Raw genomic sequence first — 143,899 nt, 5'->3', positions numbered from 1 at the left:
ACTTTGGGGTTGTCGGGGTGAGGCCATGGGGAGAATGTGCAAACTCCACACGGACAGTGACCCGGGGCCGGGATCGAATCCAGGTCCTCGGCTCCATGAGGCAGCAGTGCTAACCACTGTGCCACCATGCCGCCCCAGGCTTTGCAAGTTAAATGTTTTGCGTTTTAAGGAGCTTCTCAATCAGCTGGTTGTTGGTACACTGGATTTGGCAAAAAGAAAATTTGTTTTGCAACTCCAATAATGTGTACCGAAACAAAGAAACATTTGCTACCTGCCAGACACCAATGCAGTTCTCACCATCTGTGTAGTTCAGAACTGTGCCATCAGCCTCTCCACAAAAGCTTATAATCCTTTCATTAAACGGTATTTTCAGAGTGATTATGAAAATACATATCTGAGCAAAAGGCCTCTAAATATAATTGTATTTGTTCCTTCCACAGATAAAAATGGATACATCTTTGGACTAAGTAGTCTAGGGCGCAATACTAATCTCGAATTCTTCTGTTTTGTACCGTCCTATTGCTAATCAAGTGTCGTGTTTCACTTCAAAATACTTAGCAGTCACACATAATTTATCATATGGTGAATGCATGCGGAATTACATCACCATGGAAACTGAGTGAAAAACATTCATATACTTGCCATTGCGAATGTTGCACCTAATTTCTTTATGCTTTGCTTAAGACTATGAAGGAATTCATGCCACGAAGCTGGAATTCTTTGGCTTTCCATAATAAAATGGAACACTATTGCCAGAGTTACGAAGGTAATGGTCACCAATAATGAGGTCCAAGTAAAGAGCTGGCCACGTAAATTATAGTAGAAACTTATTGCCTGGAATAGTAAAAATTCGATAAAACCGTAACCCTCAAAAGGAAATTGGATAAATATTTGAACAAGAGAAAATTGCACGGGTGTAGGGAAAAAGCAGGGGATTGGGACTAGCTCTTTGACAGCGACAGTGCAGTTGTGTGTGATGGGCTGAATGGCCCGGCTGTACTGTACTCTCAGATTCTATGAAGTGACACTTTGTAATATTATTGCACAACCACTTTGCTATTCCATTAATGTAGTGACTAGGAACCCTCCTTAGCCCAGGAATGCTGAGACTAACTCTCTCCCTCTGTTGAAATCTCTATCTGGATCTCTCTGGCTCACCTACACAAACGAACAATCAGAGGGACACAACGTCAATTTATTGTTGTCAAGGATTTGTGTGAGAATCGTCCTAATCGATGCACAGAGGCCTTGCACACTGACTCAATTATTGTCAGTACAAATCATTGTTTTTGACTAATCTGCAATATGAATGCAACATAAACGAAAAATGGTGATAGTATATCAGGTTATATAATGGCAACTGAATAAATAGTTCACCTGCCAAATAAAACATTATGATGAAAATAATTTTAAACACAAGACCGCATGAACCATATACTAAAGCTCATTGTTCAGCTGTTTCTGGCGGTAATTATGTCTCCAGAAACTTTCTATTTTTAGAATAAAAGATTCCCACAGTTTTGTTTTACTGCATTGCCTTCAGTTGTTCTTGCTTAAAGGTATATCTGTGTTAGTCCAACCACTTCAGTGCGATTAATTTTTTTCTCTGTATGTCAACATTTCAGCTATACTTGTAGATCACTCATGTGGCACTGTCTACAGAAAATCAGGTCAAACGCAGCGTCCCTCAGAGTTGATCAGTGATGTTGCAGGTATAGGTATGGGAATCTGCTGTTTCCCGAGCTGAAGAAGCCCCATCCGGTGGCAGATGTGAACAGCTGCTTTCACGACCATGTGACAGGGAGCTTTATCATGGGAAAATCCAATCGAGGTGTCTGGAGGCATGGCAGAATAGTGATGCCTTGAGAAGAAGTAAATGATATACATAGCAAACGTAACACATTTATAGAGTGTGACTATGTATAGGAGGCATTTGAAAAACGTGATTCTCGATTCCTCGAAGGAAATTCTGCGTATCATCGATCAGGGGGGAATCGCTTGTGTGCACATCAGAAAAAGTGGTAAATTGCAGCATCTTCAAATGGTGATTTCTCCATATCCATGGCAAGAAATCCAACTGAAGTAATGAGAGGGGTTAATAAGAACTCGTACTCCTTTCCAGCTTAGTTGGCTCTGCTACAAATGAAGCTAAGGTACAAAGATTAAATATCATCTTTTTGTGCTGCAAACTTCAATTGTTCCACAGTTATTTGAACTGAAGACACCTTGGTGCAATGTCCAATCAAGAAATCGTTAAGTTTGCCTCCTTTTGACAAATGGAACAGAATGAAAGCCTTTATTCATGTCATGTGGCTTGGTGTCAAACCAATGCCTGTGTGAAATGCCTTAGGCACATATGAATACAAGTTGTTTTATTGCAATAGAATCATGGAATGATACAGTACAGAAGCAGGCCATTCATTTCATCATGCCTGTGCTGGCATTTTGAAAGAGCTATCCAGTTAATCCCACTCCTTTGCTCTTTCCCCATAAACCTACGAATGCTTCACCTTCAAGTATTAATCTAATTTCCTTTTGAACGTATTTGTTGAATCTGCTTCCAACACCCTTCCAGGCAGTGCTTTCCAGCTGCTAACAACCCCTTCATCTCATCTCATTTCTTCTGCTAATTACCTTGAAGCTATAATCATCTGGTTCCCCATCGCTCTGTCAATTTCTCCTTAGTTACTCGATAAAAACCCTCCATGATTTTGAATGCCTCAAAACATCTGGTGGTGGCCATGGTGTGTGGTCGCACATAGGGCAGCTCCTGCTCGAAGGCATGGAAAAGAGCTCTTTTTACCTGAAAACGGGTGTAACGTCGATGGAAAGGTGCAGCTGAAGATTGGAGGAGACGTTCCCTCCCGGGTGAGGCATGGCTGCTTGTTACCAAACCCGGCAAAAGAAGGTGAAAGACCTGGCCAAGGAGTTGGAAGGTATATGTGCGCAGTAGTCATTGGAAAGATGGTGGAGGGGGAAGGGCCAGCACAAGTTGGAAAGCCCCAAGTGGAACAGTTGATGGCTTTCATCAGGGAAAAGTTCCATCAACAAAGGAACGAGACGCAGAAGCACAGATCGAGAGCCATCGAAGGGACTATGGCACCCCTGAAGGGCTCGATAGAAAGGGTCGAATTGTGTTTGGAGGCACAGGGGTGGCAGATCCGAGAGATGGAGAGGGTGATGGCAGACCACAGCAATCGGGTGGTGGCATTGGAGTTGGAGGTGGGGCTCTTTGGAGACCTTTGCAAGACACTGAGAGCAAAGATGGAAGAGCAAGAAAACAGGTCGGAAAGGCAGAACCTGCACATCACTGGCCTGCCTGAAGTGCCACGAGTTACTGTGATGTTCTCTGTTGTGTCGATCAGGATGTTTTCAGAACGTATACCTTATCCATTCTTTATTGACCCATATTTTCCAATTGATACATTATCTTGGATTATTAGCCAAAATTGGTTCCAATAATTACAGTGAGGCTATTAGTGCTCACCATTGTTATAGCTTATCCTGTAGTTTATATTGCTTCTCCTTATATTTTTCCACCAAAGTGAATCACTTCAATCTTCTCTCCGATCAATGCAACTAAACCCCACCCCTCCATAACATCCCTGGTAAAACTCCTCTGCATCTTCTCTTCCTGCTTTTGTAGTCACTGCCTCTATTTAAGAAGTCAAGATCCCATTTGCTTCACCAACCACTCTCTGGATATTCCTGACCCCTTCTGAAATCAATGCACATGCATTGGGCAGCACGGTAGCATTGTGGATAGCACAATCGCTTCACAGCTCCAGGGTCCCAGGTTCGATTCCGGCTTGGGTCACTGTCTGTGCAGAGTCTGCACATCCTCCCCGTGTGTGCGTGGCTTTCCTCCGGGTGCTCCGGTTTCCTCCCACAGTCCAAAGATGTGCAGGTTAGGTGGATTGGCCATGATAAATTGCCCTTAGTGTCCAAAATTCTGCAATAGGGGTGGAGGTGTTAACCTTGGGTAGGGTGCTCTTTCCAAGAGCTGGTGCAGACTCGATGGGCTGAATGGCCTCCTTCTGCATTGTAAATTCTATGATCTATGAACCCCAGGTTCCTCTGATCTTGCACATTCTTTAGAATTCTGCCACTAAGTCCGTATTGCCTATTCCTTCCACAAAGTACATCAGCTCACACTTCTGCAGATGTCAAAAGATGTTAGTGATGACAGGAAGTCTCTGCTCTGTGGGTAGCTGTCAATCAGCAAGGTGAATGGTGAGCATGGATCCTTTGTCACTGACCACAACACTGGGCCTGTTTATCTCCAGTAGATACCCCTCGACTGACTATGTATAACCTTAAAGAGAATACCATCAAATGTCAAAATCTGAATTGATATTCTAGTTTTGTTGATAATTAATCCCCTTTTGGGCCGGGATAGTTCAGTTGATGGGCAATGTAATGACTTTAAGGGAAACTTTAATCTTCACATAGACTGGATCAATCAACGGCAAGGGTTGTCTCGAAGCTGAGTTTGTAGAATGTTTCCATGACAGTTCCCTGCAGCAATACATTGTGGAATCAACTACGGATAAAGTTATTTTATGTCTAGTACTGTGTAATGAGGAAGGGTTAATTAGTAACCCCATAGTAAAAGATCTGTTGGGAACAAGTGATCACGACACAGTTGAATTCCAAGTTAAGATTGAAAGAGGTATACTCCAGTCACAAACCAGAATCGTGAGCTTAAACAAAGCCAATTACATAGGCATGAGGGGAGAACTGGCTAAGATTGACTGGGTAAATCAACTAAAAGGTATGGTTGTATGTAAACAGTGGGAATCATTTAAAGAAAAACATTCAAAATAGTCAACACAAATACATTCCATTGAAAAACAAAAACATTGTAAGAATGATCCATCGGCACCTTATACAGTAAGTTAAGGATTGTCTTGGATCGCTGGTCTGCACAGGTGCAGGGGCAATTGATTGCCACCCATAAGGCTCTCCATTCCCCATGGCCAGGGAGTGCCTTTCATTAACCGTAAGGGGTTCCACTCCCTGAATGTGCAACTGGTCTGCAATCACACCAGGCGCATATTGCAGGTGTGTGCCCATTTCCCGGGAGCTTCCATGACAGCTTTATCCTTGGCCAGTCCCAGATCTTGGATCTTTTCGAGGGACATCCAAAGCTACATGGATGGCTCCCCGGAGTAAGGATTACTCCCTCAGGGGATGGCTGATGATGCCAGTGCAGAGGCCACAGACTCCTGTGGAGACCTGCTACAGCGAGGCACACACTGCTACCTACACAGTGATCGAGCATCTACATCCTCAGGATGCATTTTCACTGCCTGGAGAGATCTGGTGGAGCCCTGTAGTATAGCCCCCTGACGGTCTCCCACATTGTGGTGGTGTGCTGTACCCTCCATAACGTGCTCTGTAACGAGGTGAGGAACTTTCTCAGGAGGATCTAGATGAACGTGAGTTCTCCTTGAATGAGGACATGGAGGAGGGTGCCAAAGAGGACCCTCCAGAGGAAGTGGAGGAAGGTGGACATGCAGGTTATAGTGTTCACATGGGCAGGAGGGCTAGAGGTGCCCTCATCGCATACATCTCCTGGAGGAGCAGAATTAGGGAGGAAACTTGGGTGCTCCTTCAGAACATGGCCACTCCAATGCAGCCAGGGAGAACTATGAGGAATTACAATTCAGGGAGTTTGTGATGGGGTATCCTGGAATGCTAGCTGCCCAGTCAATGCAGCAGGGCGATGATGACTTGCAGCAAGGAAAGGGCTGTGATGCTCCTCAGAGATACTGTAAATATCTGACTCCTGTCTAGCTGCTGGCAGCTCACAGACCCCCTGTGCGTTTGGTTATTTCAGAGCAATGATGTACAGAGTACACATCTCTCCTGAAGCTGTCCCGCGTGGGTTCGGTCACAGGATTCTCTGTATCATTACTGAGTCCTTACAGTGTGAGGGATCATCCCATAGAGTGGATGGAGGCAGCGCTGCAAGGCCGAATGCATCCCTAACACTAGATGTGCCGATGCAGTCACCAATCAGTGAAGATTGGGCAGCCTAAATGTGGTTAACATAGGTGGTTTTTAATACAGCAATAGACAAACATCAGCACCCAACATATCTAAGTGCCAAATATCATCCATGTCCACAATGCACAACTATAATTTCTTAACCTTCCTAACCCTCCAGCTACGTCTATCTGTCTCCCGAGGATCCACATCTGAGGTTGAGGCGGCCTGTTGTCTGCCACGCCCTGCTGCCTGATTTGCCCTTGGCGGGAGCCCTCTGAAGGGTTGCAGGTGGCACCGGTGTTGTGATGCCACCCTGTTCTGCCTGCTGTGATGGAGGCTAGGCCAGCGTTTTTAGCCCATCTCTAATTTCCCTCGGGAATGTGGCAGTGAGTTGCCTTCTTGAGCCGCTGAAGTCCTTGTGGTGTAGGTAAACCCACGGTGCTGTTAGGGAGGGAGTTCTAGGATTTTGACCCAGTGATAGTGAAGGATCAGCGATATATTTCCAAGTCAGGATGGCGAGTGGCTTGGAGGGCAACTTTCATGTGATGGTATTCCCAGGTATCTGCTTCTCCTATCCTTCCAGATGGTAGTGATTGTGTGTCTGGAAGGTGATGCCTAAGGAACCTTAGTGAGTTCCATCTTGAAGATGGTACACACTGCTGCCACTGTACGTCAGTGGTAGAGGGAGTGAATGTTTGTGGATAGGGTACAAATCAAGCTGGCTGCTTTGTCCTGGGTGGTGTCAAGCTTCTTGAGTTTTTTTGGAGCTGCACTCATCCAGGCAGGTGCCTTCTTTGAGCTCACCGAAATAAAAGTTGTATTCACAACCACCCCAGCCCCTTAACAAGTTTCTAAAGGAGCTTAAAACACTTCCTGATGTAGGTCCCTTAATAGGTTCCCTGTTCTTTCTGCCCCAGCAGCACACTGATAATTTCAAACTGTCCCAGAGGTGTTGAATTCCAAATCCCCACTACTCTCTGCATAACTAAGTTCCTCCTCAAAAAGATAAAGGAGGCATTTGTCAGGGCTCGAAGGCTGGGAACAGACGAAGCCTGTGTGGAATATAAGGAAAGTAGGAAGGAACTTAAGCTAGGACTCAGGAGGGCTAAAAGGGGTCATTCAAAGTCATTGGCAAATAGGGTTAAGGAAAATCCCAAGGCTTTTTACACGTACATGAAAAGTAAGAGGGTAGCCAGGGAAAGGATTGACCCACTGAAGGACAGGGGAGGGAATCTATGTGTGGAGCCAGAGGAAATGGGCGAGGTACTAAATTAATACTTTGCATCAATATTCACCAAAGAGAAGGAATTGGTGGATGTTGAGTCTGGAGAAGGGTGTGTAGATAGCCTGGGTCACATTGAGATCCAAAAAGATGAGGTGTTGGGCGTCTTGAAAAATATTAAGGTAGCTAAGTCCCCCAGGGCCTGATGGGATCGACCCCAGAATACTGAAGGAGGCTAGAGAGGAAATTGCTGAGGCTTTGACAGAAATCTTTGGATCCTCACCGTCTTCAGGTGATGTCCCGGAGGACTGGAGAATAGCCAATGTTGTTCCTTTGTTTAAGAAGGGTAGCAAGGATAATTCAGGGAACTACAGGCCGGTGAGCCTTACGTCAGTGGTAGGGAAATTACTGGAGAGAATTCTTCGAGACAGGATCTAGACCCATTTGGAAGCAAATGAATGTATTAGCGAGAAACAGCACGGTTTTGTGAAGGGGAGGTCGTGTCTCACTAACTTGATAAGAGTTTTTCGAGGAGGTCACAAAGATGATTGATGCAGGTAGGGCAGTGGTCTATATGGACTTGAGTAAGGTCTTTGACAAGGTCCCTCATGGCAGACTGGTACAAAAGGTGAAGGCACACGGGATCAGGGCTGAGCTGTCAAGATGGATACAGAACTGGCTAGATCATAGAAGGCAGAGAGTAGCAATGGAAGGGTGCTTTTCTGATTGGAGGGCTGTGTACTAGTGGTGTTCAGCAGGGATCAGTGCTGGGACCTTTGCTGTTCATATTATGTATAAATGATTTGGAGGAAAATGTAACTGGTCTGATTGGTAAGTTTGCAGACGACACAAAGGTTGGTGGAATTGCGGATAGCGATGAGGACTGTCAGAGGATACAGCAGGATTTAGATCATTTGGAGACTTGGGAGGAGAGATGGCAGATGGAGTTTAATCCGGACGAATGTGAGGTAATGCATTTTGGAAGGTCTAATGCAGGTAGGGAATATACAGTGAATGGTAGAACCATCAAGATTACTGACAGTCAGAGAGATCTAGGTGTACAGGTCCACAGGCCACTGAAAGGGGAAACACAGGTGGAGAAGATAGTCAAGAAGGCATACAGCATGCTTGCCTTTATTGGCCGGGGCATTGAGTATAAAAATTGGCAAGTCATGTTGCAGCTGTATTGAACCTTAGTTAGGCCACATGTGGAGTATAATGTTCAATTCTGGTCGCCACACTACCAGAAGGATGTGGCTTCAGAGAGGATGCAGAAGCAATTTGCCAGGATGGTGCCTGGTATGGAGGGCATTAGCTATGAGGAGAGGTTGAATAAACTCAGTTTGGTCTCACTGGAACGACAGAGGTTGAGGGGCGACCTGGTATTGGTCTACAAAATTATGAGGGGCATAGACAGGAGTGGATAGTCAGAGGTTTTTTCCCAGGGTAGAGGGGTCAATTACTAGGAGGCATAGGTTTAAGGTGTGAGGGGAAAGGTTTAGAGGAGATGTACGAGGCATGTTTTTTACACAGAGGGTAGGAAGCAGGGACGATAGTGACGTTTAAGGGACATCTTGACAAATACATGAATAGAATGGGAATAGAGGGATACTGACCTCAGAAGTGCAGAAGATTTTAGTTTAGACGGGCAGCATGGTCGGCACAGGCTTGGAGGGCCGAAGGGCCTGTTCCTGTGCTGTACTTTTCTTTGTTCTCATGTCCCCTCTGCACCTTCTACCACTTACATATCCCCTGGTTCTAGGATTCTCTGCCAAGAGAAACAATTTTATCCTGTCCACTCTATCTCTTCCCCTCATAATTTTGTACACCTCAATCAAGTCACCCTTCATACTTCTTTGTTCCAAGGAAAATAATCCGAACCTATCCAACCTCTCCACGTAGTTACACCTTTCTAGCCTTGGCAAACCTCCTCTGCACTCTCTCCAGAGCAATTATGACCTTCCTGTAATGTGGTGACCAGAATTGCACACAATACTCCAGTTGTGGCCTCACCAGTGTTTTATACAATTCCAACATTATATCCATACTTTTATATTCTACACCTCTGTCATATGCTTTCTTTACAATCTTGTCTACTTGAACTGCTGCCTTTAGGGACCTGTGTACTTGTACCCCTCTTAGTATATTCCCATTTTTTGCGTTCTCCCTATAACTAATCTCGCTAAATGCAAGACCTCATATTACTCTGTGTTAAATTTCATCTGCTACTTTATTGCCCACGCCACTCCCACGTTCACATCCGAATCATTAATATATAACACAAACAGTAAGGGTCCCAACACCGAGTCCTGTGAAACACCACTTGAAACAACTTTCCATTTGTAAGGGCAGCCTACGACCCTTTGTTGCCTGTCACTAAGCCAACTTTTTAGCCAGTTTACCACGTTGCCCTGTATCACATGGTCTTTTCCATTTCTGACCAATCTGCCATGTGGGAACTTTTCAAACGCCTTCCTAAAATCCATGTACACAACATCCACTGCACCACCTTCATCAACCCTTCTTGTCACTTCCTCAAAGAATTCAATCAAATTTGCAAAGCAAGACCTTTCAAATATTTGCTGAGTATCCCTGACTAGCCTTTCTATGTGACAGTTAATCCTATCCCTCAGGATTTATTCTATTAATGTGCCCACCACCGACGTATAATTGTTTGGCATTTCCTTTGATCTCTCTTTAAACAATGGAACCATGTTTACATTTCTCCAGTCCTCTGGTGCCTCCCCTGTATCTAGTGAGGATTGGAAAATTTATCCTCAGAGCATCTGCTATCTCTGCCTTGACCTTCTTCAACAACCTCGGAAACAATCCAGCTGGCCCTGGCGACTTATCAACTTTCAAGGATTCCAACCCTTCGAGCACTTCTCTCGTTCTGATTATCCTATCCAATATCTCAGTGTTCCTCCTGGACCACTATGTTTGCATCATCCCCTATCTTTGTAAACATGGTGACAAAATCTTCATTTAAAACCCTTCCCACAGCATCTACATCTACACAAAAGTTTTCTTCATCTCTGATTGGTTGCACTTTTGCCTTAACTAACTGTTTACCATGAATTTATTGGGAAAGGGCAGCACGGTGGCACAGTGGGTTAGCCCTGCTGCCTCACGGCGCCGAGGTCCCAGGATTGATCCCGGCTCTGGGTCACTGTCCATGTGGAGTTTGCACATTCTCCCCGTGTCTGCATGGGTTTCGCCCCCACAACCCAAAGATGTGCAGGGTAGGTCAATTGGCCACATTAAATTGCCCCTTAATTGGAGAAAATGAATTGGGTATTCTAAATGTATATAAAAAAAAAGAATTTATTGGGAAAACATCTTTGGGCTTTCTTTAACTTTACTTGCCAATCTTTTTTCATGCCCTCTCTTTGTTTTCCTTATTTACTTTGTTCTGCACTTCCGATACTCCTCTAGGCTATCTGCAGTGTTTAGATCTTTGTGCCTATCGTATGCTTTCTTTTTCTGTTGGATCTTCCCAGCATGGTGCCAGCATCGGATCCCACTTGCATTTGAAGATCCGGCTCAATGTCTGTATATCTTCAATTGAAATAGAGTAACTCAGGAAATTAACCTAAAATAATTAGCGATACCTCGGAATGGAGAACCTAGAGGTTTTTGATATGTAAAATGAGGTTAGCTCCTCAATCATTGGTTGTGAGTGGTCCTTCAATTGCAAATTCCGCATATACTGTAGATGATGAACTACTGAAATGTTTCATATGATCAACATATGGTCGTTATATCAACAAATAACCCTATCATTGTTTTCACAGAAAGCTTGAATTGTTATTTGCCGAAATAAACTGAAAGCCATGTTTTAAAATCTCATATATTTCTGTTCCTGGTCTTAGAATGTGGCAAGATGCAGATCCAGGTGTTCAACAAGATGTGCTTCACCAGTCACTATTGAATCTAAGCAGGGGGCGATTGTTTGAAGAAAATGTCAGAAAGGTCTCTGCGACTGGAGACACATCATCCCCACAAATGAGACTCTTTGCACTTTTTAGTCGATTGAACTGTTAATCATTTCTTCAAGTCTCCAACTGATCTTTGTTGTTTTCTTCATTTAACAGTTCAATGTTTTATGCGAGAAATGTGCTGTTTGACCATCGATCCTATACGTTAATTACTAACAAAACCACCTGTCCTGCAAACTTTCAGAAAATTGAAGTGTGACTAGATGACTAACATAGTATTATGTGCATGACTCGTTAACAAAATATTTGAATCCAGGGTTGTAATTGCCACCCAATCATATTTATTATGTTCAGAGGCGAGACATGTCAGCACTGGCAACAGCGTTGAAAAATATTCCCACAGTAAGAAAACCACCCTTAAAAGTTTTATAGCACAAATACAATGGCTGGTTTGCAATTTACAAATTGCTTCATTTTTCTGGCATCCTAACCCCCTGCTTGCCCAAGAGAAGCAGTACTATGCATTAACATGGAGTCTGATTGGATGAGGAATGATGCAGTGGAACTATTCTCTGGTAATACAAGAATACACTAATGGTTATACCAGGTGCACATTTAGGTGAACATTACAAATACATCTTTGCTTTAGAAGTGTAAATAGGAAAAGAGACAATCTAATATATGTTATTACCTTGTTCAGAAGGGACTTTATGATTTCATTTCAAATCATTGCACGAATGTGTCTCCTTTTTCGGAAATTGTACAACAGATTTACTGCAGTTTCCATTTGTGAACATAAATTATTGCTTGCTTTCGATGATAATTCAGTAAGCTGTCAGGACTTGAAAAACAATGTAGCCCCTGTGCTGATATACCAGAAATGGCCCAAAGGTGTACATAATTCTGCCATGTCATTCACCAGACTGCATTCAAAACTGCAATTTTCAAAAGCTGTTGGCATAACATAATATTGAATTCGTTAAAAAGTTGTCTCAGCCTGAAATACCCAAAACAGAATATCAGTGGAACAACATTTGCTCTAAAATGTATCAATCAAACCACATGGCGTCCATGCTATTGCCACTGCCATTTCATCCATTCAAGGAAATGACTGTTACCAGTAATTCTAGTACTTTAGTTTCTCCATACACCTCAATGTGAATCATGTTCGTAACATTTAACATACGTACTGCTAATGCCAACGGGTGTTCTACTTAAATAGTAGTCACAGTTGTCTTTAAGAAATACGTAGTAATCATGCTGTGATTTTCATTGTTAAGGGGACAATGATTTTGATCTCTATGACCTGTTCTGGGGTCTGTACCCTTGAAACATCAATGTTATCCTTTATATGACTGAAAAATCCACGTCAAACCAATTTTTGAGAGTCATTTCAACAACGTAATTTAAAAAGTACTCATTTTGCGCATTATCACCGGTTATTTTGCAAGCTTGATTACGGCCTACATACCAATTAGGCTCTAATCATTACTAGCTTCACTTCAGCAGGTAAAGACTGCTTTGTCCTTGGCTCATAATTATGAAGTTGCATTGAAACATCATTTTTCACAAACTTCTTGAAACATCAACAGAATTCCAAAGGAAGCGCTGTGCTTTTATGTGGCTGCCCCTTGAACAGAACATACTTACGGGGAAGTATCAGCATGACTCCCTAATATTAAGATTACCAGATATTTTATTATCTGATAAAAAAAAAGGTATGTATAATCCTTTCAAGTAGATCCTTTTAGCAGAAAGCATTTATCGGAAACTTTCTCATCCCATTTTCTCCCATTCTAAGCTGTCTGCAGGTGGCTCATGCCGCCTCTCTCTATGAAGCAACAAACTCCATTACACGGCTACCACCAATTCTGATGTTTGATAACCAACAGGGCAGCTGCGAGATTTAGAAAATGCCTGGGAACTTCAGTTCTTCCCTCTCCCAAATGGAACACTTCCTTTCTGCACAGTAGTGAGAATAATTCTCTCCTTCCTTCTGTGTTGTTCTCTGCTTTGCTTAACCTGGATGGCTTGGATGTGTAGTGTTGAACAAAGAACAACAAGCTTTGTCAATGAACAAAACTAATTTATTAACTCTACTAAATAAGATTTGTACGTATTCCTAAAGTATAAGGTTACTGAATTAAACTATGCTATCTCTAACTACAGAACTTTCAAATACACAACTGATGTCTCTTAACCATCTTCTACCCAGAATCCCAGAAGTCACGTGATATATATATATGATTGTTCTGTCGATCCCTCTGGTGGTAAGAAGCATTAACATTACCTTGTTAACTCTTCACATCCCAGTCAATATACATATCATGACATCCCTTTTTTTAAAGATGTTTGGAGATTGCTGCAAACATATGTACATTAAGAGCATTGTATGTTCTTTACATGTAATTGATTATTGATATTGTACAGTAGTTAACAAATTTTAAAAAACTTTTTACAGTCCACAAATTGAGTCTATAGTCTTCACTTTGGTAGTGTGACACATAACCAACAAGTCATCAGTTGAAACGATCAGGTGTTCAACAGGTTGAACCACCTTTGTTGCCTGACGTGGTCATTTTTCTGTGCTTGCATGTTGGTTTTGTGTCTCCTCTGCCCTAAAAACCGGTTTGCTTTCTGGTTTTCTTTTAGCAAGGACCAACTCTTCTAGACTGTTGGAGTGATGTTTTTCTCTTTCTAAACATGCCCTTTTCTTCCTGGAATTTGTTCCATTGTGCGATCTACACACGCATCTGTCTGTGTTGTCTCGAATGGCAGATGTTTTTCACACTGCACTGGAGTCCCTTGCTCAGTTGCCATCTGGATTGTTTTTCACACTGTATGGTTTGCCAAGTGCAACAGCAAGTCTTTTTTTAAAAAATAATTTTTATTGAGATTTTTGAAAAATGTATAACAACAGAACAATAATAATAACAATAACAATAATAAACACCCCCCGGCACCCATAACAACGCATATAACGAACCCCCCCCACCCCCCCAACCCAATAAACAACAAAATTAATTAATAAATTAAATTAACATAAACAATGTCCCCCTGAAACCCCCCCCCCCTTTTTCCCCCCTCCCCCCCGGGTTGCTGCTGCTGCTGACCTAGTTCCCTATCGTTGAGCCAGAAAGTCGAGGAAAGGCTGCCACCGCCTAAAGAACCCTTGTACCGACCCCCTCAGGGCGAATTTGACCTTCTCCAGCTTAATGAATCCCGCCATGTCATTGATCCAGGTCTCCACGCTTGGGGGTCTCGCATCTTTCCATTGCAACAAGATCCTCCGCCGGGCTACTTGGGACGCAAAGGCCAAAACACCGCCTCTTTCGCCTCCTGCACTCCCGGCTCCACCCCAACCCCAAATATCGTGAGTCCCCAGCCTGGCTTGGCAACTGCAAGTCTTAACATATTATTTCCATTGAATTGCAATGCATTGGTTAGTTGTCCTTTGGCTTCAAAGTCGTTCCTTTGTGTAAATTTTGTTGTTCTGTAGTTACATTTTGTTTTCTTTTTGGCTTATGCTTCTAGGTCACATACGCCTAGTGTTTCAATCGTATTCCCACTGTAGGCGATCAGCCATTTTTGTTGATCAAAAACTGTGGGTTGAACTCTCAGGCAGTTCAAATCGGAGAGACTGAGAAAATTGGCACTTGTTCCTGTGACAAGCTTGCATTTAATTAATGTGGCATTCAGCATTATTGGAATTGTCTATTCATCGGGATTTGGAACAATTGTACTTGAGTTTATTTTTTCAGCTTCTGAAATGTCCTGTGAACCTTTGTCTACACTTTCAATTCTATCCATATAGAATATATCTTCCCAATATAATTCATCTTCTGATGTTGAGTTTATCTTTATTTTTAGATTTGTGAAAAGTTTCTTCTTGTTTCATGCTGAAAAGTGTTTGATCGGTGCTGCAAACGATTTGTTCAGCTGTTAGTTGAAATGTAATCCTTGTTCTGTGTTGCGAGGCAAAATAGTTTAACTTGTCACACTTTAAACACATCCTTACAAAGGCTGGGCACTTTCTTTAAACGGACATGACCTCACCACATGTACGTCATCACACTTGTGACATCATGCACAAACTTGTCATGCGCACGCACAGAACGGGTCAACTTCCTGATCGCATTTTTGTCCCAAGTGAGCATCCGCAAACTGGTCTCCGTGAAGAGTGTGCTGTCGTTTCAAGCGTGCCTGCTCAAAACGGTCTTCTTCTGTAGCGCTGATTTTTTTGTAGCTCCGCTACGGCTTCAATGGCGGGAATCACATTGTGCACTTTGGCGTCACTTTCACGAGAGAATATTTTGGAGCAGCTATTTTGTTACTTTGCTCATACGGCACATTTTAATAGAATCTTCTAGTGTTGCTTTTGTTGCCGTTGCAATCATTCACGCAGCTTTTCATTTCTTTTAAGCTCCCAATGTCTATCAATTTTTTAAATTACCACTTTAAACTTATTTTTATCAACTTTATTCTCAATTTGGAATGAGTAATCCAATTCTATATCCAGCGGTCCAGCCAAATTTAGTAACAGCACAATCTTTAGCTTCTCATTGACCGCTTCGAGGTTTAAGGCTGAGAGATGCTGTTCAAATTCTTGTTTGAAAATTTTCCAGTTCACATCTACTTTCCTCGATGTCCTAGTCATAGAACATAGAATATACAGTGCAGAAGGAGGTCATTCGGCCCATCAGGTCTGCACCGACCCACTTAAGCCCTCACTTCCACCCTATCCCCGTAATCCAATAACCCCTCCTAACCTTTTTGGTCACTAAGGGCAATTTATCATGGTCAATCCACCTAACCTGCATGTCTTTGGACTGTGGGAGGAAACCGGAGCACCCAGAGGAAACCCACACAGACACGGGGAGAACGTGCAGACGCCGCACAGTGACAGGGAATCGAACCGGGGACCCTGGCGCTGTGAAGCCACAGTGCTATCCACTTGTGCTACCGTGCTGCTGTGGGGAGGTTTTAAATGTCCTGAATGACATTGGAGTCTTCAAACCCTCCATGAAGATTCGACTGGGTATTTGTTTTTTGACACTGCTGGTTGTTGCGATTGGAGTCTGGGTGAGATTTTTTTTTCTCGCAAGGTTTTTTTCTTTCTTTGAACGGAGATTTTTTCTTTCTGCCTAAACCTTACTATTCTACTTTAGGAACCATTACTGATACCATGTGTTGCTCTCTGCTTTGCTTTACTTGGATGCGTAGTGTTGAACAAAGAACAAAGCCTTGTTAACAAACAAAAGTAATTTATTAACACTACTAAATAAGACCCGTACGTATTCCTAAAGTATAAGGGGCGGGACTCTCCGACATTGCCGGTTGGAGAATCGGCAGGGGCCGGCGTGAATCCCGGCCAAAGTTACTGAATTAAACTATGCTATCTCTAACTGCAGAACTCTCACACAACTGGGACGGAATTCTCCCCTACCCGGTGGGGCGGGGGGTCCCGGCGGGATGGAGTGGCGCGAACCACCCCGGCGTCAGGCCGCCCCAAAGGTGCGGATTTCTCCGCATCTTTAGGGGCCAAGCCCTAACCTTGAGGGGCTAGGCCCCCGCCGGAGTCGATGGCACCCTGCCGGCTGGCGGGAAAGGCCTATGGCACCACACCAGTCCGCGCATGCGCTGGAGCATCAGCGGCTGCTGACGTCATCTCCGCACATGCGCAGGGGAGGGGGTCACTTCCGCGTCCGCCATCGTGAAGGCTATGGCAAACGCGGAAGGAAAAGAGTGCCCCCACGGCACAGGCCTGCCCGCCGATTGGTGGGCTCCGATCGCGGGCCAGGCCACCGTGGCAGTACCCCCCAGGGCCAGATCGCCCCGCACCCACCCCAGGACACCGCTTGCGCTGCCTGGTCCCGTCGGTAAGGTAGGTGGTTTGATTCCCGCCGGCGGGACTGGCATGACAGCAGCGGGACCTCGGCCCATCGCGGGCCGGAGAATCGCCGGGGGTGGACCGCCGACAGGCAAGGCGTGATTCCCGCCGAATCTCTGGTGCCGGAGACGGCAGGGGCGGGATTCACGTCGGCCCCCGGCGATTCTCCGACCCGGCAGGGGGGGTCGGAAAATCCCGCCCCTGATGTCTCTTATGCGTAACCATTTTTTACACAGAAGTAGCATGATATATATATGACTGTTCTATGGTTTCTCTATTGGTAAGAAGCAATATCATTAACTTGTTAACTCTTTACATCCCAGTCAATAAACATATCATGACACCTTCCACTCCCAAGTAAGGCAGCGACATATGGGATACTAATTTTAGAGTCAAGTACACTCATTCCGAAAGCTTCACAAGCTTTAGAAATTAAAGACGGGAAAGTTGGTGTGGGGAGTGAGGTGTTGCACCAGGAAGGCAAACTCCGCAACATAGGCCACAAAACGGAACAGACCGGCAGACTGTGGGCAAAGACATGATCCCAGGATGGTATGTTGCTTTCCTGGTGCAAGAGTCATGGATATCAACGAGTGGCCATAGAATATTCTGGAGGGTGAGAGTGCACAGCCAGAGGTCGTGGTCCACACTGGCCAGACATTATAGTGAGAAAAAGAGACAAGGTCCTGCAGGCTACGTTTATGAAATTAGGAAAGAGATTCATGAGCAGGACCTCAAAAGGTAGTAATCTCAGGATCATTCACAAGGCCGCATGCTAGTGAGTAAAGAAATAGGATAACGCGCCAGCTGAATGTGTGGCTGGTGGGATGGCACAGGAGGGAGGGCTCCAGATTTCTGGGGCATTGGGACTGGTCCTGGGGAAGGTGGGTTCTGTTCAAGCCAGATGGTCTACACCTCAACTGGACCAGGACAAATGTCTTTGCAGGGAGATTTGCTAGTGTTTTGGGGAGGTTTTAAATGAAATTGGCAGGGGGATGGGAACCTTAGGGCATATTTGCAATTCACAGGGGGCAGAGTAGGGAGCAAGAGACACAAAATTGGCGTGCAGCCCTGACAGAGGTAGCAAAGATTTAAAAGTGTTGAGCAGAAGAATCTGGCAGTTTTTAAAGGTTTTTTATATTTAAATGCAAGGGGTATAGAAAACAAAGCCAATGAGCTGCGAGCAGAGATCGAAACAAGGCAGCATATCATCGCTGTAATGGAAACTTGGCTTAAAGAGAGGAAAACATGGCAGCTCAAAATCCTTGGGCAGGTTAGAAAGGGAGCAAAAGTGGGGAGGCGACCATCAATTCAACCAGACACCAGTTGGAGTAAACTGTGGCTTTAATCGGCTTACAACTGAGCCTGCCTGCGACTGTGCTGAACTGGAGGCGGACTCGCAGGACCGTAGCACTTATACTTCCTGTAGGGGGCGGAACCAAGGGCGGAGCCCTGTACATGCTCCTCATCTCCCCATGTGGGCAGAGCCGCGCAACGGCTCACAGATGGAGCCCACAGGGACATAGTAATGTACAGTGTGAATTATAGTGGTTACACATTCACCAGTCACCCCCTGTTAAAAAATCAAGTCCGGCGGGGGTGACGGGTCTACAAGTTCAGCACAGTCGCAGGCAGGCTCAGTTGTAAGCCGATTAAATTGATGCGACCGTCAATTCAACAACTGGAGGCGGACTCGCAGCACTTATACTTCCTGTGGGGGCGGAGCCCTGTACATGCTCCTCATCTCCCCCTGTGGGCAGAGCCGCGTAACGGCTCACAGATGGAGCCCACAGGGACACAGTAATGTACAGTGTGAATTATAGTGGTTACACATTCACCACAAGTGGGGGTGTAGCATTATCGGTTAAAGGATCAGTTACAGTTGTGAGGAGGTATGATGATGCAAAATCAATCATCAAATGAGGCCATATGGGTCATAATTATAATAATTGCTTATTGTCACAAGTAGGCTTCAATGAAGTTAATGTTAAATTCCCATAGTCGCCACATTCCGGCACCTGTTCGGGGAGGCCGGTACGGGAATTGAACCTGCGCTGCTGGCCTTGTTCTGCATTACAAGCCAGCTGTTTAGCCCACTGTGCGATACCAGCCCCTTTGAACTCAGAAATTTAAAAAATGTCACATTACTAGGAGTGAACTATAGACTCCCAAATAGTGAGATAGAAGAGTAAATATATAGGGAAATTTAGGAGTGCAAAAATAATAGGGTGTAAATAATTGGGGACTTCAACTATCCTATATTAATTGGGATTTACCGCGTGACCTGCCGCATGTTTCGCAATAGCGGGAGACAGCCCACCATTGGTCGGCTGTTGTCACATTGAATGCACCCCTCACCATCGTGAAACCCTGGACAGGGGTGCACCGTTGGCAGGACCGGTGTGAATGGCTGGAAACTTCCAGCCCTGAGCTGCATTCGAGAGAACATTTTAGCCAGTGTGTAACAGGCTCAACGAGAGGGGGCACAATTCTAGATTTAGTCATAGGAAATTAAGCTGGGCAAGCAGGTGCAGTAGCAGTGGATGACCATTTTGGAAACAGTGACCATAATAGTTACACTACATTATCATGAAGAAGGGTAAAGATAGAACAAGAGTAAAAATTCTGAATTGGGGAAAGACAAGACAAATTTTACGAAACAGAGGGTATCTGGTGATATCAGTGACAGACTAGTCCATTCAAACGCGATGTTTTACGAGCAGTGTAGCCATGTCCCACAAAGAAACATGGTGGTACTGCCAAACCGACAGCACCCTGGTTATCTAGAAGCAGAGTAAGATAAGGCAGAGAAAGATAGTTTTTGAGAAAGATAGTCAAAAAATGTAATACTTGAGAAAGCCTAGAAGAATATGGAAAATACAAGGGTGAAGCAAAAAAGGAAATCAGGAAAGCAAAGAGGGGATTCGAAAAAATATCGCAGATAAAATCAAAGAAAACCCAACGACATTTTATCAGTAAATTAAGAGCAAGAGGATAACTAAAGAAAGGGTAAGGCCTATCAGAGATGTACAGGGCAACTTATGCGTTCATGCAGAAGATGTGAGCAGGGTTTTTAATGAGTACTTTGTCTCGGTCTTCACAAAGAAGAGGGTTGATGTAGACATTCTAGTTAATGAGTGTGAAATATTAGATACAATAAACATAATGAGAGAGGAAGTACTGGAGGGACGAACATCCTTGAAGGTGGATAAATCATCAGGGCCAGATGTACTGTATCCCAGGCTCTTAACGGAAGACAGGGAGGAAATAATGGATGTCCTGAGGATCATTTTTCAATCCTCACCCAGTTGAGGTACCAGAGGTTTGGAGGTCTGCTCAAGTTGTACCATTGTTTAAAAAGAGTGCGAGGGATAGGCCAAATAATTTAAGGTTGGCCAGTTTGACTTCAGTGATGGGCAAATAATTAGAATCAATTCTGAAAGCCAGGATACACTGAGGCTTAGAAAGGCACGGATTAATCAGGGATAGCACGGTTTTGTTAAGGGAATGTCGTGTCTTACTAACTTGAATGTTTTTTTTTGAGGAAGAAAGGATATTTGACGAAGATAGTGCAGTGGATGGGGTCCACATGGGAGTTTACTAAGGCATTTGATACGTTCCCATATGGCAGACTGGTCAGAAAAGTAAAAGCTCATGGGATACATGGGAATATGGCGAGTTGGATCCAAAATTGGCTCAATGACAGGAAATGGTCGTGGATGTTTTTGGGAATGAAAAGCAGTTTCCAGGGGCATTCAAGAGAACTCTGTGTTTGGTCGCTTGCTATCTGTGGTATACATTAATGATTTGGACTTAAATGTGGGTGGCATGATTGGGAAATTTGCAGATGACACAAGAAACGGCTGTGTCGTTGATAGTGAAGAGGATAGCTGTTGTCTCCAGAATGATACCAGGTTAAAGTCCAACATGTTTGTTTCAAACACTAGCTTTCGGAGCACTGCTCCTTCCTCAGGTGAATTATACCTCTTCATTCGCCTGAGGAAGGAGCAGTGCTCCGAAAGCTAGTGCTTGAAGCAAACATGTTGGGCTTTAACCTAGTGTTGTAAGACTTCTTACTGTGCTCACCCCAGTCCAACACCGGCATCTCCACATCATCTCGTATTTCGGAATAAGGTTTGTTCATTTGGGCTCCTATTCCTTCTCTCCCAACCACCATTGCTTTCTTCAAAGCTGAGCTATTCTGTTTGGGATGGAAGCTTTTTGAATGAAAGCCAATTCACAGCTAATGGGGCTAAAGTTAGACAAGTTTCGTGGCCCTGATGGAATGCATCCCAGGGTATTAAAAGAGATGGCGCGGTAACAGCAAATGCGTTTGTGGTAATTTACCAAAATTTGCTGTAGTGGGGAAAATGCTTGAATCTATCAAGGAAGAAATCGTGAGATATCTGGATGGAAATTGTCCCATTGGGCAGACTCAGCATGTGTTCATTAAAGGCAGGTCATATTTAACTAACTTAATGGAATTCTTTTGAGGACATTCTGAGCAAGGTGCTGTATCTGTATCCAGACTAGGGTAAGAAGTCTTACAACACCAGGTTAAAGTCCAACAGATTTGTTTCAAACATTAGCTTTCGGATGTTTCGGTTGCAAACATACCTCTTCATTCACCTGAGGAAGGAGCAGTGCTCCGAAAGTTAGTGTTTGAAACAAACCCGTTGGCCTGTATCCAGAAGGCATTCAACAAGATGCGGCACAAAGGGCTGCTGCAGAAGATAAAAGGTTCATGGCGTTACAGGTAATGTATTAGCATGGATAGAGGTTTGGTTAATTAGGATGGATAGAGGATTGGTTAATTTTCTGGTTGGCGATCAATGGCTAGTGGTGTGCCTCAGGGATCAGTGTTGAGACAATTGTTTACAATTTACATAGATAATTTGGAGTTGGGGACCAAGTGTTATGTGTTATTGTTCGCAGATGATACCAAGGTGAGTGGTAGAGCAAAGTGTGCAGGACACTGGAAGTCTGAAGAGGGCTATAAATAGTTTAATTGAGTGGGGAAGGGTCTGGCAGATGGAGTATAATGTTGGTCATCCATTTTGGTAGGAATATTAGCAAAATGGACTATTATTTAAATGGTAAAAAATGGCAGCATGTTGCTGTGCAGAGGGACCTGGGTGTCCTTGCGCATGAATCACAAAAAGCTGGTTTGCAGGTGCAGCAGGTAATTAAGGCGACAAATGGAATTGTGTCCTTCATTCCTAGAGGGATGGAGTTTAAAAACAGGGAGGTTATGTTGTAGCTGTATTGGGTGCTGGTGAGGCCACAGCAGGGGTACTGTGTATAGTTTTGGTCTCCTTACTTGAGAAAAGATGTACTGGCACTGGAGTGGGTGCAGAGGAGATTCACTAGGTTGATTCCGGAGTCGAAAGGATTGGCTTATGAGGAGAGACTGAGTACTAGGACTATACTCATTGGAATTTAGAAGAATGAGGGGGGGGGATCTTAAAGAAACATAGAAAATAATGAAGGGAAATTGTCAGCCGAGGTTACATACTCAAGTCCTGGAGTGGGGCTGTAGAGATACCTGTTGTAGGAAACACAAAAGTCCACACTGTGGAGATGGCTGCTGTGCTCTTCTAAGCTTGCGTGAGGTTGATGTAACACAGTAGAAGAAACTTTATTTATGGCCTACACTGAATGCCAAGAGTGGGAAAATATTCCATTCAATTTTGCACATCCATGAACACAAAATTAATATAAATATTATTTTTAACTATTTCAACTGTGAAAGAAAACATCTAGATGTTGAGCAATTAAGAAATTTGCAAGGCTGTCGACCAAGTTTTGTTTATCGGATATGAAATGCTTAACTGCTGCAGTTAGATTTAGGTTTACATTTAGATAAGTTGCTTTTATTATAAACATTTGCATTGTGACATCGCACACGTCCTCTTTAATTTATTATATTGGCAGTTTTGAGTACCTGTACGATATAGTCAAACACACACAAACTGTTACAAGCAGAAAGATGGCGCATTGTCAAAAATGGTATCAGGCTAACAAATTATGTTGATCTTACAAAAGATTGTGTGTTCTAATCAATCTTTATCCTGCTGAAATAGTGAATGCAGTCAACACATGGCCAGCACTGGGGGAGTTAAATAACACAAATGTGTTCTCCATACTTTGTCCACCATTCAGGCTGTAGACCATTCTAGTGCACGGTGACACTGAGTGGCTTGAACTCTTCACGGGGGGATTTGGATCAGAGTAGTTTTCCCTTTCTTCTTTCAGCTGACGACTTGGCGGTACAGAAATAGATTAAGCTCACCTCACAAAGGTAAGGGATTCCAGTTGTAAATAAAGCACTCATAAGAGTTTCAGCTTGTGGATGACAGAAGAAATTACTGTTTTCTTGCACACATTACTAAATTGCTCCACCAGAAGTTTTGCCAGAGCTTGTTAAAAGTTATTTATTGTGCGTCAAATTTTTCTTCCAATCTCCTTGACTATGTTCATATTTTAGACACTGAAGGCTAAATCACTCGCAACCGGTTAGTTAATGTAGTTATGAAAGCAGAAGGGCACCGCCATTGTTATGTTCTTGTAAAGTGCTTCCAGATGATTCCCTTGAGATTGGATTGAGTGCAAGTACAGGTCAAGTGATTCAGCACAGAACCCTACTTTCAACACATCTCAATGCCCACTTCATTTTCATACGGTGTCAAGACATCACATATAGCCCATGTTGCTTTTTGTCTCCCATCTTCTCTTAGCTTCAAATCTGGATTGAATGAAAAAAAAAGTTACATTTTTATTTCATATTTTTATGTCAGAGAGTGGTTTGCTGATTTTGGCTCACAGTGGACTAAATTAAAGAAGTAATTTTTAAAATAGGTTATTATCCACATTTCACACCGTCCACAACTGAGGCAATAATCAACCCACCCCAGGTCCCGCACTCATTTATAGAAAAATAGCAGACATGAAGGCACATGAGATTAACTGAGGATTTTTTTTTTAAAACAGAGTAGGTAGGGGCTGCAAGGTGATCAATACTGGGATTTGAAAGTTCAAGGGTTCTTGACTTTTCCAGAAGGACAGTAGGCTGGAAAAGGTGGTAGGGATTTTCTGTTAATTAAAAATAACATTGGCCATTTTCTTCCAATGGAGTGACAACTGAGTGGGATTGCCACTCCGCTCAAACTCTTCCCTTGAAATCAAGGTGACCCTATGTTTCCTGACTTTCCGACTTAGGCTGGACAAGTTCTGGGAAGCGCAGTGCATTCCCGGGGCCTAGTGTTGAAGGCTGCATAGTCAAAGGTAAGTTGGCCATGTCCATGTTTTTACGCCACTAGCTGCTGTAAACCAGGTAAATTTAAAGGTCTTTGACAAGATGAGTGTATAAGTTAAGTGGGCAGGTCAGGTCAGGCCTTGGGCAGTGTCGGTGTGGATCTGTGCAACAGTTACCCAGAAGCTACAAGTGATTTTAATTCTTGCAACTGGTTCCGGGTAACTATTTAAAAATAAATAAATTTAGAGTACCAATTCATTTTTTTTTCCAATTAAGGGGCAATTTAGCGTGGCCAATCCACCTATCCTGCACATCTTTGGGTTAGAAGATAGGAGCAGAAGGAGGCGTTTTGGCCCTTCGAGCCTGCTCCGCCATTCATCACGATCATGGCTGATCATCCAAGTAAATACCTTATAGATACATAGAAGATAGGATTGTGCGGGAGAATGTGCAAACTCCACACAGATAGTGACCCAGGGCCGGGATCGAACCTGGGACCATGGCGCTGTGAGGCAGCAGTGCTAACCATTGTGCCACAGTGCTACCCCTGTGTTCCGGGTAACTATTGATGAAACACATTCTGAGCTTGTGATTTAAATCACATTTTTGGATGGTTCCTAGTGCAGGGCAATTGCCCAAGGGATTTTGCCGTGCAAACCTTACTTGGGAACTTCGGGAGGGATATGCCACTGCACCTTTGTGGTATCCCCAGATACGATGCCCTGGAGCTCAGACGTTACGTCCCAATAGTACAATAGTGAGAGAAAATCTTAGTTCTAAAGATCAAGATGAAGCATCTGTTTGGGTAGAGATAAGAAATAGCAAAGGCAAGTTAATTGTGGGAGTGGTTTAAAGGTCTAACAATAACAACACTGTACAACAGGGTATGCAGGAAGAAATTATTGCAGGCTTCTAAGAAAGGCATTGCAATTATCATGGGTGATTTTAATCTACACATAGATTGGACGAATCAGATTGGCAAAAGTAGTTCATAGTGTTTTGGGGACACGTTGTACAGCCAGCCACAGAGCCAGCTATTCTAGATTTGGTCATGTGCAATGAGGCAGGATTAACTGAGCATATAGGATTCTCGGGGGGCTTGACAGGGTAGAGGCTGAGTGGATGTTTCCTCTTGTGGGAGAGTCTAGGACCATAGGGCATAAACAAACAGTAGGGGTCTCCCATTTAAGACAGAGATGAGGAGGAATTTATTTTCCCAGAGGGTAGTGAATTTGTAGATTTATTTACTGTAGAGGGCTGTAGAGGCTCGGTCGTTGTGTATGTTCAAGGCTGAGATAGACAGATTTTTAATCAGTAAGGGAATAAGGCAAAAAAGTGGACATGAGGATTACCCAGATCAGTTACGATCTTATGGAATGGCAGAGCACATTAGATGGGTGGAAAGGCCTACTTCTGCTCTTATGTCTTATTGTAAATAGCAAATGTAGCTCCTCTATTCACAAAAGGAAGGAGACAGAAAGCAGGAAACTACATGCCGGTTAGTTGAACATCTGTCATAGGGAAAGTTCTAGAATCCATTAAGGAGATATAGCAGGGCACTTAGAAAATCTTATTGTAATTAGGCAGAGCCAACAGGGGGAATTTTCCACGCCCCGGAGGTGTGTTTATCGGCAGCGGGATCTCCCCACTGCTGTCAATTGGCTTTATTAGAGTTCTTTGGGGTAACGTGGATAAATGGGAACAAGTACTTGGATTTCTAAAAGGCATTTGACAAGGTGCTGCATCAATGTTTAGTATGCAACATAAGAGCTCATGGTACACAGGGCGACATGTCATCATGGGCAGTGGATTGGTTGGTGTACTGGAAGCAGAGTAGGGATAAATGGGTCATTTTTTGAGTTTGTAAGCTGGAACCAGTGGAGTGCCACAAGGATGGGCCCTGGGTCCTCAACTATTTACACAAACATATGGAGGAAAGTAAATTGTGAGGAGGACATAAAGTGTTTACAAAGTGATTTAGGTAAGAGTGGAGTAAAATGCGAATCCACCTACATTAGCTGACGAATAGAAAAGCAGCATATTATTTAAATGGAGAAAGATTATAAAACTTGGAGGTGCACAGGGATCTTGGTGTCCTGGTATATGAATCACAAAAAGTTAGTATGCAGGTACAGCAAGTGATTAGAAAGACAAATGGAATGCTGTAATTTATTGCAAGAGGAATGGAATAAAAAGTAGGGACGTATTGCTACAATTTTATAGGGTGTTGGTGAAACCACATCTGGGCCGGGAAACTCCGTTGTAAGCTCACCCCAGCTATTGCTGCTAGTGAGATGGAGAACTTTGTGCTCAGCCAAATCTCCCATTCATTGCAGCCGGACCGGGAAATCCCACTGCCGTGAATGGATGGAAAACCCTGCCTCTGGAGTACTGTGTACAGTTTTGGTCTCCATAATTGAGAAAGGATACAATAGCATTAGTAGCCTTTCAGAGAAGGTTTGGTCTTATGAGAAAGGTTTGGCCCTGTATCCATTGGAGTTTAGAAGAATGAGAGGTGCTCTTAGTAAAACATATAAGATCCTGAAGGAAATTGACAGGATGAATGCTGAGAGGGTGTTTCCCCTTGTGGGAGAGACCGGAATTAGGAAACACAGTTTAAAAATAGGGACTCTGCGTCTGTGACATGTGGGACTGCGCGTCTTTAATGCCATCTTGTTGGCTGTGATGGTGTATGTGGGGAGTGCAGTGTGTATCAGAGGCTGCAGCTTGTCAGCATCCTGAGTGTCAATCGTGAAACCAGCGAATCCCGCACCATTTCTCATTGGAATCATTGTATTCCACGTGGTGCCGGTGCTAGCCCCTTAACGGTAGCGGAATCGTCCAGTTTTGCTGTTGTGAAAGTCCACGGATTCTGTGTTGGCATAAACACTTAGTCTCAGAAACGGAGAATCCCTTCGGAGGGGTTTCCCATTTAAGACGGAGAGGTTCATTGGTCTATGGAATTCTCTTCCCCAGAGAGCAGTGCAGGCTGGGTCACTAAATATTTTTAAGCTGAGTTAGATTGATTCTTCACAAACAAGGGCTGGGGAGGTAGACAGGAAAGTAGAGTTGAGGCCACAATCGGATTAGCCGTGATCTTATCAACTGGTGGAGCAGGCTCAAAAGCCAACCATTGTAATTAAAGTTGTGCACCCCAATGTATTGCACCAACACACCATCTATGTTTAATGGGTTGTGGAAGTTAAAAGTTATGAGCAGGGCAAATATTTTATCAAAATAAAAACAGAAGGTGTTGGAAAAACCCAGCAGTGTCAGGCATCTTTGGAAAGACAGTGTCAACATATCGAGTCCAAAATGGCTCTTCTTCAGAACTGAAGAGAGGTCGGAATGTGATGAGTTTAGTGCTGTTGAAAAGGGAGAAAGGTCAGGTTGAACAAAAGGGATGGTTAGGGATCGGTTAGAGGATGGGGAGATTAAATGACAAAGGTAAAGGGATGGTAACGGCAACAGTAAGGAAGCAAAGACTTGGTCCAGAGTAGGTGTTACGAGCTGAATAAAGGTCAGCTCTGTCTGAAAGTGAAACCATAATTACAAGGTATAGACTGGCACTAGGGGGAAATATACAAAATGGAGGACAGAGTTCATGTTCTGCAGTTGTTAAAACTCAATGTTAAGTCCAGAAGGTAAAGTGCGCTGTCGGAAGAAGAGATGCTGTTCCTACAGCTAGCGTTGGATTTCACTGGAATACTGCAGCAGACGGAGGACAGAAACATGAATTTGGGAACTGGTAAATTGAAATGGCAAACGGACATAAGTCAGGCTCATGTTTGCAGACTGATGCTTCACAAAGTGGTCACCCAGTCTGCATTTGGTCTCCCCAATCTAGAGGAGAACGCATTGCGAGCAGCGGATATGTAGTCTAAATTGAAAGAAGTACAAGTAAGTTGCTGCTTCAGCTGGCAGGAGTGTTTGGGGCCTTGGACAGCGAGGAGGTAAAAGGGCAGGTGTTACACCTCCTACGATTGCATAAGGAGGTGCTGTAGGAAGGGAATAAGGTGTTGGGGGTGATGGAGAGTGGACCAGGGTGTCATGGAGGATATGGTCCCTTCCGAATGCTGACAGGGGAAGACGGGGGAGTAGATGTGTTTTGTAAACCATCAGGGCCGGCTCAAGGCACCGGCAACTCGGGCAGTCGCCCGGGGCGCCATGTGCTAGGGGGCGCCAGAGACTCGGGTCCCGCGCATGCGCAGTTGGGCCGGTGCCAACCAGCGCATGCGCGGTGGCCGCCCTCCCCCGCGGTCCGCCTCCGCCCCCTCGGTCCGCCCCCCCCCCTCGGTCCCCCCCCCGCGGGTCCGCCCCCCCCGCGGGTCCCCCGCCCGCCCCGCCTCGGCCCCCCCCCCCCCCCCCCCCAAGGGCGCCGAAGTTCAGCTTGCCCGGGGCGCCAGCAACCCTAGGGCCGGCGCTGTAAACCATTCTAATCACCCAATGATTATCAGCACATTTTTCTGAAAAAGTCCTGAAGACATTGCAAATTGTGATTTCTGGTTGTTCCCACTGGGACTGGTCTAGTCGTTGATCTTTTTGCTGTGTCTGCCATTTGATTTATGATGTCAGTGCACTACTCCCATTGAATCCACACCCACCATATTCCCAGCAGCTGGGAATAAATTTGCACGTCAAATTTCAATGTTTTTTCCAAGCACCAAAGCTCTATTATTTCCTTGACTTGCTGTGTACTTCATGGAAATAATGTAAGTGGGAAGAAAATGCTTCCATTGTGAATCATGGGTCAGTCGTTTTTTAAGCAGTCACCGACAGGAAAGATTTCAGCAGGTACAGGAACTGGAAGGTGAATGATATACAGACTTAGTGGGCACAGTAAAGACCTTCAATGGTATTAATATTCTGGGATGATGCTATGCTTGTAGTAAACGGCTCATTTTGATTGGCCAATGGCGTTATATTTTGGTAATTTTTGTTTCAGTTTCACATGCAGGAAGTAGCACCAAGTTCTGAAAGGAACCATTTTGTATGCTGGCTACTTCATTTTCAACACACTCCGCTGGTGTGTGAAGAAAATGAATTCTCCCGGTGTCTCTCACCTTTAAACTGCTTCATGATGGAGCTGCTATTTCATGTTCGCTGCAGAGGTTGAGTGAAAACAAAGGGACATACTGGGAGGATCTCCAGTAGACAACTTGGTGCAAACACAAAAAATAATCTACTCAGGAACGCTGATTTCTCTCACTCTTCTGCTGCTGACAGGACGCATGGGTAATTTTCCTGCATGTTGAACTGCTAAATACCTGGCTGACAGCTAACATAGCTCATAATGTGTTAGTGAACAAATTATAATATTAGTCTCCAGGGTGTCTTCCATTTATGACAAGTTAGGTGAGAGACAAAAACCTTAAGGGGCTCTCTGCAATTTGTTAAAACAAAAGCAAGCAATAAATCTTAGTTCTTTTTAACATAACATGGAATTGCTGAAATAACCTTCATTAATTAATTTCTGAAACAAGTCGTTACATATACTGCACACTATCAGATTTGATAGTAATTCAGATTTTCCTCTTAATATAACACCTAGGCTAATAGTATTGCTGTTATTTATGTAAATATGTTTCAGCGACTTCATGCATGAACACATGTGTGGTTAAACGCAAATATCCAAATGTTGCTGGCTGAGTTGCGCTGTTCATGCAAGCTGCATCTCAATGTCAGGTTCACCACTGGAATGGACTGATCTGGTAAGTTGATCTGGCGCTGAATATTTAAACCATTTGTGCATCAGATATGTTCAAGATTCTGCTCCTTGGACTTCGGGGAGCAAAAGCAGCAGCTGAAAAGGGGGTGGGGGTGGGGGTGGGGGGGGGGGGGGGGGGGGGGGGGGGGGCGGGTGTGAACAAGCAAACCTTTTGCTGAGAATAAGGCCATCAAAGGAAAAGATGAGAATCACAGAATTGTTACTGCGCAGGCGGCCATTTGGCCCATTGTGTCTGCACTGGCTCTCCAAACACGCATCATGACTTGGTGCCATTCCCCTGCCTTTTCTATTCAAATAATCATCCAGTGCCCTCGACACTGCCCAGATTGAACCTGTCTCTGCAACACTTCCAGGCAGTGCATTCCAGATCCAAACCACTCTTCCTGTGAAAAAGTTTTGCTGTAAATCAGTGCCCTCTCATTCTCCACCCTTTCATAAAGTAGGAACAGTTTCTCCCTATCTATTCCGTCCAGCCTCATGATTTTCAACATCTCTATCAAATTTCCTCTTCGCCTTCTTTCCCCGTTCTCTCCAATTTATCCTCACAATTGAAGTTTCTTATCCCTGCAACATTTCTTGTAAACCTCTTCTGCACTCTCTTCAATGCATTCACACCCTTCCTAAAGTGTTGCGCCGAACTGTTCACATTCCAGTTGAGATCTAACTATGTCTTGTATAAATTCAGCATAATCTTGCTGTTGTACTCCATGCCCCTATTAATGAAGCCCAGAATAACAGATACTTTATTAACTGCTCTCGTGCTACTTCATCATGATGACCGAATGTCCAAAAGTGGCCTCCCATATTGAAAAACTTGAAAGCACTTAGGCAATAGGAATAGATAGGCTATTCCTCTGTTGAATAAGATGGCAAGGTTAAGGAGGCGATCGTGAATGTTGGTGGTAGAGTTTATATCACAAGAACACAAAATATTAGGAGGAGGTGGCTATTCAGCCTCTGGAGCCTGCTCCGCCATTTGATAAGATCATGGCTTATCAACTCCATTTTCTTGTCACAACCTTAACTTCCTCGTTGATCATAAAACCCAGCCTTAAATATATTCAATGACCCATCCTCCACTGCTTTCTGGGGAAGAGAATTCCATACGGCACAGTGGTTAGTACTGCTGCCTCAGAGCACCAGGGACCCAGTTCAATTCCAGCCTCGGGTCACTATCTGTGCGGAGTTTGCACTATCTCTCTGTGTCTGCGTGGGTTTCCTCTGGGTGCTCTGGTTTCTTCCAACAGTCCGAAGGTGGATTGGCCATGCTAAATTGCCCCTCAGTGTCCAAACAAGATGTATAGGTTAGGTTATTGAGGGGTTATTAGGTTAGGGCGAGGAAGTGAGGTTGGGTGGAGTACTCTTTCAGAGGGTTGGCGCAGACTCGATGGACTGATTGGCCTCCTTCTGCATTTTAGGGATTCTACGATTCTATGAAAAAGATTGTCCATCTCAGTCTTAAATGGGCGACCCCTAATTTCGTAAACTATATCCCCCCAGTTCTAGACTCCCCCCCACAAGGGGAAACATGCTCTCAGCATTCACCCTGTTAAGTCTCCTCAGGATCACATACATTTCAATAAGATCGGCCGCTGATTCTTCTAAACCCCAATGGATATAGGCCCAACCTGCTCAAACCTTTCTTTGTAAGACAACCCCTTCATCCCAGGAATCAGTCGAGCAAATCTTCTCTGAATTACTCGTAATGCAAATATATCCATAAGTAAGACGACCCAAACTGTACACAGTAGATGCCTGTAAGCTGTAGCAACACTTCCCTATTTCTAAACTCACATCCCTTGCAATAAATAACAATATTCCCATTTGCCTTCCTAATCACTTGCTGCACTTACATACTAACCTTTTGTGATTAATGTACCAGAACATCCTGATCCCTCTATAGCATAGTGTTCTGCAGTTTTACTCCATTCAAATAATATACTGCAGGTTATATTACATATGGAATATAACACTGTTTCCAGATTGAATGATGTGATCCTAAATCTTCTGAGATATATTACTCCAGGGATATACAAAGTGCGGGTTGTGACCCACGGGTGGGTGTCGGGGGGTTGGGGGGGGTGGTGGGTCACAGAGCAATCGGTCGCAGCGTTGCCTCGGTGGCCCCGATTTCTAGATAAACAAATGAAGCCGTGTGCAGTCTTCCAGCCAGGAGAAACAGCAGTGAGCAGGTCAAGCGCCCTGCATGTACACTTGACATCAAGCGCCTTCTATCAACGTGCTTTTGGCGCTCAGTCAGAGGAAACCGGCTTTCATTTTCTAGCTGTTGGTAAGCAAGAAAGTGAACTGTGGAGATGGACTGTTTTCTTAAAAGTAAGAGACGGTCAGAGACTCTAATAGGCTCATTGCCCTCTCCTCCTTTGAACTTGATTCAAGTGAGATTGTAAGGAGCAAGCAGGCTTCCCTTTCGCATAAGGTAAGCGAACATGGCGTGTGTCATGAAAGGTGGCCGGTATTGGTCCTGAAGGTCGGCCGGTATCAAAAGTGGGTTCCAGCAAAAAAGGTTTGAAAATCACTGCATTACTCCAATGTGAGTCATGTGATACAACTAGTTTCAAAGTCAAAGTAAGGTGGGACATCTCCACAGACAGGTTCTTGTGGCAAGATCCCTGTTATCAGTCACATGGTAAAACAGCATTGCAATGTCAAGTCACATCATAGATCTGAATAATGTTAGTTACTGCAGCAGGCTACTGGGTGGCAGGGTGAATCCAAACCACATTTGACCATGATTTCACCCAATGTCCACATAAGTAGTTCCAACGGGGTCTTTGAATAGTGATCAGGAACCCTGTTTGATTTCCCTCCTCTTAAGCAGAAATGTTGAGGCTGAGCGTAAAGTCCAATTGTACAACTGAGATTGGATTGACCTGGAACTGTCTTTGTCCCTATAACTCAGCTTCTCACTAGTTGTAAAGACTCAGCAGTCAGAGCCCATATCAGATTGTTACTTCTTTTTTATTCTTCCTCCTTTCTAATTCTACTTTCCTTTCCTATTATGTAGATTACCTTGTGTTGCATCTTCCCCACAGTGTCTTATTTTCTCACTTTTATTATAACCTTCTATTTTTACTAAATAGACCCAGTTTCCTGTCCCTCCACAATCCAAATTCAAGACCACGACCATTTCACCAAAATGCATCTTGTTTGGAAAATTGCTTCAAAAATCCAATATTTCAGCCAGTCCGGAAAGAGACAATTCAAGTTTTATTTGTTTCCCGCAACAGATCGGTACACCAGACTACTGACATAATCTCTGAACGACAACAGCAAATTTAATAAAGGAAAAATGCAGACAGGTGGTGTCAAAATCAGTTACTGATTTTCTAGCTGATATTTCAAACTTAAAAGTTAATTGTACAAGACACTTCATAGCTAAAACTCCTTCAAAATAAACTTTCCTTCCCCTTTATCCTACGCTTAAATGGTGATTCGGTGGCGACCAAAATGGACAGCCAATTCCAAAACCGGATCTGTCAAAGATTCTATTTCAGCAAATTCTGCAAATTTAACTAATCCTCACAGAAATATCAGGTAGATTGCCACAGAGACACACACACAGAGAGGAAAAGAAAACAAGCGTTATCAGGTCATTAACCAGTCAACAGCATGAAGCAGGATTGAGTTCACTTCTCAATAACAGATAGTCAGAATGAAGGTACTTGCAAAACGTGCCAAGCACGGCCAACTTCTGCGACCTCCTGCTCTCTCTCTCTTCCCCCCCCCTCCCCCATATCCTAAGGTGTGACATCCATTTTGTCTAATTTAAGAAAGGGGTAGCTAAACGTGAAGCCTGCTGGAAGTTAAACTTTCTCGTCAGCAGTCTGACGCCCATACAAAACATGCATTCTTTTATATGAATTAAAGTAGTAGATTTGATTTAGTGAAAGGACAGAAGCAGCTACCATTTTTTTCTAAAATAAAATCTGTCACAGCCCATTACTCCAAACCTAACCATCTGAAATTTATACTTACAACTAATCACACAAAAACCATTCTTGTTGAGTTGATTACTGTTCAAGTTCAACAGCAAGTGTTTGAAGTTAATTGGTAAAGAATAACTCACCCCCAAGCAAGTTGCTTCTTCTTCTGGGCCTGCTGAGAAGCTTCAGACTCTTCTTTGACTTTTGCAAAATCACGGCAATTGGCAGCTTTGGCAATTTTCAAACCCAGCTATTTAAAAGGCCAAACAGCATGAGAAAAGTTAGACACAAAAACAAAAGGCACACAGAAATAAAAGGGGGGAGAGGGAATACTCATTGTGATTTTCAGGCTCCCTGCCTGAAAAGTAAGGGCGGTGGCCAGGTTCTCGAGACTGGAGGGCCAATCTGCCAGTTTTGAAAGGAGCAGGAGGTTGCATTGCACGCAAGGGAGAGGGCATTGCAAGATGGAGAAGCCTTCCCTCCAATATTTTCAAGTCTAAATTTATTAAATACTGGTGCAGCCAGGTCACCCGTATTGTTGGGGGAAGGGGGGGGGGGGGGGAGTGAGGGGACTGAATCGTACCCCATTAAAAGGGCAGCATGGTAGCATTGTGGATAGCACAATCGCTTCACAGCTCCAGGGTCCCAGGTTCGATTCCCGGCTTGGGTCACTGTCTGTGCGGAGTCTGCCGTGTGTGCGTGGGTTTCCTCCGGGTGCTCCGGTTTCCTCCCACAGTCCAAAGATGTGCAGGTTAGGTGGATTGGCCATGATAAATTGCCCTTAGTGTCCAGAATTGCCCTTAGTGTTGGGTGGGGTTACTGGGTTATGGGGATAGGGTGAAGGTGTTAACCTTGGGTAGGGTGCTCTTTCCAGGAGCCGGTGCAGACTCGATGGGCTGAATGGCCTCCTTCTGCACTGTAACTTCTATGAAAAGCAAAGCAATCGGTGGCTTTTCTTTCACCCAGACAGCTCTTCAGGCCTTTCTGGAGCAATGCTCCCCTCTGGCCCTTGCTGTAAGGCCACGACCAGGCACCTAAACTGGCCCATCCCTGCAGTAACCTGGAGGGCGACTGGGAAATACCACCTCTGTGAAAAACATCAAGAGGCAAGATGGAGCAAGGGAACTGGTATGCCTAGTGAAGGCTGCAGATCCAGTCCAATAAATCCAAAAGCAAAACCAATGAAAAACATTTTTCTCCTCATTCACATCTACTCATGGTAAATCTTAAACTAATTCCAGCATCTTCACAATAATCCTTATTGAAAGACAAAAATTACAGAACATACTTCATCCAAAAGTGAAATAATTCATGCCAAAGTCCAAAATTGTACACAAAAATGCAACAGAATTACATTACAGCCAAAGGCACAGCACACCAAACTTTTCGATTGAAGGTTCTGCAATCCTTCATGCCAAGAAATATATTGCTTTTGTGGTGGCTTGAGGGAAGTGGGGATGAAGAAAACCGCAATAACTTGAAAGCTATGAATGCAATCGTGAAACAATTTCTTAAAACCACAATGCAGAACAAGATCCGTCACAGGCTCTTCATGTGAATGGCCTGAAGTCTTACATTTCAGTAGATTATGCCCCAGCCCTTGCTGATGCAGTTCTATCCCACAAATGTTTCATACTACTTACTCTTCCCGACCACAGTACAGTACCGTAAACATTTCTGCATTAATATCATTCAATTTAGCTTACATTTGCTTCCTTTCTTCTGATTTGGTGCAAGTTGCATTTCTAATGTTTTAGTTCTCGGGATGTGGGGCCTCTGGCAAGGTCTCATTTATTATGCAGATAAAGATTTATGAATTACGTTATTATCTTTAGTTGGGGTAAGGTGGTGGCGGGTGTGTCTTTTCCTTGAACCATTGGAGTCCTTGTGGTGGTGATGAAGTTCCACAATAATGCTGGATACATAGTGATGTTATTATGTTCCCTGCTGTTGATTTGTTCAACAAACCACCAGGAGCTAATTCAGTATTTTGCCTCTCCCTGCATAATGGTTCTGACTCAGGTGATTTACCTTCCAATGGCACATCTATAGGGCCATTCTTTACGTGAGATTCAACAGGCCACTTGATCGCAGAGGAGGTCACAGCTGAGACAAAGGACAAAATTTTAACACACTCAAAACTATTTGTTTGCAAGGAATTAAAATGAGGCCCAAACTGTTCACATGTGTGCGTACTTGCATTCTTCTATCTGGACTCGCTCAGGTGCAAGAACACTTGAATAGTTCCTCCATGACAGTGGTATTGAAGCTAACTGCAGTGGCCCAAACACTGCTGGTCTAAGTCACAACAAATCAGGGCTTAAACCTAGGGTTCTGCATTTTCCAAACAAGTAATTGACTAGATATCATCTTGTCTTTTGGCTAAGGGTTAAGTTCCAGCTCTTCAGATTGTGCCATCTTCCCGTATGATGCCTCCACCAAACACATCTTCCTCTCCCGAGCCTTTCAGCATTCCAAAGGGATCTCTTCCTCTGTGACACAATGGCCCACTATTCAATCACCCCCAATTCCTCCCCTTCCCACAATACCCTGCCATGCAAGCGGAGGGTTATGAACACCTCCAATTTCATCTCCTCTCTCCTTGCCAGCCAAGGCCTTAAACCTTCCCATTCCTTCTGGATGAAATAGTGATGTCTGAGTCTTTCAATTTAGTAAACAGCTTATTCACTGCTTGAATGCAGTCTCCTCTACATTGGGGAGACTAAATGCAGAATGGGTGACCACACTTCAGCAAGTGTGTCCAGTTACCTGTGATTTCAATTCAGTACCTTGTTGATCTTTCCTTAGCCTCCTCCACCGTTCCAATAAAGCTCAAGGAAAGCACCTCATCTTTCGATCATGTACTTTATAGCCTCTGAACTTGACCTTTGCCATCACTTTGTTTCCTTTATCTTGCGGGTTTTGGTTTTACTTTTGTTTGTGCTTTCAGAATTTGCATACATCATACTGCCATTCATGCCTCCTCTGGCCATATCGTTTGTTCCTTACTTGTGCTATTACCACTTTCTTTGGCCTTGCACCATCAAGTCTTTTCTCATTTAATCTCTCTTCCACTTACCACAAAGTTCCCCTATTGTTCCAATTATTTCCAATGCGCCTCCCGTACCAGCCTCCCCGGACAGGCGCCGGAATGTGACGACTAGGGGCTTTTCACAGTAACTTCATTGAAGCCTACTCGTGACAATAAGCAATTTTCATTTCATTTCATTTCCTCCCCATTCACTTGCTTAAAAACTTTTTTTTAGTTCTGAAGAGGGCATGGAATGAAATGTTAAACTATTTCTCTCTTCACAGATGCTGCCTGACCTGCAGAGGACTTCCAGCACTTTCAGGTTTTATTTTTTCGGATTGTGTACACAATTCTTCTCAATGAACAATTTACATTTATACGTTCATTCTTTTCTCTTCTAGGTCTTCTCAGGTCATGTACTGTACTCTATATCCTGGTTCTCTATTTTCATCAATAGCACTCCAGCTTGCTGCTACGTGTGTGAGATTTTCCTGGGGCAGTTCTCTGTATAATTTATTCTCCGTAGGAAAGCATCTGACATCTCTGCTTGGCATGTTATTATCTGAAAACCCAGTTATTAAGAACTAATTGCAGGCAGAAACCTGTTTACACAACTTACAATAATAACTGTGTCATGCAATTGCCACCCCCACCCAATCTCTGTAATCTGCTCCAATCTTACAACTCCCGAACTTTCCACTCATCTGATTATGACCTCTTGTGCACCCAACCTCCAGTTCTGAGAATCATAGTATGGTTATAGCACAGAACAAGGCCATTTGGCCCATCGTGTTCCATGTAGGATCTCTTGAAGAACAACTCATCTAGTCCCACTCCCCAGCCTTTTCCTTGTAGCCCTGTTAATGTTGAACTAGGATTTTTTTTTTACACATTCACAAAAGCGTCCTTGCTTGTGCACTCTATGCTTCTATTTATAAAGCCCAGGATCCCATATGCTTTGTTAACCACTTTCTCAATCTGCCCTGCCACGATCAATGATTTATGCACTTACACACCCAGGTGCCTCTATTCCTACATTTCCTGCTATGTTTGTAGTTTTAATTTTTATTCTTTATTTTACATTGCCTCTCCTCATTCTTTCTACCAAACTAAAAAATGTCACATTTCTCTGCACTAAGTTTTATCTGCCGTAGGTCTGTCCATTCCACCAAGTCTATCATCCTCACAGTTCAGAATACTTTTCAGTTTTGTGTCATCCACAAATTGTGAAACGGTGAAGTTCGGATCATTCATATTGACCAAGAAAAGCTGTGGTCCTAATATTATGGTGGAATCTTACTATATTTTTTTTAAGTGTCAGGCTCAGACTGAAAACTGGCGTGTAGCTCTCCAGCTGCACAGGTCAGTTTTCACTCCAGGTCTTGATCCTCTCTGAGAGAAAACACTGAGTGGTTGTGGTTTATGCCATCACTCTAAGGTCTGATAGAGCTGTGACTCCAGACCCACAGCAATATGGTTGACTACTAAATGTCCTCGGCAATGGCCTAGCAAGCCATGCAGTTGTATTCAACCACTATGAAAACACAAAAAAGGAATTAAACCGGACGGTGACCACCGCGCATGAACTCGGGCACCAGACACAAGAATGGCAAACCCAGCCCAGTCGACCCTGCAAAGTCCTCAAAGTCTGGGAGCTTGTGCCAAAGTTGGGAGAGCTGTCTCAGTGACTAATCAATCAACAGCCTGACATAGTCATACTTACAGAATTATACCTTACAGACAATGTCCCATACTCCAGTGTCACCATTCCTGGCTATGTCTTGACTAACCGGCAGGACAGACCCAGCTGAGGTGGCGGCACAGTGGTATAAAGTTGCCATAGTTCCAGATGACCATAGGCTACATTTCCCTTTGTGGGGGACAGCTGACTGGTGGCGATTTAACCTGAGGATCACCATATCTCAGGCGAGTTGCAAGATTGAGAAGGTAGGTCTTCATGAATAACCTCAGCCTGGAACTAAAGCTGTGCTGCTGGCCCCACTCTGTATCACAAACCGGGGACGGGATTGTCTGACTCTCCGTACCGGATTTGTGCCGGGTGCGGGGGCGGAGAATAGCCGTTCACGGCGGAAATCCGACATGACGGCGCTTTCACGATTTGACTCGGACCTGCCAGTCCAGCGCACACAGTCGACGTGGCGCCGGTCGGATGGAACAGGCCCCAGTGGGGATTCTCCGCGGTCGACCGGCCGAACTCCTGCCGTCGTGGTTTACATCTGGTTCCACCCAGCAGGAGCTCGGACACGCAGCCGCGGTGGTGGTCGTGGTGGGGGGGCATCTGACTCTGGGGGGGGGGCCTCAGCAGTGGCCAGGCCTGCGATCGGGGGCCACTGTTCGGCAGGACTTTGCGATCTGGGAGGGACCGGCCTGCCTCCATGCAGGCACGCTGTGTGGCTCCGCCATGCCGGCACCACCCGCGCCGAGGGTGGACAGCAGGGCCCTGTCAGCAACCGGAGCTGCGGGATGCATGCCATGGCTCTGCTAGCCCTCTGGAAAACGGAGAATCATCCCGGACCTTCGAGGAAAAAGTCCAGAGTGATTTTCGCCCGTTTTGCGGCGGGTGTGGGGACTTAGTCCCCAGAAGGGAGAATCCCGCCCCAAATGTCCAGCCAACTGAAATAAACCAGCCCTCAAAGGTGAGAGTTTCCCTGGGAGTCCTTAACATCGACTCTGGACCCTATGAAGACTCAGGTTAAACATGGGCAAGGAAATCACCTGCTGATTACCATGCACTGATCAGCTGATGAATCAGTACTCTTCCATGTTAAACACCACTTGGAGAAACACTGAGGGTAGCAAGGTCACAGAATATACTCTGGGTGGAGGACTTCAATGTCCATTACCATGAGTGGCTCGGCAGTACCACCACAGACCGAGCTGGCCGGGTCCCTAAGGACATAGCTGCTAGACTGGGACAGCAGCAGGTGGTGTGGGAACCACCAAGAGGGAAAAACATACTTGACCTCATCCTCACCAATCTGCCTGCTGCAGATGCATCTGTCCATGACACTATCAGTAGGAGTGAGCACCGCACCGTCCTTGTGGAGACAGTGTCCCGACTTCAGATTGAAGATGCCCTCCATCGTGTGTGGCACTACCACCGTGCTAAATGAGATAGATTTCGAACAGATCTAGCAACTCTAGACTGGGTATTCATGAGTCACTGTGGGCCATCAGCAGCAGCAGAATTATATTCAACCACATTCCGCAACCTCATGGCCTGGCATATCCCCCACTCTACCATTACCACCAAGTCAGGGGCTCAACCTTGGTTCAACGAAGAGTGCAGGACAGCATGCCAAAAGCAGCACCAGGCATACCTAAAAATTAAGTATCAACCTGGTGAAACTACGACACAGGATTACCTATATGCCAAATAGCATAAGCAGCAAGTAATAGAGCTAAGCGATTGCACCAAGGACGTATCAGATCTAAGCTCTGCAGTCCTGCCAGGACCAGCCATGAATCATGGTGGACAATTAAACAACTCACTGGAGGATAAGGCTCCGCAAATATTCCCATCCTCAATGATGGAGGAGCCTAGCACATCAGTGAAAAGATAAAATTGAAGCATTTGCAAAATTCTTCAGCCAGAAGCGCCGAGTGGATGATCCATCTCGGTCTCCTCTGGAGGTCCCCATCATCACAGATGTCAGTCTTCAACCAATACAATTCATCCCAAGTGATACCAAGAAATGTGTGAAGGCATCGGATAATGCAAAGGCTGTGGACCTTGACAAGATTCCGACAATAGTTCTGAAAGCTCGTGCTTCAGAACTTGCTGCGCCCTTGGCGAAGCTGTCCGGTGACTACAACAATGGCATCTACCTGGCAATGTAAAAATTTCCCAGCTGTGTCCTGTACACAAGAAACAGAACAAATCCAACCCAACTCGGCCAATTAGTCTACTCTCCATCATCAGCAAAGTGATGGAAAGAGCCATCAACAGTGCTATCAAGTGGAATTTACTCAGAAATAACCTGCTCCCGGATGCTCAGTTTGGATTCTGTCAGGGACACTCAGCTCCTGACCTCATTACAACCTTGGACAAAAGAGCTGAATCCAGGGTGAGGTGAGAGTGACTGCCCTTGACATCAAGGCAGCATTTGACCGAGTATGGCATCAAGAAGCCCTGGCAAAACTGGAGTCAATGGGAATCAGGTGGAAAACTCTCTTTGGTTGGAATCAGACACAGTACAAAGGAAGACGGTGGTGGTGGTTGGGCGTCAATCATTTCAGCTCTATGCCCAGCGTTGGGGGAGTTTTGGAAGGGGGTAGCAAAGACGGTGTCGAGGGTGGTGGGGTCCAGGGTCGAGCCAGGCTGGGGACTCGCAATTTTTGGGGTGGCAGTGGAGCCGGGAGTGCAGGAGGCGATAGAGGCCGGGGTCCTGGCCTTTGCGTTCCTAGTAGCCCGGTGGAGGATCTTGCTCCAATGGAAGGATGCGATGCCCCCAAGCGTGGAGGCCTGGATCTCGGATATGGCGGGGTTCATTAAATTGGAGAGGGTGAAATTTGCCCTGAGGGGATCAGTACAAGGGTTTTTCAGGCGGTGGCAGCCGTTTCTGGACTTCCTGACGGAACGGTAGGGAAATAGGCCGACAGCAGCAGCAGCCCGGGCGGAGGGAAGGATTGGGGGGAGGGAGAACTGTGCACATGGGTTGGTGGAGGGTGCTATCTCCCTCTTGTTTGTTTGTTTTTTTCTTTTTTCCTTCTTTTTCTTTCTTTGTTGTTGTTTTTTCTTTTTGTTTGAAGTTGCTATTGAAGCTGGGGGGGGGGGGGGGGGGGGGGTATTGTTCATGGGGTGTTACCGCGGTTGTATGTTAATAGAGCTAAGATGTTTATATTTTGTATTCCAGTTTGCAAAAATTTCAATAAAAATTATTTAAAAAAAAAAAAATCATTTCAGCTCTAGGACATCACTGCAGGAGTTCCTTAGGGTAGTGTCCTAGGCCCAACCATCTTCAGCTGCTTCATCAATGACCTCACTTCCATCATAAGGCCAGAAATTGGGATGTTCACAGCTGATCGCACCATTAGTGACTCCTCAGATAATGAAGCATTTTATGTTCAAACGCAGCAAGACCTGAACAATATCTGGTTTGGCTGGCAAGTGGTAAGTTATATTTGCGTCACACAAGTGCCAGGCAATGACCATTTCCTACAAGAGAGGATCTAACCATTGCTCCTTGACATTCAATGGAGTTAACATCGTTGAATCTCCCACAATCAACATCCTGGGGGTTACTATTAATCAGAAATTGAACTAATATGTGGCTACCAGAGCAGGTTAAAGGTTAGGAATCCTACGGCAAGTAACTCATCTCCTGACCACCCCCCTCCAAAATCTATTCGCCATCTACAAGGCACATGTCACTTGTCTGGATGAGTGCAACTCCAACACCACTCAAGTTTGACACCATCCAGGACAAAGCAGTCCACATTCAATCCCTCTACCACCAACGAACAGTGGCATCAATGTGCACCATCTATAAAATGCACTGCTGTAACTTGCCAAGCTTCCTTCGGCAGCACCTTCCAAATCCACGACCACTACCCTCTAGAAGGAGAAGAGTGGCATATACCTGGCAAGTTACACCCTGGAGGTTCACCTCCAAGTCACTCACTGACTTAGAAACATATCGCTGTTCCTTCACTGTCACCGAGTCAAAATCATGGAACTCCTTCCCAAGCAGCACTTTGGGTGTAAGTACACTTCAGGGACTGCTGCGATTCAAAAAGGCAGCTCACCACCAACTTCTGAAGAGCAGCTAGGGATGGGCAATAATGCTGGCCTAGCCAGCAATGCACACATCCCATAAATGACTTTTTAAAAAGTATAGTTTCCAAAATTGCAAAAACAAATACTTATGTAATTTCCATATTTTACATGAACTGGTTTAATTGGCTATATATACACTGCCGATATTCCTCACATTAATGAATACAATGCCAATGTACTGAGTTTGTATCTCGTTTAGACAATCAGCAATTCAGAATTTTTTTTCCCACTGACTGAATTTTAATACTGTGAAATTTTCAAGACATGTACAATTGTTCATACAAAGATATGCTGGATTAGTTAGCAACTGCAACTGAAGTCCGAAATTGAAAATAATGTTCTCAATCAAGCTTTAGCCTTGCTAATGGAAATGATTGCACATTATATGGAAGGGGCTGTCAATAATAAGCTATATATATATATATATATATATAATACTTTAAGCTTATCACTTGATACAAATTTCATTTTCAATAAATGTATTCATCAAATAGAAACCATAATGTTTAGAAATACGGACATGAATGGACACCATGCTCATCCATCACATACCATGTACATATGGCAATATTATCTGACTCCTTGTAATTTCAAAATACATATTTACTCATGGTAACCAAAAGTTTGTTGAAATTACCACTCATCTTAGTGCCGTCTGCAAACTTAGACACATTGCACTTGGTCCCCAACTCCAAATCATCTATGTAACTTGTGAACAATTGTGGGCCCAACACTGATCCCTGAGGGACACCACTAGCTACTGATTGCCAACCAGAGAAACACCCATTAATCCCCACTCTTTGCTTTCTATTAATTAACCAATCCTCTATCCATGCTACTAATTTACCCTTAATACCATGCATCTCTATCTTATGCAGCAACCTTTTGTGTGGCACCTTGTCAAAGGCTTTCTGGAAATCCAGATATACCACATCCATTGGCTCCCCGTTATCTACTGCACTGGTAATGTCCTCAAAAAGTTCCACTAAATTAGTTAGGCATGACGTGCCCTTTATGAACCCATGCTGCGTCTGCCCAATGGGACAATTTCTATCCAGATGCCTCGCTATTTCTTCCTTGATGATAGATTCCTGCATCTTCCCTACTACCGAAGTTAAGCTAACTGGCCTATAATTACCCGCTTTCTGCCTACCTCCTTTTTTAAATAGTGGTGTCACGTTTGCTAATTTCCAATCCGCCGGGACCACCCCAGAGTCTAGTGAATTTTGGTAAATTATCACTAGTGCATTTGCAATTTCCCTAACCATCTCTTTTAGCACTCTGGGATGCATTCCATCAGGGCCAGGAGACTTGTCTACCTTTAGCCCCATTAGCTTGCCCATCACTACCTCCTTTGTGATAACAATCATCTCAAGGTCCTCACCTGTCATTGCCTCATTTCCATCAGTCACTGGCATGTTATTTGTGTCTTCCACTGTGAAGAATGACCCAAAAAGCCTGTTCAGTTCCTCAGCCATTTCCTCATCTCCCATTATTAAATCTCCCTTCTCATCCTCTAAATATTTACCTTAGCAACTCTTTTTTTGTTTTATATATTTGTAGAAAGTTTTACTATCTGTTTTTATATTCTGAGCAAGTTTACTCTCATAATCTATCTTACTCTTCTTTATAGCTTTTTTTAGTAGCTTTCTGTTGCCCCCTAAAGATTTCGCAGTCCTCTATTCTCCCACTAATCTTTGCCACTTTGTATGCTTTTTTCTTCAATTTGTACTCTCCCTTATTTCCTCAGATATCCACGGTCGATTTTCCCTCTTTCTACTGTCCTTCCTTTTTGTTGGTATAAACCTTTGCTGAGCACCGTGAACAATTGCTTGGAAGGTTCGCCACTGTTCCTCAACTGTTTCACCATAAAGTCTTTGCTCCCAGTCTACCTTAGCTAGTTCTTCTCTCATCCCATTGTAATCCCCTTTGTTTAAGCACAAAACACTAGTGTTTGATTTTACCTTCTCACCCTCCATCGGTATTTTAAATTCCACCATATTGTGATCGCTCCTTCCGAGATGAGCCCTAACTATGAGATCATTAATCAATCCTGTCTGATTACACAGGACCAGATCTAGGACCGCTTTCACTTGTTTTGACAATGACTTAACTTATTTTGGGCTAAATCTCTCATAAATCAAGCTAAGAAATGTTTACTACAAAAGACACATTGCATGATTTTAAAGGACTAAATATTGAGATACCTGAATTTACAGAAATGGTATCTGTGTAAGGTTACACAGTTGGTTTGGACTTTTAAGTAATTTGTAATTCTGTAAATAAATACTTTAACAAACAGAAAACTATTTTATACGTATAATTCATACTTCGGAAATTGTTAGACAGTTGTAAACTTTTTCACTTACAAAGTCGACAGTATCGATTCAACATGGGGAAATGATCTCTTTCAAATATAATTAATCCCTTCATCATTAAACCCTTCCCTCACTCGAGGCACTGCAACACCATCACTGATGAGGGTATAATTATGGTATGCGCAGCATACAAAAGCATAAATGCGAATACAGAAATTCATGACGGCAATATGCAAAGGCAGAATGTGTGCAAGTAAGATGGGGACTGAATTACATCTACACACCCCAGTACAATTACTGGAGTTCTTAGTAGTTTAATCCAGAGATTCCCAAACCTTAAATGCAATCACCCAGACATTCCCCAACCCAAACAGGATAATGCAAGCAGTTGGGTAATGGACACAGTGGCCAGGAAATTCCACAGCTCTGCTCCCGCTTTGCCAATGAAATTTTAATACAAGAGCAGCGGAAACCCCATTTTCACTACACTTCCAGCATGACAACACTGAAGTGACAGGAACAGCTCCAAGGAACTTCCCAGTCACTGGGTTCTGATGAGATTATAACAGGGATGAATCAAAACAACGAATATGGCAGACCTACTGTTATTTTCTGGGTGACCAAGTTTATCTACACTAACACTAATTGTGCAAAATGATTGTTTCTTAGAAACATGGGGCATGAATCTCCAACGTTTTGGGGTGGAGAGGTGGGGGTACGGTGGGAAACACGGGGGGGGGGGAAATGGGAACTTCATCTGAAGCTTTCAAATACTAACTCACTCCTAGGATCCACTATTTCTCATGCAAATTTACATGGACAAAAACACTTCCAAGAGATGAAGTACAAACCTTTGCAAGTCTGAAGTATATCTGCGCTTTTAATGTGGACAAATGCACATTAACGGCAAATACAAAAGAAAAACAACACAGCAATAAAGAGGCATAAAAGTTGCAGTCATAATCTGTTTTTTAAAGGTTCTTTAAATTCAGAACATGAATGTATGGAATGTCAGTGAGGGAAAATTTTCATATATTACACCTGTGAACAATAAAAAGTCAAAAAGAATGCCCAGGAATAAGGGAACCACATCTCCCCTTAAAATACTAACATCACCACAGTTCAGACCCATACAGCCGCAACTCCTCATTGAGTTATTCAATGTGATACTTTTGTCTATTTTAGCAGTTGTCTCTGATAATGAGTGGCAATCGTTCTGCGTATATATAACATTTCTCAAATCAAATATATAATCAAGTAATATAATTCAAGAATTCAAATACTTCACCAAGAGACTGAGAGGGTGCCTGTTTGAGGTCCTTCAAATTATCCAGATTGGCATGTGTCTTATGCGCCTTCAAAATACTGTTACGAGAACTATCTCTTTGAAACTAGACAGATTTATGTACAAAGGCAATAGTGAATTCACCTGAGGCTGGAAACAGTGGAAGTAATAAGTAGCACAAGCTGACCTGTCAGGATATCCTTAATTGTACCACTGTAGTTACATTCAGTCTTTCAGAACACAAGACTGTGTGGCTCTGATCAAACTAATATTTAAACAAAATGACTGTTCTGTACAGTTCATGGAGATTTAAGAGATTGCAGAATTTAGATTTTTAATTCCCTTCCGATTTCACCACAAAACTAGAGCATGAGAACTCTTCAAATCTGACATTTTCCTTATGATGTGATTTAAGCTATGTTGATTTATCAGTACTCATAATATTACATCTGTTTTATATACATTGTAGAGATTTTGGTAAACAGCAAATGTTGCTGTGTAGGCTGAGCGGAGCTGATGGTCAAGGCAACATTATGTCACATCATCATGAAGATCTAAAAGCTGGCACAGCTTAGATGGGAATGGAGGGAGGGAAGGACAGAGCCTGAGCATGCAGCAAAAGAACTGAACTCCAAAGGCTTTTTATCACTGTATTTCAGGAACCAAGGGTGTAAAATGTTCTAATTTGGGTTATATTAAAAGCCATAAAAGGTCTTTCAAAAAGATTAATGGTACTTTCTTGGATTGAAGATAAGGGTTTTAGCTGGCTGGAAATACATGGCTTTTGCTGGGCCCTTGAGGCATTCATCTATACAGCCACTTGGAAGATTTGTAAAAGCGTCTGCATAACCTGCAGCTAATGAACAGTAAAGATTTTTTCTAACATTCCTCACAATTTAATATAAAATTTACTATTAAATTCATCGGAGAAAATTAATACAAAAATGTTATGGATAACTCAGGTTTTGGTGGCGTTTTTAAAACAAACATTTTTGTAGTAGAAACTCGACTGTGATTTGTGTATTAAATTATGTTATCAGTTCAGTCTGCGGCTTCCTTGATTGTCTTTACTGGAGCTCTGCATTAATGTCTATGCAAGTTACCTAGGAGACCAAACAGATCAAAGAGACAAAACTCCACTGTCTGATTAATCAGCCTACAAACGGCTTATTTTTTTTTTTTGCCTTCATGCAAGTATGAAAATTAGATTCTGGGAACCGCGCATTGTGCAGATTTGTTCATTCTTATCAGAACAAAGCATGCAGCAGCTTATTTCATGGATCACTGGCAGTCGTCAATGCAACACTGAGCAGGTGACAGCTCTTCATTTCGTAGGTTGAACAAAATTAGTGAAATTCAGTGTAAATTAGCCTTTCATCTTGTAGGTAATACGGCAGATTTTCAATTTCCAGTGTCTGCATGCTAAAAAAGTCTAAAATATTCTTTTTCCTCCCTCTGACGAACACATAGCTAGTCCCCATGTTCTCACATGTTCTTTATCTCAGCCCTTCCAAGTGAGAAAAAGCTTATTAGTTCGCTTTGAACTTCAATCGCATTTACAACAACAGTTTTATAAGCTAATTAGAAAAACAGATTAATTAATGAGTAACTAGTAATAAAATGGCAATCAGGAAGAAAGAAACAGAGGGTGCTAAGCTTCAACTACCACCAATTAATACCTAATTACAAACAAATTATATATGTATTTTGCTGTGGGCTTCAATTTACTGAAAAAATGGCTACAATTAAAAAGAGAAAACATGTTGCTTAATTAAACTGCAAAAAATCAATAGTACAAAAAAAGAGCTTTGCCTACCTCGGCGATTAGTAGAATACAATAAAACTAACTCTATCGCTTGACTTTCTTAGCCCATTAATTGAAGCTCAATATCATGCTCCAGTAATTTAAGACCAAAAACACAAGTGGTAGCATTTCTTTTGCTCAAAATGTATTCTAAAAAAAAAGATCAGTTACATTTATTCACCTGATAAATTGTGACAGCTCAATGACTTAAAGTAACTGTTCCACTGCAGAAACAGAGCACAAAATTATAACTCTAATACCTAGTGGTGACCTTCATAATCTTGGCCGGACTGGTTGAGCGTAATGCACAGCTGCTTAATCTGGGTACCAAACGCAAAATTACCACGCCCTGGGACTTTGAAGGAGCAAATGTGGTAAATGCAGAGTACCATTGCAACCTTGGTTTGTAAGAGTTTCAGTCACTTAATGACTATTATAACAAATACTTTCAATGTATTATATAATTACACCAAGAGCATCTGCTTAATGTTTGTAGTGCATTACTGCAGTGTTAACAGTTGAAATGAAATGAATGAAAATCGCTTATTGTCACGAGTAGGCTTCAAATGAAGTTACTGTGAAAAGCCCCTAGTCGCCACATTCCGGCGCCTGTTCGGGGAGGCTGTTACGGGAATCGAACCGTGCTGCTGGCCTGCTTGGTCTGCTTTCAAAGCCAGCAATTTAGCGTTGTGCTAAACAGCCCCTGCTTGCACATGCAAAAAAGCACCAAAAAAACCCACAAAATAATTAACCATCCTAACGTTCAAAAATGCAAGCTGAGCATGGTGGCACAGTGGTTAGCTCCAAGTGTGGCAATGGATTCAGTCGCCCATCAATCCTGCTGACGCACCAGCTTGTTCACACAGTGGAGAGACCGTTCCCTTGTCCTGTGTGAGTTGAAAGCTGATTGGAAAGGTTCAAGCAATGAGGTGCAGGAACAAAGGGAAAGTAATTTGGGAGACAACAAATTGAAGAGAGGAAATAAAGGTTGAAGATGGAATGGCAGTTCCTCAGGAAAAAGGGTCGACTTTTTTTATTGAGATGTAGCGAGTTGATAATGTAGGTTTGAAGGGGAGAGACAGACACACACAAGGCCGGAGCAGAGGGGATTGTTTACAATATCAGTTAGCACAGAGTCAGAAAGGCAAGTTGGGTAGGCAGCAGTTCAAGGAGGTGATCCTTATGGACAAGATGAACTTGGAAGGAGCATGAGGAGAGATAGGACTGAATCTAGATAAAAGATCTGCTTGCTGGGCAAGGGAATTGGAGAAAGTTCTGGAGGGAACTTGACTCAGTGAACAAGGGGAAGGAAATGGTGAAGACAACTGAATTTAAAATAATTTCATTTACGGGATGTGGGTATCGCTGGTAAGGCCAGCATTTATTGCCTTTCCCTAGTTGCCCTTCAGAAGGTGGTGGTGAGCCGTCATCTTGAACCGCTGGAGTCCCTCAGTTGGAGTTTCTATTCATAGCGATAGAGCAGCAACGGAGACAGAGACGTGCTGTTGCATGTGGCCAAGACCAGAACCCTGCTGAGGAGGGGCGGGAGCCTGGGTCCTTAGCTGTGCAGCGAGCAGCACCACAGAGCGAGAGCACCACAGAGCGAGCAGCACCACAGAGCGAGCAGCATTACAGAGCGAGCAGCACCACAGAGCGAGAGCACCACAGAGCGAGAGCACCACAGAGCGAGCAGCACCACAGAGCGAGCAGCATCACAGAGCGAGCAGCGTCACAGAGCAAGCAGCGTCACAGAGCGAGAGCACCACAGAGCGAGAGCACCACAGAGCGAGAGCACCACAGAGCGAGAGCACCACAGAGCGAGAGCACCACAGAGCGAGCAGCACCACAGAGAGAGCAGCACCACAGAGCGAGCGGTGTCACAGAGCGAGCAGCACCACAGAGCGAGCAGCACCACAGAGCGAGCAGCACTACAGAGCGAACAGCACCAGAGAGAGAGCAGCACCACAGAGCGAGCAGCGTCACAGAGCGAGCAGCACCAGAGAGCAGCACCACAGAGCGAGCAGCAGCACAGAGCGAGCAGCACCACAGAGCGAGCAGCAGCACAGAGCGAGCAGCACCAGAGAGAGAGCAGCACCACAGAGCGAGCAGCGTCACAGAGCGAGCAGCACCACAGAGCGAGCAGCACCACAGAGCGAGCAGCACCACAGAGCGAGCAGCATCACAGAGCGAGCAGCACCACAGAGCGAGCAGCACCACAGAGCGAGCAGCACCACAGAGCGAGCAGCACCACAGAGCGAGCAGCACCACAGAGCGAGCAGCACCACAGAGCGAGCAGCGTCACAGAGCGAGCAGCACCACAGAGCGAGCAGCGTCACAGAGCGAGCAGCGGCACAGAGCGAGCAGCGTCACATAGCGAGCAGCACCACAGAGTGAGCAACGTCACAGAGAGAGCAGCACCACAGAGCGAGCAGCACCACAGAGCGAGCAGCACCACAGAGCGAGCAGCGTCACATAGCGAGCAGCATCGCAGAGCGAGCAGCGTCACAGAGCGAGCAGCACCACAGAGCGAGCAGCGTCACAGAGCGAGCAGCATTACAGAGCGAGAGCACCACAGAGCGAGCAGCGTCACAGAGTGAGCAACGTCACAGAGAGAGCAGCACCACAGAGCGAGCAGCGTCACAGAGAGAGCAGCACCACAGAGCGAGCAGCGTCACATAGCGAGCAGCATCGCAGAGCGAGCAGCGTCACAGAGCGAGCAGCACCACAGAGCGAGCAGCGTCACAGAGTGAGCAACGTCACAGAGCAAGCAGCACCACAGAGCGAGCAGCACCACAGAGCGAGCAGCGTCACATAGCGAGCAGCACCACAGAGCGAGCAGCGTCACAGAGTGAGCAACGTCACAGAGAGAGCAGCACCACAGAGCGAGCATCACAGAGTGAGCAGCACCACAGAGCGAGCAGCGGCACAGAGCGAGCAGCACCACAGAGCGAGCAGCACCACAGAGCGAGCAGCGTCACAGAGCGAGCAGCACCACAGAGCGAGCATCACAGAGTGAGCAGCACCACAGAGCGAGCAGCACCACAGAACGAGCAGCGGCACAGAGCGAGCAGCGGCACAGAGCGAGCAGCACCACAGAGCGAGCAGCACCACAGAGCGAGCAGCACCACAGAGCGAGCAGCGGCACAGAGCGAGAGCACCACAGAGCGAGCAGCGGCACAGAGCGAGCAGCGTCACAGAGCGAGCAGCATCACCGAGCGAGCAGCACCACAGAGCGAGCAGCAGCACAGAGCGAGCAGCAGCACAGAACGAGCAGCAGCACAGAGCGAGCAGCACCACAGAGCGAGCAGCGGCACAGAGCGAGCAGCGTCACAGAGCGAGCAGCATCACCGAGCGAGCAGCATCACAGAGCGAGCAGCATCACAGAGCGAGCAGCAGCACAGAACGAGCAGCGCCACAGAGCGAGAAGCACACAGAGGGAAAAGCCCTGTTTGAGACTGTACTGGCCATGACTCTTCCAACGTTGGTCCTCCTACCTTCAGATGTCGGAACCACAGATGCCAGAGAAGATTGTGTTTGTCCTGGGGAAGGTAGACCACTTTTGCCAAGTCCTGCAAGAGCTGGCACCACATGGGATGAGAGGGCACCCACTGCCAGTGGCCCTTAAAGTCACTGCTGCTCTGAATGTCTATGCCAGTGGATTGTTTGAGGGCAGCACCGGTGATATATGTGGCATCTCCCAGTCAGCTGCACACAAATGCATTAGGGAGTTGCCAGATGCCCTCTATGCGAAGGCCCATATGTATATAAACTTGCACCAGGACCAGGAGAGCCACGATGCTGGAGCCTCAGGCTTCAGCTGTTGAGCTGGCAAACCCAGAGTGCAGGATTTTATTTACAGCGCCCACATGACCTTGCAGTCTCATGCGGCACCATTTAGGAACTGCAAAGGAACCATTCCCTCAACGTCAGATGGTTTGTAACCACACATTGAGAACCATGCAGGTGTGTGCCCGTTACCGGGGAGTGTCATGATGGTTACATCTTGGTCACTCGCAAGACCCCAGATGTCTTTGAGGGAGAGCACTGTCTGGCGGGATGAATCTTTGGGCACAAGGGGCACCTAATAGGGAATGGCTGATGGTGCCAGTGTGGAGGCCACCGACTGAGCAGGAGACTCACTACAAGCAGGCTCATGCTGAAACACGCACGCTGGTGGAGCAGGCAATCAGACAGTTGAAGATGCGGTTCCGGTACCTGGACCAGTCAGGGGATGCCCTCCAGTACAGCCCCCACAAGAAATCTGATTTATATTAGTCTGCGGCACTTTCCACAACTTGGGCTGCAAAGGGGAGACCACTTGGATCTGGAGGAGATGGAGGAGCACCACATCTCCTCAGGTGAGGAAGTGGTCGAGGAGGATGATCAGGGGAAATGAGCATAGGAGGAGGGATAAGGATATCGGGCCAGGGCCTGCATGGCTTCTAGCGGACAGGCTTCAACAGGTTGAAGGCGGATTAGGGGTGAGGCTATTTCCAGCCACGGGGACAGCTATTTCAGCATTAATGTGGTGCCAGTGATAGGTTTCCGTGATGGTGCCCGATTCTATGGGCTAAATTCATTGGCCAGACTCTGCAGGAGAATGATGATGACTTGCATTGAGGATAGAGGTATCCTCCTCTCATTCTCAGAGATATGTCTGACTCCTGCCTGACATAGAGCTGAACACGTCCTGACCAGGAACAGGCTTAACATGGGCTTCAGAGATGTGGATATGCTGGAGAAGAGTGGCTACTCTGCGAGGCTTGAGAGTTGAAGCCAAGGAGGGAGGGTTGCCAGCAGCAGCGGGTCTTCAATGAGTCATCAATGTGGGAGGTGGCAGAGACATGGCACTGCCACTCACACCGCACGGGGATGAAGCGGCAAGTGTGCATGGGGGGGGGTTTGAGGCCCATGAAATGACAGAGTGGAGAATCTGGTGGTGAACAAAGTGAAATCTATTACAACTGTTATTTTTCAGTGCTGCCCTATCTTAACTATTGCCTGTGATCACCTGTAGCCACTAGGTTCCAGTTTCCTACTTCTCCTCACCCTCACACCATGTCTAGGTTGGATTGGATTTATCGTCACGTGTACCGAGGTACTGTGAAAAGTATTGTTCTGCGTACAGCTCAGACAGATCGTTCCATAAATGATAAAACATAGGACATACGATAAAGACACAATATAAATATATATAAGAAATGTAGGAAGAGGATCTGTGTGAGAGAGCTTGCAGAGAGTGGCCACGCTCCAGCACCGCCTTGAAGGATACTATGGGACTAAGGTGTATGCCCAGGATCCACAGCTGAGGTAGGTGACATCTGCTGCCTTCCACACCCTATTGCCCGAGATTACTTTTGCAGCTGTCCCCTGGGGAGGAGGCTGGACCTTGAAGTCCGGGTGTATCTTTGAGCAGCACGAGTATTGCAGTGTGAGAGGCTGGAGGTCTGTCACTCAGAGGGAGGGGGTGTCAGATGGGTTGGGCACCCCTGGATGGAAAGACCCAGGTCGTGCCCCTGCCGATCTTCATCCCTTTGGCTGCCCAGTTGCCCCTGTTCTTCTCTATTGGATAGAAAGGCAGCTGTAGTGAGATCCAGAATCCCTGACAAACTCTGATGCTGATACGTGCGGATTCCCACTATGCGGTTGAAGCCCTCAGCCATGGAGGTCATGCTCTCAATCACAGAGCGGACACCTCCCATCATGGAATGCATATTATGCACCAATACTGAGAATGATGGAAATCAGACATAAAAACAGAAAATGCCAGATAAACTCAGAAGGGCTGGCAGCAACTTTGGAGAGAAACAGAGTTAATGTTTAGAGTCCAAATGATCCTTTTACTGAACCGAAGGTGGAAATGTAATGGATTATATAGTAAGAGAGGTGTGTGGAGGAAATGGGGCAAAATAAAAGAGGGATGGGTTTGGTCATGGACATTAGACAAAGAGGAGTGTTAATTGTGCCATTAAAGGATGAAGATTGCAAACGGTAAGATAGCACAAAATGTTAAGGGAGCAAAACTGAACAAGTGACATGTGGCCATGTGGAGAGGGAGTGGGGTTATGTTTGGACTGGCCAAGGGATCTGAAAACCAACAATCTACAAATGTGAGCGGGTCAGGATGGAGGGCAAAGGTCATAGTCTAAAGTTGATTAACTCAATGTTGAGTCCAGAAGACTGTAATGTGCCCAAGTGGAAGATGAGGTGTTGTTCTTCCAGCCTGCGTTAGGCATCACTGGAACGCTGCAGAAGGTCTAAGATGGACATGTGAGCAAGATGTTGAGTTGAAATGGCAAGTGTTAGGATCCCAAACAAGAACCCAACTATTTTCAATTTGTAAAATTGTTAGGAAATGTTACTTACTGCAGCAAAGCAGTGATAATACTGACCAATAGGTGTATTTTACAAACTTTAATTTAATCACAGGATTAACCACATTTGCAACAAAGGAATAGCTTTATTAAATTATAGAAGTTATGTTCTGAAGTAAAAGAAGAAACTTACTTCCTAAACCTGCCACTATATTCCAATTAAACAAACCAAAATATATATTAAATACTACTCCTGAATAAAATTAACAACCAGGGTTTTACTTGCTCTTTTCTATGCAGAATCTTTGGAGAGAATACCTTTCAGGACCAAACTGAAACCTCTGTTCAGATTAGACTTCTAGGATCTATACTCTTCAGACTGACCTGGTTCCTCCCATTAACTACGTAACTTGTACATAAAGCATAAGGCATCCTTTTGTCTCTTCTTACAATATATCCATTGACTTGTTTAGCCACGACTAAACACAATACAATACCCCTCATAAGTTATCTACACCCCAGGGTTCCCTCATACTTAAACAATATTCCATTAGCTAGCTATCTGTAAACAGGTAATTAGTAATCAAGATCTATTCGCAGAACACCTGAAAATCAATGATTTCCTCCGTTTTACTACATCTTAATAACTCCCCACAAGCCACACTGTCGATCTTAATCCAGGTTTTAATAACATTACTGCAAAGAAAATTACAATATATGCTACATATCTCGCCATATTCATGCCTACAAATGTAAACATGTGTGGCTGTTTCAGTCTTTCTTTCCCAACTTTAAACGTTCCATTCTTCTCACATCTCAAAGTCGTGATAAAGCATCTGCAATTATGTTTTCTCTTCCTGCTACATATATAATTTTCAAGTTAAATGGTTGTAGCAATAAACGCCTTGCAAATAGTCTTGCATTCCAATGTTTAAACGTCTCCAGAAACTTCAATGGAAAGTGGTCTGTATAAACAATTGTCTCTGATGAATTGTCAACAACACAAAGTCAAACTGTTGCAAAACCAATACCAACCTCAATGTCTTCTTCTCGATGGCCGAATACTTCTTTTGATGAACATTTAGTTTTCTGGAAAAATAGCCAACAGGTCTTTCAATACCTTTGTCATCTTCTTGTAATACTACAGCGCCAACACCCACATCACTCGCATTAATGGCCACCTTAAATTGCGTGTCGTAATTCAGTGTCGCCAATATTGGTGCTGTGGTCAACACAGTTTTCAGATTATCAAATGCTTCCTGATATTCTGACGTCCAATAACATTTCCTGTTCTTTTTTAAAACTTCAGTCAGTGGAGCAACTCAAACTTTGGCACAAATTTTCTATAGGAACCACCGATGTGCCGAAACCTCAGAACTTTGTTCCTTGATGATTGTATTGGGGACTCCCAAATCGCTTTGGTTTTCATGTTCCACGGGGCCACCGGACTACGTCCAACAGTATGGCCTAAGAATGTGACTTGGGCTTTCGCAAATATACTTTTAGTCAAGTTTACAATCAAACCGCCTCTTCTAATCGATTGAACAATTCCATCAAATGTTCCAAATGCTCATTCCACATTTGGCTGAACACCGCTAGATCGTCTGTGTACACTGCACAATTATTTAGTCCTGAAATGACTTTGTTGGTTCGTCTTTGGAAAGTTGCTGGTGCATTCTTCATTCCAAACAGCATAACTTTAAACAGGTCTGCACCATTTGGCATTACCAAAGCCAAAACTTGATTTGGCCTTCCGATAAAGGTACTTGCCAGTATCATTTTTGCAAGTCAATTTTGGTAATTAAATTTGCTTGTGCCACCTTTCGGGAGAGCTTTTTAAACGAGGAATAGGATAAAAATCTGACTTTGTTACTGCACTGACTTTCCTATCATTCACACACAATTATTGCATTCCATGAGGTTTTAGTACCATCACAACAGGTGAACTCCAATCATTGCAACTCACTTCAATCATATTATTCTTGAGCATGCTTTAATCTCCTTTTGCAGATGTGCCACATTTAGTGGATTCAGTATATATGGATGTTGATTAATCGGAACAGAACTTCCCCCATCTACACCATTGTGCTTCCTGGTTTGTTCCCACATATAACTCTATGTTACTGTAACAACTCTTTAAATCACAGGTAACTCAGTAATTTATCCAAATTTTTTTATTACTTCCTCACTGTCCATCTAATTTGAGGAATGTTGACTTCAAAATCATCTGGATTTATCTCTTCTCCCCGGGTTATAACTGCTAACACATTCTCTTGCTTTCCTTCCCATTTAAAACACCTTTTGAGCAGATTAACATGACATACTCTGAGTTTTACTTCTATTTGGCATTCATATCAAATAATTCACCTCATTAATTTTGTTTATAATGGTTTACCTATCATTGCTAATCAAGAATGATACTTTCTCCCAACTAGTGGTGTTGATTTCTTATTTGCCTCTTTTTTCACTGCATGCTTTAAAAATTTTAAATGCTTTCTAGCCAACTCATCAGCCCAATTTAATCTCTCCCTAAAGTTTGAAACATTGTCCAAAAAAGTAGGGCGCGATTCTCTCATCAGGAGACTAAGGCCGCGATTCTCCGCAACCACGATGGGTGGGAGAATAGCAGGAGGTCCGCTCCCGCACCTCCCGCTATTCTCCCACCCCCCCAAAATGGCGTGTCTGGTTTTCCGACACCCCACTCGGAGAAACGCGGGCCGCCGTTTCCCATGGCGGCCCGCGATTCTCCGACCCGGATGGGCCGAGCGGCCTGCCGTTCCCGACCTGTTCATGACGGCGGCAACCACACCTGGTCGCTGCCGTCGTGAACATGGCGCGCCAGGTAAGTGTGGGGCCTGGGGGGGCGGATCGGGGATCGAGCACCACGACCGTGCTCGGGAGGGGACTGGCCCACGATCGGTGCCCACCGATCGTCGGGCCGGCGTCTTTGGGGACGCACTCCCCTCCCCCGCCCCGCAAGATCAAGCTGCCACGTCTTGCGGGGCGGCTGAGGGGAAAGACGGCAACCGCGCCTGCGCGGGTTTGAGCTGTCCAACACGCGCATGCGCAGCTGACGTCATTAGGCTCCACCGCAGCGTCATTCTTGGCGTGCCGGGCCTTGAAGCCAGGGACAAGGCCCGGCCGCCGAGTTTCCCGATACGGCCCGCCTATCCCCCCGGGTAGGGGAGAATAGGGGGCCGGGAGAGGCTTCCGACGCCAGTTTCCAGGTTTCAGGACGGCGTCGGGTCTTGCGGAGAATTCCGCCCTAAGTGCCATGCCGGAGTGAAAACTCCGGAGTCGGAGGCTGCTCCTCGCCCCCTATTCTCCCACCCCCGGGGGGCTAGGAGCGGCGCCGCATCATTTACGCGCGCCGGGCTTTGGAGCCGCGTAAATTACGCTCGCCACCCGCGCATGTTGGCCGGCACCAACCCGCGCATGCGCGGTTGCCGTTCTCCCCGCGGGCGCCCCGCAAGAAATGTCGGAGTGATCTTGCGGGGCGGCGGAGGAAAGGAATGCCTACTTTAGAGAGGCCGGCCTGCCGATCGGTGGGTAACTATCGCAGGCCAGACCCCTTTTGAGCACCCCCCCCCCCCCCCCGGTGCTGGATCCCCCCTCCCAACAGGCCGCCCCCAGCATTCCCGCGCTGTTTACGCCGGCAGCGACCAGGTGTGGTCGGTGCTGGCGGGAACACGTCGTATTGGGCAGGCCGCTCGGCCCATCCTGGCCGGAGAATCGCCGCTCGCGCGTTACAAACGGCAAGCGCCGATTCTCCGAGCGGCCAGCCGTAAATCTCAACGTACCGGTTTTGGGGGGAGGGGGGGGGAGAATCGCGTGCGGATGCCGGGGCAGCGTGGCGTGACTCGCCCGGCGTCCCCGCGATTCTCCCTCCCGACGTGGGGGGGGGGGGGGGGGAATGCGCCCGTAGTCTCAGAACTCAAGACTCACCAACATAGGGGCAACATGGTAGTACAAGTGGATAGCACTGTGGCTTCACAGCCCCAGGGTCCCAGGTTCGATTCCCCGCTGGGTCACTGTCTGTGCGGAGTCTGCACGTTCTCCCTGTGTCTGCGTGGGTTTCCTCCGGGTGCTCCGGTTTCCTCCCACAATCCAAAGATGTGCAGGTTAGGTGGATTGGCCATGCTAAATTGCCCTTTGTGTGCAAAAAATTCATGGGGGGTTATTGGGTTACAGGAATATGGTGGAAGTGAGGGCTTAAGTGGGTCAGTGTATGTTCTATATTCTCCATAATCAATTTCAGTTGTCCACTTACCTCATGACCAAAAATCAATTTGAACAGCCATTTAGGGCCCTGGATAATCCTGATATAGGCCTCAACATGTTATTTAAAGTTTGGTGCCACCTTTCTAACCCTCCCTGCAATTCTGGATGATATTAAATTGTTTAACCCATAAGCTATCCATAACTTCCCTGAACAACCTTGGCATAAAATTTGATCCTTATTCTGATTGTATTTATTTTGGTAGTCCATGTCTTAGTAAAAAATGTAGTTAACTCTAGTTAGCTGAAATATTTCAGAATAGAATGGCATCCAGAAATCTAGTCGGCATATCCATTATGGTCAAATGCTGACTCCCATTTTTGGTCTCAGGAAGGGATCCGACACAATCAATTAGGGCCCTAGTAAAAGGTTCCTCAAATGTTGGAATGGGTATTAATGGTGCTGGTTTGATTACCGCTTGAGACTTTCGTATTGCCCCACATGTGTGACATGCACGACAAAATTCAATCACATCCTTATGCAGTCCAGGCCAATAAAAATGTTTCTGTATTTTCACTTGAGATTTTCTTCCTCCCAATGGAACCTCATGCACAACACGCAAAACATGCTTTCCATAGCCCACCAGTAATACAACTTGATGAACGTCTGCCCATTTCTCATCTGCCTGAATATGTAGAGGTCTTCATTTCCTCATTAACACACTATTTCTAACATAATAACACTCCGGTATACACTCAGATTCTATTTGTCCGAATCCTTTTGTTGCTGTTCTACTAACTTTCCTGAACTGAAGATATCAGCTTCATCCTGCACCTGTTCTTTATCAACAATCTGGTCAAATTGAATCTCAGCCTCCCTATCTTTGTTCCTTGATTTCACCTGCTCCTGTCTCAACCTGTGGCTTTGTGATCTTGCTATCACACAATGAGGAAACACCCCAGGATATGCTTCTTGCAATACTTCAGTTGGTTGACTTTCCATTGGCTTTTCAACCACATTAGGCTGCACTCCCACCTGTGATTCAGCACCATCATTACCCAGGATAAACTGCAACCCTGAAGAAGGTAATTTCTCTATTACTCCTACCACCACTTTTGATCTGCCTCGCGAACCTTATCTTACATAATGGGCGGCACAGTAGCACAGTGGTTAGTACTGTTGCTTCACAGCGCCAGGGTCCCAGGTTCGATTCCCGCTTGGGTCACTGTCTGTTTGGAGTCTACACGTCCTCCCTATGTCTGCGGGAGTTTCCTCTGGGTGCTTCGGTTTCCTCCCACAAGTCCCGAAAGACGTGCTTGTTGGGTGAATTGGACATTCTGAATTCTCCCTCTGTGTACACAAACAGGCGCCGGAATGTGACAACTAGGGGATTTTCACAGTAACTTCATTAGTGTTAATGTAAGCCTACTTGTGACAATAACAAAGATTATTATAATGAATAGTACTCACTTCACTATTAATCCCATATATTACCACCTTTTCCGACAATACTCCTTCTGAATTACATATCACCTTATCTCTCACCATTAAAGATTGACTTGCTCCTGTATCTCTTAAGATTTTAACAGCCTTACCTACCTTCTGCACATGAGTAAACCTCACAAATTTGATATTTTAAAAGATCTGACACCTGCTCATCAACCAACATCTGAACAGGCTGTACACACTTTTACGCCTGTTCAGCAGCAGCCATGGTTTCTTTTGCCACTTTAATAAACTCCACTGGCTCATTCTGTTTTAAAGAGCCTGTCTTCCCGGTACTTTTCTTAAGTCACCAACACTGTGACTTTGCGTTTTCAACTTTGCTACAATGAAAACATTTAAGTTTTCTTCTCTCTTTTCCACTCTCATAACTTTTTTTTCACCAGAGACAAATCTCTTTAATATCTCCAACAATAGCTCCTTTGCCTTGACCACCTGTGGATTTTTTAATTTCCCCAGATTCTATCCTTCAGACTGAAAATTATGTGGCAAAGCAAACCATGATTTATGAACAATTCAAAATAATCTGCCATTTCTGCTGCCAGTCTAGCAGTTTTAACCCTTTGCTCCTCCGCATGAATTCTCACTACTGCAGGAAATGGATCTTTAAATTCCTCCAGAATAATTATTTTCCTAAGAGCATCATAATTTAGATCTATTTTTAATGCTCTTATCCACTTATCAAAATTATTTTGTTTTATTCTTTCAAATTCTAGATGCGTCTGATCTGGTTCTTGCCTGAGATTTCTAGAATTCTATCTATAAGCTTCTGGCACTAGTTCATATGCACTTGCAATGGCTTTTCGTACCTCATCATAATTCCTAGATACCTCCTCTGACAACACTTCACGAACTCTATCTCCTCATTTCTTTCCCAATTAAGGGGCAATTTAGCATGACCAATCCATCTACCCTACACATCTTTGGGTTGTGGGTGTGAGACCCACGCAGACACGGGGAGAATATGCAAACTCCACATGGACAGTGACCCAAGGCCGGGCTTGAACCTGGGTCCTCAGCGCCATGAGACAGCAGTGCTAACCACTGTTCTGCCCTTCTACCTACTAATTTTGATTGAACCAACAATACCCACCATGGTTTTTGGCCAATTCAATTGTTCAGCTACAGGGGGCTGGACATACATCACCAAAATTGGTGTCGCCCCTGCCGACTTGATCTCTGGGAGCCCCAAGAGAATTGAGACTCTAAATGGCGCCAGGAACCCTGCCACCGAGGCTTCCAGCACCATAGGGGACATTTAAACGCAGGACTTCCCAGTAGGGCAGGAATCCTTCCCCAAGAATTGCCAAAAAACCAGAGGACAGCAGCATTCCATTATTAGGGATGCCACTGGGAACAGTGGCTGCACTCAGCTGCTCCTTCACTATCGGTCTCTGGAGAAAAGTGAGAGTGGGATGGTGGAAGGGGGGGGTCATAGTAAAGGGATTGTCAGGAGCGCAAGGGGGATCAGAGGAAAGGGCTGGGGGTGGTTTTCAGTGGGCACGACCCCTCCTTACTTATTCTTGGTTCCATGATCATTTACCGAGTGCCTTTGAATAAGGGATCCTTCCCTTCTGGGTCACAAACAAACCCATCAGGGTTTACAGGGTGGACCTTCGCATGGCAAGGCTGGTTGAATATCCCATTAAAGGCGGCAGGATAAGGCTCTTAAAGCCCACGTATGGTCCTCAACTGGCATGTGGGTGCGAAGATGCAAACAATCCTTCCTGCCCTGGACTAATCCGGGGGAAGCAGGAAGGCAGCAGGACCTCCACCTCATACTTTCCCACCTGATCACATGCATCCGCACCCCATCCCCGGACTGAGAACTCACCAAGGCGAGCATTAAATTGACACATGCTGCCAGGGCTGCTGAGTATTTTCAGTATTCTCTGTTTCAATTTTATATCAGACCAATGCTTTCTACAGCAAGAGAAATACAATCCTTTGCAACAAGCCAGGACCCATGCTGAAAATTTGATCCAGAGATATGTCTGCATCATCTCCGTGACATCAGAAAAGCATGAACAGCACACATCTTGCAGGCTAATGTCACAAATGCAAGGTATGCAAGCCTGATTTTTGTTAATAAAAAGAATGAGAATTATTTTGATAAAAATCAATGAATACTGATGAAGTATACTGCTAATGTATGCTTATATCCTAAAGGGGACTTAAGATGATATAAGGGTTAATTTAGGATAAATGGCCTGTATGGAAATTCAAGACAAGTTAATCAGAAGATTTTTATTCAATTTCCAAACTGCTACTTTCTTAAAAGAATTAATTATCTGTAGGTCAATAACAGGCACGTTTATAGTGCATAGCAGGTTTACCCATTCGCATGGAAGCTACAATTACGTTTCCAAGTCAAAAACCAATTAATATGTATAATTCATACCCCAAGCTACAATTTTTAAAAATATGATCAAAGTACTTATTGCTCTTTTTTTCTACTGATATGCAATAAGTCCTGTCAAATTGACTGTTTTGATGAGCAGATAGCACAAAATGTACCACACGCCAATATAGAACAAACATCAGGTTCCAGCATCAAATTGTCTGCCTGATATATATGAAGTAGAAGGAAAATATTCATGTTCTCATGGAAGAATGTGCAGTATGCAACAAATGATACCTTTCAGAGAATACAAGAGAATTAAATACATTTCATAATAGATATTTCATGGAAGAAATTTCATAAATTGCATAATTCCAAAATATAATGCTTGCGATGAGTTCTGAAACCAGACAGCAAGACTGCTAGCACAATTTCTGATGCATTACTCACAGCAAAGCAAAGGATAAGGTTAATATAGCAGCTTGAATGATTCCAGGAAGCAAGAGCATGCTGTGTGCAAGGTTTTTAATATATAATTTCCATCTATCATTATAAATGGGTAAAGAAATCTAGCTCCTAATAAATATCATTCAGACCTTAATGACTTATGAAATTCCTTTTTATAATAATAATCAACTTAAAATGAACTTAGTATTTTAGTGCTGATTCTATTTGTGGAATAGTTGGCATTGAATGAAAGAAACTTACAGCAAGCAGTCATTCTGCCAAGACTCTCCTTTTTGTTACTGGAATTTGTATCTTTCTCCAAGTAGTTAAGCTAAATTATGGACCACTTTGTGGCCCTCTATGCTTGAATATGTTCAACTAGCATGTTAAATGTTCCTCTATTTGTCAACAAGCCCATTTATTATCCCCAGCTCTGAGTGGCTTGCCGCTCAAAGTTTTGACCAGCTTTTAAAAGCGCAATGGAAATGCGAGGTTAATAACCCAATACAAAGGCATAACTTCACTTGCAAAGATCTGGGTGTGTTCCTATTCCGCTGAAAGAGTTAAATTTCAGACAACTATTTTAGACCTGGCTGTAGTTAGGAAAGAGATGCAGTTTGTATCCAATTATTATTATCTTATATGCAAAAAGTTCGCCATTAACTGATAATTTAATACCTTCAAATTACACAAAATCTGAAAATGTACTTGTTGTTGTTAAATGAGGTCAAAATGTTTTATTGTAATGAAATTGTTGCCGTGGGCTGGAGCACTCACAGACAGTATGGCACCTTTGCAGAAACAGGAGTTATCTAAAACTACAAATCAAATGTGAAATTTGAGTTCCAGCCAAACAAGAAATTTCAGATGAAGAGATTGCTTCAGGCTAATAGCAAACACTTCTGGCCTTAAAACAAAGCCATGCAGGTAAGCTGCTGATTTCTCTGACAGCTCAGCAAAAGCCAATCTCTTCCCAGCAGCAATCTTAAAATAACGTAGAACTGTTACTTATCATTTCCATCAGATATGAACTTTATTACTGTTCAATTAAACTACCATTTTAACAATCGTTTACCAACGTTGTTGAAGCGATGCAGTTTTCAATTTACTTGCCATTAATCAATGCATGTTTCCCACTTAACTGCTTAATAACACTTCTGGACGCCAGGCATTGGTAGAAAAATGTTCAGTTCGGTGAATAGGGCAAGTATGATGGCTGCTAGACCCCAACTTCAATACAATAAATGTTCTCTGAATTATGTGACGCAAATAGAATCTTCAATGACAATTTTTCATTGTAGGAAATGTTCTGAGCAGTAAATAAAAACTAAACATAATTATTATTGCTGGTAGCCTTTCCAACCACTGAGCTGTTTGATTTATTAAAATGCTACATTTGCCAATCTAACTCTTTAGTTGATGTTCAGGCCATCTTAAATCACAAAATCCTTACCTTCAATTAAAACACTAAGCAAAATAACACCATTCCCCACTGATTTTTTTTTCTTCCAATCGTTTGTTGGTTACAACATATTAAGAGAGGTTATATCCAAAACGTGGTGTATAAAATATGGAATGTTACGCACTACGTATTGTGATAGTAAACATGTATTATCGTATGGCTTATGTTATAAGCAATGCTGTTGCCTAATTCCGGGGGCAGCAGCTGTGTTAGAAAGCCTTGCATTTTTCATGACACCCCAAAATGCTTCCCAGCCAATTATGTATTTTCTTGAAATCATAGTCACTGTTGCAATGTAGGAGACACAGCAGCCAATTTGTGCCCAGCAAGTTTTCACCAACAACAATGCAATAACGAGCAGATAATCTTTTTCAGTGATATGGTCGAGACATAAATGTTGGCCAGGATGTCAGAGAGAAAGCACTTGTTCTTTTAAATGGGATATTTTACATTCACCTGAGAGGGCAGAATGTTTAATGCCTCATCTGAAAGACTTTAGCGGGCAACAGTGTTTAGTTATCTCAGTATCTTGTGTATTTCGGTTGTGCTAGAGCTTTGATAGTTATCCTTTCTGGTTGGGGTTCAGGATGGTGGCGGTGCACAACTTATGGCAGTGTTCCAAATGTACCAATGTGCACAGGCAAGTAGTCCTGGAATAGGGAACAGATTCCAATGATGCTGGCTGACCTGCTGAGTATTTCCAGCATTTTCTGTTTCATCCCCCTTTATGCCGCTTCACGATCCTAATAACCCAAAGGCGCACTTAAATTCCTGCCTCCTATTCAATGAGTTGACACAGGAAAAACTGGGCTGGGGTGGCAGCTTAACTGCTGCATGCAAAAGAGCAACACATGAATTGAACAGGTAACTTGCCAATTCATCTAGGCAACCATTGCTGTTGCCTCATCCACTTCCCATCAGTTTCATACTTGAAGACCAAAATCAATTCCAAAGTGTGGGCTTTACCCTGTGCCAGGTTAAAGCATGCTGTTCTATATTGGCATAATAAAGAATGCAGAATTAGGCATTGTCATTGTATTGGGGAGTTTTCTTTTAAGGCGTAGTTTTTTCTCTGCAATCCTGCTTTATAGGTGCCAAAAATGACTTATGGTTATTGCAGGGAATCGTGTTAAACATACTTTTCTTCCTAAGTCAAGGCTTGAAAAACATGTTAATGCACGTGCAATCAATGCTATAAGGCCAACACATCACGGATTGTGTAACTATCCACACTACTGTTTACAATCCTGAGCATGAGGAACACCCCCTCAACTGCAAAAATCCCAAACTACATTTGCCAGCATTTCAATTCCAGAAACGAAAGGCTGAGAGGTTTTCCTTGATAAAATGGAAAGAACAGTAAGAAGAGTAGAAATATAATATAATTGCAAAAGGTCATGGTAGAAAGAAATCACACGATTCACCAGTCAGATATCGCTGGCCCACAAAGGAAAAAGTGGCAATCATTTTAGGGACAGGCCTTCAGGGAGCAGTGCTTCAATGCAGAAACTTGTAGCATAGAAGGTGGAGTGATTTGGCCCATTGCATCTCTGCCTGCTCTTGAAAGAGTTGTCATCAGTCCCATGCTCAGCTTTCTTCCAATAACCTGCAAACAGGTTCTCTTCAAATATAAGCCTTCAGAAAATACCTGCGGAATCTGATTCAATCACCTGTTCAGGCCTTTCTTTCCAGATCATCATAACTTTTTGCGGAAATAAATCGTTCCTCATTTCTGTTCTAATTCTTTGCCGAAATAATCTAAGTTTATGACCTCTGATTATTGGCTCACTTGCCCAGGGCAAACAGTTTATCCCTGCCTGTTCTGTTAAAACTCATAATTTTGAATGCTTCTATTAAGCCCCGCTTTCACCATCTCTGCTCGAAGGAGAACATGATGTGGAGATGCCGGCATTGGACTGGGGTGAGCACAGTAAGAACACCAGGTTAAAGTCCAACAGGTTTGTTCCAAATCACTAGCATTCAAAGTATTGTCTTGCAATGGGGCTGGTTTAGCACACTGGGCTAAATCGCTGGCTTTTAAAGCAGACCAAGGCAGGCCAGCAGCAATTCCCGTACCAGCCTCCCCGAACAGGCGCCGGAATGTGGCGACTAGGGGCTTTTCACAGTAACTTCATTGAAGCCTACTCGTGACAATAAGCAATTTTCATTTCATTTTCATTTCATCTTTGACTTTGTCTATATATATGTTTCTGGAACCTACCTCTTCATTCACCTGAGGAAGGAGCAGTGCTCTGAAAGCTAGTGATTTGAAACAAACCTGTTGGACTTATCCTAGTGTTGTAAGACTTCTTATGAAGGAGAACAATCCTGAAGTTCCTCATCCCTGGTCTAATCTTGGTAAATCTCCTCTGTGTCCTTGATATCTTTCTTCAAGTGTGATCCCCAGAGGTGCACACAATATTCCAACTGAGACCTAGCCAGTGATTTGCCAACCTTGTTTTTGTATTTACAAAGCCAAGTATCCCACGCACATTCTTAATTATCTAATCAACTTGCCCTGCCACTTTCAAGCATTTTAAACATGTATCTCCAGGGCCTTAACATCCCCCTCAAGACAAATGATTCTGCCTCTCTGTGATGTTTCTCCCAAAGTGCTTCATTTCAATCTTTTCTGCATTAAATAGCATCTCTTATGCATTTGCACATTTCACCAGTCGATATTCTCCTGAGGTCCGCTATTAACCTGTTCACCATTTACTATGTTGCCAAGTTTGTATAATCCACAAACTTGATAGTGTACTCCCAGATCATTTATATGTAACAAGCAACAATCCAAATACTCACCACTAGGAAATGAAATGAAAATCGCTTATTGTCACGAGTGGGCTTCAAATGAAGTTACTGTGAAAAGCCCCTAGTCGCCACATTCCGGCGCCTGTTCGGGGAGGCTGGTACGGGAATCGAATCGTGCTGCTGGCTTGCCTTGGTCTGCTTTAAAAGCCAGCGAATTAGCCCAGTGAGCTAAACAATGGACAATAAGCCTCCGATCAGGGACTCACTCAACTGATCAAACTCAACCTTAATACACACCCAAATATACATGGTGCAGATAAACCTGAGACCGGTGCAGACAAAATCTTCCTTAACCGCCAAATCTATTAGCCTTGAAATTACTGTTGACAATATTCCTCAAACCACTGTTCTAGCATAGGCACTAACCAGATAATTTTAAATATTTTAAATTGGTTAATGCCTCTACTAAATTAATGGACGTTCTATGGTCAGTGGTGAGGGTATAGCTGAGCCGACCCAAACTTTTTGTGGGCATTTTTTTTTTTGAGTGGCAGCTTTAGATATTTAGAAATGTATTCCAGCATGGCACCCTCTACAGGGGATCTGTGGCGTGTGTGAGCAGTGCAAGAAACAGTGTATGTTTTCAACCAATTAGACTGCAGAGTCCTGACTGAGACATGTAGAGTATAAACCAGGATGCAGAAATTATAATATTTAATTAATTGTAAAATTGGTGTAGAAGGCGAAATAATGAGAAGGAAAGTGCGCTGGAATTAAGATAATAAGAAAAAGCTGAGAAATTAATATTTGGTGAAGATACTGGTGAAGCAAAATTTCTGGGAAACAGAGCAACTATAACTTCCTAATTGCCACCTTAAACTGCGTATCTGCAGATAGCAAAAGTTGCTGTCTGATTTACACACTGTTATTTGTACCTCAAAATCGAGGCCAATATCAAACAGATTTACATACCAATATCAACAACAGTAATGTCAAAGCTATTAGCCGAAAATTGGTAAATTTGACATATTGCACCAATTATAATTCATTCACATGTTTTCATAAATGTCAACACTCAAATGCTTTATTGGTGTGAATGGATGACGTGGGTGGAGAAAGTAACGCCAGTTATTTTTTTAAATGCTTTTCTATCTGCATTAAGAGCTCAGTTTTGTATTTATCAAACTTGGCAGGAAGAACATCTATTATTAAGGTTAATAATTACAACTTATCTGTGTAAACTACTTCGGTTATTTCTAAACTTAATTGCAGAATGTACATTGTTGCCGTCAGGGATAATGTTACAATGTACTATGCTAATTGGACTTAATTTAGATATGAACCTACAAATTAAAATTTTCTGTACAACACAAACCTCAATTCCTAGCTTCGTTAACATTAGTTGAGCACCAAAGAAGATGTTAGAACAAAGAAAAACCTCATTATCTTCATTACTCCCAGTTAGACTAAAATTAACATTCTGGTGAAAGGCCAACAGAAGGTCAATGGAGGATGGCATTTTGATTGGCAGCATGTACTCTTGCTGACATTCTGCAAGCAGAGCATGTCCACGTCAGCATTCAAAGTTTGCAGGAATGAATTTCTCCCGCATGAGTGAAGTAATTTATTTCCTCTTTAAAGCACAGATTGTCAGGGTTCCAGGAAAAACCTTATGTCCACACTTTGTAAAGAAAGCAAAAAATGATTCAATTGTGCTGGAACAATCCATGACCGTTTATTGCAAATACTGCGAAATTAATGTACATCACCTGCAATCTATGTCATCAGAGTATACTCTGTTCATCAAAATATTACTCTTGGCTCTCCTTTGGTTAAGGAAAGCTCGCGGCGAAACAGTCCTTTTCGGCAAGGTGGAAATACCAACACGCGCTCGGCATGTCATGTGATTACAACCTGCAACTTTGAGAATTGTGGTGCAAACACCGGACTTGACTCAGCCACAGTAATTATGAAGATACACTTGTGAATATCGTATTACATTTGTGACATTATGGTGCTACCGCTACGTCAGCTTCAGGTCTCACACACCTCTGTAAAGGCAATGCATTAATCAGGCACTTTTTCCTCTACCATTTCACTACTAGCACTGTCCACTACTATACAACTCATCACAAAATCCTGCACTGAAGCCGAGAAAGGAAAATCCAATTAATGTGTTTAGTAACTTGACAAAGCCAGCAGTAGTTGAACAAGGATCGATTGAACTATGTTCAAGCTCTGCCCATGGCAGTAACTCTCTCCAAATACAGTCCTTGTTGGGACAACCAACAACTGTGGGCCCTGCTTCGGCCGGCTTCTATGTATAGTCTTTAATGAGTTCCAACTGGGCGGCTTCTGCCCCCTACCTAGGAAGCTCGTACAAATGGGAGTTTAAATGGCTTTGTTTGATTGACAGAGGTACGAGGTTATCAGAGGGGAAATTCTTTTCAATGGGTCTTGAACGGTTAATATTTATTTTCTGGGAGTTTAAAAGACTTCCCAGAGTTATGATATGGCTCCCGAGTTTGATACATACTGGATATGGGCGAGTGGGCATGGATAATGCAGGCAAGCCTAGGAAATATGAGGGGGTATGGAGTGGCATGGGAGACATGAGAAGTATGGAAGAGGCATGGAGATATGGAAGATTTATGGGCAAATGGAGGGAGCATAGGAGATATGATGAGGAAGGGAAGGGGCATGGGAGATACAAGAGGATATGGAGGGGAAATTGGGAGGGCATAGAGTGAGTGGAAGAGAGAGTGGGAGGTTTACGGGTGAGGGCCTAACAACCATGGATAGAACAGAGCCGGTCCCAGTAAGCAGAGGTGGCTTCTAACCCGCAGGCCTCGCATATGCTGATCTCCATTCCCACCTGGGACCTGTCGCAAGAGAGGGGTGGTCCTGACTGCAGTCACACTGACTGTCGGAGTCCAAAATGCCAGGCTAATGTGCTGAATTTCCTAACTCGGGAACATGACTTGCACTTTCTTAACCAAAGGCGGGAAATTCACCCTTAGTCTCCAAAAATGCGTGAAACAATTTCAATATCTGTTTCTTTGCAGAAAGGTTAAAGAAATGTTAGCATAATTTATCAGGATAAAATCTCCTAGCGTGGCGTTCAGCAGCTTACCTCACGAACAGCCAAGCTGTCACTCAGCTTCTCTGCTTCTTCTACATCCCCTGTAGCGATGGCCTTGTCAAGGTTTTTTTCTAGATTTGTCTGAAAGAGAAGTTTAATAAGTGAATTGCAAATAACAGCATGTAAAACTACAGCCACCTGAGGCTGCACTTCATAATGATTTTGAAAAAACATATACACAAGAAAAAAGTTATGAACAACCAGTGGCTAATAAATAAAGCAACATCAGTTATTGTCAACCATCTTGCACCTAAAACAATATTAGTAATTTAACATTAGTTATTGACTCCATCCTTCTCCCCAGCGACAATCTATGATTAAGCCAGTCTGTTTGCAATATTGATGCCACATATGATCGCAAGATCAGCTTCCAACCTCATATTTGTGCGATCACTAAGAATGCCAAATTCCACATCCATTACAATGCCCCAATCTGAGCACGTCTGCTGCTGAAAACTTCACTGATGTCTTCTTTACCTCTAGACTTGACTGTTCCAATGCACTCTTGGCTTGTCCACCTACTCTCCAAACTGGTGGTCATTCAAAGCTGTACTGCCCGTGTCTCCACTTGCAACAATCCCATTAGTTTATTGCTCTTTGGCTCGCTGATCGGCATTGGTCGTAATCAAGAAACATCTTCTACGGAATTCTCCGTCGGCGGGATCCTCCACATTGCCGGGAGCACACCCACGGGTATCCCAACGGCGTGCGATGGCCATAATGGGAAGCCCCATTGGCCAGCTGTGGGAATGGAGTATCCTGCGCCTTGATTTTTAAATTCTCATCCTTGTTTTCAAATCCCACCATGGCCTTGCCCATCCCTAAATGTGTAATATCCTCCAGCCTCACAACATAGGTATACAGTTAATCGGAGCAGAAGTAGGAAATTCAACCCTTCGAGCCGGCTCCGCCATTCAATCAGATCATGGCCTTCCAAGATGCCTGTCCTCCTCTAATTCTGGACTCTTAAGCATTCCTGATTTAATGGCTCAACCATCACTAATCATGTTTTCAGCTACTTAGGTCCTAAACTCTGGAATACCCTACTTACACCTCTTTGTCTCGACCTCTGTGTACGCCTGGGGGACTTCCTTTAAACTTACATCTTTGACCAAGCTTTTGATCATCTGATCTAATGGGTGTTATCTTCCCAAAAAGGAACAACGTCCCTGAGCGAAGGTGTTTAGCCGCATGTTTCCCGGCACTCAGTGCCGAGAAACAAATGGCTATTCAATGCGACTCACTTTGAATAAGGAGCTAAACAGGGAAAGTGCGGCCGAGATTGCACATAGCCCCAATTTTTACAATGGGGATTTCTGCTCGCTGGTTTAGCTAGGGGCTGGTTTAGCTCACTGGGCTAAATCGCTGGCTTTTAAAGCAGACCAAGCAGGCCAGCAGCACGGTTCGATTCCCGTACCAGCTTCCCCGGACAGGCGCCGGAATGTGGCGACTAGGGACTTTTCACAGTAACTTCATTGAAGCCTACTCGTGACAATAAGCGATTTTCATTTCATGTAGCAAGCGATCGGGACGCCATTTTTAAAATGGCGAGATTGCGTTGAATCTCACGAGGCTTTGCAGGGACTCCCGGCTTTCACCGGCCACGCTGCGCCACCACGGTGAGATGCATTTCTGGCGCAGCGTGGCTGGAAGATCATGCCCAATGGCTGCAACACATTGTGTTTTATAAAGTTCCTGTGAAGCACCTTGAGCAGTTTTATTACATTAGAGGTGCTATATAAATAGAAATTGTTCCTATTCTTTGGTACTGAAATCCCCAAAAAATCCCTTCCAAAATTGCAGCACACTGCAGTCACATCTTCAGCTGAGTTTCCATTTTTAAAGTGCAATATCCTCCTCTCTTACTCGCAATATGTTCAATTTTAATAAATGCCCAACATGAAAAATAAGTCAGAAAATTATTTTTGCAAACAGAATTGGTCAGGCAGAGAGAAGAATAATTCTGAATTGTTCTCACAGCATTCTCGTGTGTGGGTATTTCTTACCAGCAAAACAGCAATGGATCTGTATCACTGCAATACCTACAAAGCTGACACTATAATAAGAAGCAATATTTAACTGTAGCAGGACAAGCCAATGCTGATTGGACTGATCTGCTGTTTAGCATTTCATATCCAGGATCTGACCACGCGGAGCTGATAATTTGACACACGATGTTCAAGCAATCTTATGATTTAGTTATTCCATTCCTGGCCCAATTTTTCTTCATGCACAAGATTATTACCTCAAGACATTAGAAAGAGATTTAAATCATCACATGATAGCTGACACAAAATAATGTTTAAATGATGGTGTGATGGATGGATTTCTGCAATCTGCACTTTACTGAACCAGTTTTAACCTGTTCTTCATCAATTATATCTTTAGCACTTGTCTATCAATTCAGTCCCTGCAGCAGATCCCAGTTCTTTTTTTTTACAATACCATTCAGGTGACAAGGAGCACTCTGATTAACACCATCAATCTGTATTCTGGTTTTAAAGTGTCTAAATATTTAACTCTGGTATGCAATTGTGTGTTATTAAACAATTCTGCATGGGAAATACTGCAAGTATCTCCAATGATCTAGTGGGTTAGGCACTTGACTCCTGAGCTGGGTGTTGTGGGCTCGAGTTCCATTTGGGGTGCTGTGTGGTTAGGAGGGTTTAAACTAAAATGGCAGGGGCAGGGAAACCTATTCAGAGGAGTGAGAGCAGGGGAAACACGGACAAGAACAAAAGGCAGAAAGGGAAATAAGAAAAGTGATAGACAAATAAATTAATGACCAGAATCAAACGGCCACAGTAAAAATTAATGGGAACGGGACAAGGAATGTTTAAAAAAGACAAGCTTTGTGCCTTACTGCATAGAGAATTTGCAATAAAGTGGGTGAATTAATCGCGCAAATAGATGCAAATGGTTATGTCATAGTTGGAATTACAAAAAATTGGTTGCAGGATGACCAGGGATGAGAATTGAACATCCAGCGGTATTTAGTATTTAGGAAGGACAGACCAAAAGGAAAAGGCGGTGGAGTTGAATTGCTGGTTAAAGAGGAAATTAACACAATAGTGAAGAAAGCTATCAGCTCTGATGATTTGTAATCTGCTTGGGAAGAGCTGAGAAACACCAGGGGCAAGACACATGAGTGGGGATTGTATATAGGCCCCAAACTACAGTGGTGTTGTTGGAAATGGCATTAAATAGGAAATTAGAGAAACGTGCGATAAAGCAACATCTGCACTTTGGGGTGACTTAATCTGCATGATAAGAAGTCTTTACAACACCAGGTTAAAGTCCAACAGTTTGTTTCAAACATGAGCTTTTGGAGCACTGCTCCTTCCTAAGGTGAGTATTCACCTGAGGAGGGAGCAGTGCTCCGAAAGCTCGTGTTTGAAACAAACCTGTTGGACTTTAACCTGGTGTTGTAAGACTTCTTACTGTGCTCACCCCAGTCCAACGCCGGCATCTCCACAATCTGCATGAAGATAGGGCACATCAAATTAGTAACAATACCATAGAGGAGGAACTCCGAGAGTATACACAGGATGGTTTTCTGGACCAATACATTGAGGAACCAACTAGAGAATAGGACATTGTGTAATGAGAAAGGAATAATTGACAATCTAGTTGTGCGAGGCCCCTTGGGGTTGAGCGACCATAATATGATAGAATTCTTCATCAAGATGGAGAGTGACGTAGTTGATTCTGAGACTGGGGTCCTGAATCTAAATAAAGGAAACTATGATGGTATAAGGTGCGAGTTTGGATTGGGGAACGTTACTTAAAGGGATGATGGTGGACGGGCAATGTCAAACATTTAAACAGCGCAAGGATGAAGTGCAACAATTGTTAATTCCTGTCTAGCGCAAAAATAAAATGGGAAAGGTAGCCAAACCATGGCTTATAAGGGAAATTAGAGCTTATATTAAATCCAAGGACGAGGCATAAAATTGGCCAAAAAAAACCCAGCATACCCGAGGATTGGGAACAGTTTAGAATTCAGCAAAGGAGGCTCAAGGGATTGATTAATAAGGGGAAAATAGAGTGCGGGGTAAACCTGCCGGAACATTAAAAAATACTGTAAATAATTGAAGACAAATCATTGAAGTCAGAAATAGGGGAATTTATAATGTGAACAAAGAAATGGTTGACCAACATACATAGAACATTACAACTTTGGTTCGATTAGTATCCTGGATGAGAGCCCCACTATTTGCAATTTGTAAAACCGTGAGGAAATATTACTGCACCACATTGTTAACACTGACCAATAGGTATATTTTATATTAAAACAAACTTTAATTTAAACACAGAATTTACCACATTGGCAACAGAAAAATAGTTTTACAGTTAACAGTTGGAAAAGTTCTTAAGTGAAAGAAACATTAAACCTACTCCCTAAACCTGCCACTATATTCCAATTAAGCAAACCAGTATAATTCAATGACCACTCATGAATAAAGTTAACTTAGTTTTTTTACTTGCTTTTCTCTGTGCAAGATCTTTGACTGAAACACCTCTTCCTTGGAAGAACCAACCTTTTTACAGACAAATCTGGCTCCTACCCTTAAATACATCATCTGTTCCCAAAGCATTCTTTGGTCTCCTCCTGTAAAATGTTCCATGACCTGTTTAGCCAGGACCATAAATGATCTACACCCTAGTTGTCCATTAAACGTAAACAAATACCATTAGCTAGCTAGCTGCAAACAAGTAAATGGTTCTCAAATATATCTGCAGAACACTTCACCTGCAAAACCAATTATTACCTCACTTTTACAATCCCTTAATCACAGTTTTAGCAGACATAGTGAATTAACCCAGATTTTAATAACATTACTGCAATAAAAACATAATATATAAAATATGACAATTTCTTACATTCATCACAGTTATGTCTTCGCAAAGGAGGACACGAATAAGATACCAGGAATGTGTGGGAACACAAGTTTCAGAGAGAGGGATGAACTGAAGGAAATCAGTAATAGTAGGGAAATGGTGTTGGAGAAATTGATGGGACTGAAGACTAATAAATTCCCAGGGCCTGATAATCTACATCCCAGAGTGCACTATTTCTGGTGGGCCTAGAAATAGTGGATGCATTGGAGTCATCTTCCAAGAATGTATATGCTCTGGAACAGTTCCTACAGTTTGGAGGGTAGCTAATGTAAACCCATTATTTAAAAAGGTAGAGAGAAAACTGAGAATTGTCAACATGACATCAGTAGTGAGGACATGCTGGAATTCACTATAAAAGATTTAACAGCAGAGCATTTGGGAAAGTAGCAGGATCAGACAGAATCAACATGGATTTACAAAACGGAAATCATGCTTGACAAATCTACTGGAATTCTTCGAGGATTAAAAACAAATTCATGGGATGTGGCCATCGCTGGCTGGGTCAGCATTTATTTATTGCTTATCCCTAATTGTCCTTGGGAGGTCGGTTAAGAGTCAACCACATTGCTGTGGGTCTGGAATCATATGTAGGACGGCAGCTTTCCTTCCCTCAAGGACATCAGTGAACCAGATGTTTTTTTACGACAATTGAGTGATTTCATGCCCATGCTAAGGCTTTGCCTTCCAGATTTATTTTATTGAATTCAAATTTCACTATCTGCTTTGATGACATTCAAACCCCTGGGTCTGTGGATTACTACTTCAGTGATAATTGCATTACACCATTGCCTCCCCTGTAACTAGTAGCGGTGATAAGTGTTGTGGACGTGGTCTATTTGGACTTTCAGAAGCTTTCGACAGAAGTCACACATAAGAGACCAACATTTAAAATTAAAGCTCATGGCATTAGGGGTAGTGCATTGAGATGGATAAAAAAACTGATTGGCAGGCAGACAAAAAAGAGTAGGGATAAACTGGTCTTTTTCCAAATGGCAGGCAATGAATAGTGGAATACTGCAGGGATTGATGTGAGGACCCCAGCTATTCACAATATCTATTAATGATTTAGATGAGAGAACTAAAATTTGCAGATGATATAAAGTTGGGTGGCTGAGCTGTGAGGAGGATGCAGAGATGCTTCAGTGTGATTTGGCCAAGTTGAGTAAGTGGGCAAATGCATGGCAGATGTGAAGTTATACACTTTGGTAGCAAAAACAGGAAGGCAGATTATCTATATGGCTATAGACTGAGAGAGGGGATTGTGCAACGAGATCTGGGTGTCCTTGTACACCAGTCGCTAAAGTAAGCATGCAGGCGGTAAAAGAGGCAAATGGTATTGGCCTTCATAGCAAAAGGATTAGAGTATGTTATGGGCCAGGGTTTAGAGAACCCCAAAGTGTATCATGGAGTTCACCTGACACACAACTTTTAATACATTGTAGTTATGGGGAGCACACGGGCCTACTTTACAGGTGTGGTGTAAGAGAGTTGAAGTACTTTTAAATTAAAACAATGTTTATTTATGAAACCAGTTAACACTTTATAAACTCACAGTAAACATCTTAACAACTATCAACACCAATCATCCCCACAGATACAATATTCTATAAGTAACCCTTAATCTTTCCTTGCAACATCCATAAGACAAAAGACCCTTTTTAACACAGAGATCAGGTTTAAATTCTCTACTGAGAGCAGTTATCACTTTGAAATCACCCAAATGATCTGGAGACAGTCTTTAGTTTGCAGAGAGATCCTTATACAGCTGCTTGCTTTTCCTGCAGCTATCCAGCTCTCAAATCAAAACTAAAAACACCCTGTAGCTGCCTGCTCAAAAACAAAAGTGAAAGACAGGCAGCCCAGCTCCACCCACACTCTCACATCACTGAGGTATTCCATAAACACCCACTGCTTAAAGGTACTCTCACATGACAAGTAGAGGAGCAGGGATGTCTTGCTACAATTACACAGGGCCTTGGTGAGGCCACACCTGGAATACTGTATGCAGTTTTGGTCCGCTTATTCAAGGAAGGATGTTCTTGCTATAGAGGGAGTGCAGCAAGGGTTTCCTAGACGGATTCCTGGGATGGCGGGACTGATGTATGTGGAGAGAGTGAGTCGGTTATGATTATATTTGCTGACTTTTAGAACAATGAGGGGCTATCTCATAGAAACCTATAAAATTATAAGAGGAATAGACAGGGTAGGTGCAGGAAGGATGTTCCCGATGGAAATCCAGAACCAGGGGTCATAATCTGAAGATACGGTAACTGAGGTGGGGAGAAATTTCTTCACCCAGAGAATGGGAAGCCTGTGGAACCCGCTTGCTCCTGCAGAAAGCAGTTGAGGCCAAAATGTTGCATGTTTTCAAGAGGAAGTTAGATATAGCTCTAGGCCTAAAGGGACTAAAGGATGTGGGGGGGTGGGGGCAGCAGGAACAGGTTACTGAGTTGGATGATCAGCCATGATCATAATGAATGGCGGGACAGACTCGAAGGGCCGAATTGCCAACTCTTGATCCTATTTTCTATGTTCTAAGTGGCTACAAGAAAAACAATAGTGAAATGCGAATGAGCAGAAATATGCTAATGTGAAGTGAAAACGCCCTGTCGCCAGGGTTTTCCTAGCCCACATTCGACTCGAGTAAGCTTTATATGTGTATGTATAGGTCTAGGCACGAGCAAATTAATGGCAAGAAACACGGGGCTTAAGCCAAACCATTTTCATGAGCAACAACCTTTATGGCAGCAGTACTGCAAAAAAATGTAATCCCTTCCCCAATTTGATTACTTTCCAAAAACATTTGGAAGGGAACAGCCTATCAATCAGATTATGCTCATTAGTCCTTCAACTCATCTTATGCTATAAAATGAACTGACTTTTATTTTACTATTGACGTTACGATTCAAATTGTGTGGACAATAAATGTTCAAAAGGTACAAATCTTATCTCGAACGTACTGAGTCATGCAGCAGAATTCTGATGAAAATAATCTCACTGAAATTACTTCTAAGCTTTAACAGTCCATGAAAGGTAAAATTAAAATGTTTACTCTGCAAAAATCAGTTGCAATTACAGATAATACATGACGTTTACCTGTCAGGTAAAGCAACACATTTAACACAATTGTTTTCAAAATAAACTGGAACACAGTTATCAAATAAATGTAATAATGTTTACTTCAAAGTCAGCCAATCACTCATTAACAATTACAGTAATTTGCATTTAGCTAGCATTTAATAGAGCCAGGTGTCAAAAGGTGCTTAGCAAGGACATTGTTAATAAAAACATTTATAAGATCAAGCTGTGGTGATATGCCTGTAGATAATATTACATGTACTCAGAATGTGGCCTCCAACCAGCAGGTGGCGGTACAGATCCACCATGTGATGTGGTCTCGAGACATCGGTCATGTGACAAGGCACTTTAATCAGAAGGTAGTAAGGCGTATACAGGTCAGTCGCACATAAGGGTAGTTCCAGAAGAGTCTAAAGGAACTCTGTAATAAATTGGTCTGCATAAGATTCGTATCATTACCTAACCACGTGTACATTCATAAAACATTGTTCTGGCTTTGTCACCAGCAGTTCTATGGAATCATTGCAAGACAAGATAACAGAACACAACACAAGCCATAGTAGGAAGTTCAGGACAACTTGGCCAAAGAGGTAGGTTTTCTTAATAAAGGAGAGAGAGGTGGAGAGGCAGAGATTTAGGTTGAGAATTCTAAATTTAGGGCCAACGGCAGCTGAACGGACAAGTGCCTTTGGTAGAATTAAAATCAGAATTTTGCACGAGGCCAGAATCAGAAGAATGCAGAAATCACAAAGTGCTGTCGGAGTGTGGAATGTTAGAGATAGGGAGGAGAGGTCTTACCTGGTACAGGTCAGGAAGCGCATGAGTGATGGGGCAGCAGAGGTTTGGATGACCACAAGTTTATATAGGGAACCCAGCCAGGAGAGCATTGGAATAGTCAAGTCCAGAGGTAACAAAGGCAGGATGAGGGTTTCAGCAGCCGGTGAGTTGAGGCAGCCTCGAAGCCAAACGATGGCACGGAGATGGAAGTGAGCAGTCTTAGTAACGGAGCAGAGGTCAGAAATTCATCTCAGTTAAACACATTGCTAAAGTTGGTCTGACTCAGCTGAGCGGTGAAGGAACACAGTTTATGGCAGGAAACCAAAGGCAATGGCTTAATCTATTATTGGATAGGCAGTGCTACAAAGCAGAGATAGAGGAGAGGTGAAGAGGGTTAGTCCTGAGATACGCTTGAAAGCCATTTGTGTTCACATGGAACCCAATTGTGTTTTTGGGTGACTGTAGATGAGAAATAGAAGAAATAGAAGGGGGCAAAAATAATTGTTGAGGAGCTCCAGATCATTGCGGGCAATTCTCTAGCTATGATCTGATAGATAAAAATGAAACCAGACATCATCAATTGTTAATACGGATACTGAAATTTATTAAAACATTGTTTGTTTTACTGCTCACCTCCATCCGCAGCTCATCCCAACCCCAATTAATAATGAAGGCCTCGTCCACGCCTTGGTTTGCTTAAGCTGAATTTCCTTCATGCCCTCCTCACTGGCCTCATAGGTTCCAACCGGTACAAACCCCAATTTATTTAGAAGTCTGTCACTTGCCCTACCCTGTGTTAAACCTCACTTAACTTTCATCACTGTCGTTACTAATCCTAAACGCTTCTCCTTCCCCAAACACTGACTTCAAAATCTTTGTGGTCCACAAATCCCTTCACATTTATTTTTTTTAATTTAGTGTACCCAATTACTTTTTTCCAATTAAGGGGAAATTTAGCATGGACAATCCACCTACCCTGCACATCTCTGGGTTGTGGGGGTGAAACCCATGTAGATACTGGGAGAATGTGCAAACTCCACACGGACAGTGATCCGGGACCGGGGATCGAATTTGGGTCCTCAGCGCCGTAGGCAGCAGTGCTAACCACTGCGCCACCGTGCCGCCTTCCCTTCATATCTTACACCACAACTACTGCCTCTGTCACCCTCAAATATGCATTTGCGTCCTCTGCTCTAGAGTTGGACAACAATGCATTCCCGCCTCTTCCTGTCCTACAGTGGTTGATCTTGACCTATCATGGTTCGATTCTCCATATTGTTTCCCGTCTCAAAACTCAACTCCAGAACTTCTGCAATCACGTCTCATAACTCTTCACCTAGTTCTTGTTTGGTTTTGAAATATTTCATTCGTTCTATATGTTTTGCTATATTGGAGGACTTAACTTCTGCTTGTATGGAATATTTCAAATAAGTTTGCTTATGTGGATAACCTGCTAATGGATAAGCAGGTTAACATATAAAATATAATATAACTTTATATAGACTTAAATAAAGACTTAAAAGCTTATAACAAATAGCATAACGTATTTAATTTACTGATGTCCTCCTTTTTAATTGTTTCGCAATAAATTTCCCTGGACCACTGTCGTAGCTTTGATATCTAGAGAGGAGATATCAAAAGTCCACAGTTAAGCAACTGACCATATTATCCTGCTATGGTTCTTGTTGAAAACAGGTTAATGCTGAGTTTAGATTGCCCAGCAGATACTGTCTGACTACCGTACGAGACAGTGAGAAAAGGCAAACCCAAAAAATCATCCGGGGGGGGGGGGGGGGATTACTGCTAGATAATATGTATCATCCTGTTTTGCAAGACCAGCAATTAGCATCTCCCATGTAGTGGAGTTTTCCTCGTGTTTTGGAGAATTTGATTTATATCAAATTTATCCTACATTAAGTCTGAAAATGTTGCATTCCAACCTGCCAACTGATGCATGCTAAGCTGCCTCCCTAAGGAAAACCCATCAAAGTATTATTACTGCGTTCACATCTTCTGAGTAATCCATAAACTTGCATTGGCATTAGAAGACCTGGGGCTGGGTGCTTTGTTAAGAGACAGATGACATGGAAGTGAACAGCTATAAAATGGGCAGGAGAGGTAAGACTTCAAAAAAGGTTTGACTGGAGCATGTCTACTCCCAATGCATTCCTCTTGTGATTAAATTTGACACAGATAATGGTTAAATATTTCATGCACACATGAAACTGACAACTGAGGAACAGTCACATTCTCAGGCTGAACAGGATTTTGTAATCTTGTCATTCTTTTCCAACCTAAAATGAGCTTTAAATAAGACATCCTATTAACCACCAAGACAGTTTATTTTCAATTCTACAACATTTCCTGCCCCCAGCCTTCTGCTCCTTAAATATAAGCTGGATTTCATGGAGGAAGGAGAGTCGATCCCAAATGGACCGACGTATTAAAAAGCCTGCGCCAGAGCATTAACATGCTACAGGCATGCTGAACAAACAATGGGTCGGATTAGCGCCCCACAGTGGACAGGAGGTCCTACCCTTTAGAGCTGCCGGCCAAACTGATTAGCTGGTAGCACTAGCAGTGTCAGCAGCACCAGGATTCCATAGTGGGGCGACGGGATGACAAGGAGATCTCAGGAAGGACCTCAGGACCTGGAGATAAAAGGAACCGGAGACAGTGTTTAGGGTAGTTCACTGTTGGAGAGCCAAGGGAGGAGGCCTGATGGGGAGGAAAGGTGGGAGAGGCAGCTTGCACGGAGTGCCTTTGATGCACAGATGTCACCCCCAATTGGTTAGCTGCCATCCCCCACTTTCTTCCAGCCTTTTGGAGAAGCCTTTTGAATAAATAGCTTTTGCACCCTGGCCTGCCTGCTGCTGCCCAGCATTCAAATGGCAGTGGCAGAAGATTGAGGCCCTTAATTGACATGTAATCAGCAGTTAAGGGACTCAATCTATCCAAGAGGAGGCAGCCTACTGGCTTCTTTACCCATTCACCGCATTTTATGGGGAACTGGTTGGGAATGGGCAGAAACAGGATGGGCTAGGCACCCAACATTTCATATATACCCACCCCATCCCCCACACCGCTAACACACCCAGCAGAGGGCCACAAAAATCCAACCCGATACTTTCTCCACCTCCTTATTCAACTGGATAAAAGCACATTACTGCAGATGCTGGAATCTGAAACGAAAGGGAAAATGCTGGAAAATCTCAGCAAGTCTGACGGCATCTGTAGGGAGAGAAAAGAGCTAACGTTTCGAGTCCGATGACTCTTTGTCAGACTTGCTGAGATTTTCCAGCATTTTCCCTTTCGTTCCTTATTCAACTGCTCTGATGCACCTGCTGGCCCTCCATCAAGTTGGTACTGTCCAATACTCAACAACAACTTGCATTTATATAGCACCTCTAGTGTAGTAAAGCATGTAGAATAGCAAGGTGCTTTAAAAGAGTGTTATCAAGCAAAGACCAAGCTAAATCAACTGATATTACCGCATATGACCAAGAGCTTAGCCAAAAAGGTTTCAGGGAGTATTTAAAGGAGAAAGAGGGAAGACTAACATAGGGAGGGAATTTCAGAGATAAAGACTTTGGCAGCTGAAAGGATACTCAAGAGACCAGAATTGGAGCAATGCAGATACCCAGGAAGGCTGTAGGACTGGATGAGGTAACAGAGATAGGAAGGGGATGATGCTTTTAGTAGTCTTCCCTCATAGTTATACAAATTGCTGTGATCTAAAGCTCATGCACTCAAGTTTATGGAGGGTGACAGATGGGAGGTTATTTAGGAGTTTGGTGAAATAATCAAGTCTTGAGATGACAAAGGCATGGAAAAGGTTTCAGCAGCAGAAGAGCAAGTAAAGTCAAATGATCTTGATGTGTCCCAGGCTGCTGTGGGAGGGAAGGAAGGAGATGGCAAGGCCTCTGACCCAAACTTTTCCTCTCTGGTCATGAGGGAGGTGCCAGAGTACTGGAGAACAGCCAATATGGTTCCACGTTCAAGGGAACTTTCACTATCCACTATCAGTGGTAGGGAACTATTGGAGAAAATTCTGAAGGAGAGAATCTATCTCCATTTGGAGAGGCAAGATTTGATCAGGGACAGTCAACATTGCTTTGTCGGAGGGAGGTAATGCCGAACAAATTTGATTGAATGTTTTGAGGCGATGACCAGGTGCGTAGATGAGGGTAGTGCAGTTCATATAGTTTACGCGGATTTCAGTAAAGTCTTTGACAAGGTCCCACGTGGGAAACTTACAAAGGGGGCAATGCACATGGGATACAGGGTAATTTGATAAGATGGATTCAAAATTGGCTTAGCTGTAGGATACAGAGGATGATTTCAGATGGCTGCTTTAGTGACTGGGAGCCAGTGACCAGTGGCATACCATAGGGATCTGTGCTGGGTTCCCTATTATTTGTCTTTTAGAAAAACAACATAGATGACTATGTGGTGGGTAGGATCACTATGTTTGCAGATGACATAAATATTGGCCAGGTGGATAATAGTGAGGTTGAGTGTCTTGGATTACAGGAAGATATAGACGGGGTTGTCAAATGGGCAGATGAGTGGCATATGAAAAAGTATGACATGATACACTTTGGAAGGAGTAATTTGACAAGTATTCAATGAATGTCATGGCACCGGGAAGGTCCGAGGAACAAAGGGTCCTTGTCTTGTTTGTCCATAGATCTCTGATGGCAGGAGGGCAGGTTAATGAGGATGGTGAAAAAGGCATATGGGACACTGCTTGATCAAGGTGTACAGGATTATGAGGGGCATGGACTGGGAGGAGAGGGTGGGTGGGGAGCAATTGCCCCCTTAGTTAAAGGGTCAGTCATGAGGGAATCAAGTTCAAGGTGAGGGCAGGAGGTTTAGGGGGGATTTGAGGACAAACTTTTTTACGCAGAGGGTGGTGACAGACTGGAATGCACTGCCTGGGAGGGTGGTAAAGGCGGGTTGCCTCACATCCTTTAAAAAATAGCTGAATGAGCACTTGGCACATCATAACATTCTAGGCTATGGGCCAGGTGCTGGCAAATGGGTTAATGTAGGTAGGTCAGGTGTTTTCATGAGTCGGTGCAGACTCGATGGGCCAAAGGGACTCTTCTGCACTGTATTTTTCTGCGCCTCTGTGAAATTAGAGGTGGAAATAGGTGCTTTCAATGATGATGCGTTCCTGTGGTTGGAAGATCATCTTGGGTCAAATATGACACCATGGTTGAAAACAGTCTGAATTCGGTCTCCGACACTGTTGTTCATATTATGTCCTGAACTAAACCTCACTTGCCTATCATTCAGCCCATATCTACAATCTCTCCCAGCCCTGTATCTTATGCTCTGCTCTTCTGCCATATCCCCCCTTCCTTTGCCTCAGCATCAAGCTATCTCAGTAGGGGGGGGGTGTTGGGGGGGGAGAAGGGGGGGGGCGGGGTGTTGGGGGGGGAGAGGAGAGGGGCGGGTGTTGGGGGGGAGAGGAGGGGGGGGGTGTTGGGGGGGAAAGGAGGGGGGCGGGTGTTGGGGGGGAGAGGAGGGGGCGGGTGTTGGGGGGGAGAGGAGGGGGGAGGGTGTTGGGGGGGGAGAGGAGCGGGGGGCGGGTGTTGGGGGGGAGAGGAGGGGGGGGGTGTGGGGGAGACCCCCCTGTGGGTGATGGGGAAGACCCCCCTGGGGTGTGGGGAGAGAGGGTGGACCTGCGGGTGTTGGGGGAGAGAGGAGGGCCCCTGCGGGTGTTGGGGGGGGAGAGGTAGGGGGGCGGGTGTTGGGGGAGAGAGGAGGGGGGCGGGTGTTGGGGGGAGAGGAGGGGGGGGGGGTGTTGGGGAGGAGAGGAGGGGGGGCGGGGGTTGGGGGGGGGGAGTAGGAGGGGGGCGGGGTGTTGGGGGGGAGAGGAGGGGGCGCGGGTGTGGGGGAGACCCCCCTGTGGGTGTGGGGGAGACCCCCTGGGGGTGTGGGGGAGAGAGGGTGGACCTGCGGGTGTTGAGGGAGAGAGGAGGGCCCTGCGGGTGTTGGGGGGGGAGAGGAGGGGGGCGGGTGTTGGGGGGGGGGGGGAGAGGAGGGGGGCAGGTGTGGGGGAGACCCCCATTGTGGGTGTGGGGGAGACCCCCCTGTGGGTGTGGGGGAGACCCCCTGGGGGTGTGGGAGAGAGGGGGGCCTGCGGTGTTGCAGAAGAGAGGGGGGCCCTGCGGGTGTTGGGGGGGGGGGGGGGAAAGAGGTGGGGGGGCGGGTGTTGGGGGGGAGCGGGTGTGGGGAGACCCCCCTGTGGGTGTGGGGGAGACCCCCCTGGGGGTGTGGGGGAGAGAGGGTGGACCTGCGGGTGTTGGGGGAGAGAGGAGAGCCCTGCGGGTGTTGGGGGGGAGAGCTGGGGGGGCGGGTGTTGGGGGACGGGGGAGGAGAGGGGGGGGGGAGGGGGCGAGCCGGAGGGTGTGGGGGGGGGGCGAGCGGAGGGTGTGGGGGGACAGGGGGCGAGCTGGACGCTGTGGGGGAGAGCAGGAGGGTGGGGGAGAGGGGGAGAGGGAGCGAGCCGGAAGGTGTGGGGGAGAGCGGGCGAGCTGGACGCTGTGGGGGAGAGCAGGAGGGTGTGGGGGAGAGGGGGAGAGGGGGCGAGCCGGAGGGTGTGGGGGAGAGGGGGCGAGCCGGAGGGTGTTGGGGGGGGAGAGGGGGCGAGTCGGAGGGGGTGGGGGGGGAGAGGGGTCTAGTTGGAGGATGTGGGGGGAGAGGGGGCAAGCCGGAGGAAAAAAAAGAAATTGACACTGCCGGCTGCTCTCTCCCTCCAATCAGAAACATTAAACTTAAAAGTTGGATGGAGGGAGGAGAGCAGCGGGCAGTGTCAATTTCAGCGGCCGGCTGATTTCAGTGAGAGCAGCTTCCTTCTCGGATCAAAGTGAGCCGGCCGAGTACTTCTGAGCAATTCCTTTCTAAAATGTTACATTTCTAGAACTCATCTCCTGGACCAAGTGTTCAGTCATTCCCTCCTAATTCTGGCTTTGTACCTGTATTCCACAGGATTATTTATGAAGCAGTTTGGACTTTTCTCTTCATATCGGGGCAGAAGACATTCTATAAATGTAATGTGTTATTGATCCAAGATCAAATTAACTGATAAGAGTGTAGGATTGGACAAATAAAAATGTTGTTACCTTTAAAAGCGGTGCACTGCAAGCAGGAGTCTCAAATCTATCATTGGCTCCAAAGTATTGTTTTAGTTCACTCCAGTGCGCTTCTCGGACATTCAGCTCACTGCTAAAAGAAACACAAGCTCCACTTTAGCAGCATAGTGCTCATTATAATTTATCCGTTTCTTTTATAAAATTAGTTACTGCCATCCAACATACTTGCACTTAAAAGTATGGCCTCAAATGCGTTACTTATTTTTTGCTAAGTTTACAATCAAAGAAAACAATCTCAAAATGATCTGCATTAACTAAATAAAATCAAGAGATTGGTAGTGTAGTGGCTGTGTTAATGGACTAGTAAACCAGAGGACTGGACTAATGACCTGGAGATCAGAAAGCAAAGAGAAAATGCTGGAAAATCTCAGCAGGTGTGGCAGCATCAGCAGGAAGAGAAAAGAGCTAACGTTTCGAGTCCAGGTGGCCCTTTGTCAAAGCTTGCAAAGAGCCACCTGGACTCGAAACGTTAGCGCTTTTCTCTCCCTACAGATGCTGCCAGGCCTGCTGAGATTTTCCAGCATTTTCTCTTTGGTTCAGATTCCAGCATCTGTAGTAATTTGCTTCTATCGGGAGATCAGAGTTCAAATCCCACTTTGGCAGCGGAAGAATTTTTAATTTAGTTAATTAGATCTGGAATAAAAAGCTGGTATCGGTTATGGTGATCATGTGAATATTGCATTGTTAGTAAAAAAAACAAATGATTAGGCTCACGAATGTCCTTTCGGCAAGGAACTCTGCCATCCTACATGTGACTCCAAACACACACCAATGTGGTTGACTCTTAACTGCCCTCTGAAATGGCTTAACAAGCCACTCGGTTAAAGGTAATTAGGACGGGCATCCACACCTTGTGAATTGGTGGAAAAAAAACCCTAAAAATCTTCGCAATGAAATTGAGGATTTTATTCATGAAATTGTCTTAAGGACAAACTAATCTCATATTTTTTAAACAAGATCTTTCGATTTATTCTGTTAAAATTGAATTTGGAAATTGGCGGAAGTATGGTAGCTTATTACACAATTGTCAACGGGACTGAAAAAAAAATCTATGCGCAACAATTCCATTCAAGTACCTTTCGCTCACATTTTCCCGCTCTTGCTCGGATTTTTGCATTTTGGCGGAGGATTCCTCTTCATCCCTTCCTACATTTGTCAGGCCTCCTGTGTCAGAATAATTCAAATTATGCACAATTCACGTGATCCAGAAAATCTTAGTAATACCGACATTAATTTTTCCAACTGGCTGTACAAAAATATTCAGGAAACCTGCAAGCGACAACCAAGTAGACTGAAAGGGAGTACTGTCTATTTTGAAATATTCAACTGTGCAACCGCTCAATTATTACCATCTTTACAGAACACAATGAGTACCAAAGTAAAGGAAAGTGGCATATTCATAGAATTCCTACAGTGCAGAAGGAGGCTATTTGGCCTTATCGGGTCTGCACCAATCCTCAGAAAAAGACCCTATTTAGGCACACACCCCCATCCTATCCCTGTAACCCAATAACACCACGTACCTTTTGGACATGACTGGGCAATTTAGCATGGCCAATCCACCTAACCTGCCCATCTTTGGACTGTGGGAGGAAACCGGAGCACCTGGCGGAAATCCACATAGACACGGGGAGAATCATCCAAGGCCGGAACTGAACTCGAGTTCCTGGCGCTGTGTGGCTGCAGTGCTAACCACTGTGCCACCGTGCTGCCCTTATTGTTCCACATAAGTCTCAATTTTTAATTATTTTAATTTATTAAAGCAATCTCATCACCTATTGAATCTTTTTGTAATTGGGGTCACGTTACGTAGGAAACTGCAAAATTAAAAATGAGTAAATTCTTTGATCAGCACTTCTGTTCCTCTGTGTAGAACCACTGTGGAGGGACCATGCAGGTTAAAATTTTGCAGTCCCACTAAAATGCACCTCGGTCCTATTTCTGAAGCAGTCTTGATGACAGGGACATAATCATAGATTCACTTTAGCTTGTTTAGACAAAGAGTGAGACTGGTCAGATTGGAGCTGTGCAGTGTCAACGTAGCCCAAGAATATAACTCCAACAAAAAGTTTTAGATAAAATCTAAAATCATTTAAAACAGAAACAAACAAAGCATTTCAGTTTAAATTATGTTTTTTCAGAAACTGTACGACAGGTTAGCGACAGTAATGTAAGAGTACAATTTGCTAGCAATGTCATAAATAATTCACTAAAGAAAAGTGAAGTACCTGCACCAGCAGCTTTTCTTTTTCGTCTCGCCTTCTTTGTAAACGAGGTTTTAGTTATGGAGTTCCTTCTCTCTTTCAATTCCTGAAATTTCTAAGAAAAGATTAATTTCAGGGTTAAAGCCAATAGCAATAACTTGTTCATTATATTGTTAGGATAACTCGAGTGTAAACTGTGTCGTTGTTTATTTCACAAATGTGAATGAATGGCAGGTATTTCACCAGTAAAACAACCATTCATTTAATCACTTGTGATAGATGGGTTGCATAGTGGTTAGCACTGCTGCCTCACAGCGCCAGGGACTTGGGTTCAATTCCAGCCTTGGGTGACTGTCTGTGTGGAGTTTGTGTTTTCTCCCCGTGTCTGCATGGGTTACACCCGGGTGCTCTGGTTTCCTTCCACAGTCCAGGTTAGGTAGATTGACCATGATAAAATTGCCCTTTAGTGTCATGGGATGTGCAGGTTCGATAGGGTTACGGGGATAAGGCGGGGGAATGTGCCTAGGTAGGGAGCTCTTTCAGAGGGTAGGTGCAGACTCGATGGGCCAAATGGCCTCCTTCTGGAGCACAGGAATTCTATGGTTCTATATGCAAATAATTCTGATCTCAATGAGAATAAACAAACTGATCTATAACTTTTACACAGAGAAATTAAGTTAACGCAGAATGTAACCGAGGATAGAGACCAGGAAGATCCCAGGTATAAGCTCCATCTTTTGCTGGAGTAGTACATCTTAAAACAGGGTGGTACTGGGCTAGGAGGAGAAATCTTTGATCCCTTTTCAGTGCCCCTTGCTGGAAACTAAACGTGGATGCTGGGTGAAAGAGGATGAAACATAATTATCATATTTCTACTTTCATCTGCCCCTTTGGAATAGTATCTAAATACTCTGTCGAGACTTACACTTGAAGAATACCCACCTGAGCAAGCTTGTATACTCGGAATGACCACCTTTCTGAACATTAAAGCCACATACGATAATCTCCAGATGTTTGAGAGGTGCAAGGCACGGACAAGCTTTACAGATCCATTTATATTTCTTCCGCGCACACCTATGTACTCTCCTTCCCCACTCCAACCCCAGACACTCATTCATGCCCTGCCTTATTCCCATCCACTCCTCACTCGTGCCCTCTCTCCTCAGTCAGCCACACTCACTCACTCATCCCCTCCTCCTATTCCACCTTCCCCCAACCTGGATTTGTCCACCTTGCCCGATGTCGGAGAGCTGGAGTGGGGACTCTCAGGGCCCAAATCACAGGCTTCGATTTGCAGCCTACCAAGGCCACCCCTGCTCGTGGTCTGCAATCCTTTCCCCTCACCTTTGGCTTTGTTCTTGGCTTTCACCCCACCCCACACTACAGCCTCAGTCTCGATTCCCCTCCAGATCACTCTCACCCCAGTCTGGCAGCATCAACTTCCACAGCTAAGGCAGCACCTGGAGACTGTCCAATGCGGGAAACTGCTCTGCAAACTTGCTGTGAGAACAGCAGGGGGGGAGGGGGGGGGGGGGGGGGAGGGGGCAAAGCCTCTGCATTATCGAATCACAGAAAACTGGACTGGCTGGACCAGTCAGAGTTGGTGTCAGTGGATGTGGTGGCTCCAAGCACCCAATCAGAGTCCTGCCCTAATCTTCAGAATGATCCAAATTAATCTCCCCATTTTAGCATCTACCCCACTTGATCCGGAAAAGAGCTGCATGCTCTTTTCAGAATATTTTTTAAAAGGCATGAAACTTGTGAATGTTGATGGTCAGACAGACTTGCACGAGGAACACCGCAAATTTGCATAGAGGCTCGCAAGCTGTGGTTTGGCCACCCCTGTTATATACGGTCCTGATGCTTATGAAACCATGCTCCACCAGCAAATCCTTTGGGCCCACAAAAGGAGAAAGATGGAAAGATTATTTTTAAAAGCATTATTTAAAAATTGCATCATTAAAACTATAACGATAAACTGTAGCTGTGTAGTCCAGGCACATTATAAACGAGCTATGGTAGAACACACAAGAAAGGAAGGCGAGGGAAAACAGGGAACCCCAGGCCAGTTAACGTGATATCCCCGTTAAGAAAATACTGCAATTTCTTAGTAAGTCTTAACAAAGCATTCAGAAAATCAGTGTCTCCTCAAAATTAGCTTAGTTTTATCAAAGGGAAATTTATTCAAGTTTTTTGAGGCTGTAACTAGTAGAGGAGATAAAGGGTAACCAGCAGATGTAGTATTACAGGATTTCCAAAAGGTACTCAAAAAGGTGCCACATAAGAGATACATAAGATAAGGACTCACTGATTTGGGGATAATGGGAACGATTTAATGGAAACGTTTCTAAGTGTTGTAGCGAGTGAGAACTGCCATGAGCTTCCCAAAGCTCAGCCCAGTGAGGCTATCACCACAATAAAAAGTTAATTGGCCCACTTAATAAGGTCCCACGGGCTTCTCGCCACAAATCATGGTCCCGCCAGCTGATTCGCTGGGGCCGCACTCACCAGCCCCTTGCAAACAAGGGAGAGCAGCACTTAAACCGATCCTGCACAGCTAACTCCACTCAGCTCACAGCAATGATGCCGAGACGCCCAGTCCCACGATGCCAGCCTGGGCAGACTACTGGAAGCGATAGAGGCCAGACAGAATGCCTTGTTCCCTTGAGGGCCAGACACAGGGCAGTCCGTACTGCCTGGGTGAAGTGGCAGTCAGCTCGGAGAGCGTGACCAGGAGGACCGGCACATAGTGTTGAAAGGTCAGCAACCTCCACAGTGCCGTTTGGTTGAGTTTGCACTGGACACCACACCCACACCCCCCAACGCCGGTACTTCTCATCCCCACCACACCCCCATACTCTCATAATCCTCATCCGCCCCTCCGTAACACCCATCTCCCCAATCAACTCCCCGCCCCCGTGATGATCCACACATGCGGCTAACGATGCTCCTCTGTGTCCTGCAGATGTTTGCCCACAACTGACTGGAGATGGCCAAGACAGCCAGCAGAGTGCCGAACATCAGAGTCATCACGCCCTAATAGAACAGGCCCTGGAGGTTGCGGGGACAGAGCAGTGACCACCGTAGAGGTTGGCGCACAGTGCAGAGGTGAGGATCCACAGGCCCCCACCCAGATGACCTGCCAAATGTGAGTTGTTAATGCTATGCAGACTGACCCATTCCTCCCACTGACTACATGTCTATTCTGCCACAGACCCTGCAGCTGATGGCGCCGGCCAATCCTGGGTGCCCCAGCATGTTTGCTAATGGCAAATTTGCTGATGACGTGACCGTAGTCGGTCGGATCTCGAACAACGATGAGTCAGAATACAGGAGGGAGAACCTAATGGAGTGGCGTAATGACAACTTTCCCTCAATGTCAGCAAAAGTAAAAAGCTGGTCATTGACTTCAGGAAGCAAAGTATCGTACACACCCCTATCTGCATCAATGGTACCAAGGTGGAGATGGTTTACAGCTTCAAATTCCTTGGTGTGCACATCACCAACACTCTGTCCTGGTCTACCCACGTCAACGCCACAACCAAGAAAGCACAACAGCGCCTATACTTCCTCAGGAAACCAAGGAAATTTTACAGATGCACCAGAGAAAGCATCCTATCTGGCTGCATCATAGCCTGGTATGGCAACTGCTCAGCCCAAGACTGTAAGAAATTACAAAGAGTCGTAAACACAGCCCAGTCCATCACACAAACCCGCCTCCCATCCATTGACCCTGTCTACACCTCCCACTGTCTGGGAAAGCGGGCAGCATAATCAAAGACCACTCCCACCCGACTTACTCACTCTTCCAACTTCTTCCATCGGACAGGATACAAAAGTCTGAGAACACACACTAACAGACTCCAAAACAACTTCTTCCCCGCTGTTACCAGACTCCTAAACAACCCCTTTATGGACTAATCTTGGGCGGCATTCTCCCCTACCCGGCAGGACGGGGGGTCCCGGCGTAGGGGAGTGGCGCCAACCACTCCGGCGTCGGGCCTCCCCAAAGGTGCGGAATTCTCCGCACCTTTGGGGGCTAGGCCCGCTCCAGAGCGGTTGGCACCACGGCGACTGGCGCCAAAACCGGTACCAGCGGCCATTCAGGCCCGCCGCCCGGCGCCGGCCGAAAGGCCTTCGAGGGTTCGCGCATGCACCGATGGTGACATCAGCTGCTGCTGACGTCACCACCGGCGCATGCGCGCTGGGGGATTCTCTTCCGCTTCCGCCATGGCGGAGGCCGTGGCGGCGGCGGAGGAGAAAGAGTGCCCCCACGGCACTGGCCCGACCTCCGATCGGGGTGCCCCGATCGCGGGCCTGGCCACCGTGGGAGCACCCCCCGGGGTCCGATCACCCCCCACCCCACCCAGGACCCCGGGGGCCCAGTCGCACCTCCGATCCCGCCGCTACCAGAGGGCCAAACCTCGGCGGCGGAGAGGCCTCCCAGCGGCGGGACTTCGGCCCATCGCGGGCCGGAGAATCGCTGCAGGGGCCTCGCCGATCGGCGAAAATCCCGCCCCCGCCGTGGCAGAGATTCTCCGCCACCCGGGAATTGGCGGCGGCAGGATTTCCGGCGGCCCCAGGCGATTCTCCGACCCTGCTGGGGGTCGGCGAATTTTGCCCCTTATCTCTTCACACATCTTCTCTACTGAGTATTACTACACTTCTGTATGCTTCACCTAATGCTTGAGTTCCCGTACTTACATTGTGTATTTATGTTTGCCCTATGTTTATTTTTTTCATGTACGGAATGATATGTCTGGATTGTACGCAGAACAATACTTTTCACTGTACCTCGTACACGTGGCAATAAACAAACCCAATCCAATGTCCCAGTATCAGGTGAACATAGCCAAGGCACTTCAGGGCATGTCCTGGTCGCTGGGAGACGTGAACCAGTCACAGGTAGGTGTTGCCGGGGCACTCCTACAGAGTGGTGACGGAAGCCATCATCTTCCCCGAGCTCCAGTCTCCCCCCCCAACAATGGCGTGTCTCGCAGTCAGCACCTGGACAGGGCGGCAGGGCATGTGCGGCCAGCAAGTCCACCAAGGCCCCGCTGCCCCAGAGGACACCCACCAGGGGCATCTACGGCCACGGGACTTGATAAGCAGCAGGTTGCCTCCATCTCTGATACGCATCCTGGGGATACACATAGACGCAGCTGTAGAGCACAGAAGGCTCAGCACGCCGAGGCTCACAAAAGGGGCCTTGGGAGGTGCGGGGGGGGGGGGGGGGGGGGGGGGGGGGGGGGGGGGCGGGAAGGATGGGGAGAGGGTCTGGGAGGTGTGGGGTGAGTGGGGCAGCACCATTGGGAGAGTGGACCAGTTGGGACACTTCTGTACATTATTAAAATCTGTTGACCTCGACTAATATGATGCCTCTGGCACTTTCCTCTGCATCCCCCCACCCGGATGTTCAGGGAGTGGAACCTCTTCCTGTTGATGTAGGGCACTCCCAGTGCACACAAGGCACCATGTGTGCCATCGATTAGCCCTTGGACTTGAGGCATCCTGTCAATGGTGGAGAATCCTGCTGCGTGGTCATCTTTTTTGTTCTGGTCCATGTCAAAGTTTATATAGTTTTCTGCCCCGGCAAACAGGGAGTCCGTGACTTCAAGGATGCACTTGTGGGCAACGTCTCCACTCGAGCCCTGGAATGATCCGGAGGCGTAGACGTTCAGGGCTGCGGTGACCTTGGTGGACACCGAGAGCGGGTATCCTCCTCCTCCACGTGGTGTAAATTCTGTGAGGATATGGCGCAGGTGCCTCACTGTTCCCTTGTTGTGACGGAGCCTCTTGCGGCACGTGCTGTCCGTCACCTGCTCGAAAGACCAGCGACACCTGTACACCATGGCCATCGCAGGCCTCTCCCTCCGGGTCCCTCCCTGGCCGGATGGCGGGCTGCGTCCTCAGAGTGTGGGGCAGAGCCCTGCACATGGGTCGCCGCCTTGAGCCACTGCGTCCTCCGGCGTCTAGCCTGCCAGCTGCACCATTAGGGCAAGTTCCGCGGGGTCCAAGATATCGTTCATCCCGTGCAATATCTGTAAGGAATTGGTGAGGGTGTAAGACTGAGGTCCAGTGGTGTCTTCCACAACCCTCCAGTCCTCACATTGCTACCCCCATCTCGACCAACATCCGACACACCTTGCCCACACACCCAGGGCCGCAGCAAGGGCCCCTGCTCACCGGACCCCAGACCCTAGACACCTGCACATAACGTTACCTGGACCAGGCGCTGGTTCCCTTCCCAGTGCACACACCTATCCCTCTGGTCGCCGATATGTCCCCGATGCTGGGGCTCAGCCCTAGGGCGTGCAGATGTTGGCCACTGCATCCTAGGTGTTGCCTCCTGCAGTGTTCAGGCACAGTGTCCAGGCATCACAGTCTGATTGAGATACTGGGCAATGATCTCACATGCTACATTGCACGCCCACCCACGGGGATCCACTTGGCATGTGTGAAGTTCTCATTTAACTACGATTGCCTATTAGGGGTATCGGAAAATCTGGGGGTCCAGTGGGGGAGGGAGGCCGATGTCCTGGCCTTCTCCTCCCTGGTGGCACAGAGACGGATTTTGCTGGGATGGAGGGACTCGGAGCCTCCAAAGTCAGGCGTATGGGTTAGCGACATGGCAGGGTTTCTTAGTCTGGAAAAAATTAAGTTCGCCTTCAGAGGTTCAAACCAGGGGTTCGCCAGGTGGTGGCAGCCATTCATCGACTTCTTTAAGGAAAATTGAACATCAGCAGTAGGGGACGGGGGGGGGGGATGGGAAAAGGGACCGGGACCTTAATATACGGGTAATCAGGAGATAGGGTGGGTGTAGTAGGGTATGTTATTTTAATGTTGTTGTGTGTGTCGGCCTGCTCAGTTGTTTAAGAAATGTAAAATTGTTAAAACTGTGAAAATTACAAATGCTTCAATTAAATATTTTCTTAAAAAAAACTACGATTGCCAATTCCCAATTAGCTATAGCCTTCAGCCGCGTGGCCAGAGGCATTTTACCGTAGGAGTGGGAGTTACGGGTGGTCGGTGGGGCAGGCGGGCAAGGGCTCGGGTTGCCCAAAGAACGGGATCACACGGTCCAGGAGTTGGCATGGCGGAGACGTGCGCTGATGGTTGATGGATTTTTTTTGCAATAGAGAGCGGTATCCAGTGCTAGACAAGGTTGTGTTGGGGCCTTTGCTGTTGTGTATATAAATGGTTTGGACTTAAACGTGGGAAGCATGATTGAGAAACGTGAAGATGACACAAAAATTGGCTGTGTAGTTGATAGTGAAGAGGATAGCTTTTGATTTGATTTATTACTGTCACACGTATTAGTGTACAGTGAAAAGTGTTGTTTCTTGCATGCTAAACAGACAATGCATACCATACATAGGAAGGAAGGAGAGACTACAGAATGTAATGTTACAGTCATAACTGGGATGTAGAGAAAAGATCAACTTAATATGAGGTAGGTCCATTCAAAAGTCTGATGGCAGCAGGGAAGAAGCTGCTCTTGAGTCAGTTGGTACGTGACCTCAAACTTTGGTATCTTTTTCCTGACAGAAGAAGGTGGAAGAGAGTATGTCCAGGGTGTGTGGGGTCCTTAATTGTGCTGGCTGCCTTTCCGAGGCAGCGGGAATTATAGATAGAATCAATGGATGGGAGGCTGGTTTGCGTGATGGACTGGGCTACATTCACGACCTTTAGTAGTTTCCCGCGGTCTTGGGCAGAGCAGGAACCATACCAAGCTGTGATACAACCAGAAAGAATGCTTTCAATGATGCATCTGTAAAAGTTGGTGAGAGTCGTAGCTGACATGCCAAATTTCCTTAGTCTTCTGAGAAAGTAGAGTCATTGGTGGGCTTTCTTAACTATATTGTCGGCATGGGGAGACCAGGACAGGTTGTTGGTAATCTGGACACCTAAAAGCTTGAAGCTCTCATAGAATTTACAGTGCAGGAGGCCATTCGGCCCATCGAGTCTGCACTGGCACTTGGAAAGAGCACCCTTCCCAAGCCCACAACCCCACCCGATAACCCAGTAACCCCACCCAACACTAAGGACAATTTTGGACACTAAGGGCAATTTAGCATGGCCAATCCACCTAACCTGCACATCTTTGGACTGTGGGAGGAAACCGGAGCACCCGGAGAAAACTCACACACACACGGGGAGAACGTGCAGACTCCGCACAGACAGTGACCCAAGCCGGGAATCGCACCTGGGACCCTGGAGCTGTGAAGCAATTGTGCTAACCACTCGACCCTTTCTACTTCGTTCCCATTGATGTAGACAGGGGCATGTTCTCCTCTACGCTTCCTGAAGTCAATGACAATCTCCTTCGTTTTGTTGACATTGAGGAAATGATTATTGTCGTTGCACAAGTTCACCAGATTCTCTATCTCATTCCTGTACTCTGTCTCGTCATTGTTTGAAATCCAACCCACTACAGTGGTGTCATCAGCAAATTTGAGAATCGAGTTGGAGGGCGATTTAGCCACACAGTCATAGGTGTATAAGTACAATAGGTGGCTGAGGACACAGCCTTGTGAGGCACCGGTGTTGAGGATGATCGTGGAGGAAGTGTTGTTGCCTATTCTTACTGATTGTGGTCTGTGGGTTAGGAAGTTCAGAATGAACTGCCTGCTGTCTCCAGCTGCTGACTCCAGAATGATAGCAATGGTTTGGATGACTGGATGGAAAAGTGAAAAATGGAATTCAATCCGGAGTAGTGTACGGTAATCCATTTGGGGAGGGCAAACAAAGCAAATGGGAGGAAACTGAGAGGGGTTGAGGAAGTGAGAGACCTTGGGGTGCATGTTCATAGGTCCCTGAGGTGGCAGGACAGGTGGATAAGGTGGGTAAAGAAGGCATATAAAATGCTTTCCTCTTTTGGGCAAGGTATTGAATACAAATGCAGGGATGTACTGTAGGAACTGTAGAAAATGCTGGTTTGGTCACAGCTGAAGTTTTGTGTACAGTTCTGGTCACATCACAGGAAGGACATAATTACCTCTGGAGAGAATACAGAGGAGATTTACAAGAATGTTGCCAGAGCTTAAAAATGGCAGCTTTGAGGAGGGAATGGATAGGCTAAGATTGTTTTCCTTAGAACAGAGGAGGCTGAGAGGTGAAATACTTGAGATGTACAAAATTATGAGGGGCCTATAGGGTAGACAGGGGAAAACCTGTTTCCCCCAATTGAAGGTCAATTGGCAGGGGGCACAAGGGCACAACATTTAAGATGATTGGTAGTAGGATTAGAGGGGAAATACGAAAAATGTTTTTACCCCACGCGGGAGGGGTATATATGGAATTGGTGGTGGAGGCAGAAACGCTCAATTCATTTAAAAGGTACCTGGATCTGCACCTGAAGTGCTGTCCCTGCAAGGCTATGGGCCAGGTACTGGAAAGTGGGATCAAAATGAACAGGGGCAGCAGGGTAGCAGGGGCAGCAGGGTAGCATGGTGGTTAGCATAAATGCTTCACAGCTCCAGGGTCCCAGGTTCGATTCCCGGCTGGGTCACTGTCTGTGTGGAGTCTGCACGTCCTCCCCCTGTGTGCGTGGGTTTCCTCCGGGTGCTCCGGTTACCTCCCACAGTCCAAAGATGTGCGGGTTAGGTGGATTGGCCATGCTAAATTGCCCGTAGTGTCCTAATAAAAGTAAGGTTAAGGGGGGGTTGTTGGGTTACGGGTATAGGGTGGATACGTGGGTTTGAGTAGGGTGATCATGGCTCGGCACAACATTGAGGGCCGAAGGGCCTGTTCTGTGCTGTACTGTTCTATGTTCTATGAACGGCTAGTTTCTTTTTCTCTGGCTGGCACAGACACGATGGGCTGAATGGTCTCTTTCTGTGCCATTAATTGTCTATGATTCTATTCTATTGTTCGTGCTCCAGCCATTTGTTGCCAACACATCCATCCTTTGATGCACTGCCTTCCTCAGCCAATTAGAAAGCAAAAAGACTCATTACCCAATGGGATGATGCTTGACTGCCAGCCCAACAGCCTTTATTTCCCATTTTCAGTATTTTTTATCTGATAAAAGAGAAATCTTCGAAGTGAACAACATAAAAAACTATCTTTTTAAATGTTCTGATGATTTTTCTACAGCATTGCACACAGCAAAGTCCTAGAAATTGATCTTCAATTTCTGGAGACTCCAGGCCAATTCTGGAGGGTTGAAAATCCGAAGTTCAACAACATGCAGTTCAGAGCAGTTTACTTTAAAATATTCCAGAAAATTCACTTAATATTAGCTCCTTTTATCACTACTGCACTGTGGCTGCAGTGAGTACGATGTACAAAATATAATGCAGCTTCATTGCATACAACCTCTTTCCCCGGTACAGGTAAAATAGCACGGGCGGGACACTCGGCGAACCGGCGGGGCGGGCAACTTCGGCGCGAAGGAGCGGCGTGAACAACCCCGGTGCCGGGCCGCCCTGAAGGTGCGGAATCCTCCGCAACTTCAGGGGCCGGGCTGGCGCCGGAGTGGTTTGTACCGCGCCGGCCGGCGTGGAAGGGGCTTGGCGCCACGCCAACCGTCGCCGAAGAGCCTCCACTGGCCGGCGCGAGTGGGCGCATGCGCGGGAGCACCAGCGTGTGCTAGCGTCATCCCAGCGCATGCGCAAGGTGGGGGGTTCACCTCCACGCAGGCCGTCGCGGATTGTTACACCAGCCAGCACGGAGGAATAGAGTACCCCCAGGACACAGACCCGTCCGCGGATCGGTGGGTTCTGATCGTGGGCCAGGCCACCGTGGGGGCACCACCCGCGGCCAGATCCCCCCCCTTCCCCCCCCCACCCGAGGACCCCGGAGGCCGCCTGTGGAGCCAGGTCCCGCCGGTAAATACCTGTCGTAATATACGCTGGCAGACCCGGCCAAAAGTGGGCGCCACTCGGCCCATCGCGGGCCGGATAATCGCCGGGGGGGGGGGCTGCCAACGGCCCCCGACCGGTGCGGCGTGATTCCCGCCCCCGCCAAATCCACGGCACCGGAGAATTCGGCATCCGCCGGGGAGTCGGACAATCCCGCCCCATATAACTTTGTCACTATTACCTAAACCATACAATTAAAAAACATACCTTCCATAATTGCAGAGAAACTCCAGCTGGACACTCTTCAGATTCATCTTTCACATCTTCTGCAGCCTTCTTTTCTTTCCAGCAGGTACCCACATTATTTCCATTGCTACTCTGTCCTGCTGACATACTGAAAAAGATGACATAAAAGCAATGGGAAACACTGAAAGGAAATAAGGAACAGTAAAATCATGCAAGAAAGAGTAGAATTTCTTGGAAAGAAAACACTTTACAACTTGTATTTTAGGAACTTGACACACAGTATTCAATACTTCAGCTGATAAGCACCTGAGGGGCTGTATCAGATAACCTTTCCATGTAGGTCATCACAGTTAATGGACGGCACGGTAGCACAGTGGATAGCACTGTTGCCTCACCGCGCCAGGGACCCGGGTTTGAATCCCGACTTGGATCCCTGTGCGGAATCTGCATGTTCTCCCCGTGTCTGGGTAGCTTTCTTCCGGGTGCTCCGGTTTCCTCCTTCAAGACCCAAAAGACTTGCTTGTTAGGTGAATTGGACATTGTAAATTCTCTCTCATGTACCCAAACAGGCGCCGGAGTGTGGCAACTGGGGGATTTTCACAGTAACTTGATTGCAGTGTTAATGTAATTCTACTTGGGACACTAATAAAGATGATGATTATTTTTATTATTAAAAGACCCCAGAGAAGATCTCACCATAAGAAAGTTTTGGGTTCCAGCCCCACAAAAGTCTGACATAACTTTTTTTTTAAAGTCAAGGTCTACTTATCTCCAGGTACAAAGAAATATCAAAGTGCTTTAAATAAAAATAAGACAGTTATAATTATTACTAAGTGATTAATAATTGCATGTAATACAGCACAATTTATGTAATTGAGACAATTTTTAACAACATACCATGCATGTACTACAAAGGACCTTTTCATTTAACAGCACAGGGAACAGGTTTGAGGTGCATTTCAAGAGTAGAAGATATTAACTGGTGCTTTGAAGTTTGAATTATTTATGTGATCGTGAAAACCCTAAGATTCAGTTTCACCCTTATATTCATTATCTTTTGATTTAGTTCATTCTCCTTTGTCATTCTTCCTTGTTCTTCTTCCTTTGGGACAAACCAACCTAGGTCTGAAACTCACTGTATCAATGTAAATTCCTAACTTCTTCTCTCAGTAGCGGACAACATTGTTACACTGACACATGCTAATGAGCTATATGCACATTGAAGATTTCTGTAATCCAATAAATAATTACAACATGAAGATGAAATGCTCCTACCAGCTAGGTTGTTGGTCTGTGGAATCCGCCATTACGAATAGGTTCCTGATGTAAAGTATCTGAAATAAGAAGACCAAATTTATTGCATGCACATTCTCACTGAACTGGATTCTGTATGGAACAATGGGAGTATTCAACACATTAATACTTTAAAAAGAGAATATTTTATTGGATGTGATGTGGCATTGAACTTCCTTTGAAGCTGCCACATTTGCCTCAGGAGGGTCAGAAACAAATTGTAGCCTTTATGGAAAGAGAAAAAGAATCAACTTTAATTAATAAAGCATCTTTCACATTCCCAGCATGTTCCAGAGTACTGCCCACTGAATCATCTTTGAAGCAATTTGTAAACAAGGTATCGTAAGCAGAAAGTGAAATAACTTCCCAATTATGTTTTTTGATGGATTTGTTTGAGGGATAAATGTTGGTCAATGATAGATAGATAGATAGAATAGATAGAACAGTACAGCACAGAACAAGGCCCTTCGGCCCTCGATGTTGTGCCGAGCAATGATCACCCTACTCAAACCCACCGTATACCCGTAACCCAACAACCCCCCCCCCCCCCCCCCCCCCCCCCCCCCACCCCTTAACCTTACTTTTTAGGACACTACGGGCAATTTAGCAAGGCCAATCCACCTAACCCGCACATCTTTGGACTGTGGGAGGAAACCGGAGCACCTGGAGGAAACCCACGCACACATGGGGAGGACGTGCAGACTCCGCACAGACAGTGACCCAGCCGGGAATCGAACCTGGGACCCTGGAGCTGTGAAGCATTTATGCTAACCACCATGCTACCATGCTGCCCTTAATGCTCTTGGAGAACATCATGGGCGGCATTCTCCCCTACCCGGCGGAGCGGGGGGTCCCGGCGTAGGGAAGTGGCGCCAACCACTCCGGCGTCGGGCCTCCCCAAAGGTGCGGAATTCTCAAAACTGGCACCAGCGGCCTTTCAGGCCCGCCGCCGGTTGAAAGGCCTTCGCCGGTTCGCGCATGCGCCGGTGGTGACGTCAGCGGTAGCTGCCGCTGACTTCACCACCGACGCATGCACGCTGGGGGATTCTCTTCTGCCTCCACCATGGCGGAGGCCGTGGAGGCGGCGGAAGAAAAAGAGTGCCCCCACGGCACTGGCCCCCCCTCCGATCGGTGGGCACCGATCGCGGGCCTGGCCAATCCCGCCGCCACCAGAGGTGGTTCAAACCTCAGCAGCGGGAGAGGCCTCCCAGCGGCGGGACTTCGGCCCATCGCGGGCCGGAGAATCGCCGCAGGGGCCTCGCCGATCGGCGCGGACATTACCCTTATCTCTTCACACATCTTCTCTACTGAGTATTACTACACTTCTGTATGCTTCACCTAATGCCTGTGTCCACGTATTTACATTGTGTATTTATGTTTGCCCTATGTTTATGTTCTGAGAAGAACCTGGGGCGAAATTCTCCGACCCCCATGGGTCGGAGAATCGCCCGGGGCCGCCGAAAATCCCGCCCCCGCCAATTCCTGGGGGTGGAGAATTTCTGCCACGGCGGGGACGGGATTTTCGGCGGCCCCGGGCGATTCTCCGACCCTGCTGGGGGTCGGAGAATTTCGCCCCAGGTTCTTCTCAGAACAGTGCAATGAGGTATTTTACCCTCATTTGAGGTGGATAGGGCTTTGGCTTAATATCTTATCTGAAAGACAGCACGTCTAACGGCTCTTCGTACTTCAAGGAACTGCCGGGTTAGATTATGTCCTCAAGTCCTGCTCGATGGTTTGAATTTCCAAGCTTCGTACTCAAAGCTGGTACAATACTATCAAGCTGTCAATACAATACTGTCATTCTGCACAAACTTTAAAATAACAGATTTCCCCATTTGGCACACGCACTGTCATTTCTTTGTGACTGGTTATGTGTCTGTGGAGTGTAGATACCTGATTGGTGGCAAAACAAAAATAACCCAACAATCATAGAATCTACAGCACGGAGGTACAAGAAAAGGCCAAAACATTTGAGTGTTTGGTCATCAAGCAGTTATAACTTTACAACAGCAATCCAGAGACAGAAATGTGAAATTTTCCCACAACAAACTGTGAAGCTAAACTAGGTAAATCCAGTCATTTGTCAGCTAGTACCAGAAAGGTTACCATGATGACTGCTGGATTTCTGATAAAACCTAACTCAACTGAATTCACAACCTCTCTGCTGCTATCCCAGTACTACTAATCTTCCGCACATCACACGTTAAGAAGTCAATAAAGTCAATTAAGTAGGAATCCCCCTTCTGAATTAGTACTGATTACCGTTTGGCCGATCATCCCCAAATTTACTTCAGACAATCAATGTCATCATTTTGCACAGAATTAAAGCTGGGGGGGGGGGGGGATTTTCCAGGACAATTCACTGCAAGCGCAAATCTAGTTGCGGCCGCTAACTCTCACAAAAGGGCCATAGCGGGATTTTCACTGGATAGATAACAGAATGAGATAGAAACATAGAAAAAATAGGAGAGGTGGCCTTTTGGCCCTTCAAGCACGTTCCGCCATTCATTATGATCAAGGCTGATCATCCAACTCGACAGCCTAATCCTGCTTTCCCCATATCCTTTGATCCCCTTCGCCCGAAGTGCTATATCTAATTGCTTCTTGAAACTGTACAATGTTTTGGATTTGGCTACTTCCTGTGGTAACGAATTCCACAGGCTCACCGCTCGATGGGTGAAGAAATATCTCAGCTCTGTCCTAAATGGTCTATCCCGTAACCTCAAACTGTGACCCCTGGTTCTGGCCACACCCACCATCGGGAACATCCTTCCTGCATCTATCATGTCTAGTCCTGTTAGAATTTTATAGGTTTCTACGAGATCCCCCCTCATTCTTCTGAACTCCAGCAAATACAATCCTAACCAACTCAATCTCTCCTCGTATGTCAGTACTGCCACCTTAGGAATCAGTCTGGTCAACCTTTGATGCACTCCCTCGATAGCTAGAACATCCTTTCTCAGAGAAGGAGACTAAAACTGCACACAATATTCCAGGTCTGGCCTCACCAAGGACCTGTACAATTGCAGAAAGACGTCCCTACTCCTGTACTTGGATCCTCTAGCAATGAAGATCAGCATACCATTTGGTTTCTTTACAGCCTGCTGCACCTGCATGCTTACCTTCAGTGACTGATGTACGAGGACATCCAGGCCTCGATGCACGTTCCCCTCTCCTAAATTATTATACTGCATCTGCCATTCATTGCCCATTCACTCAACTTGTCCAAATCACACTGAAGGACCTCTGCATCCTCCTCACAGCTCACCTCCCACCCAACCTGGTGTCATCTGCAAATTTGGGAGATTTTTGTTCCCTCATCTAAATCATTAATATACATTGTGAATAGCTGGGGTCCTAGTACCGATCCCACCGGCACCCCACTAGTTACTGCCTGCCAATTTGAAAAAGATCCCGCTAATTCCTACTCTTTGTTTCCTGTCTGCCAACCAGTTTTCTATCCATCTCAATATACTACCACCAATCCCATGCGCTTTAATTTTACATGCTAATCTTTCATGCGGGACTTTGTCAAAAGTCTTCTGAAAGTCCAAATACACTAACATCCACTGGCTCCCCTTCATCAATTCTACAAGTTACATCCTCAAAGAATTCCATTAGATTTGTCAAGCATGATTTCCCTTCATAAATCCATGCTGACTCTGTACGATCCTGCCACTATTTTAGAAGTGCTCAGGTATAAAATCTTTGACAATGGATTCTAGAATTTTCTCCACAACTGATGTCAGGCTTACTGGTCTATAATTCCCTGCTTTCTCTTGGCCTCCATTTTTTAGTGGAGTTCCATTAGCCACCCTCCAATCTGCAGGAACTGTTCTGTAGTCTATAGAATATTGGAAGATGACCACCAATGCATCTAGTATTTCTACAACCACCTCCATCAATACCCTGGGATGTGGATTTTCAGGCCCTGGGGATTTATCAGCCTTCAATCCCATTAATTTCCCCAACACCATTTCTCCACTGATATTGGTCACCTTCAGTTCCTCCTTCTCATTAAACCCTGCATTCCCCAACATTTCCGGTATCTTATTTGGGTCCTCAATTGTGAAGACAGAACCAAAGCATGTATATAGTTGCTCAGCCATTTCTTTGTCCCCTATAATACATTACCCTGTTTCAGGCTGTAAGGGACCTACATTTGTCTTCACCAATCTTTTTCCCTTCACATACCAAGAGAAGCCTTTACTTATAGAGACCATTACAGTCAGTTGTTATGTTACCTGCAAGCTTACTTTCCCCTTCTTAGCTGAATTAAAAAAAAATAAACTTTGAATATCCAATTAGGTGTTTTCCAATTTAGTGTGGCCAATCCACCTTAACTGCACATCTTTGGGTTGTGGGGGTGGACCCCACACAGACACGGGGAGAATGTGCAAACTTCACACAGACAGTAACCTGGGATCGAACCTGGATCCTCAGCACCATAGGCAGCATTGCTAACCACTGCGCCACCATGCTCTTTCTTTGCTGAATTCTAAACAGCTCCCAAACCGCAGACCTATTGTTTTTCTTGGTCAATTTATATATTACTTCCTGGGATTGAATATTATCCCTAATTCCCCTTGTAAACCATGGATTAGCCAGCTTTCCCATTTTACTTTAGTGCCAGACAGGAATAAAGAATTGTTGCAGTTACTCCATGCGCCCTTTGAATGTTTGCCATTGCCGATCTAATGTTATCCCTTTAAGTAACATTCCCCAATCGATCACAGCCAACTCACACCTCATTTTATCGTAGTTTCCTTTGTTAAGATTCAGGACCCTAGTCTCAGACATATTGATCCAGAAATCCATCCTGCATACACTCCAGGAATTCCTCCTCTATGGCATTGTGGCTAATTTAATTTTCCCAATCTATATGCAGATTAAAATCACCCATAATTACAGTTGTTCTTTTATCACATTGTCATGTGAGAGTACCTTTAAGAAATGGGTGTTTATCAAATAGCTGCAGTGATGTCAGAGTGTGGGTGGAGCTGGGTTTTGGTCTGTGGCTCTTTACTTTCACTTTGAGCAAAAAGCTGGTGTGTGTCTGTGTTTTAGTTTCGTTTTCATAGTTGGAGCTGCATCCAGCCAAAAAATGTGTAATTTTGATCTCTCTCTGCATGTAAAGAATGTCTTCAGATCACTTGCTAATTTAAATGTGATAACTGCTCTCAGTAGAGAATTTAAACCCGCTGTCTTTATTAAAGAGGGTATTTGTCTTATGGATGTTGCTAGGAAAGATTAAGGGTTATTAATAGAGTACTGTATTCCTTGGGGGAGTATTTGAGCTGATAGTTGCCAAAATGTTTACTGTGTGTTGAGAAAATGTTAACTGGATTCATAGAATAAACATTGTTTTGTTTTAAAAGTACTTTAGATCTCTGCTGCATCACACCTGTAGAGTGGGCCCTTGTGCTCCACATAACCAAAATCTATTAAAAGTTGTGGGTCAGGTGAAATCCATGATACAGTTTGGTGTTCTCTAAACGCTGGCCCATAACAACATGCGTCTCTAATTTCCTGCTTAATGCCATTCCCAACAATATCGCAGCAGTTTGGGAGGTCTATATATGACACCTACTAACATCTTTGTGCCCCCTGCTGTTTCACAGCTCTACCCATACAGATTCCACATTGTCGTAGCTAATATCCTCCCTCACTATTGTGTTAATTTCCTCCTTGACTAGTAATGCAACTCCACCACCCTTTCCTTTTTGTCTGTCTTTCCTAAATACTGAATACCCCTGGACATTCAGTTCCCAACCCTGGTCACCCTGCAACCATGTCTCCGTAATCCCGATTATATCATACCTGTTCACTTCTATTTGCACGATTAGTTCATCCACTTCATTGCGAATGCTCCGTGCGTTAAGGCACATCCCAACTTTTTACGTTGGTATCAATGTGTGACATGACCACTGGCTGTTTACCTCCCCCTCCAGAATGTCCTGTAACCATTGCGAGACACCCTTAACCCTAGCACCAGTAGGCAACATACCATCCTGGAGATCTTACCCGCCAGCAACTCTGCCCTTGTCAATTCAACAATTTGAATGGTTTTACAACACTGTATATCCTGGGGATGTCTGATGCTGCCCCCCCCCCCCCCCCCCCCGAACAAATAAAACTTCAGTCCTGAGGGACAGGTTAGGGGAAATAAACCAATAAAGTTTTAGTACCGAGAGTAAGGAATAAACTAGATGACCTGCAGGCTCAAGTGCAAATTGAAGATTATGATGTAGTTGCTATTACAGAGACATGGCTGCAGGATGGTCGGGACTGGGATCTAAACATAGCTGGTTATAAAGTGGACATGAGGGACTGAGAATATGGCAGAGGAGTGGAGTAGCCTTACTGATTAGAAATAATATCACCTCAATGGTGACGGAGGATATAATGAGGGAAAGCATCCAGTTGAGACCAAATGGGTGGAACTGAGGAACAAAAAAGGATCAAAACCTGTAATGAATGTTCCGTATCGACCCCCTGCTAGTAGTTCTGAGGTGCTAGATTGTATGAAGGCAGAAATTAGGCAAGTATGTAGCAAAGGCAGAGTAGTATTATTAGGGGATTCCAACTTATACATAGATTGGGAGAGTTGGACAAGCACCTGTCAGAAAGGTAGTGAATTTCTGGAATGTGTCCGGGATAGTTTTCTACAGATGCAATAAGGGGACAGGCAATATTCGATTTAGTTATGAGTAATGAGCCAAATTTAAGTAGTAGCCCAACTGCACGCGAACATTTAACAAATAGTGATTACAATATTTTTGAATCCAGTGTAGCATTTCAGATACTAAAATTTTAGACTTGTGTAAGGCTGACTTTAATGAGGTGACGGCAGAGACTGTCCACGGTAAACTGAAAATCTGTTAATGGGTCAAACGATTGAAGATCAGTGGAGAATATTTAAAGAAACATTTAACGAGATACAGAACAAGTATATATATCTAAGGGCAAAAGGCACCTTCACAAAAAAAAAGCTATGGACAAATAAAGAGGTTCAGGACAGCATAAAACTAAAAGAAAGGGCTTACAAAAATGTAAGACATAGCAGATGCGGACGAATGGGATTGGTACAAGGACCAGCAAAGGGTCACAAAGCAGCTTATAAGAGCTACTAAAAGGGATTCTGAAAAGAAACTTGCAAGGAACATCAAAACCAATAAGAAGAAATGTTATAGTTATATCAAGGAAAGCAGGTGGTGAAGCAATGTAGGCCCACTAAAATCTGAAAATGGAGATATTGCCAGTGATAATGGGGAAATAGCAGAGGTGTTGAACAATTACTGCCTCACTATTTACAGTTGAAGAGGAGGATAACTTTCCAGAAGTCACAAAAAAATTAATAGTCGAGAGGACAGGAACTTAATACAATTAATATAAGTACAGCATCAGTAACTAGGAAATTAATGGAACTAAAGAGTGACAAATCCCCAGGACCTGTTGGTTTCCATCCCAGGTTGTTAAAGGAAGTAGGGGAGCACCTTGTAGATGTCCTAACTATAATCTTCCAGAGTTCCTGAGATTCAGGAGTAGTCCTTCTTGGATTGGGAAATTGCTCATGTCACTTCACCTTTTAAAAAGAGTGAAAGGGGAAACCAGGGAATTATAGACCAGTTAGTCTAACATCTGTGGTGGGGGAAACCTCTGGAGTCTATAATCAGGGATGGAATAACTAAACACCTTGAAACATTTTGGACGATCGGGGAGAGCCAGCATGGGGATTTGTGAGGGTAGGAGGTAGACTAATCTAATTGAATTTTTGAAGAGGTGACTAAGATAGTGGACAGGGGAATGTCTATGGACTTCGAGAAGGCATTTGATAAAGTCCCACATAAGAGGCTGTTAACTAAGGTGGAAGCCCATGGAGTTGAGGGAAAATTATTGACATTAGGAAATTGGTTGAGTGGCTGGTGACAGAGATTGGGGATAATGGGTAATTGCTCTAATTGGCAGGAGGTGACTAGAGGTATCTGTGTTGGGGTCTCAGTTATTCACACAATTCATCAATGACTTGGATGATGGCATAGAAAGACAGCATAAAATTGCAAGCGATATTGACAGGCTAAGTGAGTGGACAAAATTGTGGCAGATGAAATTTACTGTAAACAAGTGTGAGGTTATCCATTTTGGACCAAAAAAGCATAGAGCAGAGTGGCCGCCCGATGGGAGAATCGCGCCCATGGATTTCGGTCACAGATCTATCATAATTTAATTGAATGGCGGGACAGTCTCGAGGGGCTGAATGGCCTACTCCTGTTCCTATATTCCTACGTTTAAAGTCTCAGCAGCTGAAATTACAAAAAACTTGAAACCTCTTTACCTTGCCTAAAGAAACTTTGTGAAATTGATAGCATAGATTATAGAGCCCGGGCTGTCAATCAGGCAATGTTTTCTCTGGGTTTCAACAGGCTAATCATAAAATCATAGAATTTATAGTGCAGAAGGAGGCCATTCAGCCCATCAAGTTTGCACCAGCCCTTGGAAAGGCACCCTACCCAAGCCCACACCATTGCTCTATCCCCGTAACCCCACCCAACCTTTTTGGACACTAAGGGCAATTCAGCATGGCCAATCCATCTAACCTGCACATCGTTCGACTGTGGGAGGAAACCAGAGCACACCCCGAGGAAACCCACACAGATATGGAGACAAAGTGCATACTCCACACAGCCAGTGACCCAAGCCGGGAATCTAACCTGGGAACCTGGTGCTGTAAAGCAACTGGGCTAACCACTATGCTACCGTACTGCCCTTTCTCAACCAAGCCACAAGAGCTCATTTATCCAATAGCGTACTAGGGGGAAGAGGAAGCAATCAACTTTTTGTTGTTCACCAGATTACCTATTGTGCCTACATTCTGTTGCACTTTTCGACGATTACTGCTGATAAATCTGCTGTGTCACTGCTGAAAAGGTATTAGGCTCAAATGTAATGGTCCCACAGCCGAACAGCCTTCCCTCACTCACTATTCAGGGTTACACATACAGCATAGCCACTTTGGTATGGTATTGGAGGATTGCTGATGAAGGGTACAGATTTGAAATTTCAGAACAGTCTGTTATCTTTTATGGGTATTGAGGGTGAAACCATACTCCATCGTGAATTAGCTGTTTTAGGAAAGGAGGCGAGGAAACCAAATGGAGATGAAAAAAAGGCAGCCCATACACCAAGCCGAATGTCCTTCTGATATCACCCACAAAACTAAGTACCATAACAAATGTACCACCTCATTACATATGCGGATAGCTTCCCTTGCAGTGTAATAATCTTAAACCATCTTTGACTGCTCCCACATTCAATGTTGATGGGGCATTTGCATAATTGCTTGAAATTTCACAGCAACTGAAACTTGAATTTAAGAATTAATTTATTTTCACTAAAATAAGTTAATTGTAAAAACAATTGCCATTTGATTTAGTGTTTCATTGTTAACCCTTTTGTCAACAGAATCTTGATTTGAATGAGTTGCTCTCTGGGCATTTTTCAGCTGCCCTGTTAAGCTATTAATAATTTTAATTCATTTTACAATGGTGCAGCAGTTATGAACCAGGTAATTGCAGTTCAGTTAGGATTTCCAAGAAAAAAGTGTCAGATCTCGTTAAACTGAAGAAAATTTTGAAATAATTTCACAACCTGGAGAGCTCTGTGATCTGAGAACATCAATATTTTCAAAATATACTGGAAATAGAACATAGAACAGTACAGCACAGAACAGGCCCTTCAGCCCTCGATGTTGTGCCGAGCAATGATCACCCTACTCAAACCCACGTATACACCCTATACCCGTAACCCAACAACCCCCCCACCCCCCCAACCTTACTTTTTTAGGACACTACGGGCAATTTAGCATGGCCAATCCACCTAACCCGCACATCTTTGGACTGTGGGAGGAAACCGGAGCACCCGGAGGAAACCCACACACACACGGGGAGGACGTGCAGACTCCGCACAGACAGTGACCCAGCCGGGAACCGAACCTGGGACCCTGGAGCTGTGAAGCATTTATGCTAACCACCATGCTACTGTGCTGCCCCTAATGAACAATTATTAATCAGCAGAGGTATAGAAAACAGACATGCCGTGGCATTTTTGGATGTCTCCAAATAAAGGAGACATCAGAACATTGTAACTAGTATCGAGTAGGAAGAAAGTGACATGTGGTGTCCCACAAGATTCGTGCTGGGACCTCAACTATATTATTTATTAATGCCAAATAATGCAACAGAGAGTCATATATCCGAGTTGGCCGATGACACAAAGATTGGTGGGATTATAAATGGTGCAGGTGGGAGCATATCATAGCAGAAATATGTTGACAGATTAAATGAGTGTGAAAAACTTTGGCAGGTGGATTTCATTGAAAGGAGTGGTCACCCATTTTGGAACAAGAAAGGATAGATCGAGCAATGGTTAAATTGTGAACAGAAAGTGCAGATCCAAAGAAATTTTGGGATCCATGTACATAGACCATTAAAATGTAGTAGCAGGGTACAAATAAAAATCAAAAAGGGTAATGAAGAGAGTTATGATATAAAAGGGAATAGGTTTTATTGGTGCTATATAAACTCCGGTTAGATCCATCTGAGCCACATAGGGATAGAAGGAGAAACCTTTCCTGCAGGTGAGAGTCTAAGAAAGGATTCATCGGGCGCGATCCACCAGTCGCGTGGCGCTCTCGCTCGAGTGCGGTGTGGCCGGTGAATGCTGGGAGAGCCCTCTCGCGGGCTTCCCGGTAGTCTTCACACCACGCGGAATTCACCCAAGTCCCACGAGGCGTCGGAGTCATAAACACGCCCACATGGGCGGGACCAAATGGCACGTGCCGAAGCCGGTTCTAAACTGACTTCTGCGAACTTACCCGGGATCCATCGGCGTCACCGGATCACCCGGCCTCCCCAGTGAGGCCGCAGCCGAGCGCAGTTCTGCACTGGTCCACAAAAACGTGGACCAGGCGGAGTCGATCATGGGGGTGCCTGTCGGCTATCGGAGACCCTTGGAAGGCCAGAGTCGGTGAATGGTGACTCCCTGACCCTGCGCCTGGAACACGGTCACTTTGGCACTGCCCATCTGGCACTTTGGCACTGCCACCCTGCACTGCAAAGCTGGCAGGAGCACTGCCTGGGTGCCAGGGTGGCAATGCTAGTGTGCCCAGTTGGCACTGCAAAGGGTCCAGGCCATGTCCGTGGAAGGACGATAGCGAGGGGTTTCAAGGGTGGGGGTGTACGGGGCAGGTATGTAGAGACCTCTGAGAAGTTGGGGGGGTGACGGGTGGGGAGCCTCGAAGAGGAGGGGCCTGTAAGTGGGAGTGAGGGGCTCTGAGGAGGGGGGAACCCCCAGAAACCCCATAGCGAGATTACCTCACTTGGCGAGACCGGCAACGCAAATCAACATTAATTGGTCCGCTTAACGAGGTCTTATGGTTTCTCACCCCAAATGAAGATTTACCAGCTGATTCGCCAGCACCGCACTCGCCAGCCACCCACTAACAAGGTTGAGCAGCACATAAACTGCACTTGTTCGGCCAACCCAGCCAGCTCGCAACAATGGTGCCCAGGAGACAGGCCCAAGATTCGGGGACGCTGACCTGGGGAGGCTGCTAGACACTGTGGAAGCCAGGAGGGATGTCCTGTTTCCCCGAGGGCAGCCAGTGCTGCCTGGGGTGAGGTGGCGGCAGCTTTGTGCACCGGGAGTGTGAGCAGGAGGACAGGCCCCCAGTGCAGGAAAAAGGTCAATGACCTACACTGGGTAGCATGAGTGAGTAGACACTAACAACAATGCCCCCCCCCTCCCCCTGCTGAGACCTTTCCGTCCCCACGGGAGCATCCACGCCACAACTTTCCATGTGACCCCAATTCTTCCCTCCACCCTTCACCACCTTCAACCCCCTTCTCAGCAATTGATGGGGGTTATGGATGGTTGGTGGGGCACACAGGCAGGGACAAGGGTTGCTACCAGAACGTGTGCACATGATCCGGGGTTGGCATGTTGGTGCCACGTGCAGTTGCCTCCCCCCCACCCCCCCCAAGGCAGCCAATCCCTGCGGAGGGGCCCCCACCCCCAGCCAGGGTTCCCCCACCCCCTCACCGAACACTAAGTTGGCATGTGCAACGCCCCCTGGGCTCTTTGTCTGTGAGCAAAGATGGCTACTCACCTTGGCTCACCACAGAAGCCCATCCGCCAGGTTCACGTTTTTCAAAAGGAGTAATCGGCACCAGCGTGACCACTTGCTAGGGAGGCTGCTGAATCGCGGGAGGCTGTTGGTTTAGGGGTGGCTCTCATTAATTGTATGGAAATGTGGCTTAAACTGTGATAATTCGTTTCTTGCCATGCTACGGCGAGATCCCGATTTCGCCGATGGGGACTGGCCGGTTGCATCGCAAACTGTCTGGCGCCCGACGCAGTTCTCATTTTTCTGCCTCTCCCGCTGTTCACCGGCCTCGTTTCGCTTGAGCGAGAGAACGAGGCCGGAGAACCGCGCCCGAAGTGTGGGCTAAACCGGTGAGAAACTCCCTGAAAAACCCGCAACAAATGAACTTAGAAATTCTTTGCGAGAATCACGCCCAAGAACTTAGAATCAGAGACAGGCCATTCATGAGAGGCATAATGAAACGCTTCTTCACCCAAAGAATGATAGAAGTCTGGAACTCCCACCCACAAAATTAAGCGGTAGAAACTAGCTCAATTCAACATTTTAAATCTGCAATCAATAAATCTTTGCAAACCGGGGATACAAAAGAATATGGAGCCAACAGAAACAATTTATAAAGCACCCTTAATGTAATAAGTGTCCCAAGGCAAATCACAGGAGTTTCCAAAACAAAATTTGATGCTGAGACACATAAAAAAGATATTGGGGCAGATATCCAAAAACATAGTTTTAAAGAACATCTTAAGGGAGGCAACAGTTTAGGGATGAAATTCCAGAGCCAAGAGCCTCAGTAGCTGAAGGCACATCCACTAAAGTGGAGCGATTAATATCAGGCATTCTCAAGAGGCCAGAATTAGAGGAGTACAGGTATCTTGGAGTGTTGTGAGTCTGGAAGAGATTACAGAAAAATGGAACAGCAATGTCATGGAGGGACTCAAAATCAAGGATGTGAATTTTTAAAAGCAATGCTCCGTTTCACCAGTTGGTCAATGGGGCTTCCCATTGTGGGGCAGCCCCACGCTGTAAGGAAACCCCCGGGCTTCTGGCAAAACGGTGCATCCCGATGGCGAGAATCCAGCCTGATATATATATATATATTTTTTTATATATATATATATATACCAGAGTCTTCCATTCATCACAAGATGGAGTCACAGGAACAATGGCCATTGATTTAGGAGGACATGTGAGAAAAAGGGAAGGAGGGTTTGGGCATTCATGTGCAAGAATGGACAGGTAAAAGGTTTATTCTTTAAGGAGGGTGTAAATTGACAATTTGAAGGAAACTTCCAGACTTGTGATTGGTACTAGGTTACAGATCAGTATCTCATTAAAAGGTGGAACAGGGTCAAGCAGCTCAAGGACCTATTCCTTCCCTGTGTTTGTACATTTGTTCAATTTTCATATGTTGAATGTTTGGTGCAACTCATCTTTTATTTCAGATTTCCAGCACTTCTTGGTTCTTTCTTTAATTTTAATCTGTATTCCTGGGCAGAGTTGTGGCGCAGTGGTTAACACTGCTGCCTCACAGCGCCAGGGACCCGGGTTCGATCCCGGCCCCGGGTCACTGTCCGTGTGGAGTTTGCACATTCTCCCCATGTCTGCGTGGATCGCAGCCCCAGAATCCAAAAAGATGTGCACTGTAGGTGGACTGCCCACGCTAAATATCCTCTTAATTGGAAAATAAAATTGGGTACTCTTAAATTTTTTAAAAAATGTTAATCTGTATTCAAACCTGGAAGCTGCAAAGCTTGACACATGTGCAAACATCCTCTGAGACCACCCCCTCATCCCTGGGGTCCAATACACCAGGCTAGGGTGGGTAGGCTCGGGCTTAGGGTAAGGGGTTGACCCCGATCCCTCCCTCAGGGTAGCGGTCCCGTGTCTGGACTGCCCCTTCCAGCCCTGGGCAAGCTGAAGATCACTCTTGGCATGGTGATCCCAAGCAGCCCTCTGTCCAAAACCATCACCCTTGTCTGACCTGTTTAAATTCTAAAGTGGCCTTCTCGCTCTGAACTGCTCTGCCTGACAGCTGATGAGCAGATAAGACAGCTCATTGAAGATTCCAGCCAGGAAGACTTTCTCCCTCAGCCCATTTCATTTTCAACCTGTTCCAACAATCCCTGTGGGGAAGTGCTACATGGACTCATACTGATGTCAAAACATGGCTAATTGCTGTTGCTTCCTTAACTATCCAAACAAACTGAAGTTTGTGAGCAGTTTTCAGTAAGGCGGCCTCACATGTTCATGCAGTAAACTACTCCTACTCACTGTATAAACAGAATCCTACACATTATATCCCTTTCCTTTTAAATATTGTGAGATACATAATTAATTTTGTTACAGTACCATAATCTATAACCATAAAAAGTACTCCACTAGAGTTTAAATTTATGGGATCTTACTGTTCAGGCTCAACATAGTCTGATTGCACAGTGTATTCACTGTAAATACACCAATAGCTTAACAAAGACCACAGGGCAGAATTTTCCTGACTTGAAGATGGGGGTGCTGGGAAATAGAGGTGTGTTGGGACAGCTCCTCGTGTATTCCTGAAGCCAAGGCACTTTCACCTCCATGATGTGGCAGCTAATTTACATGTTTACGGCCCTATTGGGTTAATTTTCCAGCCTCACCAGTATTCAGCAGAGTACTGTGTAGTTTAACAGTGCAGCCTTTTGTGGAAGAACAAGGTTCCAGCAGTCACAGGCTCCAACCCACATAAGCTATTCCCCCATGGGCCCAAACAGCCAAACGGAGGGATTTCTTTGCCAGTCCGAGGTACCTACCACCTTCCACCCTCTAAAATAATTATTTGTTTTTAAATCTTCAAGGGTGCCTCCAAGATCTTCTGCCTGCCTCAACAGCCTTTCAGATAGGGCTGCCAACCCTCTGGGTGGGCCAGCCGCATTAGGGTGACGAGTACAGTGACAGCCAATGAAGAGGCAGCCTATGGGACAAATGCTGCAGGTGGCGAGCTTCCGACAAGCGCAGGCTCGGGACCTCCATTTGGTCCCAACATCGGGAACTTGAGGCCTGTGGGAAAATACTGCCCAACAACTCTGCATCCTTAGTTTTTTTTTAAAAAGCATTGTCCGTGGGAAACAACAATTACTAAACAAAAATACTGATTGTGAAGTGAAACCACCTGCAGAGCAAACGTACTTCACAAGAATCAAATCCAGCAATAAGCTGCCATATCCAAGCATCTGAAAATATCATCATCATTCTGCCAATAGTGATGATACCTCATGGATCGAAATAAAAAACGGGTCTTTATTTCGATCATCACAAGAAATACTGAACCTCCCACACTTTAGACATAATTACTGAGCAGCCCAATTCAGTGATATTGTTACTTGGAATATAACCTGACTGTAGAACCTTGTATGGCGTGGATGTTGAAACCTCCCAATTAATCGTTCCTTACCCTAATCTGCCCTTAATGCATCCACAGAGACTAGAAAAGCAAAGGAGCATGCTCTGGTTGCATAAACATTATTGATTCCACGGCTGCCCCTCTACTCCCTAACCTGGCAAAATAAATCAGAGGGTACTAGTTACAACAAAATGGGTTTAAAGTCTGGAATGAGAAGAGCATCATAAGGCTTGAACAGTTTGGAATAGAATATTACAACAAGGAGGCCATTTTGTCCATTAAGTCTGGGTTCTCTTACAGAGCAATCTAGATAGTTCCAATCCTGCACTTTTTCCTCACATCCTTTCAATTTTTTTCTCCTTCAGGAATTGATCCAGTTCCCTTTTGAAGATGACTATTGAATCCTGTGTCCACTGCCTCATCAGACAAAGCATTCCAAATTATAAACACGCTATGCCCAAATGCAGCAAGACCTCAATAATATCAATATCCAGGCTTGGTCTGAAAAATGGCAACTAACATTTGCACCACACAAGTGCCAGTCAATGACCATCATCAAAAGCGTGAATCTAACCATCATTCCTTGATATTCAATGGCATTACCATCACTGAATCCCCCACCATCAGCACAGGTTATCACTGACCAGAAACTGAACTGGACTAGCCATATAAATACTGTGGCTACAAGAGCAAGTCAGATTCTAGGAATCCCGCGGCGAATAACTCACCTCCTGAGTCCTCAAAGTCTGTACGCCATCTACAAGGTACAAGTTATTAGTGTGATGGAACACCCACCACTTGCCTGGATACTTGCAGCTCCAGCAACACTCAAAAAGCTTGACACCATCCCGGACAAAACAACCTGCTTGATTGACACCGTTTTCACATACACTTACTCCCTCTACCACTGCTGACCAGTGGCAGCAGTGTGTACCATCTACAAGATGTGCTGTAGAAACTCACCAAGGATCCTTTGGCAGCACCTTCCAAACACATGACAGCTACCATCTAAAAGGATAAGGGCAGCGGGTACATTGGAACACCACCACCTGGAAGTTCCCTTCCAAGCCATTCCACAATCCTGGATTGGAAATATATCACCGTTCCTTCACTGTCTCTGCATCAGAATCCTGGAACTCCCTCCCTGACATCACTGTGGATGTACCTATATCACACACTACAGCAGTTCACTTCAGCAGCTTATAACCACATTCTCAAGGGCAATTAGAGATGGGCAATAAATATTGGCCGAGCCAGCAAAACTCACATCCCACAAATAAATGTTTTTAAAACTTGCTGCATAAAATGTTGCATTAAAATGTTTCTGGTCATGTCCTCTCTGGTTCGATTCTCACCTAAATCACCTAAAATCTGGGCCCTCTGATGATTGAACCTTCAACCACTGAAAACATTTTCGCTTTCTATTAAATACCTGTATCAAATTTCCTCCTAAACCTTTCTCTCCACCTTCTTCTCTGCTGCTCTGTCTATCTTGATCTTTCTTTACCTATGTTCCTCTGAGCTTCTGATCTCCCTCCTTCCCCTATCCCCATCTAAACGTTGACAGTCATCTAAGTTTTGTATACAAGTTTCACATTGCAATTTCTCCAGAATTTGAACATGTAACCCCACCTAGTGGGACACAGTGTTCAGTGATTTGAAATAAAAGCTTTCAATGAAATGCTTCTGAGCCAAAACAATAAAAATATATCAAATAAATATTTACCCAGAGGATTTGTATCATTCACAAGTGACTTCCACAACAGTTATCATCTAAAGTGAGAGAACACATTTCCCAAGGCAGAAATTTAAACGTGCCTAAAAATTATCTGAAACACTTTAAAAGCCAGTCACCGGTGGCACATCACAGTAAATATGCCATAACTGCACATGTGAGTGTTTACAACCAGGGAGTTCTTCATACTATGCCTCAAAGAAAATAAGACCATAAAAACATAAGAAATAGAAGGGGGCAGGGGTGCATTCAACCCTTCGAGCCTGCTCCATCAGAAAATTATAGAATCCCTAGTGCATTCAACCCATCAAGCCTGCACCACCCCCCACTTCCGGTGGCGGCTATTAAGGAGTAAGTCGCACATTTGGTGGCTCCCGCTCTGATCGGACTTTTGGACCTTTTCCCCCGATTTTCTACCGGTCTTGAATTGTAAAACTGATGACAGAGGCAATTGTGTACTGAATTCCCACATCGGTGCATGGAGAGAAGGACGAGAGGGGCTCGTAAAAGCAGAAACAGAAAGGCAGAGAAGGCTTGGGCTGAAGCTGCAGCAGGAGACAGCATGGCAGAGGACCGAACCTGTGGTTTGTCGACCCAGCGGTCAATGGAGCAGCTGATGCAAGTTATTCAGGAAGGCTTTGCTAAGCAGAAACGGGACTGCTTGGACCCGATAAAAGAGTCAATTGAGCGGCTGGAGCTTAGATTGGACACCCAAGAGCGGGCAATCCAGAAAATAGAGAAGGCACTGGCTAAGCAGGAGGAACATCAAACTGCTGTGGAGCTGGAGGTGGGGATGCTGAGAGACCAGCAAAAAGGCTGCTGGAGAAGGTGGATGACCTACAGAATAGGTCCCAACAGCAGAACTTGAGAACCATTGGGCTCCCAGAGGGTTCCGAAGGAGCGGACGCTGGGGCATACATAGCGGGTATGTTTGAGAAGCTGCTGGGGGAGGGGACACTCTCCCGACCCTTGGAGGTGGACAGGGCTCACAGAGCGCTCGCGAGGAAGCCGCGAATGGGAGAACCCCCCCCCCCCCCCCCCCCCCGAGGGCAGTGGTGGTGAGATTCCACAGGTACTAGGATAAGGAGCGCATTCCACAGTGGGCCAAGCAGACAAGGAGCTTAAGTGGGACAACAGTATCCTGTGGGTTTACCAAGACCTGAGTGTGGAGGTGGCCAGGAGAAGAGCAGGCTTCAACCAGATTAGGTCCTTTTTAAGAAAAAGGTGAAGTTTGAGCTGTTGAACCCGGCCCGTCTCTGGGTCACGTACGAGGAACAGCACTTTTATTTCGAGTCGCCTGAGGACGCGCTGGACTTCGCGAAAAGGAAAGGACTGGTGGTGGACTGAGAACTTTTGAACTTTGCTGCAACGTTCTTGTTTTTTTCTTGTTTTTCCTATCTTTTTTTAAAAAAGTTTTTCATTTTTCGTTTTGTCGAAGTTGTTTGTAATGCCTTTTGCATTGATTTGGGAATAGCGGTAGAGCTGAGTGAGTTAAGGTTTTCATTTGCACTCTTAGGGGATGGAGGTGATCTTGGTGTTTTTCTGTCGGGCAATTGTGTGGTGATTGTTTGATGTTGGAGTATGTTTGTATGGGAGGGGGTTGGGGAGGGAACAATAGGTGGGAGACTATCCAACTCCAGGGATGGGAGCCACCAAGCTAGCTAGGCGGGCTAGCTCATGGAAGCACAGTGGGGGGGGGGGGGGTGCATGTTTGGTTTATTAGAGGGGTTGGGTTACAGACTGTTGTTACCGGGGGGGAGGGGCGGTAAATGTTCTGCTTACGAGGGAGGGACTTGGGCTAAGGGACAGAGTGGAGGTTGGGGACGGAGACTGCCTTGGGGCGGACCGGTGGAGGTGCGGACCATGGGCTGGAGGCGGGCCCAAAAAAGGAACATAGAACATAGAACAGTACAGCACAGAACAGGCCCTTCGGCCCTCAATGTTGCGCCAAGCCATGATCACCCTACTCAAACCCACGTATCCACCCTATACCCGTAACCCAACAACTCCCCCTTAACCTTACTTTTTCTAGGACACTACGGGCAATTTAGCATGGCCAATCCACCTAACCCGCACATCTTTGGACTGTGGGAGGAAACCGGAGCACCCGGAGGAAACCCACGCACACGGGGAGGACGTGCAGACTCCACACAGACAGTGACCCAGCCGGGAATCGAACCTGGGACCCTGGAGCTGTGAAGCATTTATGCTAACCACCATGCTACCCTGCTGCCCCTTTTTTTCTTTAAAATATCTAGCTTGTTCTCTCTGCAAAGCACTTCTAGAACAAATGGAAATGGCTGATCGGCGAACAAGGGGGGGGGGGGGGGGGGGGGGGGAGGAAATGTGCCACCCCCCCCCCCCCAACTAGGCTGATCACCTGGAATGTTCGAGGGTTAAATGCGCCGGTCAAGAGGACACTTGTGTTCGCGCATCTTAGGGGAGTAAAGGCAGACGTGGTAATGTTGCAGGAGTCGCACCTTAAGAGTAACTGGCCAGATTAGATTGAGGAAAGGCTGGGTCAGTCAGGTCTTTCACTCAGGACTAGACTGAAAGACTAGAGGGGTCGCGATCCTGATCAATAAGTGGGTGATGTTTGAGGCGGGTAGAATAGTCTCTGATGTGGGAGGTCGATGCATTATGGTCAGTGGGAAACTGGAGGGGGTGCAGGTGGCATTAGTAAATGTGTATGCGCCAAATTGGGATGATGTGGAGTTTATAAAGAGGATGCTGGGGAAGATACCGGACCTGGACTCGCACAGGTTGATCATGGGATGGGACTTCAACACAGGTATTGACCCTGGCTTGGACCGGTCAAGCTCGAAAACGGGCAGGGTGCCAGCAATGGCAAAGGAACTAAAAGGGTTCATGGAGCTGATGGGGGGGGGGGGGGGGGGGGGGGTGGATCCATGGAGATTTGGGTAGCCGAGGGTGAAGGAGGTCTCCTTCTACTCACATGTGCATAAAGTGTACTCCCGGATTGATTTCTTTATTTTGAGCAAGGCCTTACTGGAGGGGTGGTGGACACGGGGTACTCGGCGATCACAATCTCAGACCATGCTCCGCACTGGGCCGCACTGGGTTGACCTGCAGGTTAGTAAAGACAGTAACCAGCGCCCACAATGGAGGTTAGATGTGGGTCTTTTGGCTGATGAAGGGGTGTGCGGGCGGCTGAGGAAATGTATTCAGAACTACCTGGAAATTTCAGCAGCGGTGATCTGGGAAGCACTGAAAGCGGTGGTCAGAGGGAGGTGATCTCGATACGGGCCCATAGGGAGACGATGGACAGGGCAGAGACGGACTGACTGGTAAAGGAGATACTACACATCGACAGGAGGTAATCAGAGACCCCAGAAGCAGGACTTTTAAGAGAACAGCGGAGGCTACAGGCAGAGTTCGGCTATTAACCACAGGGAGGGCAGTGGAGCAGCTGAGAAAGGCGAAGGGGGAGATCTATGAGCATGGACAGAAGGCCAGCAGACTGCTTGCACAGCAGCTTAGAAAGAGGGAGGCAGCCAGGGAGATAGGGAAAATAAATGACGGAGATGGGAACCTGGTTGGAGATTCAGCAGGGGTGATAAGGCGTTTAGAGATTTCTACAGTAGGCTGTACAAGTCGGAACCCCCTACGGGGCCGGAGGGGAAGAGGCACTTCTTGGATGGGCTGAATTTCCCAAAGGTGGACGGGGTGCTGGCAGAAGGGCTGGGGGCCCCAATCAGGTTGGAAGAGATAGTGGAGGGTCTGAAGGCCATGCAGTCAGGTAAAACCCCGGGGCAGTACAGGTACCCAGTGGAGTTTTATAAAACGTTTTTTGGGGTATTGGGGCCGGTGTTGATGAGGATGTTCAATGAGGCAAGGGAAAGAGGGGTGCTGCCCCCGATGATGTCACATGCCATGATTTTGCTGATTCTGAAGCGGGACAAGAACCCGGAACTGTGTGTGTCCTACAGGCCGATATCCCTGTTGAATGTGGATGCCAAATTGCTGGCCAACATTTTGTCCTCCAGGATTGAGTGTGGTGTTCCGGACGTTATTGGGGAGGACCAGACGGGGTTTGTTAAGGGTAGGCAGTTGGTGGCCAATGTAAGAAGGCTGTTAAACGTGATCATGATGCTCCCGAAAGGTAGGGAGGTGGAGGTAGTGATCGCAATGGATGCAGAAAAGGCTTTTGATCGGTAGAATGGGATTCTCTGTGGGAGGTACTGGGACGGTTCGGATTTGGGCGGGGCTTTATTGACTGGGTCAGGTTGCTGTATCAGGCTCCTCTGGCAAGCGTACGGACAAATAGGACAACATTGGACTATTTTAGACTGCACTGGGGGACAAGACAGGGATGCCCCCTCTACCCACTGCTGTTCGCGCTAGCAATAGAGCCGCTGGCAATTGCTCTGAGAGCCTCAAGGGGCTGGAAGCGGCTGGTCTTGGAGGGGGGGGCTTGTGGAGCACAGAGTCTCGCTCTGTATGTATCTGACCCAATAGAGGGGATGGAAGAAATCATGAGGATTCATGGGGAATTTGACCGGTTTTCGGGTTATAAGCTAAATATGGGGAAAAGTGAGATATTTGTGGTCCAGGCGAGGGGGCAGGAGAGGCAATTGGGGGAGCTGCCGTTTAGATTAGTAGGAGGAAGCTTTAGGTATCTAGACATTCAAGTGTCGCGGGAATGGGACTGGCTGCATAAATTAAATCTGACCCGACTAGTAGACCAAATGAAGGATGATTTTCGGAGATGGGACACGCTTCCGTTGTCACTGGCTGGGAGGGTACAGACAGTGAAGATGAAGGTCCTTCCGAGGTTCCTGTTTGTATTTCGGTGTCTCCCCATCTTTATTCCGCGGTCCTTTTTAAAACAGGTGCACAAATTTATCACTGGCTTTGTTTGGGTGGGCAAGATCTCGCGAGTAAGGAAGATAATGCTTGAGCGGAGTCGGGGAGAGGGCGGACTGGCGCTGCCAAATTTTAATAACTATTACTGTGCGGCGAATATAGCCATGATCAGGAAGTGCGTGGTGGGGAGGGGTCGGCATGGGAGCGTATGGAGGCGGCTTCATACAAGAGCACCAGTCTGGGGGCGTTGGTAATTGTGCCTCTGCCATTCCCGCCGGCACGGTACTCTGCCAGCCCCATGGTGGTGGCGGTCCTGGGAGTCTGGGGGCAATGGGGGAGACATGTGGGAGCAGAGGGAGCATCGGTCTGGTCCCCAATCTGCAATAATCACCGGTTTTCCCGGAAAGTATGGATGGGGGATTCTGAATATGGCGGAGAGCAGGGATTGAGAGGATGGGGGACATGTTTATAGAGGGGAGCTTTCAGAGTATGAGGGTGCTGGAGGACAAGTTTGGGTTGGTGAGGGGAAACAAATTCAGGTATCTGCAGGTGCAGGACTTCCTATGTAAACAGGTGTCAACCTTCCCGCTCCTACCGCTAAGGGGGATTCAGGACGGGGAGTTTCCAGAGGGCGAGTAGGAAAGGAAGCGTCTCGGAAATTTACAAGGAACTTATGGGGTCAGGGGAGACGCAGACTGAGGAGATTAAGCGCAAGTGGGAGGAGGAGCTGGGAGGAGAGATGGAGGATGGTCTATGGGCGGATGTGTTGAGTAGAGTCAACCCGTCCGCAACATGTGCCAGGCTCAGTATAATACAATTGAATAATACAATTCAAGGTCGTTCATCAGGCTCACATGACAGTGGCCCGGATGGGCAGATTCTTTGGGATGGAAGACAGGTGTGCAAAATGTGCGGGAGGATCAGCGAACCATGTCCACATGTTCTGGACATGTCCAAAGTTTAGGGGATTTTGGCAGGGGTTTGTAGATGTCATGTGCATGATGTTCAAACCAAGGGTGGCACTGAGTCCAGAGGTGGCGATTTTAGGGGTGTCGGAAGACCCGGGAATCCAGGAGGAGAAAGAGGCAGACGTTCTGGCCTTTGCTTCCCTGGTAGCCTGGAGACGGTTACTATTAGCTTGGAGGGATTCAAAGCCCCCAAAGTCGGAGACCTGACTATCGGACATGGCTAGCTTTCTCTGTTTGGAGAAAATCAAGTTCGCCTCGAGAGGGTCACTGTTAGGATTCGTCCGGAGGTGGCAACCGTTCGTTGACTTCTTCGCAGAAAATTAATCGTCAGCAGCAGGGACGGGGGAGTGTTAGTTTAGCTTAGAGTAGGGGGTTAATAAAGGTGGGACCTGTAAGGAAGGGAGACGGCTTTTGCGCTATATTTATAGTTTGTTGTTGTTACAATACCAAAAATACCTCAATAAAATGTTTATTAAAACAGCAACCTACCTATGTCTCATCATCTGCCCTATTTCCGTAACCTCACCTAACCTTTGGACAGTAAGGGGCGATTTAGCATGGCCAATCCACGGAGCTTGCACATCGTTGGACTGTGGGGAGGAAACCGGAGCACCCGGAGGAAACTCACGCAGACAGGGGGAGAAAGTGCAAACTCCACAGAGTCAACCAAGGTTGGAACCAAACCAGGGTCCTTGGGCGCTGTGAGGCAGCACAGACATAATTAAGCATCTGTGAGATAAATATCTGACACAATTTATGCTGTTGGGATCCTATTCAAAACTGAGACTGTCAAGGAGTCTGGATTCTGTTTCTCAAGGCCAGGACAAAAGACCAAGCTTGTAAAATGAACAACACCTTTACATCGTGCCTTTTAAAATACACTCAGTCGGCTTTCTTCCTTTCTACATTTAAAAGATCTTCAAAGCTCTTCTGCTGTTCTATTAGTGATATTTAAAATTAATGACGCTCGATAACAAGTCACTGAACAATGAGAATAGTGACAAAGGAATAGGAGGCCTTTGAGCCCCTCAACCAGGTCATGGTTTATCTATATCTGAAAATAGTCACATTTCTCTGGTTTCCCCTCAAAAGTAAAGTGTCTAATTCCTGGTAAATTCTTAGTGAATCTTCCTGTACCATTTTGATGGAATTGATATATTTCCTAAAACAGGTACAATATTCTAATTGCAACCTAACCAATACTTAGTATAGATTTAGTTTTAATTTAATGCTTTTTAAAAAATACATAAATATAAAATATTTTTAATTATTTAATCAAATTCTTTTCAAAGATATGTGTATCTGAACCACAATACTTTCTGTTAACTGTACATCTTTTCAAGTTTTACCATTTGATATATATGTCCTCACCTTACTCAGCCTTCCAAAACATATCGGGCGCGATTCTCCCGATTTACGAAAAATCGGAGAATAGCGGGCGGCGTAAATTTTTATGGACACGCTGGTCCGACGCCCTCCCGCTATTCTCCCCCCACCCGACACGAATCGCTGCCCGCCGTTTTTTTACGGCGAGCAGCGATTCACTCCTGGCCGATGGGCCGATTTCCAAGGCCTTTACGGCCGTTTTTACAAGCGTAAAACACACCTGCTCTGACCGTTCGTAAAAACGGCCGTAAAGTCCCGTTCTCGGGAACCATGGCACCGATTGGCACGGCCGTACCACTGGTGGGCACGATCGCGGGCAACGGGTACTTACCCCGCGCACTCTTTCTCCCTCCGCTGCCCCGCTGGATCCATTCGCGGGGCGGCTGAGGGGCATACCGGCCCGCGCATGCGCGGGTTTCACGCATATGCGCGATGACGTAATCCGTGCATACGCGGGTTGGAGTCGTCCAATCCGCGCATGCGCGGCTGATGTCATCTGACGCGTCAGCCGTCGCTAACTTTGGCTAGCGGGCTTAACAAAATTCGTTAAGCCTGCGATGCCGGCGTTCACGGCCGCGCGATGCTAGCCCCGACCGGGGAGATGAATCGGTTCCCGGTCGGGGGGGCGGAGGCTGGCGTCAAATGCGCCCGTTTTTGACGCCAGCTTCCCGATTTTTCGTAACTCGGGAGAATCGCGCCCATCATCTCACATTTCTCTGCATTACATGTAATTTTGTCTATCTTCCAATTCGACTAACTCTTCATGTTCTTCTAAAGTTAACAGTACTTTTCAAAGACAACAATGATCCATCCTTTTGTATCATCTGCAAATTGTGACATTTTGTTCCTTGTCCCCAATTAAAGGTTTTTAAAATATATATTAAGAAGAATGATTCCTTCACTAGCCTGTGGATATATCACTATTTACATCTCTGCAATCCAAAAAACATCCATTGAGTACTAACCTGTTTTCTGTCCTTGAACCCATTTATTATCTATGCTGCCATACTCTCTTTAATAGCATGTCTCTATTTTATACGCATGCCTCTACTGCAGCCCTCATCAAAGGCTTTCACAGAATTTCTTTTATCAGTAAACGACATTATTACCTCGAACATTCTACTAAACTTGTCCTTGCCTTTTGCAAATCCATGCTGGCTGTTCTTAATTTAAGTCCATTTTCTAGGGCAGTCTGATTTTATGTTAGCGGCTTTAACGGACTTTTATAGTTATTCCTTTCCCCTTTTTGAACTGAGGTATACACTGTTAACATCCCAGTATTCTGGCACAACTTCCAGATCTAACAATGTTTGAAATGCTACAATCAGAGCCTCTGTTATTTCTGATCGGACTTCTTTCAGCAATGATTTGGTGCATTCCATCAGAGCCCTCAGCTGCTTTTACTGTGTTACATCTTTTTTTCAGTAGATCTCCCTCATAGTCAATCTATCTAATTGCTCCATAACTTCTTACACCCTTACAATTGTAGTATGCTCCCACACTCTGAAAGGTCGCTACCATACTCTGAAAGCTGAGGCAAAGGACTCCGTTAATCATTGCTCAGGATTTTCTGATCCCACCCACGGCGGGAATCATCGCAGGTGGGATAGAAAATTTGACGGACAAGCCAAAGGCCCGTTGACTTCAGCTGGGAATTTCAAATCCTGGCCAAATGTTCCTATTATTCCTTCATGCCAATCACAATTTGAGTTCCTTTTCCATCTGTTTCATCTACCCTCTCTTTAACACTTCTTTTACTTTCTGTCTGTTCATAAACTTCTTCATTATTTCCCTTCATTACCTGCCAGACTTTTCATTTTATTTTTCCTCCCATCTAATTGATTTCTAATTTGCTTGCTATTCTTCTGTTCATACCTCTAAACTTTAACATATCCATTAAAATATTCATCCAATTGAGTAAATTTACTTTCTTTGCCTTCATGCTAACCAAATGGAGTCGCACATTTCCACCCTCTGCGCTTTCATGCTGTGATGGAAAAATAGTTGGATAGATCCTGTGTCCCTCTGTCCAACCATTCTGTCCCTTTCCTCCAATGGACCTGATGTATCATATTATTGTACAAATACCCAAAACTATGTGCTCAATGTAGTGTCCTTGTCCTCTAATATACAGCGCTGTGTCTCATTTATAAAATTGTTTCAAAACATGTTTTAAAGTTGGGACATAAATCATTACTTCTTTGAGGTCTGCTTGTTTTCCCTGTTTCAATTTGTTTCTAGTTTTGCCTCCCAGTGTTTACAAATTGTTACAGAAATTGTAAATGATATGCAAATTAAAAACACGTATCATTCTAAAAGAAGAGCTGATAGTGTGATGTTCCTAAATGTTAAGAAATCCACACTATTCTGTAAAAAAACAATAATTAATGTGTGGGTGATCTTATCTCAGGATTCAGATGATGCTTGATCTTTACTCTTGTAGTTAAAGGTGTCAGCTGAATCTCTCAATGGTTCCTACCTCATAAAAACTCGCTTACTAACCTGAAGTTAATAATGATCTTTATTTTCACAAGTAGGCTTACATTAACACTGCAATGAAGTTACTGTGAAAAGCCCCGAGTCGCCACTGTACAGGTACAGAGAGGGAGAATTCAAAATGTCCAAATTACCTCACAGCACGTCTTTTGGGACTTGTGGGAAGAAACCGGAGCAAAACGCGCAGGCACGGGAAGAACATGCAGACTCCAGACAGTGAACCAAGCCAGGAATTGAACCTGGGACCCTTGAGCTGTGAAGCAACAGTGCTGCCAACTGTGCTACTGAGTATCAGTTAGAACACTGCACATCATTTTCAAATGCAGTGACAGCCACAAGCACGCTAACTGCTATTATTTGTTTTCACATCTTCTAATCTATTCTATTACCCTGTATATTATTTAAATTCTGATTTCCATTTGCCACTGGTTCACTTCTATGTTAAATACATTTAATTCACATTGGTTTAGTGCGCCATTATTCATTTTAATGCCGTTCAGTTATTTTCTTGCTTGGATATTTGCATTACAAACATATACATTCACAATTTGGAAGTAAAATATTTGCACAATATAAAAATATTGTGCTCTGCATGTCGAAATGTCCTGCTTTCTGATAGCAAACTAGATTTAGACATGGTTAATATAGCTGGGCTAAAGTGGGGTCATCAAACTCTTGTAATGCCTGACGGATTAAAAGTACAGGGTAGCATTCAATGAGACAATGAAGAGCTGGGAGATGGCATAAGACAGCAGCCAGAGAGGAAAATAAGGAGCCAGCACAAAACACCAACCAATGAGGGGATAAGGGGGAATAGTGGTCTATGAGGGGATTGAGCAAGAGGCACATTCTTGGAAGAATGCAGGGACACAGCAATGTCAATGGGTGAATGCAATAGATCAAGGAACTAAGACATAACAAGACTGCGATGAATGAAGAATAAGGAGATGGTAGTGCATGAGGGAATGAAGTCATGCATTCACAAAGGTATCTTTTGAGGGGAAAATGAGTGACAGATCACAGGAGAATGCTCAATGGGGGGGATGAAAGGTCAGAGCAGGAGAGAACAATCATTGGCAGAAGGAAAAAGTCGGAATATGAGCCAAGACTCAATCGTGAATAAACGAAGAGGAGTGACAAGCAGAGGACATCAGCCAGAGAAAGGATATGGCACAAAACATGATAGTGGCCAATGCAGGGCAGGCACTGAAAACAATTTGATGCTGTTCTGGGCTCTGTTTTGCTTATATTACTTGTTGATCACCAATGCTTGGACCTGGTGGGTTAGCAGCCTATTGTAGCACCGACGATCCTTAATGTACAGGAATATGATGTGTTTGCTTTTACCTCGCCAGCCGAGGGTGCCTCAGCTCCCGGGGGTTGACCTCCTTTAAGATGGCGCTGAGGCCATCGGGCGCCCCGCACCGACCAACAAACCCCGGAACCAAGCGGCGGAGCGGCAAACACCGGCGGACTGCAGACTGGGGCCGCACACTTCCGCCGGAACTGCTCCTGGGCGGGTCTCTCCGTGCCGGAGCGGGAGAACAGCACCGCCTCCGCAGGGGAGGGAGAGATCCAGAGGGTGGGAGAGAGATCGGAAGAGGGGGAGGGATGAGGGATGCAGAGATCGGGGTGGGGGAGGGTAGGAGAGATGGGGACGGAGAATTCGGGGGGAGAGTGTGATGAGGGGGAGATGGAGGGGAGAGAGATCTGGGGTGGGTGCAGACGGGGTGGGGAGAGATCAGGGAGAGGGTGCAGAGGGGTGGGGGAGAGAGATGAGGGGGGAAGGAGAGATCGGGAGTGGGCGGTAGGAGAGATGGGGGGAGGAGAGGGAGGGAGAGATCAGGATGGGGGAGGAGAGATGGGGGTCAAGAGATCGGTGAGGATGGAGGCAGAGAGATCGAGGAGGAGAGAGAGTGATGGGGCACGTAGAGGGAGAGATGGGGGGGGGGAGAGGGAGAGATGGGGGGGGGGGGGGGGGAGAGATGGGGGGGGGGGGGGGGGAGAGATGGGGGGGGGGGGGAGATAGAGATCCGGGGGGTGCAGGGAGGTTGGGGAGCGAGAGATCAGAGAGGGGGTGGAGAGATCGGAGACAGGGGGGAGAGATTGGGGAGGGTGGGAGAGAGATTGGAGGAGTGAAATGGAGCGATATTGGGGGAAGGAGAGGAGTGGGGCAGATGTTAACATCCTGGATGAAAACACTCAACTATTTGCAATTTGTAAAACTGAAGAAATGTTCCTGCACGGCAGGAGTGATAACATGGACCCATGGGTATATTTTATGTTAAAACAAACTTTAATTTAAACACAAAATTAACCACATTAGCAACAACAAAATAGTGTTACAGTTAAAAGTTACAGCAGTTCACAAGGAAATGAGAAAACCTTAACTTACTTCCTAAACATGCTTCTAAATTTCAACCATGTTTCTATTTGCTTTTCTCAGTGCAGAATGTTTTGAAGAGAGAATTTTTCAGGAGCAAACAAACATCTCTTATCAGATTAGAGTTCTGGAACCAACTGACTTTTCAGCCAGATCAGGCTCCTATTAACTCCATCATTTGTACCCAAAGCATAGAGCATTCTTTTGTCTCCTTACAAGATGTCCATTGACTTGTTTAGCCAGGACCAAACACAATTCCCCTCATAAAATATCTACATCCCGGTGGTCTTTCAAACATAAAAATATGCTATTAGCTAGCAATCTGTAAACAAGTAAATGGTTCTCAACATCTATTAGAACATTTCACCAGAAAATCTATGATTACCTCACTTTTATGAGTAATTATTTTTTTTGCAATAATGTTATTAAAACCTGGATTAAGATACATGTCGACAGTATGATCGCTAGAGTTGTGATTACCTCACTTTCACGACACCTTAACCACAGCTCTAGCAGTCATACTGTGTATTCTAAACAAGGTTTTAGTAACATTACTGCAAAAAAAATGACAATTGCATTCATCATGGGGAGAGAGATCTGCGGAGGGAGCCAGTTCCGGGGAGCGGAGAGATTGGGATGCAACAGAGGGTGGTGGGTAGGAAGAGGGTGAGGGAGAGATGCATTGGAGGGAAGTGAGTGAGGCGAGGGAAAAACGAGCAGGAGGCAGAGAATAAAGGGGAGGCAGAGAGTTACAGGACAGGAAGAGCATGACGGAGGGAGAGTGCAGGGGGGTGCGAGGGAAAGGGCAGGCATAAAGGGGGAGCAAGAGTAGGGAGGAGAGGATGGGGAGATGAAAAGAGACAGCGGCAAAATGGTCGGATAGAGAGGATGTGGGTTGGAGGCTCTGGAGAGGTGTGTGCGGTAATGGGTAGAGCAAGAAAGGGGAGGGGGAAGGAGATGGGAGGCAGTGGTTGAGCGTGGGTAATGTTGAAAAGGAAGGAGGAGAGGAGAAGGTTGGGAAGTGGCGTGGGACGGGAGAGTTGGAGATGAGAGAGGTGCAGAGAGAGAGTGACTTTACAGAGACTCACAGTGTGGCCCCCTGTCAGAGAGTGCTGTACCGGGAGTATCAATGTGGCCCCCTTTTCTGTGACATTTCTATTATAAATTTATATGCTCACATTTATAAAGGCGCTACTTATGTAAATACTATGTTTTAAACCACCTTTTCATCAGTGGCTGCAAAACCCACATCTCAGAAGAGCCATATGGACTTGAAACATTAGCTCTGTTTCTCTCCACAGACCTGAGATTTTCCAGCATCTTCTATTTTTTTAACCAGCATCTCATATTTTGCATCACCCAATTCTTTAGCCTGTACTGCAAGAATATCCCATACTCTTAAGTAACAATTTCCTACGTTTCTGTAATTTTTGTTACTAAGTTATCAATAATATTACATTAATCCCATTACGCCTGTGTGGTCTCATTCAATTATCCCTCAAACCCTCGCCTCACCTGAACATTCCACATGGTCTTCACTACACATGTGCAACTGGTTCAAAAACAAAGAAAAATGAAACTGAAATTTCACAAATAGTTCAACAACATTGGCTCTTTCCTTTTTCCGTAGATTTAAAAGGTGGCTGTATGGACACTTGTCAACCTTAGATACACAAATGATTGCCAAATCCTCTATAAAACCCACATGGAAATCGGTGCCTAGTTTCAACCTTGCAGTGTTCTGATATTTCAAATAAGCTATGGCATTGTTATGACCACGGCCAATGACAATTGCTTTAAATTTCAAAATCTCAAAAGTGTCACTGAACTTTTTGCTGATGAGATCAGTACGTGTTTTCTTCTTGTTTTTAGAATAGCAAAAAGGTTAGTCAAGTTTTCCGCTGGGATTTGCTTTGCTCAGCAATTGTCATCGACTGGTCATAACAATGCCGTGGCTTATTTCAAATATCAGAACACTGCTGCTTTTAAACGGATGGTGAGAAAGATAAAAGAGTTCAGTTCACCTCTTTTCCCTGTAGGTAACAATTTGCAAGGTTCAAACTAGGCACCGATTTCCATGTTTCAATCTGACACAGGCTAGACAATTTGTTGCTTTCATATAGAATAACCTTAATGTCTGCAGCAGATTGTTCACCCTGTGAGTCAATATTTAAGCACACTGCAAGGACCAAGATTTAATTTGCAAAAGCCTGATGTCCATAGCAAAGTAAAAGAAAAGTGAGACAAAGTGAAGAGGCATGAAACTTAAGATGAGTTCAGTGCATGTCAAAAGGCCATGGTGAAAAATAAGGGCCGGAATTCTCCCCTACCCGGCGGGATGGAGTGGCGTGAACCACTCCGGCGTCGGGCCTCCCCAAAGGTGTGGAATTCACGCACCTTTAGGGGCTAGGCCCGCACCGGAGTGGTTGCCGCTCCGCCGGCCGGCGCGAACAGCCTTTGGCACCCCGCCAGCCGGGGCCGAAAGGCCTTCGCCGGCCGGCGGAAATCCACGCATGGGCCAGAGCGTCAGCGGCTGCTGATGTCATATCGGCGCATGTGCAGGGGAGGGGGTCTTCACCATGGCGGGGGTGGAAGAAAAAGTGCCCCACAGCGCAGGCCCGCCCGCCGATCGCGGGCCAGGCCACCGTGGGGGCACCCCCCGGGGTCAGAACGCCCCCCCCCGATCCCGCCGGTACCAGAGATGGTTTAAACCACACTGGCGGGAAAGGCCTGTCAGCGGCGGGACTTCGGCCCATCGAGGGCCGGAGAATCACCACGGGGGGACCGGCGCTGTGCGATTCCCGCCCCCGCCAAATCTTGGGGGGGTCGGAGAATTCCACCCAAGGAGTACACTTGACATAGGACATAGAATATACAGTGCAGAAGGAGGCCATTCGGCCCATCGAGCCTGCACCGACCCACCTAAGCCCTCACTTCCACCCTACCCCCGTAACCCAATAACCCCTCCTAACCTTTTTGGACTCTAAGGTCAATTTATAATGGCCAATCCACCCAACCTGGCCATGCTTGGACCGTGGGAGGAAACTGGAGCACCTGGAGGAAACCCACACAGACACGGGGAAAACGTGCCGAATCCACACAGACAGCGACCCAGTGGGGAATCGAACCTGGGACCCCAGTGCTGCGAAGCCACAGTGCTAACCACTATGCCGCCACGCTGCCCAAAGGTGGTGCCCATCTGTCGAAATTTATGTGTTCTTGGTTGGGTCGGAAAATTGTAAAGCGACTAAGTGCATTCACATATCTTGTGAAGGTTAGAGACATTCTGTCAGTGTCATGTAGATCATTTGAAAGGAAATCTGAAAAAGGGAGAACACAAACTTTCTTATAGGAACATAAGAACAGCAGTAGGCAATTCAGCCCTTCGAGCCTGCTGTGCATTCAATACTAGCATGGCTGATTCCACACTTCAATGAGTTTTCCCCACACTATCCCCATAACCCTTTATGTTATTGTTAATCAAAATTTTCTCACTCTTTACATTAAATATACAGCCCACTGGGGTAGAGAATTCCAAAGATTCACAAGCCTCTGAGTGAAGAATTTTTTCCTTATCTCGGTCCTAAGTGGCTTCACCCTTATTTTGAAATTGTGCCTCCTGATAGACTCCCCAATCAAGGGAAACATCTTACCTGCATCTGATGCACCAAAGTGAAAATAAGAAAGAAAGTGAAAATCAAAAAAAAACCTCAAAAGTTTGCAGGATTATAGAATCCACCAGTAAAATAAAGTGAATTGGGGTCTTCAATGAAGACAAGTCAATCAATGTCATACCCCCAACCATTAACTGGAATTGGCAGTCAAAGTTCAGATTTGACACAGCCAGAGATGTTGGGAGAGTCGAGTCAAACTAATGGGAATGGAAGAAGGTAACCAATTCTCAATTATTTTTCTGTCTTGAGTAACAGATAGAAAACAGAGAGTAGGAATAAATTGGTTATTCCCCAGATTGGTAGTCTGTGACTTGTGGGGTACTTGTGGGCTATTCACAATCTATATCAATGATTTGGCTGAATGGACCAAATGTAATATTTCCAAGCTTGCTGTTGACACAAAACCTGGTGGGAATGAGTTATGAGGAGGATGCAAAGAGGCTTCAAAGGGATTTAGATAGGCTTAGTGAGTGGGCAATAGCATGGCACATGGATTATAATGTTGAAAAATGTGAAGTTATCCACTTTGGTAGGAAAAACGGAAATGTGGAGTATTTCTTAAATGGTGAGAGGTTGGGAAGTGTCAAAGTCCACAGGGAACTGGGTGTCATTCATGAGTCACTGAAAGCTAACATGGAGGTGCAGCAAGCAATTTGGAAGGTAAACAGCATGCTGGCCTTTATTGCAAGAGGATTTGAGTACAGGAGTAAAGAGGTCTTGTTGCAATTGTATAGAGCCTTGGTGAGACCGCACCTGGTGTATTGTGTGTACAGTTTTGGTCCCCTTGTCTATGGAAGAATACACTTACCGTAGAAGAATTGCCGCAAAGGTCCAGCAGACTGATTCCTGGGATTGTGAGATTATCCTATGAGGAAAGATTGAGGAGACTGGGTCTGTATTCTTTCGAGTTTAGAAGAATGAGAGGTGATCTCATTAAAATGTACAAAATTCTTGAAGGGCTCGACAGATAGATTGCGGAAGGATGTTTCCTCTAGCTGGGCTGTCCAGAACAAATAATAAAATAAATTAAATAATAATAATAAATTAAAAACAAAAATAATAATAAATAAATAATAATAAAAAAGAAGCTGTGCTCCTGATAAGGAGCTGCGCTCTGAAAGCTAGTGATTCCAAACAAAATTGCTGGACTTTAACCTGGTGTTGTAAGACTTCTTACTGTTAAATTTCAGGTATTGTTGATGTTGGTTTAGACATATTGTATTCTGTGAATACACTATTTAACATTTTAATGTGTAATCTTTTTCATAAGTGGGGTGGGAGTGTAACACATTGTAAAAGTGAGCATGTTATACTGCTATCTTTGTTGCCGAGTTGTAAATAAAGTTGTTCAACAATAGCACGGTCTGACAGTGGTTGGCACAGCAGCCTCACAGCGCCAGGGACCCTGGTTCAATTCCGGCCTTGGGTGACTGTGTAGAGTTTGCAGGTTCTCCCCGTATCTGCGTGGGTTTCCTCTGGGTTCTCCGGTTTCCCCACACTATCCAAATTTGTGCAGATTAGGTGGCATGGCTGAGCTCAACAACTTGTTGCAGGCTACAAGTGGCAGACTCAAAGGGCATGCAAAAGTGTTTTGCTCCTGCATTAATTCCTGTTTGAATTAAAGCTTAGTCTTATATCGATCCTTTCTACATTCTGTTCGCAAGCACATGTTTTTTTCTTTCTGGGATGACCCATGATTTGTGCTTCCCCAGTGCCCTAACCTAAAGCTCACTTTGGGCGCTAGCATCTGTGCCAATGCTAGAGGCAGGTGGAGTACTTGGCTGTAAAGCTCAGTGCTGTGAAATCCCCAGACTGCGTAGATTTATCTACCGTAAGAAAAAGGTGTTCATTTTGTTGCCTTATCACAATGCTTGAAAATGTATCCAACTTCTTCAGATATGTGTGCACAAATACAGGAATCATTTCTCACACACACAGAGTCCCTTTAAGTGATAAGACAAATGGCCGGTTAATGTGTATTTAGAGTTCCTGGTTGAGGGGAGCTAGAGGAGAGATATTCTTGTTCTTCTTCAGTACCATGGAAGTTATGTTTAACTTCCATCAGGGTGACTAGACGAAGATAGGCAAGATCACGATTTAACATTTCATCTGAAAAGAATGCTTCATACTCGACAAGAATAGAACAGTCCAGAGTTTAGAAGAGTGAGGCGACAGGATCAAAATCTTTAAGATCCTGCGGGGTAGTGACAGGGTGGATGTGGAACATGTGAAAGTGAAAAAAGTGAAAATCGCTTATTGTCACGAGTAGGCTTCAAACGAAGTTACTGCGAAAAGCCCCTAGTCGCCATATTCCGGCGCCTGTTCGGGGAGGCTGTTACGGGAATCGAACCGTGCCACTGGCCCGCTTGGTGTGCTTTCAAAGCCAGCAATTTAGCCCTGTGGTACATGTGGAACGGGATTCTCCGAACCCCCCCCCCCCCCTCCCCCCAGCCGGGTCGGAGAATCGCTGGGGGGGCGGGGGGCAGCGTGAATCCCTGTGCCCTGCGCCCGGCCTGCCTCCAACACAAGATCTACCAAATGCCTTCTTCACCCCAGGGAGAAGAGTCTACCCATGACAAAGTAATCTATCCTCGAGGACATATGGCGCACCGGGAGAATAAACGAGAACTCCTCATCCTGCAGAGTGCATAAACCCCCACAGGTCCCCACCCTTTTGTCTCCTCCATGAATACAGAAAGCACCTTTGCCATCACAGAAGGGGCCGACGACTTCAGCTTTGAGCGGTCCAGCTTCGGGTCAAATAGACAGATTTAATCCCCCCCCCCGCTCCCGAATTAGTAGGTGAGTGTCTAGATCCGGAATTGCGGCCAACAACCGCATTACAAACATTAGATCATCCCAAATCGGGATTTGACTTTCCCTCCAGTGCGCCTGCAACCATTGCTTTCCAGCCCCCCTGATGAGCCAGGACCTTCCCCGCCTGGGAACGAACTCTCTTATATATTAAAATTGTCTAGACCCTGCCTACCGGAGCCTGGTCTGGTCCCTCACCCGCAAGTGGGTTTCCTGTAAAAACACCACATTGGCCCCAAAACTCATTAAAGGAGAAAAATCTCACCCTCTTCACAGGTGCCGCAAGGCCCAGCATATTCCAGGTGAATAGCCTTGTCGGGAATCTCTTTTCCGCCCCCCACACCTTCGAGTCAGCCAATTCCGTTGTGATGAATCATCCATTCATTACAAATTCCTAGGTCCCGGGCCCACCAAAGATGGCCAAGAGCCGCACAGAAAAGATGAGACAAAGAAAATCCCCTGGTCACTGTTAGCTCTCCACCCCTCCCCCCATCCTCCCCACTGTCCCCCACCCAATATCTCCTCTCTGCCCTCCGCCCCGAGCTTGCAGACTACCTGCCACCTCGGCTAACCCCTTCCCGCTACCAAAGATACAAACTAGACTCATTGGGCGGGATTCTCCGACCCTGGCGGCGATTTCTCCTGCGTGTTGGGCCGAGTGCCCGCCCAGTTCGGCAGAGTCCCGCCGGCGTTGTTCTCATATGGTCCTACCCGGCGGGTCCTCAGCGGGGGGGCAGCCTGGTGGTGGGGAGGGGGGACCCGTCTCCGGGGGCCCGCGATCGGGGCCTACCGATCGGCGGGCAGGCTTATCCCGGTGGAGGCCTATGTTCCTCCGCGCCGGGCCCCTGTAGGTCTCCGCCATGTTGCATCAGGGCCGGCGTGGAGATGACAGCCCACCCGCATGCGCAATCTCGCGCATGTGCGAACTCGCGCCAGCCATGCTCACGTATTGGCAGCTGGAGCTGTGTGAAATGCTCCAGTGCCGAGCTAGCCTCCTGTGTGGCGCAGGATCGCTGACCCTAGGGGCCAGATGACGCTGCCGTAAAACGCCGGAGCGTTTTACGACGGCGTCAACACTTAGCCCCAGGATCGGAGAATCCCACCCATTGTGCCTCAACAAAACTGGCCGAACAAGTATCAGCCCCTTCCCCAACTCCACTCCCATTCACTAGCTTACTCCTTCTTACTAGTGAGGTAGACCCCACCCACGGTCCCTGTCCAAGATAACAACAAAAAGAAAGAACATAATCCCCCTCCCTACACAATTGGCCAAACACCAGCCCCCTTATTCCCAAGTACCGTATCAATCACCACTTTTACAATTCCCAATGGCCCTGGCCTCCCTCCCATCACCCTAAGAAAATCCCCCGACATCCAGAAAAACAGTGATTTAACACACTATACTACCACATCTCCAACAAACCCATTCGGCCTGCTCCAGCGTGTCAAAGTAATGGGGTGGGATTCACTGTTGCCTAATGCCGAAATCGAGGCCGGCGCTGGTTTGATTCCGGTCAGCCATTCTCCACCTCCACCGAAATGGCATCATCGCCTTGCGTGCTGTGCGCCGTTGCAAAGGCGTTGCCGCATCATCGCCCGGCCCTCACGTGATGCTCTGCCACAGATGGGCCGAATTACCAATGGCCCAGGGCAAGTGTGGTCTCAGCCGTGAGGGAACCCGGTGTGGAGGCTGACGACTGTGTCCAGCGCCGCCACACTTGGTTGGGATCTGTGCCGCTGGCTGGGGGGGGGGGGGCTTCTGGGGGACGGGTGGGGGGGCTGTGGGGTCGCGGATGGCAGGTTGGTTCCGCGCATGGCCGCCGCCATGTTGTATGATGTGACTGCTGCAGATAGTCAGCCTTGTGCATGCTCGGCCTGGGCGGCCTGGCCATTCTCCAGCTGTTTTCGGCACGGGAGCTGGGAGTTTTACCTGGTGCCGGTGCTAGCCCGTCACTGGTTCCGGAATCAGTGAGGATTTCACGCAGATTTTTTGGTCGGAAAAGATCACATATTCTCCGCTGGCGTCAACACTTATTTGCTGAAACGGAGATTCCAGCCCATGGTCGTTTGAGTCCACCTTGGCTCTCAATCTTGCTGGATACACCATCCTGAATTGCACTCCTTTGTTGTACAACACCGCCTTTGACTTGTTGAAGGCTACACATCTCTTTGCCAGCTCGCTCCCGATGACTTGGTAGATCCGCACTGTGTGTCCCTCCCAGTCAATTGTACGGTTCTTCTTGGCCTACTCCAGGACTGCTCCTTTCTCTGAAAGCTATGGCAATGAATAATCACTACCCACCATTTGACTGTGGCTTCTGCCAGAGTACCCAATGAGTCCTATCCAACTCTGGAGGGGTAAACACTTCATCCACCCTCCCCATGCCTGCCATCAGCCAAGATAATATCTCCAATAAGTACTCGGTTAGCCTCGAGCCTTCCAGCAAACCACAATCCTGAGATTTAATCCCCTTGACCTGTTTTCCAAGTCCTCAACTTTTGCCTTCAAGAACAAAGAACAAAGAAAATTACAGCACAGGAACAGGCCCTTCGGCCCTCCCAGCCTGCGCCGATCCAGATCCTTTATCTAAACCTGTCTCCTATTTTCCAAGGTCTACTTCCCTCTGTTGCCGCCCGTTCATATACCTGTCTAGATGCATCTTAAATGATGCTATCATGCCCGCCTCTACCACCTCCGCTGGTAAAGCGTTCCAGGCACCCACCACCCTCTGCGTAAAAACACTTTCCACGCACATCTCCTTTAAACTTTCCCCCTCTCACCTTGAAATCGTGACCCCTTGTAACTGACACCCCCACTCTTGGAAAAAGCTTGTTGCTATCCACCCTATCCATACCTCTCATAATTTTGTATACCTCAATCAGGTCCCCCCTCAACCTCCGTCTTTCCAACGAAAACGATCCTAATCTACTCAACCTTTCTTCATAGCTAGCACCCTCCATACCAGGCAACATCCTGGTGAACCTCCTCTGCACCCTCTCCAAAGCATCCACATCCTTCTGGTAATGTGGCGACCAGAACTGCACGCAGTATTCCAAATGTGGCCTAACCAAAGTCCTATACAACTGTAACATGACCTGCCTACTCTTGTGCTCAATACCCTGTCCGATGAAGGCAAGCATGCTGTATGCCTTTTTGACCACTCTATCAACCTGCGTTGCCACCTTCAGGGTACAATGGACCTGAACTCCCAGATCTCTCTGTACATCAATTTTCCCCAGGACCCTTCCATTGACCATATTGAATTTGATCTTCCAAAATGCATCACCTCGCATTTGCCTGGATTGAACTCCATCTGCCATTTCTCTGCCCAACTCTCTAATCTATCTATATTTTTTTGTATTCTCTGACAGTCCTCCTCGCTATCTGCAACTCGACCAATCTTAGTAACATCTGCAAACTTGCTAATCAGACCACCAATACCTTCCTTCAGGTCATTTATGTAGATCACAAACAACAGTGGTCCGAGCACGGATCCCTGTGGAACACCACTAGTCACCCTTCTCCATTTTGAGACACTCCCTTTCACCACTACTCTCTGTCTCCTGTTGCCCAGCCAGTTCTTTATCCATCTAGCTAGTACACCCTGAACCCCATACGACTTCAATTTTGCCATCAACCTGCCATGGGAAACCTTATCAAACGCCTTACTAAAGTCCATGTATATGACATCTACAACCCTTCCCTCATCAATTAACTTTGTCACTTCCTCAAAGAATTCTATTAGGTTTGTAAGACATGACCTTCCTTGCACAAAACCATGCTGCCTATCACTGATAAGTCTATTTTCTTCCAGATGTGAATAGATCCTATCCCTCAGTATCTTCTCCAACAGTTTGCCTACCACTGACGTCAAGCTCACAGGTCTGTACTTCCCTGGATTTTCCCTGCTACCCTTCTTAAACAAAGGGACAACATTAGCAATTCTCCAGTCCTCCGGGACCTCACCCATGCTCAAGGATGCTGCAAAGATATCTGTTAAGGCCCCAGCTATTTCGACCCTCGCTTCCCTCAGTAACCTGGGATAGATCCCATCCGGTCCTGGGGACTTGTCCACCTTAATGTCTTTTAGAATACCCAAAACTTCCCCTTTCCGTATGACAACTTGACCTAGAGTATTTAAACATCCATCCCTAGCCTCAACATCTGTCTTGTCCCTCTCCTTTGTGAATACCGATGCAAAGTACTCATTAAGAATCTCACCCATTTCCTCTGGGTCCACACATAAATTCCCTCTCTTGTCTTTGAATGGGCCAATCCTTTCCCCAGTTACCCTCTTGCTCCTTAAATACGAAGAAAAGGCTTTGGGATTTTCCCTGTTAGCCAAAGATATTTCATGACACCTTTTAGCCCTTTTTATTGCACGTTTGAGATTCGTCCTACTTTCCCGATATTCCTCCAAAGCTTCATCAGTTTTGAGTCGCCTCGATCTTACATATGCTTCCTTTTTCATTTTAGCTAGTCTCACCCATCATCCATGGTTCCATAATCTTGCCATTTCTATCTCTCATTTTCACAGGAACATGTCTGTCCTGCACCCTAATCAACCTTTCCTTAAAAGACTCCCACATTTCAAATGTGGATTTACCCTTAAACAGCTGCTCCCAATCCACATTCCCTAGCACGTGCTGAATTTTGTTATACTCTGCCTTTCCCCAATTTAGCACTCTTCCTTTCGGACCACTCTTGTCCTTGTCCATGAGTATTCTAAAACTTACGGAATTGTGATCGCTATTCCCAAAGTAATCACCGACTGAAACATCAACCACCTGGCCGGGATCATTCCCCAATACCAGGTCCAGTATGGCCCATTCCCGAGTTGGATTATTTACATATTGCTCTAAAAAACTCTCCTGGATGCTCCTTACAAACTCTGCTCCATCTACGCCTCCAACACTATACGAATCCCATTCAATTTTGGGGAAGTTAAAATCTCCCATCACAACCCCCCTATTGCTCCTACATTTTTCTATAATCTGTCTGCATATTTGTACCTCTACTTCATGCTCACTTTTGGGAGACCTGTAGTAAAGTCCCAACAATGTCACTGCACCCTTCCTATTTCTTAGCTCCACCCATATTGCCTCAGTGCTCGAATCCTCCATCGTGCCCTCCTTAATCACAGCTGTGATATCACCTCTGACGAGTAATGGAACTCCCCCACCCCTTCTACCTCCCTCTCTATCCCTCCTGAAGCATCTATACCTTGGGATATTCAGTTGCCAGTCACCCTCCGATCGGACGCATGTCCGAGCATCAAACCCCACACATTTAATCACCAGCCATCTGTAAGGCCCCTCTGGTCTCCGATTCACCCGCCACGACCAGGGTGGCTACGGATCGAGTCCGCAACCCTCATGCCAGCATCCCGACCAGCAATAGGTGGTTAGTTCCACGCCGTCGGGAATTCAGCTGGTTGGGACTGGAGGATTGCTGGGTGGGCCTCTGGTAATGGCCCCCGGCGACACGGCGTACTCCGCAGCGATGCTGATTTTTTGTACCCGATGAATCGCCGAACTGGCGCTGGGCACAATTACGTCTGGTTCAGCGCCCCGGCATCGGCTATGATTTAGGCGTGGGCTGCGGAGAATCCAGCCCAATACCCCCCATGAATGATCGACATCCCAGTTGTCCTTTAAACATAAAAGATATTTCATTAGCATAACACTTCACTTGCAAAATCAATGATTACCTTACTTTTATGACTCCTTAATCACAGCTTTAACAGACATACTGTCTGTATTTTTCTTAACCCAAGTTTTAATAACGTTTGCAAGAAATATAAAATATAACGTGACAATTTCTTACATTCATCACAATAGGCATACACCAGTTGGGCCAAATGGCATGTCTCTGTACTGTAACATTTCTATGACACACAAGGAACCTTGTAGTACCCAGTTCGTTACAGCCTACCAACACCAAAAACTATCTCTTTATTCATAGTTTGGGTAGCATTTACCTCACAATCCGCTGCATATTTCGTGGCGGCGGATGATGGCCCGCTATTGGCTGGCAATGCGATCTTCTGGTTCCGCCTTTGTCAATGGGATTTCCTGTTGAATGCGGCCCTTGCTGCTGTGAAACCAATGATGAGGGAGCGCCCTCCGTAGAACTGGAAGATCCCGTTGGTGAGAACGGCAGGAAATTATCAGCCTTTCTGTTTTCTCTCATTATCCAATCCTCAGTCCAAGTTAATGTATTATTGGCAAATACATGAGCCTGTAAGATTCCCTGTCCACTCTCTGGCCTCAACATTCTTTTCTTTATTCTTGATATCAATGGCACATGACAACTTGGCATACTGTTTCACTAAATATGAAATCTATGTTAAATCTCCAAGCATACTCATGGTGACACTGGTTGCTTAGAAATTCCATGAGTTAGACTCCATCTCAGGTGGTCAATCCTTCCTGCCTGACTTTGGAATGGCTGATCAGGCCATTATCCTGACTGCAATAACAGTGTCCTTGAGGGCTGTTACTTTATGACCCTTCCTGACCCTGTCCTTTGGCGTGTAAGTTAATACCTTGAATCGAATTGTCCATGTGGCTTCTTGATCACACCGTTGCCATCCAGGACTACCTTGACTTGGTCATATCCTGCCCCCAGCAGTGGTGGTGGGGTGGGGCTGGAGGGCTGTCTCTAGGTGAATGCCGATAATGGGGGTGATCTTGGGACAGGAAGAAGGGCTTTCACGCATTTCGAGCAGCCACTGTCCAGTTCAGTTTCTGTAGACAATTAAAGCCTGTTGCAACCCACCACCTCAGGGACCTTTCCCTGCGTGTGTGTCTTTATTTTTACAAAGTTCAATGCAGCCTCTACAATGTCTTCGGTCAAAACTCCATATTGCATTCAAATATCGGGAAATGAAATAATTATACAGAGATGGACGGCTTTTAACCAAAGCCAAAAATTATCTGAAACTATAGTGTTCATTGCTTGTGACTGAATTTTTTTCCCCGTGATAATTATCATTCTGGTAGTTGAGTTCTAATATGACTGCGGATCGTAAGGGTAATCATCAAACTCCTCACAGCTACCTTGACTAAGCTTAACGATCCGGGTCACAGTCAGAACCACAAGACCTATGCATGGTGACATATTTTTCTTCAATTACCTTTAGCAAAGATGGTAAACTCTGCACATTGAGCTTGCAGCTACCTTTTGCTCAGGAAAATATACTCCACGCTTCT

General features: G+C 45.6%; 1 protein-coding gene across 1 annotated transcript; it reads right to left on the bottom strand.

Annotated features, from left to right (window-relative positions):
• Nucleotides 1-22,836: 22,836 nt before the first annotated feature.
• fam204a (family with sequence similarity 204 member A) lies at nt 22,837-129,347 on the bottom strand. The gene is made up of 9 exons (XM_038822027.1): nt 129,161-129,347; nt 100,842-100,900; nt 99,588-99,714; nt 88,540-88,630; nt 87,388-87,475; nt 86,282-86,384; nt 70,383-70,472; nt 34,115-34,221; nt 22,837-23,789 (listed from the first exon to the last, which is right to left on the bottom strand). The coding sequence occupies exons 2-9, from the start codon at nt 100,871-100,873 to the stop codon at nt 23,738-23,740; spliced, it is 690 nt and encodes a 229-aa protein (XP_038677955.1). The 5' UTR covers nt 100,874-100,900; nt 129,161-129,347; the 3' UTR covers nt 22,837-23,737.
• Between the last annotated feature and the right edge of the window lie 14,552 nt (nt 129,348-143,899).

This window comes from Scyliorhinus canicula, chromosome 16 (genome assembly GCF_902713615.1).
Source record: "Scyliorhinus canicula chromosome 16, sScyCan1.1, whole genome shotgun sequence".
NCBI lineage: Eukaryota > Metazoa > Chordata > Chondrichthyes > Carcharhiniformes > Scyliorhinidae > Scyliorhinus > Scyliorhinus canicula.
Note: the sequence above shows the minus strand (reverse complement) of the source record. Positions and strands in the feature narration are given on the sequence as shown.

Coding starts and splice junctions, on each gene's coding strand:
- fam204a (XM_038822027.1), bottom strand. CDS start 100,873: ATGGCGGATTCCACAGACCAACAACCTAGCTG. Junction 88,631..99,587: donor TTTCTCTGCAATTATGGAAG/GTATGTTTTTTA, acceptor ATCTTTTCTTAG/AAATTTCAGGAATTGAAAGA. Junction 87,476..88,539: donor AAGAAAAGCTGCTGGTGCAG/GTACTTCACTTT, acceptor ATTCTGACACAG/GAGGCCTGACAAATGTAGGA.